This window comes from Cupressus sempervirens, chromosome 8 (assembly GCF_028749045.1).
Source record: "Cupressus sempervirens isolate cs-2001-9-10 chromosome 8, ASM2874904v1, whole genome shotgun sequence".
NCBI classification, from domain to species: Eukaryota; Viridiplantae; Streptophyta; class Pinopsida; order Cupressales; family Cupressaceae; genus Cupressus; species Cupressus sempervirens.
In genome coordinates this window covers 408977071-409121249 of record NC_143125.1, presented here as the reverse complement: position 1 = coordinate 409121249, position 144179 = coordinate 408977071, and the positions used below count along the sequence as shown (strand labels likewise).

The 144179-nt window shown below is 35.6% G+C and overlaps 1 protein-coding gene across 2 annotated transcripts; it reads left to right on the top strand.

Moving 5' to 3' along the window:
- Nucleotides 1–38106: 38106 nt before the first annotated feature.
- LOC149543006 (isocitrate dehydrogenase [NAD] regulatory subunit 1, mitochondrial-like) lies at nucleotides 38107–142311 on the top strand. 2 transcript variants are annotated; one of them, XM_089797937.1, is made up of 4 exons: nucleotides 38107–38816; nucleotides 106983–107222; nucleotides 141104–141182; nucleotides 141273–142311. In XM_089797937.1, the coding sequence occupies exons 1-4, from the start codon at nucleotides 38325–38327 to the stop codon at nucleotides 141545–141547; spliced, it is 1086 nt and encodes a 361-aa protein (XP_089654063.1). In that variant the 5' UTR covers nucleotides 38107–38324; the 3' UTR covers nucleotides 141548–142311. The 2 variants fall into 2 exon arrangements, with proteins under 2 accessions (XP_089654063.1, XP_089654064.1); XM_089797938.1 differs by having other exon boundaries at nucleotides 38178–38816; nucleotides 106983–107126.
- Nucleotides 142312–144179: the final 1868 nt, after the last annotated feature.

Genomic DNA, 144179 nt, shown 5'->3' with positions numbered 1-144179 from the left:
AAGGGATAAGGAATATAGAATAATTGAAAATGCCAAGAATATAATTATAGATGCTATAGGTATTGAAGTAGATTCTACTCAACACATTTTGATTCAGTTAGATGAGGCAGTACAAAAATTTAATGAAGATTCTTCCGGACAAGAGAAACTTATTGAGAAAGCCAAAAATAAATTTGATAATAAGGTGCTAAAGCATATTGCTCAAAAGATAGCAATCAAGCAAGTTGAATTGTCAACATTTTTGGGAAATTTTGAAAATTCTTTTAATAATGCAACATCACTTTTTTCCAAACTTTGTGATGTTTCAAGTTTTACCAAAGAAATAAAGAATAAATTAAATAAGATTGACATTGACATGCAATCAAGTGCTTCCAAGATAAAGGTGGACTCCTCCTCCACAACCTCCCATCACATCAAAATTAGATATTTGGTAGATGTACAGGCAGAACTATTGAGAGAGGAAGCAAGGATCTGGTCTACACTCATAGACATCCAAAACATGATCCTTCCTATCATGGACACAATGTAGAAACATATTACTCATTGCAAAACATTGGTCCATGATCAGAATTTCTCAGTCGCTGATCACTTGATTCAATTATCAGCAGAAGTTCAAATTTCTCTCTCCACCTATCAAATCTTGCAACAGACTTGGGATAATATGTTTGCCACCATCCTCAAGGTACATCAAGAATTTATATCTCACTTTGGTGTATTCATATAAACTATATGTATGTAGCCCTTTGGCATTATTGTCAAAAAGGGGGAGAGATTCAACATAATAAGTGAGGAGAGTTATCACTATAAGTGATAGGGGAGTTAGCACTCAACAGAGTTAGCATGTGTACATAAGAATCTTTATATATACATTACAAGTCATCAAGAAGATATATAGAAATGTATATGTAGCAGTTCTACAAAGATCAATTTTGAAAAACCAAAATTCATTAAGTCAAGTTATGTACATATGTTTTGGCTTATAAGTGTTTTGTCACTAATGCCAAAGGGGGAGATTGTTGGCATTAATTTATTATTGCCATTAGTGACAACACTTATCTACATCAGTATAGCCACTGAGCATTCTAGTGTTAACCAAGCTTCACAGTTCACACCAAGCATTCTAGTGTTAACTGAGCTTCGTAGTTCACACTGAGCATTCTAGTGTTAACCAAGCTTCATAGTTTACATTGAGCATCTACAGTGTATACCGAGCATTCAATGGTTACCTTGTAGGTTCATCATTTAAGTAGTTCATACCAAGCATTCATGAAGCTACCGAGTGAATGTGCAATCCAACAGTGTCTACCGATTTTATAGTGTTCACCAAGCTTCACAGTGTTTATCGAGTAATGGAAGTGCAGTGTTTACCAAGTAACGGAAATATAGTGTTTACCAAGTGAAATCAAGGTAAACGAAGGATCCAGTTTTTACTGAGTGACACTATATCTACCGAGTCTCCAATGGTTACTAAGTTCCAAGCTATGTTGTGTGATTAGTATGGATTGAGCATCTACTTCTATCGAGTGCATGATGATGCCGAGTAATGCAATGGATGCCGAGTATCAAAAGGTCACCAAGTCAGTTTGAAGAACTTGAGTTTTCTACTATTTGGCATACTCAGTAATATTTTGTTCACATATGTTTTGGCCGACCTTGCAATTGTAATTATTGGAATGGTATATATGTAATGTAATATATCATTTACAAAAGAGAGATGTATGTGAAGGAATGAATACGAAAAGATTTGAATGAAAGCGAATCAGCAGCAGAATAGAGTATTCAGCAAGGTCTACAAGGAGTAGTAAAGATTCATTAGTCACAAGAGGTGATCTATATTTTAAGGATCAAATCAAGTTGTAAGTAGATCCACTATTTCATCCTAACAGGTGAATTAGTTTTGTAAATCCTTTAACAAGGTAGACTTAACAGTCTTTTGTATTAATCTCCTAACAGAGTGCATACTTCAGTGTATGTTTGTAAATCCTCTAACAAGGTGGACCTAGCAGTCCTTTGTGCTCCTAACAGGGCAGATCACCAGAAGTGGTCAATGTAAGCCTTAACAGGCCAACTTCATGCTGCGGTAATGAAGTTTTGTGGGTATCATCCCCACCACAATTTTACTTTCTATTTGGAAGGTTTTTGGGTCACCAAATCACTGTGTACATGTGTTATAAATGTTTGTTCTCTCATATATGCAGTAGATTAGATGAATGAATGGTGAATAGTATATATGGTTAAAGTGTTAAACTGTTTTAAAGTTTTGACGTTACTGATTCACCCCTCCCCTCTCAGTAACCTATCATATCTTGAATATTTCCAACAGTGTGCCAAAATAATCTTTGTGACCATTTACTATTTCCCTTCATGATACATAGATAATTTTCCAAGTCTTAGTATGCAAAACTTCATATTATATTTTTCCTTCTTAATATAAGCTATATGTTTCCATAAATGACAACCCTAGTAAACCTCCTTAGCCAAATTTCCAACACATTCTAGAATCATTTATTTTTAAGAAAAAATATGCATATCTATTGAAACAATTAATGAAATCTTCACAACAAACATTTAAACCAAAAATCTGAACACTCTACCAAGACAATAATTACCTAGTTTGAAAATACCATAAGGAATACAAATGCTATATGGTTGGCCTCAAGATAATACACAAGTCAACAATGGACATCCGAGCAATAGGAAACATCACCTAAAACCTCTAAGAAAAACTCAACATCTTGTATGTTCATATGTAGTGCGATTGTTCATATGTAGTGCGATAGGTAAGAACATAATCAATAAGTGGGAATTTATTCTCTTCACTGTAAAGACTCAAAAGGAACATATAGAATTTAAAACCAACCTTTTCTCTCTTGCAAGATGTATGTTACCTATTTTTTCTTCCCAATAGCTTACCAATGTAGAAACCATTCAATGTCCTTGCTTGTCATGCTTCTTACCAACATTTCCTTCCTTACCCACATTCTTAGCTGGGATATTGATCTAAAAAAGACAACTATAGTATAGGTGGTGGGGGAGGGGGCGGGGGGGGGGGGGGGGGATCAAGAGGATCATTTGCTAATGTTTTGATTTTCTCCACTTTATACCCCCATTCCAATTAGCCAAGAATCAGTTTCTATTATTTATTGATAATCAAAATAGAAATGAATGCCTCCCCACTATCCATTACTCAATGCCCTCTCATGCGTGAAGATATGGAGATCATATTGGTCTGCATTTATGTAATTGACTCTACCATTTCTATTGACTACTTCAAGAATTCATTCTCATTCATTAATTTTATATTAAAAAATATTTTGACTATATATATATATATATATATATATATATATATATATATATATATATATATATATGGAAATAAGAATACTGATTAACTTGGTATGCAAAAATGAGTTGTGACACTGAGGCACCAATCCCTTGAAATTATAATTTTACAACTGCATAACCTCCAAATTGGGTAAATCCCTAATTAAAGACATAATCTCCCCTTGCAACTTATAGATAAACATATTAAAAATCTTCAACTCCTTAGGCTCTTTGAATTTTGAGTATTTTTTTGATGAATTCATTGATGGAAAGTTCCAATGACTTTAATCTTCCAGGGCATCCCAACTGAGGAGGAATATGACTAGACAAGGCATTCTTTGATCTTCTAAGAATAAAATATCTGGCTTTCTTGAGCCTCCTCACTTCTGATGGAAATGACCCTTCCATGCCACAAGTCCTATTTGGTCCCACCTACAACATGCTTATGATTGACACACGTCAGGAGGGAATGTATCCTTCACAACTTCTAATCTACTCAAGTGTCGAAATCAAAGCTTTGCAACAAGAATGGGCTTTAGATTTTTTGTCACTTCCACACTTCCTTGAAAAAGTAATATTGTGAACAATAATAATTTTAATGGGTAGGATGATAATAATCAGCTTAGACATTTCATACAAGGAAATGCCTAAGGTGTTAATAGTTTAAGTTATTTAACATTAATATTTTACTATTAATAATGTAAACTTTAAAAAAATAATAACAACTTAATATCAATAAATTTTTATAGCTTTAATTTAATAATCAAGTTTTAATAATTTGATTTAATGTTAATAGTACAATGATTTGATTTAAAATAAATAGGAGAAAGAGGTTCAACCATTGAGGAGGAAACACATGCCATAGAAATAACTAACAATCTGCCAAGACCAAGGACCTACTCCAACTATGAAAACATATAGGTCTACCTCATCAAATTTATCTAAATAGAATCATTCTCCTTTACTTCACCTTCTCCACCTAAAACCCTACTTCTACACCTGCTCCCACTCATGTTCAAAATAAGTCACTCTACATTAAAACTATACCTCTAATATCTCATGGGAGATCCCTTGAGCCTCTTATTAGTAATTTATTAGCACTAATTTTTTTTTTGAATAATTTTAAAAATAATATTTTGACATTTTTTCTCCATGTATTGAGTTAAACTAGACACAATCAATTGACTTTTTTTGTTACAATCATTATTATATATATTTACAACATTAGTTGCTTTAGATTAGATTGAATAATATAGAGAACTCTATGAAATCTTTTGAAATACCTTGTATGCTTTGGTATAAAACAAGTTGATTCACCTATGATAAAAATAGTAGTCACATCAATTAAAATCTATGCATACAAAACATCGATGAAAGAATAAATACTTTTGAAAGGTACTTTGATTTACTTATGGCATACAACAACCCTAATTCATTGAGTCAACATGGTTTTAGAGAGATGGAAATAGTTTATTGTGATGATGCAACATATGAATCTTTCATCCACTCAATATTAACCATACCCAATCAGTTTGTAGAGGATTCATTGTCAATAAAAGCTATTTGAGCAGACTAAGCTAAAATGCTTGTATTTCTTGTTAGCATAAATACTACTTTGGACATTAATGCTCCCAACTCAAGAGGTCTTGGTGTCACAGGAAAGAAATATTGATTACCTTTAATATCTTCTCTTTACATCTTATGGTTCTTCATCAATTGCTCTTTGGTTTAACATGCTAAATGCCTCATTTTTCTTGTATAGACCCATGTTTGCATGCATATTCAGGGTTTAATAAGAAGGTTTGTCAGCAACATTTTTTAAAAGTAATTCAATTCAAGGCTACTTCTACTCAACATTCATGTGCATTCACACTACTCATTATTGATTACTAAAAAAAGTGATGGAGATAAATGTTTTGAGTTTACAATAGAAAACCACCATATTGTAATCATGAATTGACATATTATTTGTGTTTTTAATTAACATCTATTACATTTATAAGGCAAATTTGTTGTAAAAACATACAAAATTTTTTCTTTATTACTCATGACTTTATGTTAACACATCTATTTTGTATTTCTTGATGCAATTGTTTGAACTTTTTTTGGTTTTGCTTGATGTAGCTACTTATAGAGTTGTTTAGTTAAGACACAATTATGAAAACTTCTTTCTATTTATTTATTAAAAAAACATATCATTAAGACAATTTGGACCTAACATTTATGTATGTTTGTATTGTTCATTTTTTTGACCATTTAAAAAAAGAGTTGTTCATAAGACATTTTGTGTGTACTTAAAAGTAAACAACAATTTCATTATAAAAATAAATTAAATAAAAATTCACATTCACTCACATTTAAATTGTTTTGTATATGTAATGTATGTATATGCACATATATCCGTGTGTGTGTGTGTGTGTGTGTGTGTGTGTGTGTGTGTGTGCATACATATACATACATATATGTACACACACAAATGTATGGATGTAAAATTATACAAGTTATAAAGAAAATAATTACAATTCATTAATACTAATTATTTTTATAAAAAACTATTCAACATTATATACATTTAAACTTGTTAATATGTCATGACTTTTGAAAATGCTTTATTCAAAATAAATGTACATTTAAACTATTCAATAATCAAACAATTGTTGAGAGGGGCAATGTTTAGAGAATATTTAGATGTTGACAAATTTTACTTAGTATTCATAATAGCTCACACAATTCATTGTTAGACTAGTAAATACAAAATTGTTGATGAAGAAACTTATAAACAATTAATATAGTGTAATAAATAAATAAATGGACACATTTTTAAGCTTATAATAAATAATTATTACATTTTAACCAAATTTTAGATTTATTTATTATTTGAATTTAAGTTATGTTGCCTTGGGATTTATCAGGTTCAAAATTTTAATTTTTTTATTTAAATGAGGAAAAGAAAATTAAAGCTACAACTTTCCACTCTCTCTCCCCATGCCAATATTCTCTCTCTCCATAAATAATAACCTTTTAGAAAAAGTTAAGGTTAGACATTTAGAGTTGAGGAGTTTGAGTTAATGGTTAATCTTTCTTACTCTCTCTCTCTCCAAGAACCTCTATGCTCTCTCTCCCAAAACCTTAACCTTTTATAAAGTTAAAGTTGAGAAATTTGAGTTGAATTTTGAACCTTATCCCAAATGCACACCCTAATTCTAATCTGAACTTTGGGAGCAAAACACAAATTGTGAATAACTACTATATGGAGTTTAAGTAAAGATGCAAGCAATAGCAAGAATGAAGATCAGAAAAATTTTATCACGCTAAATCTCTTCTTCAATGCGCATCTGATATTTCTTTGACAAAAGATTGAAGTTAGGGCCCGTTTGGTTGTAGGCATAGGAATTGAAGATTAGAATGGGGTATGGGAATGGAAAATATGTATTCAGTCCCATTTGGTTCACTTGGAATTTGCTTTTGAATATGTTAATTCCTTGTTTGGTTGTACAAAATTGGAATTGGCATAAGGTCTCATGGAGAAACCCACTATGATTCCAATGTTGGCCTTCTTTTTGGTTCCACAATATTCCATGGTTGGTTTAGCAAAAGCATTTAGTGCAATCAGATTCATCGAGTTTCTATACAATCAATTTCCTAAAAACATGAGTGTGGTAGTTGCACTTTTTTTCCTAGACATAGGGATAGGTAGTTACGTGAGAAACTTTCTAGTAGGTATAGTACATAATTACACTAGCAGAGGTCATGGAAAGAATTGGCTTGTTTAGAACCTGAATAATGGAAGACTAGATTACTTTTATTAGCTTCTTGCAGGGCTTGCAGTTGTCAATTCGCTCTGCTTTCTCATCTGTGCTCAATGGTACAAATATAAGATGTTCTTCCTAATAAGACAAAAACACCCATAGAAAATAGAACCAAAAATACAAGAAGTTCACAAGAAGAGCTACTGAACATTATGAAATGGCTCTTGTCAACTCCTATCGAATGTCATAGAACACTATGAAATGGTTCCTTGCATCGAATGTTGCACCTTCTTCCATCAATGAATGGGAGTTTAGATTTTCCCCCCAAAACAATACTTATGCCTACGGACCCGAAAAAATTATGAAATTTGGCAAAGTGAAATTGAGAATTGGAATGCCCATTCCAATAACTACTTTTTTTGGGAATAGAACAAAACTCATTTTGGGCTATAATGGGAATACTTAATCCTATTCTCCATTCCTATTCTACACACCAAATGAGGAATTAAAAACATATTATAATTCTCCATTCCTACTTAGGTCATAGTCTCACTACCAAAGGAGCCCTTAAAGAAATCAATGCGAGGAATGAAAAATGAAGAATGTGCATAGGTGGATGGAACGCTACTGGCCACCTTAATGGGATAATTTTGTTAATGTGAGGCTCGAGAATTTGAAATATGTGTGTGAAATGTGGAATACTAGCCAATGTTATTGTTAGGAAAGAGTCCTATGTGAACTTGCAAAGTTTATTATGGATTGTGTAGGCAATTAGAAAAACATATTTGACATGTCATTGTACATACAAAATACCCATATCGTGCGCAAGAATAACATAATTTGAAGGCTTTTGAATGGTTGTTGGGGTATGATAATTATCTTTAACAATCTCCATTAGAATATAATAGGTAGGTGTAAAATTTAATCTTAATCTAATGCACATGAACTGTTTGACGAAATGCCTCCAATTCATACTACACATAGTATGAAGGGAATGCAAAACGTTTTGTATATGTAAAAGGAAGTTTTATGTTTATTGTGATCCTTCTGTAAGAATTTTCCTAAGGGAAAAATTCACCCAGGAACTAAGAACTCAAACACAAGCACACAGTAGACCAAAAATGGATATGATCAATTAATCAGAGTATGTTTGAATACATTGCTCTATTTAGAATGTGATGTTCAACACACTAGGAGTGCTTGTATATAAAGGCCTCTTAGGAAGCACCTAGAATGTCTCTAGAAACAACTAGGAGATAAGGATTGACAACTAAGCACCTTATCCAACATTCTAGATGAATGGATAAGAGTGACAAGTTGTCATATGTGTGTAGAAGATTCCTGAGTTGTAGACAACATGTGTTTAAAGAGGTGCGGACCCCCTATGATGTCATCATGACATCTCAGAAGAGTGCACAAACTCCTAAGTGTCTCAAAAATAAAATAATGCATAAACCTAAGTAAACTTAAGTAAGTGTAATAAGTAAATACTTATTTACACCAACACCCCCACTTAAGTGCAACTTAGGGGAATGCCCTTAAGCTTATAAAACTAGGATGAAGATGCAAAATGGGTCCTGGCTACTAGGCCATATTAGGTACCCATGTACATAATGACAATGCAATCTCTCATAAAGCGGGGAAAGAGGGAAAACCTCATGGGAAAAACCCTCCCCCAAAAAGAGAGATAGATATGGATGCATGGATGGATGGAGTAATCAAGACCCCCCTATTATGACATACATCCATGTATATACAAGAAAGAATGGAGAAGGACAAAACCTCCTATGAGGAAAAAGTCCCCCCCAAAAAAGAGAAGGAGGAGATGAGGTAGTCCCCCCCCCCCCCCCCCCCTTAAAAGTAGTGTGTTGATCAGTGAAGAATGCTCCTATGTAGAAGCTGATCCATGACCTCTGTATGATGTTCCTCCCCTTTGAAAGAAACAAAGGCAAGGGTACCTGTGAGATGCATCCTCTGGATGGAGAAGGAATCTCTATGATGACTGGTATCTCTAAAACCTGTTCAAAAGTCGCTATGTCGATACTGATGATGGCTTCCTCCAAAACTAGTGAAGAGAAGTGCAGATCGAACAAGGAAGGAGGTAGAACCTATCTTAGGAAACCAGCAGTCTTCTCAATTGATGAAGAGACCTCCTGCAGATGTTGTAAATAAGAATCCACAATCACGCCAATCTGGAAGGATTGATCATGTAGAGCATGGAGTTGAGGGTCAGAGTGGGCCCTCGCAACAACTGTAGAAGACTCCTCAGCAAAGAGAAGTGAGAAATCATCATAAAAGTCTCCCATATCTATTGTGTGTGACTCCAAGAATAGAACTAAAATGTTTGGCAAGAAATCATCAGCTGGAAGACCATGAGTACCCTACAGTGCTGAAGTACATGAATCTATCACTACGGCAAAGGATGACATATCCGCCTCAAAAAGAAGATGAATGTCATAAAGAATGTCTTCCACATCTTCAATGTGAGACTCCATGAACAGCTATGCAATGTCTGAGAGAAAGTCTTCACATGAAGGTAGAGTAGGAAGACTTAAAGTATCCTGCTGCACTAATTCTGAAGCATCTGTGGCTGAAATAGGATCAGTAGGAGCAACAGGAGCTAGAGGTGTGATCTCATCTGAGGTTGAAGAAACCATAGCTAGAGTGACTAGATCTAGAAAGTCCACTAGAGATGGAGGATCACATGGATCTCCATATGCTTCCCAAATAGACCACCAAATATCACAAGGAAAATGTGTCAATCTAAGAGGACCAAATGATTCCCTACTCATACTTTTACATAGAAATTGATTAAGCATGATAATATATGTCCAATCAAAATGCGATGGCATTGTATAGAGATAAGGAAGCAATCCTGGATGTTCTCTTAGATGGTCAATTATCAAAGTCCTCCATTTGTAATAGTTCCTTGTTGTCAACTGTGGTCTAATACCAAACTGACAAATCTAACAAGACTCCATGAGATCAATCAATCAACCCCCAAAGAATCAAAGAACCCCCTTGAAAAAGATGTTGTTGGCACTTGAAAGCCACTTGCCAATTTAGGGCCTATTTCTGAAAGTAGTATTTATATCTACAAAACCTATAATGTGATTGCAGATCTGGAAAGTAGAAAAAAAAATGTACTTTCAAAAAAAATGGAACCTAATTTGGAGTCTGAATGAGCCCATACCAAACATTTTAAGTGGAAAAATTTGAGATTTTGGAGTTTGCAGAAAAATTCAGAAATAGAGATCTCAAACCACCTGCACCAATGTGTAGATCACGAAATCCTACCCCAAAACAAAAAAAATTGCTCGCAAAAAAGAGTCTGTATGAGGAAGATATCGCTGTTTGAAAAATCACTACTGTTGTTATTTTTTCTGAATCGCCATCGCGCCTCCAAAAAACAAATGGCTCTAGATTTTGCCTCAGATGTCTTATTTGGATGAAACAAAATCCGATTTGGGGGTTTTTTGACCTTCTGAATGTGATGCAAATATCAGATTTGCACCAACAAGCTTCAATCTTCACCTGCAAAAAATCTCTCCTATGGCCCCATGGCCAAAAAATTTCTGAAAAATAATGTAGATCCAAAAAAAATAGCAGAGATGCAAATGAAAAAAAATGTAGATCTAAAAATTAAATGTACAGATCTGAAATGATCATACCAATTTTGCAAATCAGTCCTTCAGGTGCCGATTTACAAAAAGAATTTGCCTCACAATTGACTTTGGCCTAGGGTAGGCAACTTTGTAGCCGATTTTCACCGAATCAGCATTCTGGATGCCATGGTGAGGTCAGATCTGATGCTGGACACTCCCAATTTCTATGATACTCCACAGTCAAGCTGTAGTGATGAAGCAAGCTTATGGTCTCGAATGGCTATGTGATGAGAAAATCTCCAAGTTGCTCTGATATCATGTAAGAATTTGCCTAAGGGAAAAATTCACCCAGGAACTAAGAACTCAAACACAAGCACATAGTAGACCAAAAGTGGATATGATCAATTAATTAGAGTATGTTCGAATACATTGCTCTATTCAAAATGTGATGTTCAACACACTAAGAGTGTCTATATATAAAGGCCTCTTAGGAAGCACCTAGAATGTCTCTAGAAACAACTAGGAGATAAGGATTGACTACTAAGCACATTATCCAACATTCTAGATGAATGGATAAGAGTGACAAGTTGTCATATGTGTGTAGAAGATTCTTGAGTTGTAGACAACATGTGCTTAAAGAGGTGCAGACCCCCTATGATGTCATCATGACATCTCAGAAGAGTGCACAAACTCCTAAGTGTCTCACAAATAAAATAATGCAAAATAATTAAATAATGCATAAACCTAAGTAAACTTAAGTAAGTGTAATAAGTAAATACTTATTTACACCAACACCTTCAAAGAAATAATTATCTAGCATGGACATATCTATCATAGATATCCATGGATGATGTTGAAACACAAACAATGCATCAATCATTTGAACAAGTACCTTGAGAAGTTACGAGTGGAGCAATGCAGTTAAGTGTTTGATAGAAGTCCATGAAAGGGATGTAAGAAAAGTTTAGAAACATAAACAAAGAACTCAACTATTCAATAGAATTCCCAAATACTATGGGATGGATTTTGGTAGAGCCATGATTGAAATGTACTCAAGCCTACAAATTATGGGACAATTAAATGAACAAAATAGATCTATTGTGGAGGCTTCATTTATTTAAGGAAACATAATTGACACTAATGGAGTCAAAATAGGTGTCTTAACATGCCTGGACCGTGCTATATGTTTGACTAAATCATCATTCTATTTCCAGAAAGGTCATGGGAAACAAAGCATAGTAAAAGCTTGAAGAAATGCCCCAAAACAATGTGAAACATGAAGTCAAAAATCCAACCAAGCATACAAACTATTTGAGAATATTCCACATGCATTCAAGCTTGAGGAGAAAATAATTAAGTGCAATTGGTTATTGAAAATTTTCCTTAATCATTGATGCAAAGTTTGAAGGCTTGGGAAGCAACAAAATGTCTCAATGATAAATCAGCAACTTCATCAAGTCTCAAGAGAAACCAAAAACATCGATGATAGATTAGATGGAATCTTTCAAATGCATTTCATCTGCCTACACTTCATAAAATCTTCAAATATTCTTATAAGAATGGTAATTATATAGGTTAAAGGAATTGATTGTCTTGCTTTCAAAGTGTTTCTAATCATCAAAATGGTTGCTAAGTATGCCCATGTTGAGAAAGGAAGTTGATGTTCCCTATCAGAAATAATGAAATTCTAACCAATTCGCTTGAAGGTCCAAGATGAATATGAATCAAATAGTGAAAATGTAAAGCATTGAAGTAAGTCAAGGCTATTAGTTGATCGGTCACTAGAATTGAATGGCTATTAAAGTTACTTACAGATAGAGCAAGAATGCCAAGCACATCTTAGTGGCACATCTACCTCATGGCATCTTCAATTCTTCAAGTGGTAAAGTGAGAAGTAAATAAAGATAGAAGGATATTTTAACAAGTCTAATCATATATTTAATTCATAAGTTAATATTTTCACTTAAAAATTCAAAGTTGACTAAAATATGCATTCAAAATTTATAAATTCTAACTTTTTAGGTAATTACAAACTCAAAGGGATAGCTTCTAGGTAGTTATAATCTCCTAAAGCCTATAAATATAGAGATATGTCAATGTAATAGGGAACTTTTTTTTGGACTTTGGAGTCAGGGAACACTTATGTTAGAATTTTAGTGATTAGGCAATTTTTGGAAAGTGTATACAAATCTTTTCTTTTTATTCAAAAATTCCTCTTATGTTCTTCATGTAAGAAAATAGAGGAAGTTGCATTTTGAGTTCTCTTTCTAAAAGCTTGAATTATTGAAGTGCGAAAGTGTTGATTCTCTTTGAAGTGAGTGTTTTCATGGTATTATGCAAGTGCTCATGAATTTTGAATCAACATTGTACTAATGATCATCTTCAAGCGTAGCTTTTGATTATCCTTATTAGCAATTCACATTAATCTAAGAAAACTTTGAAATCATTTGGTGCATTCACCATAAGTATCTTTCTCTCTATCCTATACGTTAAAATACTTTTTTGTTTAAAAATAAAAACTTATATCTTACGAGGGAGCTACCCCTCTCAAACACAGAGAAAGGCCACACATCAAGGGTGTATCCAACTGTTGGGAATAGCTTGCCACATACACTCCATTGGGCTAAATTACATCATTTTTCAAGTGACAAATTAGTTTACCAACATATTTTTGGTGACTCTACTAGGGATTCAAACAAGAAATGTTAAATAGTCATCAATCATGAAGCAAGATGGTAATTGCCGAATGAGACTGTGTTTCTAGTTCTACAACTAAATCTTGGTTTCCAAGACACACAAGAAGACATTATTTCATATTTGAACACTGTAGCCTAGAGGTGTAGATGAAGGACAGCAATATCATTAGGTGAATCGAGTTCTAGAAGAAGAAGAAGAAAAATTTGGGGAAATGTTGTGAAGAGATCCTATTGGTCAAAACATTATGGTTGTTGAAAGAATAGTTGCTATTCCAAGGAGAAATAGGCAAAATCTTGGTCACATCCAAGATCAAGTAAACAATAATCAATAAGTTGGCTAATAAAAAGTACCTTTCCTAGAATAAAGGTTGGCAACTCTATTTAAAAAATTTAATATTGGCAACTCTATCTGAAAGTGTGAATTCAAAAGCATGGTTTGGTACAAATAAAAAATTGAAAGCAACAGTGATAGCAACAATGATGATGAATATTGTGCATATCAAAAGAAGCAAGCTTCTAATGAACCCATACAAGTCAATTTCTTGAAGAGTTTTTATGGTGGCTTATGACTTGATCCAGAAAAGATTCATCCATCTTTACTTTGAACTCTACAAAAGATAGATGAAGAAGACGGTGAGATAATCAAATTTTCGCTCACAAACCAATATCAGTGTCAGGAAGAAGTTCTACATGTGAGCATAAAGAATACTTTGTTCAAAAGTATGATTCACATGAATCAAAGTTGGATAGTGGTGATCAAGAAATTATTTTAACACCTATATCAGTTTCTCAATAGAATCATACTTCTAGTGATCCTAATTAAGTTATTTTTTAAAAAGCTTCTATGGTAATCAAAGACTTGATCTGACTAAACTACACCCTTCATTGCTTAAAAAAATTCAGAAAATTGAACAAGAAGATGAAGGTGAAAATCATTTTCTAGTTGATGGAATACCTTGTGAGAATAATATTGAAAGAGATTTATCAGAAAGTGCATGCTTAGAACATGATTAAGAAGTGAGTGAAATGGAGAAAGAAGTGTATGTTGAGCCTTGTTATAAGATTTGTATAGACCTTGAGAAGAAAATGGAAGTCATTCAAGAATCTAAAAACAAATATTTTGATGAAGATGCATAAAAGCCTTTACATATGTGCTTGCACCCACAATTTGAGAAGAATGATGAAGAGAGAGTGTCACAAGATGGATCTCAAGTGATCAAGTGTCACAAGATGAATCTCAAGTGGTCATTATTCAAAGTTGATGTCTTGATGCTCTAATGATGACTTATCATGCAAAGAAGATCTACCCATCCATCCATCAATGGTCATTGAAGAGGAGACAAATGTTGATAAAATTCAAGGTACAAACTTATGTATGTCTTCCTTTAACATGTTATTAAATAATGAAACTTGTGATGATCTTGTGAAAGTCGAGGAAAGTATTAGAGAGGTAGTTTATCATAATGAGTTAGAAGATATTTTTCCATTGCAGTCATTTCAAATTATAGATCCTAGCATTGAAAATAAATCTCTAGATATGAAAATGTTAATATCAAGAATGAGGCAAATTTTGGAAAGGATCCATTATATGTCTATGAGTAAACATATTGAAGACGATCTCAAGAAATGTGATAAGGAAAGTGTGAGTGTTGATAAACTCAAAGAAGTTCAAGATAATGCTTTTATCTATTCAAGATTTCCACTTGATCAAGGCCTTAGAGCTTCAAGAAGTGACTCCCTTTGTATATACAAATTGAAAAGGATCATGTTGTATTACACCATTCACATGGAATAGATAGTGATACAAAGGCCTCATATGAATCTACAAAAAGATTAAGGTTTCATGAAGTGTGTCCTAATCAAGAGAAGAAAAAGTATGAAGATGAAGTGGATGAGAACCCTACCCTACCACACCCAAAATTAAAATGCCAAGAGGGAGATCTTATCCTAGGATTTTCAATGAGGACTATCATAATTAAAGAAGAAGGCCTCTATATACTAAAAAAGAGCCAAGGGCTTCGTGATGATAGATCATAGGAAATCCAAACTAAGGGCTTTCCAAATGGAGAAAAAGACCAAAATTACATTTAAAAGCTTGAGAATCTAGTACTACAACTCTTTCAAAATGAAGTCATTAATGATACACAACAAGAAGAAGATTTGGTTCTAAACTCAGAGACTTTTGATGAGCCATGGTTATTTAGATATATTTCTTCATCAGGGGTAGTGGAGTATGTTAGGAATCTCATAATTGGAATCCAAGGAGAAAGGTTACATTTTAGTTCACAAGAACTTGGGAATTGCCACCTGTTAGGTTACCATGATATTTGTTTTCATCAACTAGTCAATAGATTTTTATGACTCATCTAGAGTTGGAGCTATCAGAGGTAGGGGTTCCCTAACATGTACATATGTTAGTTTGAGAAGCTTTGTTGTATTGGTCTCATTTTTGGCTTGTCTCTAGTTTCTCGTGTCATTTTTTATGTTGTCCCCTTATTGACTCTATGGCCCTATGATAATGCACTAACTTTTCAATATGTTGGGTTCATCCTACATCCTTTGAAATCCTTGTCCCCAGATAGAGCCAACTGTTGCCTTGGGATTTATCAAATTCAAAATTTTGAAATATAATTTTAAATGGGGAAGAGAAAATTAAAGCCACAACTTTTCACTCTCTCACCTCAAACCAATACTCCCTCTCTCTCCACAAAACATAACTTTTTAGAAAAAGTTAAGGTTTGAGAATTAGAGTTGGGGAATTTGAGTTAATGGTTAATCTTTCTTACTCTCTCTGCCCGAACCCCCCAACCCCCTCTCTCTCTCTCCCCTTGAACCTTAACTTTTTATAAAGTTAAGATTGAGAAATTTGAGTTAGATTTTAAGCTTTATCCAAAATGCACACCCTAATCCTAACCCAAAATTTTGAAGCCAAAAACCAACTATGAATAACTACTATATGGAGTTTAAGTAAAGATGTGGGTAGTGACAAGAATGAAGATTAGAAAAACTTCATCAGGCTAAATCTCTTCTTTAATGCAATTCCACTATTCCTTTAACAAACGATTGAAGTTAGAGAAATCAGTGCCGAGCAATGAAAAATGAAGAATACATAGACATATGGAGTGCTACTCACCACCTTAATGAGATAATTTTGTTAACGTGGAGCTTTGGTATTTGAAATGTGTGTGCCAAATGTGGAATACTAGGCAATGTGATTATTTGGAAAAAGTTGTGCATGAACTTGCAAAGTTTAATATGGATTGTGCAAGCAATTAGAACAACATGTTTTCCATATCATAGTACATACAAAATATCCACGTTGTGTGTGGGAATAACATAATTTAAAGGCTTGTAAATGATCGTTGGGGCATGGTGATTAACTTTAACAATTTCCATTAGAATACAACTAGCGGGTGTAAAATCTAATCTAATGCACATGATCTATTTGACAAAATGCCTCCAATTCATACTGCACATAGTATGAAGGGAACACACCACTTATTGAATCAAGAATATATGTAAAATGAAGTTATATGTTTATTATGATCCTTCAAAAGAATAATAGCATACTTGAGTGATTGGTAGACAAAGGAGGTTGGAGTAGAGGATGGACATCCATTGGAGCAAATAGATATTGGAATCTCTATTTGCTACAATTATCTAGCATACATGTATCTCTTATAGATATCCATGGACGATGTTGAAACACAAAAAATGCATCAATTGTTTGAACAAGTACCTTGAGAAGTTGTAGGTGGAGCGATGCAGCTAAGTGTTTGACCAAATGCCATGAAAGGGATGTAAGCAAAAATAAAAAACATAAACAAAGAACTCAAATATTCAATAGAATTCCCAAAGGCTATGGGATGAATTGTGATATAACCATGGTTCAAATGTATTCAAGCCTCTAGATTATGAGACAATTAAATGCACAAAATAGATCTATTGTGGAGGCTTCACTTATTTAAGGAAATGTAATTGACACTAATGGAGTCAACATAGATGTCTTCGCATGCCACAGACACACTATATGTTTGACTAAATCATTGTTCTATTTTCATAAAGGTCATGGGAAACAAATCTCAGTAAAAGCTTGAAGAAATGCTCCAAAACAATGTGAAACATGGAGTCAAAGATCAAATTGAGCACACAAACTATTTGAGAATATGCCAGAAGCAATGCAAGCTTGAGGATATAATAATTGAGTTCAATGGGTTATCGACACTTTTCCTTAATCATCTATGCAAATTTGAAAGGCTTGGAAAGCAACAAAATGTCTCAATGATAAATTAGAAACTTCATCAAGTCTCAAGAGAAACCAAAAACACCGATGAGAGATTTGATGGAGTCTTACCAATGCAGTTCATCTGCCTGCAATTCATAGAATCTTCAAATATTCTTATAATAATGATAATTATATGGGTTGAAGGAATTGATTGTCCTACTTTCAAAGTGTTTCCAATCGTCAAAATGGTTGCTAAGTATGACCATGTTGGGAAGGAAGTTGATGTTCCCTATTAGAAATGATGAAATACTAACCAATTTTCTTTGAAGGTCGAAGATCAATATGAATCAAATAGTGAAAATTCAAATTAAAGAAAAGATCTCCATGGGCTCAAGCTTGTGCAAAGCATTGAAGCAAGTCAAAGTTATTATTTGATCGGTAACTGGAGTAGAATGACTATTAAAGTTACTTACATATAGAGCAAGAATGCCAAGCTCATCTTAGTGGCACATCTACCTCATGGCACCTTCAATTCTTCAAGTGGTAAAGTGAGAAGCAGATGAAGATAGAAGGCTATCTTAACAAGACCAATCACATGTTTATTTCATAAGTTAATATTTTCACTTTAAAAGTTAGAGTTGGTTGTAATATGCATTCAAAATTTCTAAACTCTAACTTTTTAGGTAGTTACAAACCTGAAGGGATAGCTTTTGGGTAGTTATCTCCTAAAGCCTATAAATATAGAGCTTTGTCAATGTAATTTATGGGATTATTTTTGGACTTTGGAATTAGGGAACACTTATGTTAGAATTTTTGTGATAAGGAAATTTTTGGAAAGTGTATACAAATCTTGTCTTTGTAATAAAAAAATCCGCTTATGTTCCTGGTGCAAGAAAATAAAGAAAAGCACATTTTGAGTTCTCTTTCTAAAAAACAAAATTTTTGAAGTGTGAAAGTGTTGATTCTCTTTGTAGTAAGTTTTTTCATGGTATTATGCAAATGCTAATGAATCTTGAATTAGCATTGTCCTAATGATCATCTTTAAGCATAGCTCTTGATTATCCTTATTAGCAATTTATGTTAATCTAAGAAATCTTTGAAGTCATTTGGTGCATTTTCCATCAATAGCTTTCTCTCTATCCTTTAAGTTCAAATACATTTTTGTTGAAAAAACAAAATGTATATCTTATGAGGGAGACACCCTCTCAAACATAGAGGAAGGCCACATATCAAGGGCCTATCCAACTGCTGGGAATAGTTTGCCATACACACTTTGTTGGACTAAATTACATCATTTTCAAGTGACAAATCCATTTACCAACAAGTTAAAAGTAGTTATTATAATATAATATATGTAAGAAGAATAAATTATTAAATCACAGCAAAATGGATCTTATATAATAAAAAATATATATTATAAAAATTGATTGTTTTGATTAAGTAAAAATAGGTTTTGAAGGACCTGAAACCTATTATATATTATCAGACAAAATAAGCATAGAAAGCTCACAAGTAATAGTGCATCAACACCAAAAAACTAAGCAAACTGAGACAAGAAGCCTTAACACAACAAGTAGGAAAAAACAACAAAAAGCTAGCAAAAAGACAACACCAGGACAACTACAGAGTCTTCAATAAATCAATAGCCTGATCTATAAGGATATTCATGTTCACAGTAGAGGCCTTCAACTAATCAATTTCTTTGTCTTCTAGCACCTCAATTTTCTTTGAATTAGCTCTGGTACATTTACTAGGGCCTTGATCCTCTTTCATGCCTTGAGACCTTGAATTCTCCTCTATTCCAATTTTCCTAGCAGAGTTTTAATGTTATGGATGCTATAGTCTTCAAGATGGAGCAACTCTAGTCTGCAAGTTTTTTAATTGCATTCTCTATGCTTTCAACTCTATTTCCCATGACATCCATCTTTTTCTGCACATCCTTCATCATTTGTTCCATAGTTCTATTCTTTAGTTCCAGTGGTAGGATTCTCTTCATTAAATTCTTGACTTCTTCCCTATTTCCAATAACCTCAGAGAATCTATCCAGATGCTGACCAAGAGTCCTCTCACCTCTGGTAGTCCTTCTTAGATGATCAAAATCCCTCCTAATATCCTACATCTATTCCTTCATACTATTGATATCCCTTTTCATCACACCTAAGTTTCCAAAGATGCCCTTCAAATACCCCTGTTCATCATAGTCCTTGCTCTAATTCAGGTTTTCCTCATCCATATCCATAGTATCTCTTTTAGTATCTACCTCCTTGATGCCTATGTTGTCATCTTTTCCTTGAGGTTGCACTTTCTTACCTCTTGGCTCCTTTGTTTTTATCAGAGGCTAATCATATGAGGGAATGCTCATAACTCTGTCAGTCTACTTCACCTTCATTCTAGTAAAATTGATTGTTATTTAATTTATAGTTTTATGTTTTATATCTTCAAAATAATTGAAATATATATATATATATATATATATATATATATATATATATATATATATATATATATATATATATATATATATATATATATATATATATATATATATATATATATATATATATATAAAATTGATCTTTTCATTTTTTTTAAAGAATATCTTCATCTATCTAATCTTACTAAATTTATGAAAAAATTATTTTCTTTCTTATACTATTTTTTGACATTGTTAACTATTCTTACTTCTAAGCTACTATAATCATTTTTTGAAATATTGTATGGATTAAACAATTGTTGGAAGAAATGAGCAGGAGCTTCATAGGAGAGATTTTGGTAGGTGGGAATTCAGCTATGGGGATTGCCTTTGATTTTCTAGGGAATCTAGATGGTGGGAGTTCTGAGGGTGTTGCAGGGAATGCATAAGCATATTTAGTAATGGAATATGTGGGAACCTGGTGTAGGAAGAAGAAAAAGTTTTGCTGGGATTTGGCTCTAAAAGATTTGGGGATTCTAACTATTATCAATCTAATCCTTTGACCAAGATCCTTGCCCTCTTAAGGGACCCACTAAAGAATATCTTGAAAGGGGAACCTTATTTGGTTGTCTATAAGAGTTTTGAAGGATCGTGTGTTGGGGAGCAGAAGAAGGAGGATAATGAAGCGAGTCAAAGAAAGTGGTCTTCTTTGTTTGGAAAAAAGGCAAAGAGGCAAATCTTCTTTCCCTCCTATTACTTCAAAATCCTATTGGGAAAAAGGTGAGTTTCAAATTTTTGTCCTAGACTCGATAGTAGATTATTCTATCTCTATTATGGAATTAACCCTAGTTGGGAAATTTTCTAGGGGCCTAACCAGCTATTGAAACCTTAAGAAAAATGATTAAAAGGAAATGGGCTCTCTGTGGTCAAGTAGACATTGCTTTAATGATGAAATGTTTTTTCTTCTTTTTATTTGTTTGCAAGGAGGATCTAAATATGGTTTTATGTGGTGGAATATGGTTATTTGGTAGTAGTTCCTTAACGATTAAAAAATGGGAACCAAATATGGATCTATCAAATGCTTTCTTCCTTACTACTTTGGTGTGGGTAAGACTCCCAGGTCTCCCAAATGAGTTTTGGCATGAAGACATTTTTTAAGGGATAGCTGGCTCCTTTGGAGAACTTATTACCATTGATAATATACTACGTCTAGATCTAAACTTCTATGTGCTAGAATCTATGTCATAGTTGCGCATCTGAAGGACTTTCCTCAAAAGGTGGAAACTAATTCCAAATTGTGAAAGTGGACTCAAGAAGTCTTTTTTGAAGATCTTCCTAATGTGTGTTTTGTTTGTAAAAAAATGGGTCACTCGGCAAAAAAATTTCCATTGAAACTTAAAAACAAAAACAAGTGGTGAATGTGGAAAAGAAGGTTTAAAAAAGGGTTTGGAAACCTAAAGTCTTATTTGGAGATGTTGTTATGCAAGGCTAGCAAAGTGGAGATAGCCTTACATCTCAATCTAATAATAGGAAGGAGATGTTAAAGGATGAAGGGAAGAAGATCCAGAATAATGAGGAAATTCTTCTACCTGCTATAAAGAAAAATGAGGAATCTAAAAGATCACAAAACTAGTTGGTTATTTATCAGAATAATGTTGAGGACCTGGAAAAGGTTGAGGATTTAGAGGAGTTTGAGGAAGGAGAAATCTTAGAGGAAATGAGTGGATAGCAAGATGAGAATAATCTTATGGAGGATTTAATGGATGAAGGAAATCTCATTCTGTTGGAACCTCTATGTGAATAAATACCTCTCAATGGATGTGAGATAGATTCTAAATTGTTGGATTAGATATCTAAGAGGGAAGAACCAAAATAATAACAGGGACAAAGGGAAAATGTTGATAAGAAACCTAATACTCTAGCTATAGGAGCAGCTACTTGAAGAATTAAATTGGAGATAGGATCTTTAAAATTGAAACTGGATGTTGGAACCCTAGAGAAATATGGCAAAAAGACTACCAAAAAGAGGAGAGAAATAGAAAGTTTGCAGAATATTGTTGATGGGAAGCAAGCAACTATTTTGAATTTTACCCCTAAAAAGTAATAATGAAAATCATTACATGGAATGTAAGGGGGATGAATAGTATCCATAAATCAGATGTAATTAGAAATTTTGTAAGAGAGCTTAAACTTGATATGATGGTGATCTAGAAAACAAAAATGGATAAAGGTAAAGTTGAAAGTTTGAAATTGTTCAATAACTATTGTATTATGGAAAGTAGTTCTGAAGGAGCCTTAGGTGGCACTCTAATAATGTAGAAAAAATCTATGTTTTCTGGTACCCTGATGGATGCCAATAAGCACTTCATTGCGGTCAAGATACATAGTTTATCTCAAGGTAACTATTGGTATGTAATTAATATATGTGGTCCTAATAATAAAAATTCTAGAAAAAAGTTTTGGGATTCTTTTTCTAAGCTCAAGAGTTTAGATTATAATGGAAAATGATTACTTCTAGGGGATTTTAATGTTCCTCTCTATGAACATGAAAAAAAGGGGGAAATTCTAGTCAATTGGAAGGAAGGTTGGATTTAATGGATTTTATTAATAAAGAAGGTTTAATGGGTTTGGAACTCCAAGGTATTGACTTTACTTGGAGTAATAAAAGAGTTGTAAATGAATGTATTCAAGCTCTCTTGGATAGAGTTCTTATCTCTCCAGATAAGACTAAAGATTTTGTTTTCTCTCTTAATGAAATACATAAGATTGCTTCTGACCATTTTCTGCTCTTTTTTAAGGCTAAATCTATTCATGTTAGGAAGAATTTCCTATTCAATTCTAAGAAAATCTGGATGCAATATCCAAATTTTGATGCTTTACTAGGATGAATGATGGAATATCAATATTGAAGGAACAACTTTGTTTCAAGTTGCTTCCAAACTTAAGAATGTTAAAAAAAGAGTTAGAGAATTGAATAAGAAGTCTTTTGGGAATATCTTTGAGAGTAAATCAAACCTAAAGGATAAGCTAAAATTTATCCAAGAAAGAATTCAACAAGAGGGTTATTCAGAGGAAATGGTTAAAGAAGAAAATGAAAAGCTAGTTAAATACCATGACATTATTTCTAAAGAGGAAACCTTTTAGAGGCAGAGCTCTAGATCTATCTAGCTTGAAAAAGGTGATAGAATCACTAATTTTTTTCATCTAACTACAATGAAACATAGAGCCAAGAATCGAATTATATGCCTTTCCAAGGGAAGAGAGAAAATTACAAATAAAATTGATATTTCTAAAGAAATGGTAACCTATTTTTCTTCTCTTCTTACTTTAGACCCTGATGTGGATGGTACAATACAAATTGAGCTTCTTGAAACTATTCCTCATGTGGTTTCTAATGAGAAAAATAAAATGTTGATAGCTATTCCCAATAGAGAGAAAATTTATAAAGAAATGTGTTCCTTTGAAGGAGATAAATCCTCAAGTTCAAATGGTTTTCTTATGTTTTTCTTCCAAAATGAATGGAAAGTGGTAGGTAAAGAAATTTGTGATATAGTTAAAGAATTCTTTGGAGCAAAAAGAATGTTGAAGGAGATTAATTCTACCTTTCTTTGTCTTATTCCAAAGAGGCATGGAGCTAACTCCCCTGATCAATTTAGACCCATTAGCCTTTGTAACTCAATTTACAAAATCATCTCTAAAGTTCTTACGTTGAGGTTATTGGTTATCCTTCCTAATCTTATATCTGAGCAACATAATGGGTTCATTCTTGAAAGGCAAATTTTGAACTCAATTATTTTTGTCCATGGAAACATTCACTCTTTATCTATGTCTAATAATTAGGGTTTTATTATGAAAGTGGATATTGCTAAAGCTTATGATAGAGTAGATTGGAGTTTTCTTCAAAAGGTTTTACTTTCTTTTGGTTTTAATGATTCAATTATTAAGATAATTTTGCAGCTTGTCTCTACCTCTTCTCTAGTTGTTTTAGTCAATGGGAGTTCTTCTGATTTTTTGACACCTTCTAGGGGTCCCAGGCAAGGTGATCCTATTTCTCCCATTCTCTTCACTGTTATGGTTGATAGTCTTGGCAAGTATATTGGTAGAATGGTTTTGAGAGGGGAAATTCAAGGTGTGAGACCTACTTGACATCCTCTTATTTGATCTCATGAACAATTTGTGGATGATACCATTTTCTTAGGAAAAACTATTGTTATGGAGGCTAGAAGTCTTAAAAAAGCTTTAAATCTTTATTCAACTGTTACTGGGCAATTGGTTAATTAGAATAAGAACTCTCTATTTTTTTATCAATACTCCTGCTCTTAGATAAAGGAAGGTTGCAAATATTCTAGGGTGTTCTATAGGATCTCTGTTGAGTACTTATCTTGGCCTTCCTTTGGGGCTTAGTCCTTTTGATACTTTTTGGGAGGATCTAGTAAATAAATTCAATAAGAAATTAGTTGGATGGAAAGGTAATATGTTTAGGCAAGTAGGTAAAGTTACTCGACTTAAAGCTTGTCTTCAAAGTCTCCCAACTTATGCTCTAAGTCTTTTTAGGATTCTAGCTAAATTCGTAGATGCTATTGATAAAATTCAAAGGAATTTTTTATGCTCTGGAAGTGAGGAAAAAAAGAGAATGGTTTGATAGCCTAGGAAAAGGTCTATAAATCTAAGATGGAAAGAGGTTTGGTTATAAGATCTATCAGAAGTATGAATAAAGCTTTGTTGGCTAAACAAGAATGGAGAGTGAACCATGATGATAAGGAATGGAGCTCAATTTAGAAGCATAAATACCTTTATAATGCTCCTATTTATGACTTCTTATCCTACCCAATTATCCCTAGTTCTTCTGCTACTTGAGGTGTTGTCTAAGGAGCTAAACATATTTTGAATAAAGGTTGTAAATGGAAAGTTGAAAATGGATGTAAAGTTAGATTTTGGGAAGATGAGTGGCTCTTGGATCACCCTTTGATAGATGATTTTGTTGATATCAATTCTATAGAAAGATGTAAACAATCATTTGGGGAGTTTATGGAGAATTATTGGTCTATCAATGGTTGGGTTAATATTGCTAAGTTTAACCAAAGTTTTTCCAGTATTCAAATTTTTCTTAATGCTTGTAGCCTTTATCCTAATCAATAGGATATAATGGTGTGGGGGATTGAACTTGGTGGTTATTTCAAGGTCTCTTTGTGTTTAGATCTAAGGATATGGGCAACTCCCCCCTATGGGCTAGAGCTTGGATCAAGGGTCTAATCCCTAAAATTAATATTTTCTTCTAGACTATGCTTCAAAATAAAATTTTAACTCTACATGATTTGCAAAAAAGACATATTAATTTAGTGAACATATGTTGTCTTTTTTAAGATGGATTTGGAAGATAGGAATCACCTTTTAATGAGTTGCATATTTAGCTAGAATTTTTGGGCTCCCCTCCTTCAATATTGGAATATTTGGTGGGTTCAACCTAATAATATTGATGATTGTTTTTAGAATTGGATTTGTCCTATTAAAGGTGCTAAAATTGGTTTTCTCTAGATTCTCTTCCTTGTCTTTGTTGGGGTATTTGGAAAGAAAGGAACAATAGAATTTTCAGAAGTAAAGAAACTCCTGAGTGGGTTGTGGATCAAAATATTATTAGAGCCATTAAAGAGAATTCCAGAGCCCGGAATAAAAATAGTGATGAAGTTCAAATAAGAAATCCTATGAATGTAATAGGAATTAACACAAAATAGGATGACCAGAGACAACATGTGAAGTGGTGATCTCCTCATTTGGATTGGTTGAAAGCTAATTTTGATGGATTTGCTAAAGGGAACCTTGGAAGAGCACAGTGTGGTGGAGTTTTGAGAGACCATTATAATAGAGTGGTGGGTGATGTTTCTATTCATATTGGTCACTCGAATAGTCATAAAGATGAGGCTACATCGGCTCTGTATATTGTTAGGCTGGCAATAGAATCTGGGTATAGGAATTTATGGCTGGAAGGGGATTCTTTAAATATTGTGAACATGTTGAATAACAAGAGTTTGACTACGTAGAATATTTATCAAATTCTTATGGAAATTAAAGATTTCATTAAAAAACTTGACAAAGTAATTATAACCCATATATTCTGTGAAGGAAATAAAGAAACTAACTAGATAGCGAATAAAGCAGTCATTAGGGACACTATGATGACTTGGCGTGACTACATCAACAAGGAGAGTGAGTTGATGGTGATTATTAATAATGATATGACTAATGTTATTGAAGGAGAGATTACATAAGATTAAGCAACTTATTATGCCAAGTGATGATTTTATTGAGGATTGTTTGTGTATCTCTAGGAGGTACTACTGCATCATCATCAAAAGTACTTGGCACATTTTAAGGGTGAAAAGTTTTCTTGAGATAAAACATACCTTGTTCTTAGTTGAAGTTACCATTTTTCAGAAAAATTACAGAGTAGGTTACACTATAGGTGGAGAGCCAAGGAAATAAGAGTCATCTACCTACAAGGAATGGAAGGTGAAATTTGTGGTGTGGGAGATTCTCCAGAAGGGAAAAGTGATGATGTAGATCGAGAAGTCAAATGGATACAAGCCCCACATTATTGATAATTTCTTCAAGAATTAGACTAAGGAAAGGGTTACTCTTCATGGGGTAACTGCGAATTTGAATGAGGAGTTTATCGTTGCGATAACTAGTCTTCCAATGGGGGGGCTAAAATTCAAAAAGGAAACAAACATATCAAATGCAACATTCAAGAAATTTCCAAAACATGATAATGAGGAGAAAAGGCTTGTGAAGAATGGGAACTTGTATGACCTAGACCAAATCAACTTAATCTGACATGATGTCTTATCCTACATTCATGAATATTTCATTCTAGATGGAAGATAAAAAGGGTGCATAAATTTCATTTTGTGTTTTTAAACCATTTTGGTATAAAGATAGACTGTCCTTCCCTTTTTATTTGAAATTCTCTCTGCTACATAGTATTCAGGCCCATAGGAAGAAGGAATCTAGACATGTACTTTATGAAGGTCTTATTTTATTAATTGAAAATTACTATAGAAATAATATAGTAAGCTTTCACCCATAGTGGAGAAGAAGAGAAAATTGGTCAATAGTGAGCATCACCAAAAGATGAGCACTAAGAAAATAAAAATAATAAGGTTAAAACCAAGGAGGGTTTTAGTGATAGCAAGGGCACAAAGAAGGAGATTAAGATGGAAAAATAAAAAATAAATAATGAGGAAGCTACGGAGTCTGAGAAAAGTGCAAATGATGAGGATAATATGAAAACGAGGAATTTTAGCTCTAACATGGATGGGTATTCTAGAAGTAGGGGTATATCAATGGCTAAGAATGAGAAGGAAAGTAGCAAAGAAATGAACATGGAGTAAAAAATGATTTCAGAACCCTTGGGACAAAATGATGGGAACCAAAGTAAAAAACCTACACCTACTAAAATGGATATTACTAATGTTAAAAGTTTGATGGATTCTGAAACAGCGAAGAATGATGAAGGAAAAGCCCCAATAATTAAAAATCAGTGCCTGAATAAGGAGAATTAGAAGGAGATGATGGAACAAAAGGGTTTAAGTATTGAAAATCAGCTCCATCTCAAGGAAACCCAGTAAATCACTAATGAGTCTGGAAAAAAGTTCGATGAAGAGATTAGAGATGAAAATAATTCAATGAAGTTGTCTTTCCTTCAAAAAGCCAAGCTAAAAGAGAATGCTTCCCTCCAAGTTGACTCTTAGCTCTACAATGAAATAATTATTCTAAAGAAAATTCAGAGAGATCTAGATCAAGAAAAAATGAAGAGAACCTAACTGGAAAATCAAGTTGGGTATATCCCTGAGAAATTAAATGAGTATGAAATGGAACTTCAGCAACTAAAAAATAGTGGGCAAAAAATGGAGATGATGTAATGCCTACCCCTACTTGACTTTTCTAATTTGTTTTGACTGGATTCTTTTAAGCCTATCTATTATTATGGTTTATGATTAGCAGTGCTAGATTACCGAAATTTATTAGTTGTATTTTATATTTAATTTATATATACATATATATGTGTGTGTGTGTGTGTATGTATATATATACATATATGTATATATGTACATATATGTACGTACATATATATACATATATACATATATATATATACATAGATATATACATATATATATATATATATATATATACATATACATACATATACATACATATACATATACATACATATACATACATATACATAGATGTATATATATATGTATATACATATATATACATATATGTATATATATATGTATATACATATATGTATATGTATGTATATGTATGTATATGTATATGTATGTATATGTACATATATATATATATGTATATACATATATGTATATATATACATATACATATACATACATATACATATGTATGTATATGTATGTATATGTATATGTATATATATACATATATGTATATACATATATATATATATGTACATATACATACATATACATATACATACATATACATACATATACATATATACATATACATATACATACATATACATATATGTATATACATACACACACACACACACACACACACACACACACATATATATATATATATATGTTGAGGTACTTGGTACTTAGTGCCAATTATTTTAGTTATTGAATGATGTTAGTTAGACAAATTATTTTTATGCAGTTTCTATGGATACTTACCCCATACTTGCATGTGTATGGTGTGTGTGTGTATGTTTTCTTTATGTTTGACGTTTCTGATGTGGTTGAAGAAGGGAGTCATAGTCACCTACTAGCCGAGATTTACACGATGAACCACTTCCTTCCATTACCTATTTATTTTAGAATATTGTATTTGTACATGTGTGGATTTTATGTAGATTGTACGTACCGGGTATCAACTTCCCTAAATTGCCAAGATGATCGTACCATATCACAATATTTCAATGGTATAAGTAGGGATATAACTCTTAAGTCCAAATCCTAAACTCTAAGCCAATTGTCCTAAAAAATAGGACAAGTATCTAAGTTAGTTTACCCATCCGAATTTCTCAAGTGACATGAATTTGTGATTTTGACCCTAGAATTTGATTATGTTCTTTGCCTTCAGTTAAGTTGTCATTTTTAGTTTTGTGAGTTTCTGGTGATTCTCTATTATAATTAAATCAAATTAAAAGATAATTTAATGATTTAATTTAATGAACATTTTATAAATAAATTTGATATTTAATTATATTTAATTAATTGAGAAATTAATTAAATAAAACAATTAAATTTAAAAGATTAAAGTTCTAATTCTAGCATATTTATATTTATTTTATTTAATTATTATTATTTAAGAGTTCTATTTTAATAATAAACTCTAAATAATATTATTAGTTGAGTAATAAATATTATTTCATTAAAAAGAAAATATTAAAATATGTGAATATTTGATTAATTAAAAACTAATTAAATCTATGCTTTAAATAAAAAGTCTAAATTAAAGGTCTAAATTTAGAGTCTAAATTAGAGGTCTAAATTTATAAAATTGGTTAAAGAAAGATTAGAATATGATATTATTTAATTAATTAGAAATTAATTAAATATGTACTTCAGTTTAAAATATTTATTTTAAAAGTCTAATTTAAGAAGTTGAATAAAAATAGAATTAAAATATTAAAAGATTAAATATAAAATATTATTTTATTATTATTATTTAATTAATAATTATTAAATTAGAGTTGCATTTAAATTATGAGCTTAAATTATTCTTATTAATTTATTTAATAAACTATACTTTAAATAGTGCTTGCACTAATTAATAAAGTGGAGGAAAAGAAAATATAAAAGAATATTTTAATTAAAAAGTTCTTTAAATGTGTATGAAAGAATTAAATTTAAAAGACTATATTAAAATTATATTTTTAACATATTTATATTTATTTAATTTAATTAGGAGTTTTATTTTAATAATAAACTCTAAATAATGTTATTAATTAAGTTAATAAATATATTATTTTAAAAACATCTCGTGAATTAATTAAATAAAAGAATGAAAATTTAAAGATAAAGTTATGGTTCTAATTGTGGTGTAGTTATATCTATTTAATTTAATTATAATTATTTAGGAGTTTTATTTTAATAATAAATTCTAAATAATATTATTAATTAAATTAATTTATATATTATTAAAAAAACTTTGAAAATTAATAAGGGAGAGCAAACTTTAATTTAATAAAATTTATTTTAATTAAATTGCATAAAGTGTATGCATGAAAATTAAAATATAGTAATTAAAGATAAAAAGTTTTCGCATGATTGCATGATCAAAGCCTTGATTTGGGGAAAAAATTCTTTATTAAGGAAATCAGAGCTCATTTCTAGATACATAAGTTTGAAGGAGCCAATTTTCGAAAAGAGGGCTTTCAAAGGAAAAAGAAGGTTCTTGCGTGTTTGTGCGTTCATTGTTTTAGCATTAGATCCAAGTAGGATCTTATGGATTTGTACACTAGTTGTTCATTCTTCGAATTCTTGTCTTCTTCGTGTCTATTGTGTTTCTGTTTTCAAAAGTTCTCTGGGTTGAAACTCTTGTTTGAGAAAATTGATTTTCATTATAGAATTGTTTATGATTTAATCTAAAAACTTTAGTAAATATTGAACTTTAGGGTTTTCAAAACCTAATGAATTATGAAATTCTTTTGTATGCACTTTATGTAACATGTGATTTACTAGTGTTGGGGTTTTTGGATTTGACTTAGCTTTGGCTAGTCAGGATGTCTATCAGAGGCTCAGGAATTCTGTTTTGTGATGTCATGATAATGTTTTGATCTTGATCATTTATACTCAACCATGGTAATGTGTCTAGTATTCTCTATGAGATGTTTTGATGCATTGATTGTTATTGCTTTCCAGTGTTCTTGTGTCAAACTGAGGTGAATGGTGTGACCTATCTAATATGACCTTTGAGTCTTTGATCAGTTGTATTTGGATTGATTTTCAATCGCTTGTATAGGACTCAGGTGTTTGTATGATTTATTTTTGGTGATGTCATGTTATGACATAGATTGGTTTATGTATACTTGATTTTGGGATTAGTTCTATTAAGATGATCGTATTGGTGAAATCCGTGATTATGATCAGTGATTTTCAATACTTGTCAGTTCCTTGTTTAAGAATTGATGTATGGTATGTGGTCTTTTGTGATCTTTTGGTTTTATTGAGCTTAGGGTAGGTTATCTATATGCCATGTTGGGAAGTGGCTTGTAATGGAGGTCAGGGCCCATAGTGGCTGCCAGGGTAACCCATTGTAGCTTATTTAATAAGTGATAACATTTCATTAAATGGGTTTAAAATGAATTAATAAGATATTAGTACCACTGAAAGTCACCAAGGGGTTGGAGGATTAAAAGACTAACCGGGTAACCTTAGAGTTGACTTGTTAGTATGCCTTGTCAGTATGAAAGATTACTAGTGCCACATAGAGTCACTAGGGGGCCGAAGGATTAAAAGACTAGTCAGGTAACCCTAGAGTTGGTTTATGCGATGAAACTTGCCCACTTGCATAGTAGATTTCCTACGTGTTTGTATTGCCTCTGGGATTAGTTGATAATTGTCTCTTGTTACCTTTGAGTTAGATTGCTTTCAGGTGATTCCTTAAACCTAGATGTTATTTTTGATTGTTGAGTTTGTTATCTTGTTTGGGACGTGAGACTACCTCCTCAGCATGGTGGGAGTGGACCTTTTTGGGTTCCATAAGGTCAAGTGGTAGTGCAAATCTTTCTCTTGAGTGGCCGAGGTCTCTTACCTCTTGTGCACCCCAATCCTTTGTCCACCAGTCCCCAATTCTTGACTATACTGTAGTCACTAGGATTAACAGGTTCAGTCATATCACACTTGGCATAGATAGTTTCCTAGAGTTTGCTCAGAATCATCTACCACAGTTTAGTGACTCCCAAACTAGAGTTACAAAAAATCTTGCGATTACATTCCAACCAAAGATTTCAAAGAATAAAAGTAGGTCCAACAACCCAAGCCACCTGGAGGAATGTTGTTTTTGCTAGAGGTCTGCCAAGGCTATCTTAAAATTCAATAAGAGATTCAACATGAATGCACCCATGACACCACGCCTCCCACCACTTATGCCAAATTTCTCTAGAGAGAGGGCATAAGAAGAATAAGTGAGAAACATTCTCTCCATTCAACATACACAGGGAACAGAGAGAAGGGCCCTGAAACCCTCTTATCTGAAGGTTATCCCAAGTAAGACATTTCTTTTGAGCAACCAGCCATAAGAAAAAAATACACTTTGGCCAAGAGAATTTATTCCAAACCTTCTTCCACTAGGGAACTTCATTTATTCCATGACATTTACTATCTAGCTAAGCTTAACCTTGGGCCACACTGAACTTGCCTTTAGGACATGGATCCCAAATAAGGATGTCCTTGTCCTTAGAGGAGCTACACAGCCTATCAGAGAGGAGACTCGAATCTCCAAGGAACCCCCCAAGATCCTTCGAACAAGCCACATCCACTGATCCACACCATTTGACTGTCCTGAAGTGAGCCACCATGGTCCATCTTACAATAGTAAAAATCTGACAAAGAGGCTGGAAGTGAGGGTAACTGGAAAGAATGGGAGGATGACTGTCCCAAGATTCCTACCAAAATAATGCACTCGATCCCTCATTACATATCCAGAAAAGGCCTTCCTTGATAAGAGGAGCTCCCCTTTTAAGAGTATCCCAAATAAAGGAACCCTTCCCATCTAGAGCTAATCTATACTTCACTCCCAAAAAGTACTTTTGGGCCAGAATCTTAGCCCAATCCTGATCCTAATTCTTGCACCACCTCTAGTATAACTTAGCAACTAGAGCCTTGACACCAACAACCATACTTTTAAGGCCCAAACCCCCAGCAAACTTTGACAAGAAAATTGTGTCCCAATTGACTAAGCTCCATTTAAAAGAGAGAAGATTGCCTAACCAAAGGAATTGTCGAGACAGAGCATCAAATTCTTTCATAACACCAATGGGAGGAGCTTGCACAAGACAACTGTAAATGGGAAGAGCCTGAATCACTATCTTGAGGAGGATAACTCTCCCAGCAGAAGATAGCTGCCTATGAGTCTAGTGGCTCACCCTGCTACAAAATTTGTCCAAAAGATCTTGCCAATATTCCTTCAGCTAAGTCCCTAGAGCTAAGGGGACTCTAAACTAAATCAAAGGAAGAGAGCCAATTTGAAACCTAAGAATCTTGGCAATCTTGAGTTGGATCGACTGTGGAGTATTAAAGAAATAAATAGATGATTTACAATTTACTACCCAGAAGCTTTCAAATAAATGTCTAAAATCATTCTAAAATTTCTTGCCTCATTTATAGTAGCCAAGCCCATTAGTCTAGTATCATCCACAAATTGGAGGTGCATGTATGCTGGAATATTATTGTGCCACTTCCACCCATGGACAAGCCCCTGCTCAGCTTGAAATTTTATAAATCCGCCTAAGCCCTCTACCATAATGATAAAGAGATACAGAGAGAGAGGATCCCCCTGTTAGAGTCCCTAAGAAGTAGAGAATAGCTCAGTAGGTTCTCCATTAATAAGAATAAAAAAAGATGGGGAAGTCACACAATTGAGAATCCAATCAACCCATTCCATATCAAATCCGAAAGCTAGAAGCACACGACCCAAGAACTCCCAGCTAACCCAGTCATATGCTTTTGCTAAATCCAACTTAATAAACATAGCCTTTTCCTTAAACATGGCCATAGAGTGGATAGCCTCTAAAGCAATAACCACCCCATCAAGAATCTATCTGCCACCAACAAAGCCTCCTTATTCCTTAGATATCAAAGTAGCCAAATAAGGCTTGAGCCTTTCAGCAATCAATTTGGTGATAATTTTGTAAGTGACATTGGATAAAGTAAGAGGTCTGAACTGATCCAAACTATTAGCCCCGTCAATCTTGGGATTGCGAGCTAGGAAGGTAGCATTCAAAGACTTGAGCATTTGTTTGTTCTGATGTGATTCTTGGACTACTTCGAGAAGATCAAATTTAATAATCTCCCAAAATTCTTGGAAAAATTCAATGGGAAAACCATCTGGGCCAGGGGCTTTAGCTTTCTTCATACCAAAAACCACCTTCTCTAGCTCTTCAAGCAAAATAGGCCTTAACAGATTCCTACTCATATTGCTATAAACAAGTTGGGGAATGCAATCTTAAATAGTCCTTGTCTCCACCATTGAACAAGGTTCCTCCTTAGAGAAGATTTGGGAAAAGTATCTAATGGTCTCTAGAGAAATTGCCTCTTTGGAAGAGAGTTGATCTCTAGAAGCAAAAATGAGAGAAGAGATAGAATTACCAGACCTGCGAGCTTTAACCATGTTATGAAAGAAAGCAATGTTTCTGTCTCCCTCTTGTAGCCAATCCACACGAGACTTTTTCTTCCAAAATATTTCCTCTTGAAGCTCCCATTTCTTTAATTCCCTTAGAGCTGAGGACTTTGTAGAAATTAAATCTAGAGTCATTCCTTGGTCCCTGATCTGGCGAGTGACACTATCCAGCCTAGCCTGGGTCACTCGCAATTGGTCTTGAAGATTCCCAAAGCACTATTTGTTCCACTTTTTAAGCCTAAATTTCACATGCTGAAGCTTCTTCTCAAAGGAGAACATGGAGGTGCCATGAGGAGGCCTGCCCTCATGCCACCAGGCTATCATAAGATCCTGTAGAGAGGGATCCCTCAACCACATCAGCTAAAACTTGAAAGAGGTATTTTTAGAAACCTTAAAAGGAGTGGTAGAGAGCTTAATAGGCTAGTGGTCAGAGCCTCTCCAATCAAGAACTTTTGATTTGGTAGACCATTTGATATCCATCTAAAAACAAGAAACTAGGAACCTATCTAGCCTTTCCAAAATGGCCTCCGTCCCGCTCCTATTATTCTAGGTGAATGTACTAGAGCTAGGTTCAACATCAATGAGATTCAAATAACCAATATTATCTCTAAGCATACTTGAAGAAGGGCCTTGTCGAGCACTCCCACCTGTCTTTTCCTCTAAACTAGTAACAACATTAAAGTCTCTAGCCACAATCCAAGGGAGGAAAGGATCTAAGGAGAAAACAAAGGTGATCTGTGACCACGTAAGAGATTTACCTGCCAAATCATTAGGAGCGTAAATATTGGATAACATGCACCTTTCCCTCATCTCAAAGTGAGAAGCCATCAAAGAGATATAGGACCTACTCAAAATTACCACAAAGGAGTCACCTTCCTAGGATTCCAAAGAGAGGCGAGTCCACCTGAGCTACCTTGAGCACCCACTCCCTGCCAGCTACCATGGGGCTACAACTTTGGCCCTCAACTATCCAACTCATCAGCTGTAAGCTTAGTTTCCTGAATGAAAACAATATTTGGAGAATGAGAATCTATCAATCTATGAACAACCTTTTGTTTAGGGATGTTGTTCAACCCCTCACATTCCAGGAGAGAATAATCATTTGGAAGATTGCGAGAAGTGGGAGTCAACGGGCTTCACAAACCCTGCCTCAACTAAAGTCTCTCCCATCATCTTAGCCTTCTCTTGATCAATCTTCCTTCCACTCTTAGCACAAATCTAAAACTATTCTTACTTCTATAAGAGTAGTAAATTGAGTTACTAGTTGTAGATTTTTTTTCTTCTATTGTTAATTGCATATGATTTTTTTTACCTTTATAATAATAATTTTAATATAATAAATTTTTAAATAATTTTATTCTAAAAAGTTATAGTATAAGGGAAGTATATTAATAGTCATTATAGCTAATTTCATGTATGAATAGATCCTAAATAGTAATAATTGATTTTTATGCCAACTTCAAAATGCCCTAAAAATCATGTATTGCATCTATTTCATCTTTTTCAAAAATTATCAATATATATGTACAATTTTTCTAATACTCATTCCAAAATTGTTAATACTTGTACTTAAGTATTCTAATAATAGCTAAAATATTCTAACTAAAAAAGAATTTATACTAATTAAAATAAGAACGTAAATGAATAGGAACTTTAGTAATTGAAAGATTGGGTTAAAAAAAGTGAACCATATTAACAAAAGTGAACCATATTTATTTCAATAATATGATCACCAAATGATCTAAATATTTAAAAATAATATATTTAAATGATTAACAAGCCTTTTCATTTGTCACACCCATTTTAATAGGAGTTTCATATGTTTGGAAGTTTAAGATCAACGTACTTTCTACCACTCACATTTTCTAGAACAAGTATGCCATAGCAATACACATCTGCCTTTTTTATCAAATAACTATGAACACCATATTTTGGCATCGTATATTCTTTTCCAAACAATAAAATCATAAGCAATCATTCAATTTAACATAAAGAAGGGGCAACAAATTTGCACAAGTAATGAATCTTACATGGTATCACTGACTCTAGTAAGATGTGTCCAATTTTCTACAAAGAGCCTTGCCAATGCAAAATCTATAATTTTGGCCTAAAGTTGTTATCTAGAAGTATATTGGCAACTTCAATATTCCAGTGAACATTTCGAAAGGGGATTCTTCATTTAAAAATGCAAGTTTCTTCATCATTCCCAAAATTATCTCAAATCACAATGTCCACCTAAATGGTTTCACCATTTTTTGTTGCTAGAGATATTACAAAATAGATTTTAAAGAGATGCATAGGGATTTATCCAAAATAATTTGTTATTTCTCTATTTCATGAGAAGGATTTAGATAAACTAAATAGATATTTGTCAAGGTTTATGTTAGGCATGAATTCGTAAACTAGTAGCCTCTCTAGTCCTCATGTGCAACACCCAAACAAATGAACAACATTATAGTGATGAACAACATTGATGAGATTCACTTTTGTTACAAATTTGTTTGATGCCCTTGTAGTTTGTTGTGTGAAAAGCTTTTTCACTACAAACTCTCGACTATCGTTGAACATTGCTTGCAAACACTCCATACTTGATTCAAAATATGCTTTAGGTTTAAAAGATTGACAATCTATATACCTTATAAACTTAGCCAAATCCTCCTTCACCAACTTTCATGCTTGGATCAAATTTTTAAACTGTAGATCAAAGTGAATCATAACTAAAGAGATGATCCCACTTAGGGTCTTCTTCGACAATAAATTATACATATGTTAAAACCAATGACACAAATTATACACTCAAATAATAACTTTAATCCTAATTACTTTGAATCAATTTACAATACGAATCCTTTTGTAAAACTTCTTCAATTTCATCAAATTTTGAGACTCTTTATATCATTTTACAATATGAATCTTATTGTACAAGGGTGAACAAGTGACATGATTGGTTTGATTGCATGATCTCATCAATTTTTCTTGACATTTCTTTCTAAAAGAACATTCACCTAGGAAGATGTATCAAATTATTTCAAGTAGGAAGAGTCTTCTTTAATCTAAAGAGGAGATGAGATTAACCCTAGCAACTCAAATGGTCTTTGATCTAAGTGGCCATGGAAATGTTGATAAAAAGAATGGATAAAAATTAACATGCATAAGAATACGTGTAAGCATATGGCTCAAGCAGTAATTTTTTTTTGATGTTAGATAAATTCTAAAATCCCTCCAAGAGTGTAGTTTTAGATGAGACTTTCTCAAGGTGCACAAATTTTAAGAAGCAAAGTAATGCCTAAAAATGATATCAAAAACTATAGTTTGCTGCCTTAAGAACATGGACTAATAATATAATTTAATATAAAGATAAATAAAGTCATTCCAATTGATATCTCAAGTATTTCTTTAGATATATGAATACCAGTTATATGATAGTTGGATGAGTTGTTGACATCTCTAATTTTGAAAAGAAGGATATAAACATTAGAAAACTTGAATTTAATAAATCATTGTAAATTTTCACAAATGATGGATGGACATTGCATCACTCTAATTGATTAAATTTTATTATTAAATACCTATTTAATAAATAAAAATGAAGTTGACCCCTGTATATAAATAAATGATTAAATATATACTCACATAAGATTTGGCATTAAACTATTTTTGTTGAAGTTCAGAAATAGTAGGAGGAGACAAGAAGAATGAAGACTTCAAAGAACACTACACAGAATATTTACACACACATATAAAAAAATATTTACAAAATTGCTGGAGGTAAAGGCTTGGCAGTCCAAACTATCCGAGTTCAAAAGAAGAAGAAAGGGACACGCACATATTTAAATTTCCAGAGCGATGGAGCATCGGGTGTAATTAAAACTGTAAGCTTTTGGAGCACTTGGGCTCGGAAGAAGTGGGAAGATGAGGCGTGGGGCAGTGAGACTGAAGGAGTTGTGGAGGTGGAATGGGAGGAGGGGCGTAACATACATGCCACGGCCAGGGGACGGGGAAGCGCGGGCTGTGACGATGATACCAGGGGATGGCATAGGCCCCCTTGTGACTGGCGCGGTGCAGCAGGTAATGGAGGCCATGCACTCTCCAATCTTCTTCGAGACATTCCATGTGAGCGGCAACATGACCAGCGTGCCCTCGGAAGTCATCGATTCCATCCGCAAGAACAAGGTGTGCTTGAAGGGCGGCCTGGCCACGCCCGTGGGAGGTGGCGTGAGCTCTCTGAATGTGCAGCTGCGGAAGGAGCTGGACCTCTATGCCTCGCTCGTCCACTGCTTCACACTCCCTGGCCTTCCCAGTCGTCATGACCATGTTGATATTGTCGTCATCAGGGAGAACACAGAGGGGGAGTACTCTGGCCTTGAACATGAGGTCGTTCCCGGCGTCGTCGAGAGCCTCAAGGTAACTTCAATCTTTCCTCTTCAGAGGATGTTTGCGAATTATCACAATTCAGGAGCTTTTGGAGAAATTTGTTCAATAGTTTTGACGTTTGTTGGTTTATCCAGTGTTGTACTTTTACAATTCGCAGGTTTCTCAGGCTTCTTGAGAGAATTATGGAGTAATTTTGACATCATTTTTCTGTTTGTATTCATCTTTAGAATGTTTGGCCTTAGAATCGTGCAATTGATTACAAATTGCAATGCAGCTTGTTTGATGAACTTGACAAACTAATTAACCCAAGATTGTAAAAAGTAATTCTCGTAAGTGCAATTCATGTAGCTTATTCTGTATAACGTTTTTCAACAATCAACCACCCCATTACTTATACCTCCCCTTTTTATAATCTATTTGGTACAGTCTGTTATCTAATTCAGGCTATGTAAATGACGTTTTTAAACCATGTCTTTCAGTTGCAGAAACGTGGGAGGAAATTATTTGGATGTTATAACAGAAATTAGCTTCAATTTGACCTCAACTTGCCAGGACAGTTTGTGGGAGATAACATTGCTGAAGGCATGCTAAATCTTGAAATTTGGCTAAGCTTGGATTTTTTTGAAATCCCCCAAAATCTAGAATTTGCATTTTAACTCCTGTGAAGCTGAAACCTATCTCAAACAACGTGACACTATTTACACAAACATAACTTAAAGTATAAGAACCTTATACTTAAATGTTATTTGTATAAATCCTCCTGCCCTTGAGCTGCAAATGCAAACTGGTCTCAGAAAATGACATTTTTGGGCATTTGACCTCTAATTTTGCTACACGTGTGAGTGTTTTCCCAAAACTTGCCAAGTTTTCTGGTGAAAAACTTGACAAGTACTTGGCAAGATTTTCAACTATGGTTTCAACTATAAAATGACAAAAAACATAGAAAATATGCAGCTGTGCATCTGGAAACACTGCAATTTTGACTCCATACAGCTGGGATGATTCATCAGCCTGCACGAAAAAGTGACGATTTCCTTGATTCTTTTGTTCCCTCCATGGATGGGATATCAACTGCATAGATTGATGATGTCCTAATATAAAATATGCCATATAGTGCTTAACTCTCTCTTATATGAACACTTCGTCAGGAAAAAACTCTCTTCAAGTTGGGATATGTCTTAGCAGGTGTACAGACTGATTACATGAGCACTCTGAGGTTATCTTTTATTGTTTATTTTTCCCCTTTGTTGGTGTAAATAGGGGTATTAAGTAGTTCCATTATTAGGTCCTGTTTACTCCTTATCATTTAAGTTTACTTACACTAAAATAGATATTTTTTGGATGTGTGTATATATAAAACTTGCTATAATTTGTGCCCTAAGCTGCATTTTAATAATTATTCGCTCATTTTTCAAATCCAATTTGCTTTCGTGTAGTGATGTTTTTTAACTTAAAGTTAAGAGCATTATAGAGTATTACAGTTTTTCATCTTTCATGGTTTGCTTTTACTTTTTTGTCTATTTTATATGCCTTCACTTCACTTATTCTTGAATTTCATGTTGATCACGCCAGGGATAACTTTAAGAAACCCTTCCCGAGAAAAATATGTAAAATGTTAGCGAATTCAACATTGAATATGCAGGGAAAATTTCTAATTGAGGGCGATTTTTTCATTCGAGGCAAGGGAGAAAATTATTTTCTATTGGTGAAATTTTCCTTTCCGTATCAAAATTTAATACTGACTGTGACGAATTAATTTTTTTTTGGTATGCAAATAAATGTAGGCAATTTTTTGTTGTTGGTCATGAACATTTTTGTAATGTAAGAGGCAAATTAATTATTTCATATAACACAAAATATTAATATAGTTGGCTAATATGTTGGTTTCCAAAAAGAGATTATTTAATTTTTTGGTGAATTTATAAAGTCACAAATGGTACATGGCCCACATGCCAAGTGTACACTATACAATGTACTTGTAGTATGTCGATCCATTAAATTTCAATTAATAATGTGTCTTTTTTTATTGCCAACTTGGTCGTCATCATTTTTAATGTTGTCATTTTTATGGTGAAAGGAATTAATTTGGACTGTTGATGTAATATAGATCAGTGGCTTCAGCTCTATTTCAGGCCTAATTTTAAATGACAGTCCATCAAGTCTAAATCTTCCCGAAATTAGGACACATGTCCCAAAGACCAAAACATAAAATAGTTGGCTAAACGGGGGTAGTTGGAGACACGTGTCAGTAAAATGGTAGACGATGCTCAACTTGAGGGAAAATACTATTTTATTTTAAGGGTGAAATACATTGTTCAATAAGAAAACATTTGGGAAAGACTGGCCAAATTTTTAAAATAATTGTGTTCTAAATGTAGATTACATTGGCGATTGGACCGGGATTTGGGACCAATTATGTGTAAACTAATGAGCGATTAGCATGGGATTTGTACCCAAATTAATTAATATTTTGGCGAAGTGGTTGACCCCATATGTAGGTTTTATTCACCAAATTGCAATTTTCCAAAGATACGGAATAGCCAATTGGCGAAGATTCACCACTAAAGAAATCACTGGATCACGCCTCTCTTATGGATGGTTAAATTCCATTCAAATCAGATCATCAAAAATCAGATTTGAACCATTCATTACCAACATATCTACAGTTTCCTGTTGGGCATGGCTTGGAACTGCTTGGATAGCATGTCTGGAAAAAAAATAATTGGCTGCTGTACAAGGAGAGAAAATAGATTTGTAACACTTCTAGAATACTTGTAATTGATATGTTGACTTTCATCAATTTAATCAATTGAAGTTGGGGCTTATGATCTTTTTCAAATTGTGATAAATTCTACTTTAGTCTTATTTGCATTCACCTTTATCATTTTGCACGCATTTCAAAACACAAGGAAAATAAAAAATAGAAAACCCCCCAAAATACTAAAAAATCAGAAGATTGCAAAACCTCAAAAAAATCAGGAAATTTAAAGAAACATAAAAGAAATCAGAACTTCCAGTAATCAGATCAGAAGGGAGCTTTCAATGTTGTTAGAGCAACGATCTTGCCAAAGTGAGGGTATTGTGATCATTTCTATGTATCCTGGAAGGATTGGGCCATACAGATATTATCATGGTTACAGGGAGACCCGTCTACCCCCCTAAAAGTCGCGTCTCGGAGACCGAGACGCGTCTCCGAAGACCTCAAAAAAGGTTGGAGACTTCATGACGAAGTCCTGAAGTCTCCCCGTCTCCTAATCCAAAAAGTGAAGTCTCCTCGAAGTCTCCTAGTAAAATATAAATGTAAAATATAATATTAAATAATTTTATATATTTTAGCCCTCATTTGAATGTTTTTAATACAAAAATTAAGACCACCGACAATATAAATGATTAAATCATTTAATATATTTTATTTAATAAATTAATAACTTTAAAAACATTAGAAACACTTTTAAAAAATTATTTTTATTCAACAATTTAAATGATTAAATCATTTAAAATATTTTTGGAGAGATGATTTTTTGGAGAGCATGATAGCTAAAGACCTTGAAATGGATGATCACAACCTTGTGGAGTAGATGATAGTACCATCAATATACTAATACTAGATATATTTCTATTTTTTGTTTATTGTACAAAGTGTTCATTTTTGTTTGCATATCGGCAATTCAGCATCAAACTATATTTTTTTTAATTTAAAATTTGAATATGTAATGATAATCTCAGCGATTATCAATTTGATATGATGGTGATCATATGCAATATTCAAAAAACAAATACGTCTATGAGATATAATATTGTGATCATGTGAGTTTTGAAATCTTTAACTCTATGAGTCTATTTTAATTTTTAATGTGACATTACTATTATTATTTACTTTAGCCTTACAGTATTACTATTTTCAAATCTTGTATTCACTTTTAGTATTAGACTCTTTAAACTATTATAAAAAAATAAAATTAAAAATTGCCGTCTCCAAGTACTCCCGTCTCCTATTTGAAAAATTGTCGTACCGGTACCAGTACCAGTACCGGAGACCTTGAAGTCTCCCCGTCTCCCGGTAACCTTGGATATTATACTTGCAGGAGAGTACAAGGGCAATTGAGTTTTGATATGGTTACTCCACTAGGTGTAACTATGGGTGATGTGCATGATGGTAATATGAGTCCTCCATTAGAGGGAGAGACGGAGTCAACAAGACGATCCAGATTGTGAGTTATTTAGAACTATTGTTAATCACAACCATTGGTTGTGCAGGCCTTAAAGCGGATAAATGGAACCCTTGATAGATTGGATTTGGATTGCCCTAGGGATAGGAGAGACAGGTAGGACAGGTCAGTATGAGTTACAAGAAGGCATGGGGGCAATAAAACTCCATATTTATTGGATAGTGCATTTGATTCTTCTCTGTGCAGTAGAACATGATATAGACAATTGACAGACCTATGTAACCCCATTTTCGCCTAGAGAGGAACCACCACCATTTGACTCACTTGAAGGCATGGAGATTCAGGATGTTGTTATGGTAGCTAGTAATCAGTGGGAACACCTTCCAAAGCATGTTAGAGATGCTTTTCTTCTACACTAGCATCATGCATAGTCTCGAGACAATATGAGGAAATGTGGTGATAGACGGCCTAGAGAACAGCACAGTGGTGACCTCAAGCGAGCAATGAGCAAGCTCAATTTATCTTCTTTTAATGGTAGTGGGAAGATCGGTACATGAGCATGGGTGCACAATCTTGGCATCTACCTTTCATTTAAATCAATGCTCGGGGATGAGGCTATTGAGTTTGCAGCATTAGATTTGGATGTTGAGGCTTTTGATTGGTTGTGTCATGGTTTGGTTACCCAAAACCATGGACTCATTCATTCGTACAAGGAGTACACTAAGTGTTTGATTGCCAGATACTATCATAAGGATGTTGAGCTGTACTATGGGGATTTAGCATTTTTGCGACAAATTGGACACTGAAATTTATATAAATGGGGTTCAACGCAATGCTGCTATGGCTCCAAAGATGCCTGATAGATGTGTTTTATGGTGGTTTTTGAGGGTTTACATGACAAGTTACAAGTTATGGCCAGGGCTTTTAAGCCTAGGACTTTGTAGGAGGCTATTCAGAGTCCAAACTATCTTAGTCCTTGTTACCTCATCAGGATGTACTTGTTGTCAATAGGATACAGAGTTTTTCAAGAGCTTTGAGCCATTACAAAGGTCTTCTACACAATGCAAAAATGTGTTGCCTCCTCCCAGGATGTATTGGGAGACACATAATGAGTTGAGGAGAAAGAAGCTTTGTTTCTTATGTAAGAAGCCTTGGGAGCTTGGACACTAATGCTTCGGGAAAGGTAAGATGCATCTCATAGATGTTTTTGATGTGGTTGATAAGCTAATACAAAATATAGGTTCATAGGGTAGCAGTGTTGAGGGTAAGCGAGAGATTCCGTAGGTTGAGCTTGTAGATGGTGATGCATTGAATAAGCACCCCTTTTGGCTCAAAGGAGTGATTGAGAGACAACAAGTGACTTGCCTTGTGGATAGTAGTGGTATACACTATTTAATAGATGAGGCATTAGTTGCTAGGCATGAGTCATAGGCAGATGATTTCATTAGTTTCAGTGTGATAGTTGTAGATGGTTTCATTATGCGATGCACCTAGAGAGTCCCACAACTTAGCATACAAATGGCTGACTACATCTTGACCAATAATATCTATGTTGCAGGTCTTGGTGCCAATAGTTATAGCAACTTGGTAGGTACATACAAGATTTTAGGTGGATGGAGTGTTCACGATAGATGTTAAGAAGGTTGTGCAGAAGGCTCTTTTCTCATGGTGGGCTTATGGTGGTTTTAACAAGTGGAATAAAGTCCATATTTAGACATGGAAATGTTACTTGAGCAATATAGTGTTGCATTTTGTTGAGGTCAACTTCTTCATAGGACAAGCTGTCATTTCATATAGATGTCTTGTTAGTGTTGGACAAGCACAATCTTGTATTTGGTGATATTCTCTTGAGAGACCTCCAGACTGTGGGTTTGAGCATGTGATTGAGCTTGAGGAGGGTGCCAAGCCCATGATTACCAGTCCCCGTTATCACCCTAAGAAACGTAAGGATTAGATAGAGAATACTATTTGCAAGCTTCTAAATATAGAGTACATTAGGCCTAGTTCTAGTCCCTTTGCTTGCTCTTTGGTATTGGTGAAGAAAAAGAATTTTGTTGCTGTTTCTCTTTCTAGGAGGCTTACAATTACCACACTCTACTTTATGAGTGAGATTTTAGTAGATTGGCAGTCTCAGCTTCTAGTTGGGTATTGCAAGAATCAATTTGCATGCGAGATTATGGATGGTCCAATTCAAGATGATATATATATGGTGTTTGATGATATGATTTATTATAAAAACAATTATTTGGTACCCAAATCAAAAGTGTAGGAGAACATCTTGCACACCATTCATTTCACATCACTTATAGGACATCTTGGGTATTTCAAGGCATATAGGCAAGTTAGAGAGATTTTCATGGTAGGGTCTCAAGGATGATATCTTGGGCCACGTATGCGAGAGTGTGATTTTTCAGCAGAACAAGTCAAATCATACATTTCTTCTAGGTTTTCTGTAACTATTGTTTATTCTAGAGTAGAAGTGAGAGAGCATATCGATGGATTTTATTATTGGTCTTCAGAGAGTTTAGGGGAAGGATTGCATCTACATGATTGTTGAAGTTTTCCCCCTTCTCTATTGCAACTATATAGTATCTCAGGTGGCAAAGCTATTCTTTTGTGAGGTGTTTAAACTCCATGCATTCCCCAAGACCATTGTCAGTGATTAGGAGAGTAGGTTTATGGGCATCTTTTGGCAAGAGCTATTTTGATTAGCAATATAGAGTTGACCCCTAGCACTAGTTATAACCCACAAACAAATGGACATATGGAGATAGTGAATAAGTGGGTTGAGGTTTATTTGCATAACTGTGTTTTAGGTTAGCAGAAGGCTTGGGTGTGATGGTTGTATTTGGGCAATTAGCTATTTTGATTAGCAAGTATAGAGTTGACCCCTAGCACTTGTTATAACCCACAAACAAATAGACATATGGAGAATACTCAATAAGTGGGCTGAGGGTTATTTTCATAACTATGTTTTAGGTTAGTTGAAGGTCTGGGTGTGATGGTTGTATTTGGGTGAGTATTTTTATAATACTACATACCGTATGTCTTTTGGTATGACTCCCTTCGAAGCGTTGTATGGTTATGATGCCTTATCATTTTGGACTTGGTGTTGGATGATATCAGAGTGCCAAGAGCTTAGGATTGGCTATAGGACAATTAGAATATCCTTAATGCACTTAAGGATAATATTCAACACACACAAAGTCAACGAAAGATGTATGCAAATCAACATAGGGTTGAGAGGACATTTGAGGTTGGAGACATGATTTTCTTGCAGCTATAGCCATACAAACAAAGCGCAATCAAGAGGAGTGGGGTAGAGAAGCTCAAGCCTTGGTTTTATGGTCTATACAAAGTCTTGAGGAGGATTGGAGAGGTAGTGTATGAGTTTCCTTTTGAGAGTAAGATAGATGTCTTTCATATGTCTTGCTTGAAGAAGGCTTTGGGCCAACATGTTGTCTATTCACTTGACTTGCTTCCATTGGATGAGGAGGGATGATTGGTTTTAATATTTGTAGAGATTCTAGATACAAGGGAGAGAAGGATGGAGAGAAGGATGTGGAGCAGAGTGATCAAAGAGTATTTTGTATGATTGAGAGACTTGCCTTTGGAGGGGTGCTATGTGGGAAGGAGAGATATATTGTAGTATCTAGTTTTGCAGTTGCTTGTGAGCAAGCAATCTCGAGAAGGGAGGATTGTAATGTCCCTTCCTTAGGCAGTTCAAACTACTAGAGATGTTGGCTTATTATCAAGGGTTCTTGTAGGTTAGTAGAGTGGTTAAGGAACCCAACCAAGACTTGTGGAGCTTAGTAGGGAGCTTCACAAGCCATTCTAGACTATTTGAGATTGTCTCCTATTTTTAAGGAGGATTTTTTTTTTCAATGTATCCTTGGGACGTGTCACCAGTATATTTTCAGCCATCCTTCTCCCAAAAACGTCTTAGAGACTTGGGGACACCTAGGGGACTTTGACTTTGACTTCCTGAACAAATTAGACTTTGACTCTATAATTAGCACAAATTTGGCATATGAATTCTGCTGATTCTTATATTTTAAGGTTCTATTATGTATAAGTACATGCTTTATCCATGTTTTGATATAAATATTTTAAATTTCTCTATATATTTTAATTTTCTCTATTGTTATATAGCTGTCCCCAAAATCGGCAAATTTTTTTGCCATCCTAAAAACCTGTCTCGTTGTCCCTTGTTGTTCCCGTCTCGAAGATTGGGAATTGGTTCAGGAGCTATTTTGAGTCAATTCCAAATTGGTTTGAGAGAGTTTCCTAAATTTTAGGAAGCGATCCTATGTTTTTATGAGAGGATTGGAAGTGGCCCTACTATATTTAGACATCACCCTTGGAATGGTGGCAACACCCAGTTTTTAGTTTTGGGTTCAGGTGATGGATTTAGGAATAAATTTGAAATATTAAGCTTATTACTTCAAAGTTCAATGTTTCATTTTAAATAAAATAAAGTGATTTTTGATGTAAATTACTTTAGAATATAATACTATATTAAGTGGCCCCCCTTGGCATGCATTGTTGGGAGGCTTAATGTTGTTTTAAAAGGTGGTCATTTGATTAATGAAAAATGAGTCTCTTGAAGAGGCTCAAACCTCTTTAGGACTTTCTAAAAATAAGCTGGTTGGGAACATAAACCCCTTAAATATTGGAAGGTTGGATGAAAAGCCAACTTTTCTTGGAGGGTAAATTCATTTGAAATTCATCATTGAGCAAATTGACATCATTATTTGGTGTTATCAGTGGATCAGTCATATTGAAGAGCAGATTTAAAGAATCGGATTGCAGATATGGGTTATTGAAGAGCAGATTTAAAGAATTGGATTGCAGATATGGGTTGCTAGCACTCCATTTATTAGTATTTATCAGAAATTTCAGCTAGATGTCACCTCCTTTGGGTTATTGCCATCAAACCATAGCTGGACATTAGGTTCTCAGAGCATATCAGATCATTAAAAATTAGATTTGAACCATTCATTACCAACAGATCAACCGTATCTAGTTGGACACGGCTTGACACTGCTTGGACAATTTTGTGTTTGGAGAAAATTTAATTGGCTGCTTTACAAGGAGAAAAATCAGATTTGCAACACTTTCAGAATACTTGTAATTGGTCTGTTGACTTTCAGCAAGTTAATCAATTGAAGTCAGGGTTTGTGATCTCTTTCAAGTTGTTATAGTTTATACTATAGTATTATTTTCATTTACCTTCATCATTTTGCATGCATTTCAAAACATAATAAAAAGTAAAAAAAAAAATAGAAAACCCTTAAAAAGACAAAAAAACAGAATATTGCAAAACTTTAAAAAAATCAGGAAATTCAAAGAAAACAAAAAATTGGAACTTGCAGTCATCAGATCAGAAGTGACATTTCATTAATTGTCTATTTCTTAGCTTGAAAACAACATTGAACAACATCCTACAAAAATGTGTGCTTGTGATGATGTATCTTGTTCCCATAGACTTGTGGAGTATTCGTGAGTTTTCCCATCCTGTGCCCATAGACTTGTAGAGTATTCGTGAGTTTTCCCATCCTGTGAGCACTCAAAGCATAGTTGCCATGTTTTTTCCTCATATGTAGCCTATTTGTTTTCAAGTACCTTTAAAATTTTTCCTTAAACCATTTGAAAACTCATTTGTAATGTCCCCACTTCAGCAGTTAAATTAATTTCGTATAAAGTCATTAAATAAATTAAAAATTAAAAGGTGACTTTATATTTAATTAATTTAATTAATTACTGTATTACAAGGGAGAAGCTTCTAGAGTGTGTATTAATTATTGGAAAGGGGGAAGTCTCTAGTAATTTAATTTTTTAGAAGCACAATTAATTATTGTATTGCAAGGGAGGAGTTTCTAGAGAGTACATTAATTATTGGAAGGGGAAAGCTTCTAGTACTTGCAATTAATTAATATTTGACTTCCTCTTAGAAGGGTGTAGGAAAAGTATAAATAGAGGTGGGAGAATCATTGTTGAGCATCAGATGATTGTGAATTGCATTTGATAAAAGCTTGGAGGTGTGAGTCAGAGATTTGGTCTTGGCACTAGAGGACGTTCATCCTCTCTTGTAACATTCTAGATGTCATTCCCTTGGGGTTTGGCCTTTGGAATACATCACTATATATTTGATTTTATCATTTTGAGAATTAATATTATTTCAGCAGCAGTTCAATCTTCAATTTGCATAAATTCCTTCTTGCTCATGTTATGTGGATTGAAACCTATGCAAAGACATTAAAATCGCTTTCAACAATTGGTTTAGTTCTTGGGCATTTCTAGGGTGCCCATTACAGTGGTATCAGAGCTCTGCTAAAATAATATTAGTTCTCAAAATGATAAAATCAAATACATAGTAATGTATTCCAAAGGCCAAACTCCAAAGGAATGGTGTCTAGAATGTTACAAGAGAGGATGAACGTTCTCTAATGCCAAGAACAAATTGTACATTCAAATTCCTATCAAATGCAATTCACAATCATCCGATGCTAAACAATGACTCTCCCACCTCTATTGATGTTTTCCTTACACCCTTCTAGAAGGAAATCAAATATTAATTAATTGCAAGTATTAGAAGCTTCCCCCTTCCAATAATTAATGCACTCTCTAGAAACTCCTCCCTTGCAATACAATAATTAATTGTGCTTGTAGAAAATTAAATTACTAGAGGCTTCCCCCTTTCCAATAATTAATACACACTCTAGAAGCTTCTCCCTTGTAATACAATAATTAATTAAATTAATTAAATATAAAGTCACCTTTTAATTTTTAATTTATTTAATGACTTTATAAGAAATTAATTTAACTGCTAAAGTAGGGACATTACAATCCACCCTCCTTGAAATTGCTTGTCTCTATTATTGTTGTTTCCATTGTTGGCATCATTGTTATGTAAGACACAACTTTGATTCAAAAAAAATTAATTTTGACTTAAAGGAGACACAACTCACTTCCACCTTTTTATTCATCAACTCCACCTCGTGTTTCAAAATTTTACTTCAGATGCTGGGTGGAAATCACCCCACTATTGGGCTTGGAGCCCCAAGGAGGGTTGAAATCCAACCTTGCTTTGGCTTGGAACCCCAAGGAGGTCAAAAATCTGACCTTGCTTGGGCTGCCTCTTAAAAGCAACTCACTCAAAATGCAATATGCTGGAAAACATGCGTTGAAATAGCATTGGATTTATGACTTGTTCCTAATTTTTCTTTTGGAATTGCACCTTCAATTTTCATGATTAACTTTAATTGTTTCAAATGCTTGCTGAAGTTGGTTTGTTCTCTCAACTAAGGCAATCGGGTCAAGCTACTTGGATGTTTGGCAATTTCTTTGACGACAAGTAGACCACACCCATTCAAGTCCCCTACTCAAGCAACTTGATTGCTTTAGTAGCTCATCTTCACCATGTTTTCATTTGGAAATTTTGAGCCATAATAACTGGGTAGAAATCTTGTTTTGCTTGGCCTTAGAGCCCCAAGGAGGTTGGATTTTCAACCTTGCTTGGCTTGAAGCCCCAAAGAGGTCAGATTTTCAATGTTACTCGGACTCCTCATAAATACTAATTCACCCAAATCACCAAGTTCTGGAACCTTTGCAAGTCTGTTGGAGTTCTTACTCAAATGCGAATCGGATCTTTGTTCTTAACTTGAATTCTTGCAATGCTTGGTGAAGGGGTGATGTTCATTTGCACGAAGACATGATCTTTGAATTAAAATTCCTTGCTACATGTTTGAAACTCCTTAAGCCTTTTGAAATTTGCAAGTCATCTTGGTTTAGAAATTTGAGCACCACTAGCTGTGAAAATCAGGTTGCCTTCAGGCTCATAGCCTGAATTGCTGGGCAGAAATCAGGGTATTATTGGGCTCCTTCACAAAGATGGATTTCAAAATTTCACAAAGATTTGGGCAGTTTTCATGTAACACCCAACTTTCTTCTTGTTTTTAAACCTTTACTTCAACATTCAAATAAGAATCCCCCTCACTTGACTCAAATTTGCGTAAGTGTTTGGTTGGAGACTTGATAAATGCTTGAAATTTCCCACAATGATCAGATTTTTACATTTGCCTTAAGATATTTCATCAATATGCAAACCTGATTTTTACCCACACCTTGGAAGTTTTTACTGAAATGCATAGATGCATGGAGATGCGTTCCCAACCCCCTGGGGCACATAGTGGAGATTGGGACGTCTCTTGTACCAGAGACTTTGCTGGTTTAGTGGTGAAAGATATAATGGTTAGATGCCATTTCAAGGTTTAAGAATTTAAGAGCAATTGTAGCAGTGGAAATGACACGGGATTTCAGTGTTGGTAGGGGATTTTTGTGTTACAATCCCAAAGTATCATTAAACTATAGTTCTAGTTTACTATATTTTCAGGTTTTGAATAAATTATTTAATTATTTTGTAAAGAAATATTGGCATCTCCAAGTACCCCAATTTCCTACTTTGAAAAAATAACCACACGAGGACCAGTACCAGTCTTTGGAGTCTCCAAGTACCCCCCGTCTCTGTGCAACCTTGTTGAAATGTAGTTGGGTATTCATTGTTGGACTGGATTCTCATCTAGCTTAGGGCAGAAATTTGGCCTTTCTTAGGCTCATGCATGGGAATCGGCCTCAAAATTTCTCTAGTGTTGGAAATTTAGCATGATCAAAATCAGAATTCACCATTGTTTTCTTGATTTCCATTAACATCCAGATTGAATTCCACTAAGTGTTTGGATGAATCATTATAAGTGCTGGTCAGAATTTAGGCGAGTTTAGGAATTTCTCCCAAAAATTTGATCATCACTTTCAAATGAAGGCTAAATCATAGAAATTCAGTTTTGTAACAACACTAATGGGTTATGATTAATTGGACAAACCATTCATTGGAACTGAAAAATCTACCAAGTACTTGCTTTGTGGCTTGGCCATTGAACTTGCAACTAGCGATTGGCTTGCATCACAACCTTGCTCAAATTTTCTACCATATAAACCCTCGAGACTTTAGAAATTGTGATCAATCTAGAATAACCTAAACAAACTACTAAATTACCATTAAAAAAAGTGGCAGTCCCCATTTGCAATTGAGTGTGTGTGTTTACAACACAACAATGCTGATTGAACTGAATAGACATGTATTCTCAGAAATGATAATTATAATATGCTGTTCATTTCATTGCTCATACATCAGAAAGAAATTTCATCTCCTCATCTGCCCATTTGTACCTTCCCATAATCTCATACACAATCATATATTACTCTCTTAATCATGTCTGAAGGATTATAACACAAAATGAAAGAGACAAAAAAAAACAAAATAAAAAATCAAGAGAAGTACTTCCTCTAGATTTGAGTGAAGGATAGAAAAAATGGGCTCTGCAACTTGCCGCGTGTTTGAATGATGTCATTCTTGGTTTTTGTTTTGTTTATGTTTTGTGAGTCATGGTGTTTCCCTTGTGTCCTTTGTACGCTTTGTTTGGGTGCAATAAATATTTTGTTTGCATTTGTCCTTTTGGCTTGGGTCTCATTGTTTCATTATTTCGAAGCCCCTGTGGTGTGGTGAAGATTTGCCCTCGGCTTGGTTTTCTCGTGCCATGGGAGAGCCAAATCATGGCAGAGATAAGGATTGCAAGTTGCAGGATGATGTGGGCAGGAGTACGTCTGAGGCGGATACTCATAAATCTGCAGGTGAGAATGTTGGTAATGGGGAAGGAAAATTATCTTACAAACAAGTGGTGGCTGAAAGTGTTTTTTCCATCTCGGCTATAGCGGTGTTTAAGGGTGTTATTCGAAGACAAAATGTGGAATGAGGGTTACGAGGAGGAGAAGGAGGACGGGCCACAGCCAATGGAAGTGGATCCCCCGGCGGACGCAGTGCCACCATTGGTGGAAAGAGAGGAGAGAATGTTAAGTATCCATCTCTTGACCCTAATGTTCTTTGTCTTTCCCCCAACGAGGACATGGTGTCTGCAATTTTGAATGAAAGGTCTAGATTGAAAAGCATTGCTATTTTCTTTGTATGTTTGGATAAAGATGCTTTGCCTGCTAGGAAGTTTTTGGATGATTGGCTAGCAGCAGTTTGGGGAAAAAAGCTTGGCATATATGTGACGTATTGCAAAATGATTCAAAAGGGTTTGTTATTTTTTTGAAAAATCATAGCATGCAAGAAAGAGTTTTGGAAAAAAGATTCTAGAATGTTGGTAGATCTATGTTTAGAGTCTACCCTTGGTCTCCAAAAGGTGATCTTGATAAAGTTGTAGCTAGGGCTTCACCGAATTGGGTGGAAATTAAGAATTTGAATGTGGAATTTTGGCCTTTTATACCACAAATTCTTAAGCCTTTAGGCTCTGTGTTACAAGTTGCGCAATCCAGGGTGACATTGCCTCACCTTAATGCTAGAGTTCTTTTGGCTCTGGCTCCGGAGGTGGATTTTCCTGATAATATTTCATTAGAGCTTGAGGGTGAGAGGTTTTGTTGGGAGATTGCCCTTTTGGGGAATCTAAATGCATGTTTTCAATGTAGACTTAATGGGCATACCAAAAAGGATTGCCCGACTCTCCAGCCTTCTCGTAAAGAAAAATTTAATGTGGTTAATAATCAGGAAGCTCCTGGTTTACCAGTCAGGGGTAGTAAGAATAATAAAAAAATCCCCAATAAAAATGTGGGGTCTAAGTCGCAAGAGTTGGAATGTGGTAGTTTGCAGTCGGGGGATCTTGTTACCTCCCCGGGTGTAAAGTCTCATGATGCCATTGATATTGATATCCCCATGAGTAATAGTTTTGTGTCATTGGCTAATCCGCTTTTTGAAGAAGATTTTGATGTGGTGCCGGCTAATGGTGGTGCCTCGGATATTGTACCTGCACCCCTAGCCTCCCCTGTGTCAAGAGGTCTGTCTGATTCCCCTCAGGCTGTTAGTAATGCTCAACCTGCTCTGAATGCCCAGCAATTAGCCCTCATATCCATTAAAGAGAGGGCAATTAAATCGCAACTATATAATAAGGAGGTATCTTCTGTGTCTTTGGCTCCCGCTTCCTCACTTGGATCTTTAGCTTTGGTTGTGGCTAATTCGGAGGGACAGTTTACAGAAGTTAGTAGAAAGAAGAGGAAGATTGTAGAGAAAAGCTCTGGCCCTTTAGGGGATAGAGGGAGAAGGAATCTTCCTGATTGCTTTAATAAGTTTTGTAAGAGTTCCAAAACTCCCCCGAAATGAACATGATGTTACACATCCATAGTTGGAATGTTCGGGGATTAGAGATGCCTGATAGGAAGTATTTAGTTAGAAGGTGGTGCAATAATTTGAAGGAGAAAGATATTATTTGTTTACAAGATATTAAGGTGGTCGGATTTCAAGCTTATACTATGATGAAGTTTCTTTGGGACAAGGCTATTGGCTTTCACACTAACCATGAGAGAGGAAAGGGAGGGGTGGCTTTGCTTATTCACCTAAAATGGGAGAGTTATATTGATAGTCATGGATGCTCCGAGTGTCAGAGGGTAATTTGGGTTGTTATCAATCAAGAAGGATGTGTTTTTGGTGTGTGTAATGTGTATGCCTCGAATAACTACAAAGAGAGATTAGAATTATGGGAGTGGTTTTGTGTACACTTGCCAAAGATTCCATGGGTAGTTGTGGGAGATTTTAACATGGTGGAACACAGAATTGATAAGGCTGGAGGCTTGCCTCATTGTTGGAAAGGTAATGAAATGTATTTTTGGCTTAAATTTAAAAGAAAGTTCAACTTGGTGGATCCCATGGAAAATATGCATGGCAAGTTCCAAGACATTTTGGTTTACCTGGTGCAATAATCAGTCGGGTAAGAATAGGGTGTATTGTAGATTGGATAGGGTGAATGGAGATAGCTCTTCTGTCTCTTTCTTGCAACAGAATTGTCATGCCCTATCCAAGTTGTCCTAGCTTCTCTCTCTGATCATTCACCTATTCATGCTTGCGTTAAGATAGAAGATTTGAGGAGTGCTGTAGTTTCTAAGAGGACCCACAGTTCTTTCAAGCTTAATTCTTCTCTTCTAGAAGATCCTAATAATGTTGAGGCAATAATCATGGTTACTGAGATTCTTAATATTAGTAACCCTTTGCTTGATCCCATTGAACTCTGGAACTTAAAAGTGGAAACTTGGAAGAATTTACTACAGGTAATTGGTAAGAAGTTAGCCATGGATAGGAATCAAGAGGAATCTATTTGGCAGAATAAGTTGATTCGGGCAGAAAAAGAGTTACAAGAATGAGGACAGAGTGAGGAATTGGAATTGCAAATGGCTAGTATTAAACATTAGTTGAGTTGCATACAGAGGTACAAGATTCAAGGGCAGAGGATTAGAGCTAGGATGAATTGGATTGATGAAGGGAATAAAGGATTGGGATTTTTTTTAACATAATTAGAGCTAAGCACAAAAGAGAACTTATTAGTGAAATACTGGTTGGGGATAGAATTTCAAATGATCTTGAGGAGATTAAGTATGCCTTTTATAACTTCTACAGTAACCTATTTTCTTCAGAGATTACTCCAGACAGCAGGATAGTGATGGAAGATTGCTTTAAACTTATTCCTCCTAAAATTTCGAAAGAAAAACAGATTAGCCTTAGCAAGGACATCTCTGTGGGTGAAATTGAAGCTGCTATTGATTCCTTTCCTAATGGAAAGTCTCCTGGACTGGATGGCTTCCCGGCCGAGTTTTATAAGATTAACAAAAGTTGGATTTGTTCTGAGTTGCTGAGGGTGTATGAAGAAGCATTCAAGAAGGGGTCATTAGGGGGCTCCATTAATAAAGGAGTTATTAAGCTTTTGCCCAAGGCGGGGGATAAGTCTCTGGGTAGAAATTGGAGACCCGTAACTTTACTAAATTTGTCCTATAAAATTCTTGCCAAAGTTCTTGCTAGAAGAATTGCTTTATTACTGAATAAGTTTGTGTCACAGACACAAATGGGTTTTATACAAGGGAGGTATATATTGGAGAATCTGATCACCAGTTGGGAGGCTATGAACTGGGCTAAGAATGATGGGCAAGATGTAGCCATGATTTTGTTAGACTTTGAGAAAGCCTATGATAGGATTGAGTGGGAATTTGTAACAGGTATGCTTAAAGCATTTGGATTTTCGGAATACTATTGCAAATGGATTAATGTTCTCTTTAAGGATGCCAGTACTGTTATAGATGTTAATGGGTGCTTGTCAGAACCTATTGTGCTGGAGAGGTTGATTAGGCAAGGCTGCCTGATTGCCCCTTTGTTGTTTGTGATTGCAGTAGATGCCTTGTTTTATATTCTAAGGGTGAAGGAGTTAGGTCCTCCATTGAAAGGCATTTTTTTGCCTAATGGAGAGTCGTTGCTTAATGCTCAGTTTGCAGATGACACTTCTTTGTTCCTAGGACTTGCTGAGGAGAATTTTGAGAATGCCTTTAAAAGGATCAATTTTTTTTGCATGGTCTCTGGGTCTAAGATTTCACCTTCTAAATCCAATGTGTTGGGATGGTCTGTTGATCATCCGGATTGGTTGGCTACTAAAGGTTGGCATTGGTTTGGACCGAATCAGATTGTTAGGTATTTGGGTATCCCCTTCTCAGTTGAGCCTAATCTTAATAAGATGTGGGATTGGGTCTATGAAAAAATTAATAAAAAGCACCTGAAATGGCAGATCCACTCCTTGTCTTTTGCAGGCAGATTGCAAGTGGTGTAGACAGTTTTTTCCTCATATCTTTTTTGCTTCGACTTGGTTGTTTCTTAATTCTCATGTGAGCATGTTAGAAAGATTTCTGAGAGACTTTCTTTGGTCATATGGTAAAGGGAACAAGAAGAGGCATTGTGTTAAATGGGAATGGTGTTGTCAAGTTAGAAGGCAGGGGGGTTTGGGGTTGAAGGATATTAAAGCCCAAGGTTTGGTTCTTGCATCCAAATGGGTGTTGAAAGCATTATGGGGAGAGGAACCATGGAAAATTCTGATTAGGAACAATCTTTTGAAATCTGTCATTAGGAAAGGTAAGAATTGGAAGGATGTTTCAGTGATTGACATTGTTTTAGGAGATTTTAAGATGAGAATATTTGGGTCAAAAATTTTTCAAACTTTCTGGAAGGCTTAGATTCAGGTGAGGAAGTTCATACAGGGTAGAGAAGCTGCAGGGGGACCTCCTTATTTCTTGGTGAAGGATAGGTCCATTTGGTGGGGGCTTTCGTATAATAGTAAAGCCTTGGCCCTTACTCAGAGTTGTTTAGCCAAAGCTTGGAATTTGAAGGGGATTTCATTGATCCAAGATATCTTGATAGAAGGGAGGTTAGGGGTGTGGGAGGAGATTAAAGGCAGATTTAACATTCCTGACTCAGAGAAAAAAACTTTCACTTTGATTAAGAAAGTGATCAAATTTGACAGCCCTTGTGATGTTATTGATTCAATGGTATTTCTTGATAAAATTAAGTGGGTTGATGGTGTTATGTTGAAAGACACTACTTCTAAAGGACTATATCTGTGTATGAAGAATGGTTCTTTTTCTCATTGCTAGAGTGATCCAATGCTGAGGGCAAATTAATCCATTCTTTGATTTTTTTTGGAAAGGTAAAGCTGAGCTGAAGAAACTTTGTTTTAAATGGTTGTTGTTGTTAAAAAAGTTAGCTGTGGGTCAAATCCTTTCTTCTATTGGTTTATCCCCAGTATCTTGCAAGCTATGTAATGTGACTGAATCCTTTGAGCATCTATTTTTTGATTGTGTGTATGCCTGTAAGTTGTGGTCTATTTTTCTTGGTACCTCTAGTGTTTGGAATTGTGCTGGTAGTGTCTGTTGGAGTGAAATTCTGGACGGATATGTAGAGAAATTTGATTCTAAACTTAACTTCTTTTGGTTTGCTCTTTCTACTGAGATTTTATGGACTCTTTGGAAGGACAGGAACAAAGAAATCTTTTAGGAAGAGAGAAGGGTACTTACTGAGTTTAACTTTAAACTCACCCATTTTCATATCATGTCTCAGGTTGCTTTGGTGCTCCACATTTCCAGGAGCGATTTCATGTTACTTGTGAGGGAAGGCAGCTTGCTAATAAACGAGGATAATGTGCATGCAGCAAACTACATTGCTGAATACCAGAGGTTTTTAGCCCCTTCTGAGGCAACAGAGTTGAACAATATAAGTAATGTGTTGCAGGAACTCAATTTAACGAATCAAGAAGAGAATACTGCTGAAGTGAATCAGAATCCTTATGAAGTTCCAGGGGCCCATCCAGATCCTAAAAGCCAGAATGATGGCTGGAACTAGTTTGTTCTATCAGTTGGTTTTGATGTTTTGGTTAAAATATATAAAGAAAAGTTGTAATTAAAACATGTAAAGGTTAAAAGTGATAGTAAGTCGATGTTTTAAGTTTTGTTTTCACCCCCCAAAATTTTTGTAATTGTATATGTAATTGGGGGTGTGATACGATCGGTACTTTTTTTTTTCAGACTTTCGATTATACTTGTAAATGCTTAAACTATCTTAATAGAAAAAAAATGAAAGAGACATACCTCTGACATGTACCAACAACATACTCCAATTGCAAGAAGAACTAGACTGATGCACCCAGATGCAGGCTAGAAAGCAAAACACAGTCTGATAGACTGTTTACTAGAATAGACACCTGAAACAGTCATCTCTATGAGCAGACACCTGAAACTCTCTCCAAAACCCTGGATAAAACCTGATACAAATGGATAAATTTTTTGCATTCATCTCTTTCAATCTCCATTTTTGATGCGCCTGATGCAGTCTAGAAAGAAAAACACAGTTTGATAGACCATTTTAATAATAATATTTTTGCAATCATCTCTATCAATCTTCATTTATCCACATGCCAACATATATGTTCACAATTGTCACTAGACCACTCTGAAACATATAGGATCACTGGAGAACACACCTTCCAGACCATAGTTGACATCAATGACAACCAAATATACTTATTTGCAACAATGAAATGCATTCAAACTTTAGTTTTCTACAGTGATAACTTCATGTTTGAAAGAAAGTAGATAGAAAAGGTACAATGAATGTGCATTAGATAAGATAAATTTATTAATGTCAAACAAGAGACCAACATGGGTCTAAGGGATTGAAAGTTTACAAACAATGGAAATTGCCCACAGCAGGGACACCAAATGGTGCCCATGAAAGAACAAAGTAATAAAGCAACAAAGCTACAAAGAAGTAAAGAAAGATGTCAAAGACTAGGGGTCCTTCCTTGGCCAAAAGAAGTCCACCATCGGAGGATAAGGAACAGGGCGACCAAGGGTCTCGAAACATCTCTGAATACTGTCAAATGAGGTGTGCTGTTGTCTGGTGAGTCTAGAATAGGGTCTCACCGATTTGATGTGACTGGGAGTTGGAGTGCAGAACTGTCACTTCATGTCCCTGGTGGAGGACATGGGTGCATAAAGTCAGTGATACGCTAATCCAAAGCCTGGTGCTAAGGAAAAAGAAGTTGAAAAGTACGGTCTCGAAGTTGAGTGGCCTCTCGAAGATAGAGTGCTAGGTATGCTGGTCAATGTAGCGAAAAAAAGCTGATAAGGACCTACAATCACAGAAAAGACAGTAAAATCTCCCTTTGATCTCATAGTAGATGGGACAATGAAAGATGAAGTGAATCTCTATTTTCGTCTCTGCCAAGGTACATAAACGACAAATATGGTCCTCTCTGTCAATGTGATGGTTAGTCTGGTATCTAAGTTGGTGGGATCGAACTCTGAAGGAATCAAGAGAGATTCAAAGGGCATGGTACCAATGCCAGGTCACATATGGAGGACACATGATAATCCCATCACAAATATCTAAGAAGTGCTGGGCTTAATGGGCCATCCGTAGACGCATCTCTCCTAGAGGGTTGATCCAAGTCGTCCTAATGTACAGTCTGTAAATATCGAGTTAGGATCAACAAAGATCGTTCAGGATCACTAGGCCAAAGGACTCACCGAATTGAAGGTCTCGACCATAGGATGAAAGAGAGCCATGACAATCCTCGAAGAGGCGTTGGAGACCCAAACTATTGGGCTTTGTCTTGTTAGTGCAAATCAAGTCAGAGTCACGGCCGGCCATGTGAAGGAACTTGCATATCCCTAGTCTGTGTATTAAAGTCACCCAAAATAATGATGTCACCCAATGCAAAAAAAATTGGAGACACACTAGGGTAAATTGGAAAAAGGGTCAGCGTCCTCAAGATAGTGCATGGCATCCGAAGAGGAAGCTGATGTGAAGTAACAAACCACCACAAAGATATCTCTGAGATGGTGACTAGCATGACCAACACGACCCCCTATGAATCTAGCAGCGGTGTTAGAATGAACCACTAAGGTAACACTGAAAAGGCCATCTCTAATCAAACAAGCAACACTTCTGGAACCACGCATCTCGCTAGAAGCTCAAACCTCCTCTACACACTGACAACCACTGGTATCCAGCAACACTAGGAAGGGGATGGGCGGGATTCTTGTGAGTTTTCGTAACAATTAGAATGTCAGTTGAACCCACAACATCGGAAAGGAGACTGAGCAATAACCAAAGAGTACCATTACCATTCTTGAAATTGACAAGAAGAGAGGTGAAGAAGGGCTTACTCTTTCCCAACTCTTCGCAAGACCGTCATTTGGCTATGAAAGTCGGTCTTTGTTCCCAACCAGGGGGAGATGAATCACGGATAACAACTAGGACATTTTGAATAATTGCTCAATTCCCTTTACCCTTTACCTCTGCCACCAATCCTCTAGAATGTTTCAACTTTGCAACTTGTGATCTCATGAGATCCTCATCTTGATAGATCTTAGTGGGAAGAGAGAATAACTTCCTCTTTGTCCTAAGAGCCCATAACCTGTCTGATAGAGAGAGAAACCTAAGGTAAAAGGTGTTGTTCGGGGTGGAATCAACATCTATCAAGTGTGATATCGTGATAGTTGATCATTGAGTAATGATTGTCCAATAGAGAAAGGATTTGTTGTGGTGGGGGGGAGGCCCCAGACCCTCAGGTTGAGCTTACAGACACATCTTACATGCTCATCATCAGAAATCCCTTGGAACAACTGTTCAACTCCCGAAAGAGGTGAACGGTCGGTGCTGTTATAGATGGTGGCCCAAGACTTTACTTGTTCAGTTTCAGAGAGTATGGAAGTTTGCTTGGCAACAAGTTCTAGCTGTTTGTTTTTAAGTGTCTACACTTCCCCCAATTGTTCAATAATGGAGTCAAATTGTGTTTTGATATTTGCTGTCTCAGAGGTGAAGGTGGCAAAGAAGCTGTTAATGTGCGAAGAATTCGAATCTATCAGTAGTTTCAGATCAGAAATAGTCTTTGAGAGAGAAAAAAATGTCCTTGAGGTTTTGATTCTCGAGTTTGAGCTTGGACAACCTATCATAAAGTCATTGGTATGTTAGGGAGGGTTGTTGAGATAGTGACGTCTCCATGTAAATACTCAAATATTTCAAAAAAATTTAGATAAGAGTAAAAGTATCAAACACCACTAGTTTGAAGAAGAATTCGAAAAACATACAATCCTTGTATCGCATATAAATTTTTGTAACTCGAAATCTGCAAGGAAATCTGGAGAAGCACAATTTGAATAACATAAACCCTATTTGCAATTCTGCAGATCACATAGTTTGAAGAACACACCCTTATTTGCAGTTATGTAGTACACACAATTTGAAGAACAGATTTGGACAAATTTGTAGATTGTAGATCCAAAATCACATATCACTTAAATATACACCTATTTGACAGACTTTACTTGTTCAATCGCATGATCTAGAAAGAAATCTATTATGAGGTCCAGAAACAATTGGGTGGTCTAGAGTTAGACATGCAATGCAGAGGACTCGAACGGGAATTTGCTAGGCATAAAGAAACAACAATATGAAGAGCACAAATTATAACAGCTCGACAAAAAACAAAAAAAGAGTCGTGAAAAACATTAAGCAACCCTAAGAACATCAGAGAATCTCGTGTTGTGTCTTTGTTAGATGCTCCTTCACTAGAAATACGTGAGATGAACAAAAAGGCGCGCTATTAGGACTTCATATCTAGGGTTTAAATCTCATGGTTCAAACAATCGTAGTAAGATCATTGTGTTGAAACAATTTCCATTCGCGTTGTTCATTCGTTGGAACATTCACATGGTTGAAGAAAGACACCTGAATAATCACAAATTAATCATCAAGACCTTTGTAGAGGAGATTTGCTTGTCATTTGTCACCAAAAATCCCATCAAAGAAACTTTTCATGTTATTCTTCACCAAAAAATGCAGCTCAAGGAAATTTCATTGCTGTTATCACTACTTTTGCATTTGGAGGAAGTTAATGTATATTAGTTTGTTAATATGCTTAAGGTCCAAGATTATTGGGGGAGGGGGGTGATTCAGTAATATATTAGATTAAAAAATATAAACTTTTTTATCAAATAATCATCAACATATCAGATCTTAACCATTAAATCATCCACCAAATGTATCCAATGTAAACTTGTGAAACCTTCAATAAGATAGCTAATAAAACATCCACTCAAGTAAAATAGAGACATCGAGTTTTTCCATGTGGAAATTGTTGGTTAGAAAGAAAAACAATGGTGGGATTAGTACCCACAAGTATTTCTCACCATTCTAAAATGCGCCCGGTTAAGAGCTTAGCCCTGTTACAAGCTTACAATAATGCCTTGTTAGGAATCACTTGGTTAAGGTATTTTCCTCTAGCCTTGTTAAGAGCTTTACCCTATTAGGAGTAACCTTGCTAGAGAATTTCTGAATTTTTAACTCATGTTAATGAGCCACCTAGTTGAAAGAATTACACTTCAGACCTGTAAGCATCCTACTCATCTTGTTATGAGTGACCTGATTAAGGGATTTATACTTGATAACGTATTAGCATTCAACATGGTAAGTGATATGGAAATATGACTTCTCTATTGCTTTTACAGATCCAATTTAGCTCATCGTTTGTCTTTGATCCTAGGAATTCATATACTAACCTAATTGCACACACCAATTATGATCATCACACTTGAATTTCACCTTAGGCCCACCAAAACATCTTAGCAAACCCTAATTTGTCCTTTACAGGATCATCACGATCACCAATTTGAATCGCATGTCGATTCATCAAAGAACAACTAGCCTTTTGCACTTTTCCAATGAACATGCCTGACTTTGAGAAATTCGATTGCAATGACTAATGTATGCTCAATGCATCACAACCCATTAGTGCCACTTGCCGCATCATCACTTAACTTCCCATCTCTAAAGATCTATCGGAGTTGGTCAATATCCTATTGGTTTAGGATCAAACTCAAACTGTTCTAAGTGTTAATGCATTTTGTGTTGAACATACTTCAGCTAATCCAAAACATGTCTTCCTATAGACCAAAGCATGCACAGTTGTGGCCATGATCACACAACTATGTATGGATCATAAATCCTAAATCTCATCATCTAGATCATTACAAATTTGATAATTAATCAAATCATTCACTGCGTCTCATTAACTGATTAATCGGGTTGCTTTGTTATACTTCATTTGATCATAACTCTCTTAGTACTTGTGTGTAGTACATGAAATTGCACATACAACATCGAGAGACATCTCGGAGTCTCCCATGTTAACTGCACACTCTAAGTCAACACACAAATCAACTGTACACTTGATTTGTATATTGCACAGTCTAAAATAGAGATCCTCAATGAATAGTTAATAGACAACCTTTATGTTGACATCAATGACAACACAAGAACTGATCTATTGACTATCAAACATGAACCATAACATCTTTACATTACAATCTGCATCAATTATGACAACATAGTCACCGATTGACTATCATAAGTACGTCAATTATGCATCAACATTGTCACTAAAAAGTAAAAGTTGTATTTGGAGGACTTTTGATTTTTATCACCAAAAAAATGTGCTTGGAGGAAACTTTCATTACATTTGTCACCAACCATGCATTGGGAGCAACTTTTTGTAACATTCGTCAACAAAAAGTGGGATTGGAGGAACTTTTCATTACATTCACCATCTAAAAGTGCACCTAGTACCAACACAAATTTTCACGAGGAATAGCGTTTTACAAGCTGTTTGACATTTTTTTATGAAGATTTAGTGGGTTTTTTGCTAGTAATACCATACATGTGCAAGTATCTTTTATTGTTTTTTAAATTTGGTTTTGAGAATGATGAAGTCGCTTAAAAGTGTGCGTAATTTGTTGTTTGAAACCCCTTCAAGGTTAGGTAGAAGCTTGACATGATAGAGCCAACTTAAAAAAGTGCTCAAGTGTGACTTTAGCAATCTTAGTAGTGTACAAAGACTTACATTATATGTTCTAGACTCAAGATAAAAATACCTTTTGGCAGATGAGAGTCATACCTACGATACTATAACATCATAATGACTTCCAAAATACTAGTTGTTCCATGGGGACACGTTCCCCCTCGAAAAAAAATGCTAGTGTCCCTGAGATGGAGACATCGCCAAGACTTGGAGATGTCATTCCCAAGTCCCCAGTTGCACTATCGATTGTTGCTTGAGGCCCAACCTTCATAGGGATGATTAGAGTTCCCCCTCCACTACATTTTGACGTTTTGTACTTGTTTTGATATAATTCTACTCTATTTAGTATTTTACTTCTTAGTAGTCATACATATTTTCATAACTAGCATTGTAAGTACCATATGTATAGTATATAGTATATACACCCCTCTCCTGCGTCCCCCTGCCATCCCCAAATTAAGGCCCCGTTGTCTCCTTGTCTCAAAAATTTGCCCCCTCATTTCAGCGTCAGCCTGTCCTCAACGATAGAGCAACTATGCAAAATAGAGAATAAAGATATTGCAAAGAACCATAAACAATAGTGTGAAATACTCAGAGCATAACTACATGGCTTCCTAACACAGATTTAAAACAAGAATCTTATAAGGGGTAAGAGATTCAAAGCAAGATGTAGATTTCTCACTAATTATATTTCCCTCTTTTCTCATCCCTCTGCTAAGATTGATTTCCCAATTCAATGTAGAGAGTTTTCTCTTGCCTACTTGCTCACTGGTAGACATTTTGGTTTATGTCCTTGGTTCTTTAAAATTCCCTACACTTCTTGGGATCATTTTGAATGCCAATTCATTTTGTTTCATTGGGATCCTTCATCTTACCACCTGTCAGATCCCCATTCAAATTATCAGAGCATAGGTGTCAGAAAGGAGAAGCTCAATTTCTTTTGTTGTAGGTATTAAAAACTTGTAAGATCAACCTATGGACAACTAATATTTCTGCGACAAATACTATAACCTGCAACTAAAATTCCCTAGGCCATATGATGATGAACCTATTTCTACTGGAACCACTTTCAGCCGAAACCTGTTAGTTGTCCTCTGCTACCCACTAACTAACTTTATCCATAATCAGGTTTATAGATCTTGTCGTTCTAAAGATCTTTAAATTGATAGAGTAAAGATCTTAAAAGGTCTAAGGCAAATCCCTTAGCTAGGTGACTCCTAATAAGGATACTAAAACCAAATATTCTAGCATTTTTATTTTTAGGGTTAGGCTCTCCTATAGCAGGCAACACTGCAACTTCAAGAATCCTCTCCTCCATGGTAGTAACCTTCAAACCCTTCACTATTGTCTTACCATTACAATTTTTTGAGCAAACATATATTGTTCCCATTCTAGTGAGATTTTATTTAGTATAATATTAACCTATTTCCACATTCTACATAGTTTATTTAGTATTATATTAACCTGTTTCCACATGACACATTCTCTTATGATACAACCATCATCAATTTGAACTATCAAGCATCTTTACTTTGCACTGATTAATTGATCAATCAATGCAAAGATAAATATCTATCAAAGAATTTTATGTTACGAGTTATTCTCACATCATAAACTATTTTGATTGGAAGCCCAAAATTCTACTTCAGCTCCGAAGTAGAGGCATCTATCAAATAGTTATGAATATAGAGGTTGAACACAAGTCAGTAGTAGAAAAGTCTAAATACGTCAATCACATAGATGAAGCATTTGGTTTGCTATGCTTATCCATCTCTGCAGAACTATTGTTCCATGTTGAGGCATGCGCAATTCCAAACCAAGATTGGAATACATCGGAGGCTCTCTTTCGAAAGCAACATGAAATGAGGTATCATATCCTTGAAAATGATCTCAACTCATTAGATCTAAGGAGTGTTGATATTATGACAAAATCGAACACACCAACTGTTATGCATTCTCTTGCTGCTCCCCGTGCTGATCCATTCTCTCATCTGCAGTTTTGCTACTTGTACTTCTTCTCGTCATCTTGAACTTCTCCCTTGTTCTGCTCTTGTTATCTTCTTTGTACTTCTCTCCTTTGACAACAATGCCCAAGGCACCACTCAAAACATGAGTCACCTCTTCATGAACCTTCAACAACTTTCTGACAAACTACTCCCCTAGAAGTAGTTCCCATTACGTCAACTACTTGTAAAATATGCAATGAATCCTCTGGATTGATGAAACATTGTCATCTTTCTTTTACTTAGGTAGGGGAGTGAACCCCATCCTATCTCTGAGATACTCAAACACATAATGACTTTGTGAAGATATCTGCAACTTGCTCCTTTTGTCACATAGTCCATCTTCACTTCTTTTTCTTGCATCTTTTCCGTTAAAAAATGATACTTTATTGCAATATGCTTGGTCTTAGGGTGCTGAATGGATCCTTTAATATGTTTATGGCACTGGTGTTATCATAATAGATAGTCATTAGTGTTGTGATATTCTCATTGATCCCTTCTAAGACTTTCTTTATCCAAATTGCCTGTGAGCAATTACTTGAGGTTGCAACACATTTTCCTTTTGTTGTAGATTGTGATATACAATTCTACTTTTTACTGATCCATAACACATGTCTACCACTTAAGAAAAATGCTCCACCACTTGTGCTCTTCTTGTCATCAATGTTTTCTGCCCAGTCTTTATCAATAAACACTTTCAAAGTATGATAATCATCATGAGGATACCAAAGACCATAATCAATTGGCCCTTGTAGATATCTGAATATCATCTTTACTGCTACCATATGCTTCCTTGTGATTTGACAAATCTTGCAACAATCCCAACTGCATGAGCAATATCTTTTTTGCTATGAACAATATAATGTAACTTGCCAATGATAGACCTATAAAGTGTCTCATTTACTGATCTTGAGTCATCATCCATCCCAAAGATCTTCAATACTTCCTTCACATACTTGGAATGACAAATGAAAATACCATCCTTGAGTTTCATCATTTGTAGTCCAATATTTTCTTTATCTCACCTATCATGGACATTTCAAATTCTTTCTTCATTTCGTCTGCAAACTTCATGCTCATATCAGCATCACCACCGAAGATAATGTCATCAACAAAGCCTTCAGTATTCAACAATTTATCACCTTCCATCTTCAAGTACAAATTACTGTCCTCAATAGTTCTCTTGAAGCCAATCTTGATCAAGTATGAATGTAGCGTTCCATACCATCCCCTAGGTGTTTGCTTCATCCCACATAATGCTTTCTGCAGCTTGCATACCATATCCTAATCTTTTGACAATGCAAACCCTTCCTGTTATTCAATATAAACTTCTTCCTCTAATAGACCATTTAGAAAAGCAGAATTCACATCCATTTGGAAAACTTTGAATTTCTTGTAGGCTACATAAGCTAGTAGCATTCTAACACCTTCAAGTCTAGCTACTGGTGCAAAGGGTTCCCCAAAGTCAAGTACTTCTTGTTCATACCCTTTGCAAATTAATCTTGCCTTGTTTCTAATTACTTTAACATCCTTATTTAGCTTGTTTTTGAACACCCACTTTGTGCCTATTACATTCTTGTCGCAGGTCTTGGAACTAGTGTTTGACTATCATTCTTCTCAATTTGATCAAGCTCTTCTTCCATAGTTAAAACCCAATCATTCTTTTTCAATGCCTCACAGGTTGTTCATTCAAATTCAGAGATCAAAAAAGTACTATCTCTAACCTTTCTTCTTTGTACACCTGCATTCTTGTCACCAATTATCTATTATGTGGAATGATTCAAATTTACATATCTTGGTATTATCGGTTTAGGCCTTTGAGCTTCATTTTCTTCCACCGTTTGGATTATTTCCTCTTCTCAATTGTTTTGTTCAACATTCATTTGCTCCTTTGGTTGTACATTATCAATTTCCTGAACAATCTTTGATTCATGCATACTAGAATTATCTTGAGTTAGATCTAACTTTAAATATATCAACCTTCACATTTGCACTCATTTTGTTAGTACTTTTGTTAAAACACTTATATGCTTAGCTTTTAGTAGAATATCCTAGGAAAATTCCTTCATCGCTATTAGGATCAAAGTTTCCAATGAAGTCATTTCTTTTGATATAGCATCTACTTCCAAATTTTTTGAAATACTTCACATTAGGAGTGCGACCTTACCACAATTCTTAAGGAGTCTTACTAGTTCATTTCTTCTCTTGTACTCGGTGCATAGTGTAGACTGCAGTGTTAATTACTTCTCTCTAGTACATTTTAACATTTACTTGAATCAACATAGGCTTGGCGGCATCCATAATTGTTCGATTTTTTCTTTCAGCTATACCATTTTGTTGTGTAGTCCTTGGAGTAGGCATTTGTCTTTTGATTCCATTCCTATCACTATAATCAACAAACTCCAAAGAAGTATATTCTCCACTTGTCAGATTCTAAACATTTTAGATTCTTACGAGTTTCCTTTTCCACTAAAGCTTTAAACACTTTGAACTTGTGAAATGCTTCTGATTTTTCTCTTAAGAAGGTTACTCACATCATTCTAAAGACAAGATCAACAAATAGCATGAAATACTTATCACCATGATAACTTCTAGTTCTCATAAGACTAGACAAGTCAATATGAACTAGATCCTAGACGTTCTCAAAAGAATAAGATTTGCTATTGAAAGTAGTACTAGTCAACTTACCCAGTTGACATTGTTTGCACATCACATTGTTTGGTTTCACTAAGGGAGGCAATCCTCTAATTGCATTAGTCTTTCTTTTCTTTACCAATTTATCAAAGTTCACATGATGACATCTCCTATGCTACAACCATTTTAACTTTAGCAACCATACAAAAATTAACAGTAGTACTCAAACAGAATAAGTATTGGTTTCTTGCTTGGCAACAATCAAATCTCCTAAGCTTCCTAGAATCCTGTACATACCTCTTGTGAACTCTAGATGATGACCTTTATCATTAAGTTGACCAACACTAAGAAAGTTGTGCTTCAAACCTTCAACATGATCAACATATCAACATTACTCTTACCATTCAAGGAGATAGAACTTTTACCTTTGACCAAACATGAAGTTTTGTTACCAAACCTAACTTCGCCACCATCAAACTCTTCAAGCTTCATGAAGTTGCTTCTATCATCGGTTATGTGATGAGAACAACCACTGCCAATGACCCAATCATTACTGTGATCTATATGCTAAACAAGAGCCTTCTCACTTTCACTTTCTTTGGTTTATTCCTTGGCAACAACAAATACCACTTCTTCATCATTACCTTCTGATTCATCATGTGTCACTTCTTCATCACTGCAACATAACGTTACTTGTTTCCTTTTCCTTTAAATTTCCTTGTTTTATCCTTTTCCTCTGTATTAGGATAGCTAGCAATAATGTGACCAATTTTTTTGCATGAGAAACGTTTCAAAGGTAATTTTCCTTTGTACATACCAGTACCTCTAGGAAACTTCCTTGCAAGTAGAGCTTCCAACTTGTGTTGCCTTGTTTTCTCATCAAGAAATGTATCAATCTCTCTACTCCCTTGCCTTTGCTTCCGATGCCAATGATAAGGAGGCCTTAAAAGTTGCTTCAACCTTAGGAATAGTATTATCATAATTGTTCGTCTCAAATGCAGTGAGCTTTTCAATCAGTCCATGAATGGAAACTTTTCCAAATGTTCTTGACTCATGAATAGCAAAAACTCTAATGGCATAGACAGGCAACAAGGTTCTGAACATTTTACTTACCAATTCATCATCATTTATGGTTCCATTAACAGTTTTGATTGCAACAATCACTTCTTTCAACCTATAACCATACTGAACAACATTTTCACCTTCTACCATATTCATGTCATCATATTTCCCTTTCAAATGTTCAACCCTAGCTCTTTGAACATAAACATCTCCACCATAGACAAACTTAAGCTTTTCCCAAACTTCGTGAGCAATACTAAGACCACGAATATCAACAAATTCAGCATCAGATAAAGAACTTACAATGGCATCAAAGGCTAATAAAAGCTTTCTGTCTACACCTTCAATTGATCTGCACTAAGCTTCCCATTAAATCTGGTATACTAATGCTCAACATGTGTCCAGTATTGTGGCCCCATTCCTCTGATGTGGATCTCCATCCTATCACACCCCATGGACAAGTTTTCCTTGGAAAACTTTGGACATTCCTTCATCATCTTGATCTTTACCTCAAGCTGTTAGGCTTTACACCAAGAGAACCTAGGCTTTGATACTAATTGATAATATGCTTAAGGTCCAAAGATTACTGAGGGGCTGGGGTGAATTCGTAATATATCAAATTCAAAAACATAAACCTCTTTATCAAATAATCGTCAACATATCGGGTCTTAACCATTAAACCATCCACCACTTGTATGCAATGTAAACTTGTGAAACTATCAATAAGATAGCTAATAAAATATCCACACAAGTAACACAAAGACACCAAGTTTTTTGATGTGGAAACCCTTTGGGAATTAGTAGCCACAAGCATTTTACACCATTCTGAAATGCACCCGGTTAAGAGCTTAGTCCTAAGCTTACAATAATGCCCTATTAGGAGTCAACTGGTTGAGGGATTTGCCTCTAGCCCTGTTAAGAGCTTTACCCTATTAGGAGTAACCTTGCCAGAGAATTTCTGAATTTGTAACTCAAGTTAATGAGCCACCTAGTTGAAGGAATTACACTTCAGACCTGTTAGGATTGTACTCACCCTATTAAGAGTGACATGATTAAGGGATTTATACTTGATAACCTATTAAGATTCAACATGGTAACTGATATGGAAATAACACTTCTCGATTGCTTGTATAGATCCAATTTAGCTCAACTTTTGCCTTTGATTGCAAGAATTCATATACCGACCTGATTGCACACATCATTCATGATCACCACAGTTGAATTTCACCTTAGGCATGCCAAAACATCTTAACAAACCCTAATCTGTCCTTTACTAGATCATCTCGATTGCCAATTTGAATCGCATGTCGATTCATCAATGAATATCTAGACTTTTGCACTTTTCTAGTGAACATGCTCGACTTGGTGAAATTCGATTTCAACGACCAATGTTTGACCAATAAATCACAACCCATTAGTGCCACATAGTCACTTAACTTTCCATCTCGAAAGTTGGTCCAAATCCTATTGGTTTAAGATCAAACTCAAATAGTTCTAGGTGTTCTTGCATTTTGTCCTGAACATACTTTAGCTGATCCAAAACATGTCTTCCTAGAGACCAAAGCATGCATAGTTGTAGCCATGATCACACAACTATGTATAAATCATAAATCCTAAATCTCATCATCTAGATCATCACAAATTTGATAAAATCAAATCATTTATTGTCTCACTAACCAATTAATCATGTTGCTTTGTTATACTTTAGTTAATCATAACTCTCTCAATACTTGTGTGTAGTACATGAAATTGCACATACAACATCGAGAGACATCTCTAAGTCTCCCATATCAACTGCACACGCTAACTCAACTCACAAATCAATAATACGCTTGATTTGTATACTGCACAGTCTAAAATAGAGATCCTCGGTGAATGGTAAATAGGCAACCTTTATGTTGACATCAATGACAACACAAGAATTGATCTATTGACTATCAAAGATGAACCATAACATCTCTACAATACAATCTGCATTAGTTATGCCAACATAGTCACCAATTGACTATCATAAGTACGTCAGTTATGCATCATTTATTCATAACGTTGTCACTAAAAAGTAAAATGTGTATTTGGAGGACTTTTGACTTTTATCACCAAAAATTGTGCTTGGAGGAAACTTTCAATACATTCGTCACCAACCATGCATTGGGAGCAACTTTTCGTGACATTCATCAACAGAAAGTGGGATTGGAGGAACTTTTCATTACATTCACCATCTAAAAGTGCACCTAGTACCAACACTTTCTCATGAGGAATAACATTTTACAAGCTGTTTGACATTTTTTTATGAAGATTTAGTGGGTTTTTTGCTAGTAATGCCATACACGTGCAAATATCTTTTAATTTTTTTAAATATGGTTTTGAGAATGATGAAGTCACTGAAAAGTATGCCTAATTTGTTGTTTGAAACCCCTTTAAGGTCGGGTAGAAGGTTGACATGGTAGTGCCAACTTAAAAAAGTGGTCAAATGTGACTTTAGCAATTTTAGTAGTGTAGAAAGACTTACAATATACACTCTAGGTTCAAGATAAAAATACCTTTTGGTAGGTGAGAGTCATACCTGCAATACAATAACATCATAATGACTTTCAAAATACTAGTTGTTCCATGAGGACACATTCCCCCCTAGAAAAAAATGCTAGTGTCCCTGAGATGGAAACATCACAAAGACTTGGGGATGTTGCTCCCAAGTCCCCAGTTGTGCTGTCGATTGTTGCTTGAGGCCGGACCTCCATAGAGATGATTAAAGTTCTCCCTCAACTACATTTTGATATTTTGTACTTGTTTTGATATAATTCTACTCTATTTCGTATTTTACCTCTGAATAGTCATACATATTTTCATTACTAACATTTTAAATACCATATGTATAGTATATAGTATATACTCTCCTCTCATGTGTTCCCCTGCCATCCCCAAATTCAGACCCCTTTGTCTCCTTTTCACAATAACCTGTTCCCTCATTTCAGTGCCTCCCTGCCCTTGACGACAGAGCAACTATGCAAAATACAAACTAGACATATTGCAAGCAACCATAAGCAATAGTGTGAAATACACAGAGCATAACTACATGACTTCCTAACAAATTAAAACAAGAATCTTATAAGGGATAAGGGTTTCAAGGCAAGACGTAGCTATATTGTCATTCTCTTGAAATGTCTCTTTGAGATCATACGAGCCAACTATTGGATCATGTGCTTCCTTCTTCTTGCTCAAGTCGACCTTGCTAACTCCATCGTTGGGTGTATTCCTTAGATATTATTTCCCTTCTTTTCTGACCTTTGCCAAGATTGATTTCCCAATTGAATGTAGAGAGAATTTCCTTGTCTACTTGCTCACCAGTAGACATTTTGGTTTTTGTCCCTGTTTTTTTTTCAATTTCGTGCACTTCTTGGGATCATTTTGGATGTCAATTCATTTTGTTTCATTTAGATTTGAACTCTTTGATTAGTTGTGTTATGGATCCTTCATCTGGTCACCTGTCAAATCCCCATCCAAATTTTCAGAGCATAGGTATCAAAAAGGAGATGTTCAATTTCTTTTGTTGTAGGTATAAAACAATTATAAGAACAACCTAAGGACACCTAGTATTTCTGCAAAAAATAGTATAACGTGGAACTAAAAATCCCTAGGACATATGATGCTGAACCTATTTTTGTCGGAACTACTTTCAGCCGAAACCTATTTGTTGCCCTTTGCTACCCACTAACTAACTTAATCCATAATCAAGTTTATAGATTTTGTCATTCTAAAGATCTTTAAATTAATAGAGTAAAGATCTTAACAGGTATGAGGCAAATCCTTTAACTGAGTGACTCCTAAAAAGATACTAAAACCAAATATTCCAACATCTTTATTTTTAGGGTTAGGCTCTCCTATAGCAGGCAACCCTGCAACTTCAACAATCCTCTCCTTCATGGTAGAAACCTTTAAATCCTTCACTATCGTCTTACTATTAGAAATTTTTTTGAGCAAATATATATTGTTCCAATTCTTTTTAGATTTTATTTAGTATAATATCAACTTGTTTCCACACGACACATTCTCTTATGACACAACCATCATCAATTTGAACAATCAAGCATCTTTACTTTGCACTGATTAATTGATCAATTAGTGCAAAGATAAACATATATCAAAGAACTTTATGTTATGAGTTATTCTCACATCATAAATGTTTTTTGATTGGAAGCCCAAAATTCTATATCAACTCCAAAGTAGAGGCCTTTATTGAATAGTTATGAATATAGAGGTTGAACCCAAGTCAGTAGTAGAAAAGTCTAAATACTTCAACCACACAAATGAAGCATTTGGTCTACTATGCTTATCCATCTCTCCAGAACTATTGTTCCATGTTGAGGCATGCACAACTCCAAACCAAGTTTGGAATACATTGGAGGCTCTCTTTGGAAAGCAAGATGAAATGAGGGATCATATGCTTGAAAATGAGCTCAACTCATTACATTCATTGATGATTACTCAAGGTTCACATGGGTGTATTTTCTTAAATACAAGTCTAAAGTGTTTGAGAATCTCAAGGTTTTCAAAGCCTAGGCAAGAAAGAAATCTAGAAAAATGATCAAGATCCTCCGCATAGACAATGGGATGGGGGTGCGGGTGGGGGCGGGGAGGGGAGGGGGCAGGGGCGTATGCCAACAATGACATCTATGTGTTGAAGCAAGAATACGACTGCAAAACACAGTTCCATACACTCCACAATGGAATGGGGTAGCTGCGAGGAAGAATTGATCTTTGAAGGAGATGGCTAGTTGCATGCTGCATGCTGCATGCTAAATGCATTTCGTTAAAATTGTTGGCTGAAGTAATAAATTTAGCTTTATATATTCAAAATAAATCTCCTCACAATTTTTTTATAGGAAAAAGTCCATTTGAAGCATGGATTGGTATGTAACTAGAGGTCACACACTTTCGCATTTTTGGATCCCATGCATGGGCTCACTTCCTACCGATAAAAGGAAGGCTTTGGAACCTCAAAGCAAAGAATGCATCTTTGTTGGATATCCAGATGGTGTGAAGGGTATAGATTGCTAGATCTTTCTCCAGACTAACTCTTCATTCAGAGGAGTGTCTATTTTGATGAAAGTCACCTGCAAGCATCTCAAGTGCAACATGCCATCACTTATGTGCTTCCTCCTTTGATAGATTTCGGGGATGATGCATATAACACATGATTTTAGATTCATCAGAATCTGATTTTGATGAACATGAACATGCATGTGTGGACCTAGATCGAGATCCAAATCCAAATCCTAACACCAATTCAGCGTCTAGTGATGATTTAGCATCTCCTTTGAGAAATCAAAGAACAAGGAGTTTGGCTAATATATATGATGCTCCCTATGCATTTTCGGCCACCAAACTGATCATGAACATGCATGTTTATGTGATTCAAGCAACTGATCCTCAAACTTATGCAAAAGCTATAGGGAATCCGCATTGGGAAGCTGCCATGGATGAGGAGTACAATTCTCTCTTTGCAAACCAAACTTGGGACTTGGTTCCACTTCCATCCAATCGCAAGCTTGTAAGGTTTAAGTGGATCAATAGAATAGAGAAATCAATAAATGGTCAACTGAGCTGATACAAAGAAAGATTGGTAGCCAAAGGTTTTCAACAAATTCATGGCATTGTTTATGATGAGACTTTTGCTCTTGTGGAAAAAATGGTTTCTATTTGATTGGCTCTTGCCATTGCAACAACAAGAAGGTGGGAGATTCATCACATGGATGTGAAGAATGCATTTCTTCATGGTGATTTTTAGGAGATCTATATGGAGCATCCACAAGGGTATGTACAAGATTCCTTATTAGTATGTGTTGGGTGGATATTTTGCAACCGACAGTATTAAGTAAAAATCCAGTCGCAAAATAGGATGATTGACCATAGCGTGTGAGACAGAGTCTCTGCTACCTTAAAGGGAGGGCTCCCCCTTCACCGTTCCTTGGATCAACTCAAGGTAAGCAAGAAGTTGAGAGATTTTTATAAAATGGGTGTTACCAATATCTTTTCTTTTTAACTTTCAAGAAAAAATTCACTTACTCGTGGAGCGAGTAATGGGCAGGTTGAATCTCTAACTACACTTCTATCAAGATTTGGAAGCAGTGATACCGATAAACCTTCATTAACTTAAGGGCTAGCTAAAAATGTACCGGTTTGGCTCTAAGTCCGGTCGTACTTCTATATGGAAAAACTTTACAATTAGGGCACAAAGACTCCAAAAAGTAAGAATACTTAACTATTTTGCGAATTAAGAAGAAAATATAAGCTACAAGCAAAGCTTCTAGCTATACACTTTCACAATTGCTCCTGGTCAAAACTCTGGCTTCAATTGCTTCTTAACTCTTTTCTATTCAATTCACGAGATACAATTACCAATAAGTTATAACTCAAGATAACATGAATCAAAGACAACTTGGATGAATTATAGACAAAGCTTACAATTCACACAAATAACAATCTCACTTAATCAAAGTTAAGTCTCAAATGCTCCTTTGTATTCACTCTCTCTCAAAATAATGCTTAAACAAAGTTCTGCTGGCACAATTTTTCCAGAGCTCTCTTGCATAAAAATGATAATTTTACAATGAGGGGGCACTCTTTTATATAGGCACAGGAGTTGAGAAAAAGGTGGAGGAAAAAGTGGGAGCAACTCAACCAACTTTGACTTAGTCTAACTATAGGAGAAAATATAGGGTTACATGCAACTGCACATGCATCTTGCATTACATCTTTTACATACATGTAACTCGCATTACATGTAATTATGCTTTTTCATGTAATGCATTCTTTACAACTACTAACATGAAATAAAAACAAAACAATCTTAGACATTATTTCTCAGTGCCTTGAATTTGACAATGATGTCACGCACTATGGGAAGATTAGCAATTTCCATAGCCTTCGATATGGCTTCAACTATCACTGCATTTGCATATGCTGATTGCACAATTTTGGAATTTGCTATTGTAGTATCTAACAAGTGTTTTGTCAAAGATTTATACAAAACAAACTTGTTCATCGTATGTGAACCAAAATCTTCAGAATCTACATCAGCATTGATCCTCTTGTTATATTCTGAATTTACTATCTCTGTTGCACTAAGATTACCAGATTTATCAGTAACATCACATCCCATCTGCTCCAAATCACAAGTAACACTTGTTTCAACTACTTGACAATCTCCAAAAGCCACCTGCAACTTTGTGATCAGCTTCCTTAATGTCTCCTCCTTGTAACTAATGAGCCCTTGAAATTTGAAGAACATTTCACATGACGAAAGAATGCCACATGAAACCAAGGCATTCAAATCAAATTTCACCATTTCATCCCAATCGTCAAGGATTTCTTTCCAGTTATTTGCTTCCAGAGTCAAAGAAGAAATTAAGTTTTGCTCCATTTCATTCATCTCTTTGACATGCCTAAGAACTGCAAATGTCTCTGTGATGGCTCAAACTCCTTTAGAAATGATTTCCTGTATCCAAGACTTAGCAGCTACAATCAGCCTTCTCTCTTTAGACGTTTGAGACATAACAACAGTTTGAGAAGATTGTTTCTGGATAATCTCATTCAAATGAGAGATCTCCTGTTTCAGCCAATTCTTCTTTTCCCAAAGCTCATGATTGCTTTTTGATACATTGGCCAATGCATCTTGAGCATCTTGCAAACAATCCAAATGTGATTGGCCTAAGAATTGCAAATGTCTCTGTGATGGCTCGAACATGGCTCGAACTCCTTTAGAAATGATTTCCTGTATCTAAAACTTAGTAGCTACAATCAACCTTATCTCTTTAGACATTTGAGACATAACAACAACACTCTGAGAAGATTGTTTTTGAATAACCTCATTCAAACGAGAGATCTCCTATTTTAGCCGATTCTTCTTTTCCCAAAGTTTATGATTGCTTTTTGATACATCGGCGAATGCATCTTGAGCATCTTGCAAACAACGCAAATGTGATTGCTTTCCAACTTCAACTTTAGTAAACTTGTAGTCAGAATGAGTAAGTTCTTCAACAGGTTTATCTACCAAGGGCTCAACAACCTCAACAAATTTGGTTTTATCAAAATCAACGAAATTTTTGGAAACAATCTTATTTTTTAAAGATTTGGATTTAGTCTTCGTAACAGGAAGATTGTCAGGAGGAACAACCACTTTCCTTCTCTTTCTTGTTATTTTACTCAACCATGCAGGCAGGTTGAAACTTTCATCTATAGAAGCAGACACAATGGAGACCATTGGTATTGATCCAGATTATTGAGCAAGATTCAGTCTGTACTGCTAAAGGCATAGGAACATGTTGAGAAGACTCCGTCATGAAAAGTTCAAATCCTATCAAAGATGTATCAAGTTGGGAAACTTCTGGGAAACTTGACCACTGGTAAGAGTCAGAAAATCTTCAAACACATTTGCTAAGTGATCATATTGATCATGTGCAGGGATGCGAGGAGCAACAAAAGAAATAGGGAGAGCCATGATACTAACCTCCGAGACTGGAATGGAAGGAGTGAAAACAATATGATGGAGCCCAGAAATTCGTTTTATGTGAACAATGCTATGGAAGGGTTTCTTTCTTATATTTTGGTGAAGCAATGATGTGTAAAAGAAGCAGGTTATTGATATTTGGTCAGCACATCACAAATGGAGGAATCAATGCAGCGTGTTGAATATGGTGAACTTCTTGATACTTTGGGAAACATATGAAAACAAGAGGGTAAACATACTTTTTATCTATTGGTGCTCTCCTATTCTTTAGAAGGACATCAACAGTAAAAATTCGAAAGGAAAAGAAGAGAAAATAACAGTTGAATTTGAATTTTTGACCTTGGCATATGTGTGGAAAAAACCCCTTTCTATTTTAATCCTATTTCAAATCTTCTGCGAGTGTCTGATCCTTCACTTTTGTATTAGTTTCGTTGTATTAGTTTAGCCCATTTGAAGTGATGGCCCCCGGTGGTGAGATGGATAACATTGCTACAAATGTTTCTTCATTGGGTAATGGAGATTTAACCCCAAATGGTTCTAAACCTATTGCAATGAAGACCGAATATAGTGGGTTTGATTCATCTGGGTCTTGTAGTTTTCATTTCTTTGTGGGTAATGAAGATGATCTCAGTTTGACTAATTGATTTGAATTCAGACCCATTGGACTGGATGATAGCTTGCAGCAATGGAATAATAGTTCCTCAGCATATACTCAGGTCGAAGCCCGTGCGATTAAAGATGCGACTTGTGTGAAGGAAATAAGAATTGCAGGAATATATGGAATGCTGGGCGGTGGAAATCTACACTTACTAGGGCATTTTGCACCCACCATGTGGATCATTCAATGGGCAAAGAAGCTTCATCGAACGTTGAAAGATATGTTGAATATTCTTCACGACTCATTGGTTTTTTCTTTTTTGTTTTGCTTGCAGGTCTGCGCGAGTTGGCAACGAGAGACGGGTCTTAGCATGGAGAACAAAGACCTCACGTCATCAATAGGTTTGTGCGTTGGCCCTGTGCTATCAGCATTAACCATTTTCATGAGCTTGTTGGTGTGCGTTCGGGTGCTGGGAGTAAATTTCATAAAATGTGGCTTGCGGATTAAAATGCAACGAAAGAATCTTAATTGGCGCAAAGTAGAGGAAGGTTCCAACATTACAGAGAGGGGACCTTACAAAATATTACATGCATATAGCAAAGGATTGAACGAATTTACCCTCACGTGAAGCCAGTGCCATCATTTTGAAATGAAGATGGAGTGATTTTCCCTCACGGTAGGAACAGCATACGCCTGGGCAGATTAAACCATAATCGTACGTTGCCTCATGGTATTCAGCAAGGTTCATAATTAAGATCATAATTGTTCTATTTGCTATATAGCAGATTAAGTGCTATTATATTAATTTAAATCTTATATATACAAGCAGCGGTTATGAGTTACCAAGAGGTGTGATGATTGGAAAATTAACTTGCACCTCTTGGTTATCTATATATATGAGATGTAGATTTCAAACAAAGGGCATTGAGCCTACTTCTTTTTGAAGTCTTTAAATTTTCTATAAACACTGTTGAATCTTTTTGTCTGGGAGAGAAGTTCGACATTTGAACAAAGCAAAGGAGATTTAAATTTTTTGAGTATTATTTCCAGAGATTGTTTGGATTTGATTATGTTGGATAGAGCATCAAGAGATTGAATGTCTTCATCACGATTTGTCCAGCAATCAATCAATAAGAAATTTTATTTGTCTTAGAGTTGAATCACACATTATCGTCCTTTATAGTTGAGTTATTTATTTGTTTCAAATTTATTAATTTGATAAGTGCATTAGATTGTTTATTGTTATTCAGATTTGATCAATACAAATAGGGTAGGATATTATATTTTTATCATTATTTGTATCTATTATGCCCATGTGATGGTTAAGTTACAATAGACTGATCTGAATATGCTTAAGTGTGACAATCTATGGCATCAAATTAACTAAGTTATTAACAAATATTATACCAACAATACTGTAAAGTTGTATGTAAGAAATGTATGTTTGACTCTATTGCCCAATTAGAATTCAGCACTGATTATAAAAATTGCTCATTAATTTTAAACCCAATGCTGGCATTTCTCTGCCCTTTTCCTTTGGCAATCTGATTTCATTTAGTAATTTGTTTATCTTTTTTGTTTCAGCAACACACAAAATCTTAAATAGAGTAATTGAAGTTTGAAGATAAATAATTCAGAACATTTCCTTGATGCTTGCCAATTGAGGAGTTTATTTGATTGCTATAATCTGTTATAAATCATCTTGGAATTAGGTTTTGCCATCTAGGATTTAGGTAAACAGGCCTTGGTCCAGCGGAACCAAAAGCGCAGAGGATTGGAATCAGTCCTGTCAAGTTGGCCAATATCATTTAGATACCCAACATCGAGCAGGCAAGGCTCGTAGGTTTCTAACCAGTGATTTTGATAACCAACACAGTGGAAAATGAATCCACATCATCATCAACCTCATGCAAAAAGGGTTCATGTATAGAAGATGTACATGCTTGTGTAGGCTTTGGAGGAGATATGATCGTGATATCCCCTTCTTCATCTGAATCTCCTTTATCAGATTTTGTTTCCAATTCTTCTTCCAATTCTGCTATTGATTCTTGAATTGGCTCAGGGACTTGAGATGCTTTTGTTCCATTTTCGCCTTTCAATTTGAATTTGAGGGAACCCTTGGCATTAGAAGATGAGGCACCATCTTTCCCTTTAATCTCCAATTGTGATTTCTTGCCATGAGGACCAAAACTTCCACAATCTAAGCCCATTTTAGGATTTAATTTTTTAAGGCCTTTACTTTTCAACCATTTGTTAGTGTTTATTAGGATGGATTGAAATTTGTCATTGGTAGATGTACCTTTTTTTGTTGCCATTGGATAAGAAAAGGGCATTTCTTATCAAAGTCGGCTTGATGAAACTTTGGATCAAGAATGTCGCCATCATCTTCAACTTGAAAAGTTGAAGGGATTTCCAACATGTTAAGATCAATTATCTGTTGCAAGGTTAATTTGCAGCAATCCATTTTCATGATGTCAAGTTCTGTCCTCATATCTATCTAAATGTCTTCGATGCAATGAACGAGTATAGGCTCTTTTCATTTGAGAATTCATCTCTCAATAGTCAAAATCAAATCTGGCCTTGAACTTCTTCAAAGTAATCAATTGCAACTCTGCTTCCATATTGTTTGCTTTAGGCACAAAAATGATTGAATAATTGCCAATAGCCAAAGGCTTAGTTGAAGTAATGCCAAAACCAGGCCTATGTGAAGCATGCTGATCACTGTGCACGTCCATGAGCTGTCTAGCTAACTCCATCATGATGATTCGATCTGTACCATACCTACGTAAGGTATACGGCTCTCCCTTGAAATATCCAACTCTCAAGTATGTGAAAGTGGGAAATTGAAGAAAAATACAATTGTAGTGGTTCACCTTCTCCCATGCTGCATTAGATACTCTTTTGATAATCAATAGCTTATCAAACAAGCACGGAAAATGTTCGAAGAAGGCATCTTGGTCTTTTTTGTAGTGGAATTTACTATTTGCCAAAATGATTTGGTCATAGTAATCCCAGATAGGAACCTGAAGACGATCTGCTTTGGTGGAAAGACTAGAGAAAGATCCCATGGCAGCAGCAATGTAAACTAAATAAGAATTCATTTAAAAAGGTACTGATGTTCCCACATGGCATATTTGTTGGCAAAGCGCAGTACTGATAAGTTCTCCCCAAAAGATATGTTCTTTATTCTCCATAATTTGAAACATGAATTTATACATCAATGGCTCAAAATCAGTAGAATCTTTAAGGCCACAAATCCGACTAAGAAGGATAATGAGATCCTTATACTTTTGTTTGAAATTTGACCAATGAACAATCTTTGGCCATCTAGAGAAATTGTTTCATTTATTGTTTAATCAGTAAAGGTTGACATACTTCTGATAATTACTCTTTTGCTCATTCCAATGGGCCAATGATGATCCTTTAGTCAAATCAGCACATTTTGATTTATGCAGAACTTTGAAGATTTGTTCTATAACCTCAGCATCTAGGCTAATGGTAACTTTGCCTTTAGCATCTTTGATAGTTTTCATCTTGGGAGTAAACCGTTGTGCACATCCATAAATGAAGTCAGGTTCTATAGCCGCCATAGGAAACATTGATACCAAATGAATGTTGCTTCTAATGTGCTTCATTTCATGATTAGCCGGAGCCTCAACTCTTTGTAAAAAATCAGCCACATCAAAATGACCAATCTTTGTGTCCAACATGTTATCCAAAATAGATATGACTGAAGAAGGAGCTGCATGAGCCAATTCTTTATCATATTGATATTTCATTTTGCTTTTGGATTTGGATGGTGAGGACATGTCTTGTACTTGTGCTGCAACACAAAAAACCCAAAACATAAATACATCATCAGAAGGGATCTCCATGCAAGTGAATTTTGGATCAGCAGTGAAGATTCGAAAATGGATTGGAGACTTCACAAATCTGTCAAAATGACTTCAAAGAGAAAGCATATGCATATGCAATGGAACGGAAAGCGTAATGAAAGTGAGGAAATGAAAAATGAAATGAAATAAGATGGAATGAGAATGCATGAAGGTGAAACACATAGGAATGCGTGCAAATGAAAATTGCTGATTTCAAAAGTGACTTAGTGTTTTCAAGGCATTATTACATGAAAAATGAGTACATGTAAATGCAATATGTAACGGGAGGTGGAGAGTGAAACGAGATGCAAATGCGGGTGAAGAATACACTTCACATGTATGTGCGAATGAAGGTCAAGATGGAAAGCATGGAAAGATGCGGAAACATGTATTTTCTCATGAAAGTGCAAATGCATATGAAGGGATGGAAATGGAAAATGGAAGTGAAATAATGAGTTTTATAGTCACTTTTGGTAAAAAGGAGAAGTCAAAGTACATGGGAAGTGAAAATAATATTTTTTGATTTTTCAAAATGTGACTTTTAATCAAAATTGAACCTTTTTGATGCAATTACACGTAAGACATTTCGTGTAATTGTGTCGTGCGAATGGAAGCGAAAAGTGAGATGGGTGAAAGTGGAAGTGGAAAATAGGATTACATGCATATGCAAATGGTGAATGGGATGAAAAACATGTAATCTCATTTCGTTGAGTGAGAGATGAAGTGTTGTGATATGAAAATGGAATGTGGAATATGATGATGCTTTTGCATGTAATGAAGCAAAAACAAGTTCTTGGGAAAGAAGTTGCAATTTCTCCAAGTGGAGAAAATTGGCAAGCAAGCACAAAAACAAAAAAAAAAACAAAAGAAACAACATACCTTCGGAAAATAACTCAAACATGCCAAGATACAATGCACTTCAAAACTCAAATTCGAAATTGGGACTTGGGAAAGAACCAAAAAAATGAAAATGAATAAAAACTTCATATTTAAAGGAAAAATGCACTTTCCATGGCAAAGATTTTCACAAATGGCAACCATCAAGTAATTTCATGCATAAAATCAACAAGATAAACATGAATTAAATAGCAAGGAAGAAGAAGTCCAATTACATGAAGATTAAGTGCCAAAAATGAAGGAAAAAGATGCTCCAATGTTGAATTTTTTTCCAAAAATGGTAAGACTTTTTCAAACTTTGCAAATTCGAATGGGAGAGGGAAGCAAACAAGGATTTCTTATTAGAAGATGCCAAAACGTGCCCTAAAAACATTCCAATATCCAACGTTTTTGCAAATGAAAACTCATGGGACATTTTTGACAAAAACTGTGTTTCACCAAGGAGCATAAGTAAATCAATTTAGTGTCTAAACACCAAAATGTTAACTCATATGCAATGTAATCACCAAATAAGAGCAAATCGATTCATCCTCATGCAAAAATGTTGATAAAAAGTGGAGGTGTTTGGAGTTTTCTCAAAAACGTGCCCTAGGATTGAGTTCCCAAAAATGATTTTCAACATATTAAATCCATTTTTGATGCAAGGAAACTCATTGCCAATTAAAAACGCCTTCAATGGAGAAGATTTCGTGCAAATCCACCAAGTAAATCTCTCACAATGAGCAAAATCGGGTTCTTGGGGAGCAAATGCATGCATTCCTTCAAAATTGGACTTTTTGGAGGGCACAACACATTTTAAAACATGCTTTTGATCAAAATTGGACTTTTTGGGATTAATAGTATGTTTTAAAATATGCAACAAGTTAAAATCAGACCTTTTGGGATGCATAGCATGTTTTAAAATATGCAAGTCATCAAAATTGGACCTTTTGGGATCACTTGCATATTTTAAGTTACATCTCACTTTTTAGATGTTTAGACATAAAAACTTCACTTTTCATGTCATAGCATCAAAAAGGTCCACTTATGATGAACTTTTGATGTAATGACATCAAAAAGGTCTACCAAAGTAAACTTTATATGCAATGGCATGTAAAGAGTCCACTTTTGATGGATTTTACATGTTATTGCATATAAAATGTCCACTTATGAAGACTTTAAGTTATTTAATTCACTTAAATTTATAAAAATGTTACAAAATGGGTTATAAACAATATTTATTTATCATATTATGAAATATAATACATAAACATCATTTTAAAGTAACATTTAAATAAGCATTTGATTTTTAAAACTAAAAATTAAAATGAAACTATATAGTTATATAGTTACTTTAAGTGAAAAATTAAAAAGTAACTCAACTTAAAATTATAACATAAAGTGCACTATAGTCACTTCAAGTTATAAATTTAAAGTAAAAGTAACTTTAAAAAAAAACAAAATGTGAATATAATGTTATATTTTTCAAAAAGTGAGTGTCAATTTGAAAATATAGCATCATATTTTTAATTCGTGCTGTTGCACCTAAAATGTCCACTTTTGAGGCACTAAAACGGACATAACTCTTGATTGACAACTCTGATTGACCTTTGGGTTAGACCGAATTGAAGGGAAAAACGAAAGAGTTGACATAAGTAAAATCAAAGGACTAAAAACAAGTAAACACAAACTCAAAAACAAAGAACGAATGATGAAGGCTTCAAAAATCAAGCAAAGATTGGACACAAAGCAAAACAAAAAAGACTTGACGAAGGCCTTTAGTAAAACAATTTGATATTTGAATTGAAATGGATCAATCGATCAACATTAAACAATTAAATATCAAATTAAAGCTTAGAGAAACACAAAACTAGCTTGGAAAAATTTCATACTGTTACCAACATTTTGTGATGACAAAATGCAGGACAACAATATGCAAGCTCAAGAAATCACTCTATGGTCTCAAGAAAACACGTTGTGCTCGGTATGCTACAATGGATTCTTATCTTCTGTCTCAAAATTTTATGAGATGCAAATTTGATCCAACTATTTATATGTTGAGAACATTTGACTCTTTGTTGATTGTAGTACTCTATGTAGATGATCTACTAATAATAGGTGATTCATCGACAACTATTGTGGTAACCAAAGTGGTCTTGCATGATGGATTTTCCATGACAGACATGGGTCTCCTCAACTTTTTTCTTGGTCTTGAAATCAGCCAGAATGGATTAGGTGTCATAGTGGTTCAATCCAAGTATGCAAGTGTTGATATTTGGTAGCTTTAGTAGGATAAACCTGTGAGATTAATTAATATAATAATAATGATTCATATATATATATATACAATTATAATTATGATTATCATTTTATTAATTATATCAATAAATAGGTATTTTCGATGAAGGGACATGTCTTCTCTTGGTTTATTCCTCATACAAATACAAAGATATTGTTGCCATTTGAAAAACACATACCAAAATAATGGCTGTACTATTACATTTGCAGCGATCCTTGATACTCAACATGGTATCAGAGCAGATTCAAATATTTGAGAATCTCAAATAAATTGAAGTTTATTGTGATAGTCATTGATGATTGGAAGAGCAAGCCACAGAGATGTGGTTTTACAATTAATGTGGATGGGATATTCAAAACTTCAGCTCATGATAAGATGAGACAGTCAATTAAATGGTGACTATGGTTCTTCATCTAGTGAAGGACAATAGTGTTTCTCATGTAGAGTCATTTTTTAATTACATATTCATGTTTTGTTACTGAATTCAATGGATTGTCGTCACTCAAGTCTGGGAAGGGTACGTGTTTGAATGTGAGCACTTAAAGTTGCCACATTCCTCTCAACTCACATTGTTTGCGAAACACATCTAGACTAGACAAAGACATCTATAGGTTGTGTGCTTCAACGCTTGAAAGGATGTCAAAGTTGGACAAGTATAAGTTTGACGAGAAGCACAATCCATGTGCGTTGTGATTTGTGGCAGACCTTGCGATCTATAGTAGATGACATTGCAATGGAAATTTGGTTCTCAAAGTCGCTAACAATAAAGTGTCTAAAAGGGAATAGTGCATAAACTGTGCCAATCAAGATGATACTAGAGCAGATACGAATTTGGAGTAGCAGCACTCAAACAAATGAAAAGCGGGCAAGAACAAGCTACGATGGACCCTTGGTAGGGGAGTAAGAGAAATTAGAGGAACCAAATAAAAGCATAGACAACCATGAGGCTATTCTATCAGCCATCGAAGGTTGATGTGGCAAAAATGAGATTGGACGACAGATTGAAGACTGCATATAACATACGATGGACCAATAACCAGGGAATATGAATAATAGTTTAAAAGGGAGCAAATTAAAGCAAATGAAAGACCGATATATAATCAGTGTTTGAAAAACATTTATGAAAATCACACCGAAAATAATATGCAAATGAATAATGTAACCAACCTGACGGAGCCCAAAATTTCTAGTCTCCATTTGTGCAAATTGCTATAAATCAATGTCAATTAAAAGCTAAATAAATCAAGAGTGTGTAAGTCCAATCATGCCTTTCCAGCAAAAGGCTTGAACTGTCTGTTCTTTAATTTTCTTGGGCAAGCATCATGGTTGTGGAATTTCACGACTGTTTGAAAAGTGCTATAGTTGAAAGGTCTAGATCAAATTGCAGGTGTACATCACAGAGTATAAATAAGGAAGAATGGGGTGCCCGAGTCTAAGAGCCACTAACAGTGGACTGTGGATACGTGCATCCAATCATTGCCAATTGATACTGGACGTATTCTGAAACAATATATAATTGGAGCCTCCACCATATTTATGGATTTCTAGAAATGATTGTAGCATGATAAAAACTTGAGGATTCATGAATTGCTAGAGTCAGTGCTTATATACCATACAAGTGTTTGAAGCGTCTAAGGAATCGGGAGAAAACTCATGCCGTGAAACAATTAGAGAAGCCGTCAAGGGTCAAACCAAGCACAAAAAGATATATGGATGAAATACAAGTTGTTCGAACAGGAGATTGGAAGCCGCGGGTATAAGGAAGTATGTTATCGTTAAAAACTATGCCCAGCTTGGTTTCTCATTTTTGACGGAAACCATCTATTAATGCATCATGATAGCTATAGGTCAAAGATAAATTGAATTTGAAAACCTATCAAATATAGACGTCACGAGAATATGGTACGACACGAATTGATAGATTAAAGGCTCAAATGATTAGCAATGACAATCCATGTCATATTTTTGTGCCTTAAGGAATTGAAAGAGACCTATACAGAATAACCAGACATGTCAACCGCTAGGAGCTTTTGGAAGATTAGAAGACATGTTTTTTTCCAGTTTTCATTTAAATGCTATCCTTTATATTATTTCAAAACAACCAAAGGCTCCAACATATGTGATAATATTAAAGTATCATGGCCGACAATTAGAAATTAAAGGAGGCATCATTGTAATTAGGGAGAAAGTATTAATTATTCTAAAAAGAGATGAAATGTTATTTTGAAAAGTTGCATTTCAAAGTATACGAGATATAAAATGTCAAACTCATTTTAGAACAAGAGAGATTCGAAAATGAAGACTCATAAAAAAAACTATTTATATTATTTTGTATGGAGAGATAAGGAGCTTAATATGGTTTTATAATGTAAATTCAATTATTTTATTTTAATAATAAAATAAAATGTTCTTTGTTTATTATTGAAGGCGTGTAAATTTAAATTGCAGATGAATTGTCCTTTGTAATTATTTTTTGGAATCCTGTATGCAATTTAAATGTCGGATAAGTGGACATGTCATTTAGTATTTTAAATTCGATCATCATAGATATTGTGAAATATTAAATTGTTTTCGTATCTGTGTCCAGTTTGTCTCCCTACTAGAGGAGTTAAAGTTCAATCTGACTAATTTAAGATTGTGTATATATTTGATCTGTTGCATCTTGATTATTTAATTGTTGGCAATATAAGTGCATAGAACATTATAAAATTGTACGTAAAAAAATCACTGATATTGACTCTATTGCCCGAATGAGCAGAGGCACTGGTCTTTCTATTATTGAAGTCAGAAAATTTGTAAATTCTTTCTACAAGCATCAGATCCATTATTAAAACCATATACAATTCATTCAATTCAAACACTCGGCATCTAGTTTCATTTTAAATCGAGTTCAAGGACCTTGCCAGCTAGAGAACTCCAAAGCGTAAATTTGCTTTAGAAAAGCTCTGAACCAAGGGATTAGGTTCGAGGAGAAGGTCTACCTGTTTAGGTGTAGCAGAGCCTGAAGTGTAGGGGAATCATGGTGATTCTAATTCGTTGGCCAAAATTGATTGCAGAATCCTATCGAAGAAGTGGCAGGCTCTTGGATTTCCAATTTGCAGTTTTGGGAACCAACACAACCCATCAATACAAAGGAGATTATGAGAGTTATCATTATAGCAGGAATATGAATGAGTTGGGCAACACATCCCATGTTGAATGGACCCAACCATGGAATTAATATTTATTTTTGATGGATACTATGAAGCGCCAGTTATTGGGAAGTCTTCAGCAATAAAGCCCAATAAAAAATAAGTTAGAAACTAGTGAACAATGTTAAGACTGAATCAAGTTAAAGAAGCGATCACTGAGTGATTAAATATTTAATAACAATCAACTTAAACTGAGCATGAGTTCTCAACAGCAATATACATATGCAACTAAGGATGTTGAGGAGGCTTGAAAGGTTATAGTGGGAGTTTATGTTTTGTGCGAAGAACAATATGATGGTGCCAATGAAGAGGAAGGCTGACACGAACACAAAAAGAACAAGGTGGGTCAAAGAACGGATACATAGAATTCCGCCAAGCAAACGGTGATGACGTAGATGCTATTGAAGCACAAGGTAAATTATTAAAAGGGGGAGTGAATTACCAAATGTTAGAATCTACATCCTACGTGGATATCAACATGGGAGTGGTACGATCAATTTGAATTGTTACAAACCCCCCAACCTATTAATTATGTTGATAAATAGATTAAAATTGACACCCTCCTCCAATGGAAGATAATTTGCCCCATCTTCATATAATATGACGAAATTTTGAAGAGGAGATATAAGAGGATAATAAAGATGAAATAATAATAAGGGGGCGAAGAGATACGAATCGGCTTATTATATGTATAAATAGAAGTGGATTCACCTAATGAAAAAGTGAATAAGGAGCATGTGAAAGGAAATTATTTAAAAGGAAGATGCTAAGAAAAAAAAGGCAAGTAATAATTATCGGCGGTCAAATCAAAGGTTAAATATGTAACTTTACGCAAAATGTCAAACAAAGACTTTAGGGAGGCACAAACATCGAGCACTGAGCCAATTAAGGTAAGTAATAAGGTGTGATTTATTGGTAATGTCCATTTTATTTTCTTTCTTATGTTTAATAAATATTAAATAAGATATAATAATTGAGAATCTATGTGACAATAAATTATACATATGTATTTGTATATGTATTATAAGAGCTATTTGCCTTGATCTTTTTCTTTGAGAATGTTCTTGCAGTAAAAAGAGGGAGTTTGACACTTCATCAGAGGCAACATTGGATGAGGAGCTCAGAAGATTGATGTTCAGAGGGAGTCTGACACATCCGTCTGAAGAAGCGGATAGAGGATATGCTTTAGCTAATCTTTGAAGATCTTAATCATATAAGAATTAGAGGGAGTTTTGATTTCAAGTAAACTTTTGGTATCATGCATGTGACTACATGATTTAATGGGCCTACCCCCTATCTACATCATGAGGAAGTGATGACTTCCAAATGACCATCACTTGTATATGCATAAGTTATTGAAAGGTGATGATCTTACAATAACTTAACTTTCTATTATGATGGATATCTTACAATGTCTATGCAAATCGTAATAGATTATAATTTGCATGGTGGATGTTTATATGATATGTATTATGAGAATGCGTGCGCACATACCTTATAAACATTTTTGAGTACATTGTGAATGTTATGCAAACTGATGTTCTGGAGGGCCATTACACAGAGTACTTGGTGAATATCATGCAACTTGATATTCTGACGGCCATTACTCACAATACTTGGTGAATATCTTGCATCTCAACATTTTGGAAGGCCATTACTCAAAGAGTATTTGGTGAATATCATTGATATTCTGGAAGACCAATACTCATGATATCAGATAATTGGTGAATATCATATGTTAATATTCTGGGAGACCAATACTCATGATATCAAATGTGATATTAAAATGATGGATATCATCTGATCAAAGATATCCTTAATCTTGTTAACTTGATATTACTTTGAGGTAATACATGTGTCTGTCCTCCCTAGCTAAGAGGTAGTGTTGGTGTTTGGTAGCTTTAATTGGATAAATTTGTGAGATTAATTAATATACTAATAATGATTCATATATATATATATATATATATATATATATATATATATATATATATATACACTCACATATACATACACACACAATTATAATTAAGACTATCATTATATTAATTAATAGGCATGTCCCATGAAGGGACATGTCTCCTCTCAGTTTATTCCTCATACAAATACAAAGAGATCGCTGCCATTTGAAAAACACATACCAAAATAATGACAGTGCTATTACATTTGCAGTTATCCTTGAAACTCAGCAAGAGATCTCTTAGTTCAATTTCACACGAGTGATTGTAAGCCAACGACTACAGTTTTCTTGTCAGGGGTCAAGCTTGAAGATGGCAAGGAGACACCATTGGTTGATTGCATACTTTATTGTCAGCTTGTGGCAAGTCTTCTTTATTGCACTCATTCTCGTCCAGATCTACATATGCAGTGGTTTTTCTTTCCAAGTACATGTAGGAGCCTCATGGGCTACATTGGATAGCTGCCAAGCATATCCTTTGTTATGTTCAAGGAACTATTAGCTATGGGATTCATTATTCAGCTGTATATACTTTGGATCTCATCAGCTATACCGATTCTGATTGGGCTGGTGATAGTATTGATTGGAAGTCCACTTCAGGATATGTTCTTAATTTGGGTCCTGGTCCCATTTGTTGGTCAAGTGAGAAGCAATCTTCCATTGTTTTATCATCCGCAAAGGCTGAATATAGAGGTGTTGTCAATGCTACCACTCAAACTATTTGGCTGCAAAGTTTCCTCACTAAGCTAGGTATCTATCTTTATCCACCAACCATCATTTGGTGTGACAGTCAAAGTGCATTGGATTTTTGCAAAAATCTAGTACAACGATAGTGGACAAAGCACATCAAGATCCACATTCGCTTCATGTGAGATTTCATCCATGATGACATCATTGATTTGAAGTATTGTCCCACTCAACAAACTCTAGTCTTGTGAGCAGCTTCCGAGATCTTCCTAGATCTTGAGTTAAACAATCCTATTTATTGTTTTGCAATACTTACTCTAGAAAAAAAATTGTTTCTCAATTTAGTTCGCTTGCCATTGACACCATTGACCCTTCTTAATTAGCTGCAATTCCTTATTTTCTGTTTTCACTACTCTCCCTATTAATTTTTGACTTTTTCAAAACCAAAGCTCTGTTTCCTAAATGTTTTTCTGCTACAAAACCTATTTGACTATTAATTATTTGTAACAAATTTATCTCTGGGTTTGTATCTTCATCCCTATAGTGGGATGTTCTCCATGTCTAGTTTGGATGTTGATCTAGAAGACACCTTTGTTTTCTTATTCACCCTCTACTGGGTTTGGTTTATCAATCCATCTTGTGACCCTTACATCCCTCTTCCACTTTACTTCATTAATTCTAATTCTTTTGGTGGTTGATATTAGATGGATTCAAGGCCCTAGGTGGATCATATGACCAAAATATCAATTGCTAGGATAATTATAAATAGTTAAAGCATTATAACATGCATATATATCCCCTAGGTCATTAGCAACTAGATTATTCTCATTGAACTAGTTGAAAGAAATTCACACGACCTTAGTTCACTAGTTAGTCTGAGATAAGATTTCATAAGATTTAGGCCAAGGGCGAGGAGCAAGTGGGGTACTACATAAATGTGTCATTGAAAATTTGGGAATGGTTAAAGACCAATGTTACAGGATTCTAGGAGTCCTCGGAGGACTTTGTGAGTCAAAAGATGAGAAAGGGCTCTAAAGTTTTTTGGCCTTTTAACTCTGACTCGACTGAGTCTTTGTTGGTTAACAATTTGTCTCTCCTTGGATTTGGTTTACAACTTGACTCTTGAGTGCCCAATGGGTTGGAGAAACAGGTTGTTACCATCAAAGGGTTAGTGTGTGGTGATATCACTGCCCTTTGAATTGAAAGGTACAACTCCTTTGTATGCAAAGATTCACAATGAATACTATTTTTAATAGATCTTAATTTTGACAGGGGTATGTGCTTAACCAAAGAGCAGGAGAGGAAATTACTAGATTGCTCATAGCCACAAGCAACCTAGGTTGATTGATTGAATTAGACAGCTTACAACATCCACATTTATGATCACCATAAGCCACTTTCAGCTCTTTCTATATTAACTTCTACTCTATACCACTACTCCTACATGCACGACTACACTATAGAGATGCAAAGGACAACATGAAAGGGAAGGCATAATTAATAATGTAGTAACACTCAGATTATCCTGCCTAATTATAGAAACACTTAGATTACCCCTTACTCAACAGTTTCACCATTAATACTCTTCATTCCCAGTCACCAAGATGAACATACCAGCTAATCTAACAAATGCAATGAAACAGGGGAAATGAAATAGAACTGAAAATGAGAATGATGCTCACCATCCATACTGCTAACACAACTAATAACACTCAGATTACTTTGAATTAACAACTTTACAATCAATAGTCTTTCATTTCCATGCACATCTAAACTATGTGAACGAAAAGCATTCAAAGAAAATTCAGTGTCTCACTCAGTAGTCTTAGCTACAGGGGTAAATTTATAGCAAAAGTTTGCCGATGCTTGTATTAATTTTTAAAATTACATATATATGCCCTTTATAGAGTCCGACTGTTACATTCATCATTACTTTGCAGAGCAAGTGCCAAAATTAGGAATGACAATAGTCATTTGTTACAAAAGTACACATTTGAGAAGAATGCCAAAAATGGCTACAATAGAAGGAGAGAGATAGAGAGAGTGACACTTGTCAAAATTCAGTTGAAGAAGCATCATGAGAAGAATGTAACGCTTATGATTCTATCAATTCTTCTTCTTATGTGTTATTGAGTTGGCATTATACGCATTCATGGCATATAGAACCACTCTGAGCTCTTTACCACTTGGGATGTAGATGTTATCTACTCTGACAACCTAGTAATCATGTTCTTCTATTAATTCTTCCACTGTGGCAACATTGGATCGAAGCTTGTTTGATGCCTCCTTTAGGGTACCGTTAATAGCAGTGAGCTCTGTGATCTTTGAATCTTGATAATTGGCTGGATTGGTTGTTTCGTCAATGAATTCTAGGAACTTTGATTTCATCCACTCAATATCTACCAACTGTTTATTTGGAGCCACATTTGATTCGGTGTGCAAATCTTTGATTTACACATAGATCTTCTCAATTACCTCGTTTACTGATTCATATACACTCCTAAACTCTTGTTCTGAATTAACTAAGCTCTCCTTCTTAAACTCCATTGATTGCTTCCAATGAAGAAATAATTCCTTGCCAGTCCTTAGAATTCCATGATCGATAACAACATTAATCTTCATATTTATTACTTCTTGCAACATAGGCAACTCTTCTGTTAGCTTCTCTGGCTTTGATTGCATAGACTTGGTGATTAGGCACAACCTCTATCAATTTTGCCACATCCAACAATAGATTGCCAAGGTTCTTGATGGGGGGGGGGACCTGTGACCTTCATGTCTTCTATCCACGGACGGCCTAACTGTTTGAAATGCCTCTTGTTGTAGCTTAACATGTAAATTCTTGTTCTCCTCTGCTGTAGGATCAAATGTGCCCGGGGTGGCACTACTTGCCAAGATGACTGCAAGGGGCTCGAGCATAACTCTTATATAATTAGTGAGTTCCTTGTTTGCGGTGTTCAGTGTTGCCTTAGCCAATTTGAGCTCCTCAAGCCTATCTTCAATCCTCACTTTAGTGTGCTTCCACGCATGGACCAGGGTGTTGTGCATTGGAGGGGCCATGTCCTGTGTCTTTAATTGGAAATCACCTAGGGCTATATTTTGAATTTTCCCCTTTTGTATTGACATCAGTAGCGAGAGCTGCTAATGTCTTTGGCTTTTCTACTTTTGGGCACGAGGTTGGCTACTATATTGCTTGAGAAATTAGGTTCTTTAGAGGCATACTCTCCTCTACTCCTCGCCTCTTCCTCTCGATGGTATCCTCTAACCAAGACTTGGTTGTGAGGACATTAAGCGCTGATTGTAGTGCACAGGCATCAAACAACTTCCTCGCAACTGGAGGAGTTTCCTTCCTGGTAGCAAAAGGAACTGTTATAGTCTTAGTCACTGACTGGGAAGGAGCATGACCTTGATCCGCACCTCCTTGTTGTCACTGTAGAGTTTCTTGTGCTTGTTAATCACCATTGGGGTCACCATCTGGAGGATTATCCTCTGGTTGATTGCCATCTCTATCTAAGTTTATCACTGGATTTGTGGAGGAGTCCTTCTTGACTGATTGCTGCTTTTCTTTTTCCTTTTTTGTATCACCAACATTTCCAGTGTCCAGTATAGAGCCTCCTCCACATATAGGAGTGGCTTGTACATTCTTGTCTTTTGGAGGCTGGTTACCTCCACCTACTGATTGAGATGGACCCATTGATGTAGATGTGGTCACTGCAGTAATGGAAGTGGCTGTGGATGGTGTTTGTGTCGCTCTAGAAGAAACGTCTGCAAAAGAACCACCAGCTTCAATCCTTTTCCTTCTAGCTCTCATCCATTCCACCCACTTGTCAGTCCTTTTGATGATATTATCCATCAGAATTTCCATCTTGTCAACAGTAGGGCTTTTTGGTGTAATTGACAAAATAGGTGTGTCCGTGATCTCCTTTTCATATGTTGAGGACCTCAAATATGATCCATCATCTTCAACATCATCGACATTAACATTTACCTTGTATAATTTAATTTGCTCAACAATGAGCCTCGACCAAAACTTCTCTCGTGTTTGAATCTTCGTGTAGCAATCTGCTTAGTAGTACTCAATGTTTGGTATATGCTTGTAATTGGAACCAAGCTGCAAATTATTCTTCACACAGCCCACAAGATTGAGGCCTCACCACTTCATAATCCTTGAATTTGTACTTGCCTTCGAATGCCTTTATCAAATTCTTAGCATCTAACCTAGATGCACATGAGTACGATCCTACAACAATCGGGAAAGGGATAACAGCCTTTCTAACAGCTCCACACAGGGCATCCTCAAGTATTTGTCTACATAGTTCATTAAGCATGATCCTATCATCAGGATATCTCGACAATCTCCATGGGAGTCTGTCGAATCCACGAATTCTTATGTAGGAGAAGGTCGGGAACTGGATGAAACAACTCCTGGATTGGATGACCACAAATATAGCTCCAGGTGAGAACCTCCTCTCTAGACATCCTTGCAACTCCTTGCACAGTCTCATGGTAAAGGCATTGTTCACCTTTACAAATTCCTCATAGCTCTGCTCAAGTTGCAGATAAGGGTAGAAATCATAGACCTTAGTTGTCTCGTCAAAGCCTTCTATGTAAGGCAAGCCTGGCCACAAGTGGTGTGTTGCCAAAGTATAAATCAGATACGAAGACATGTGGAATTGTTTTGAAGGCTTTGGTAGAATTCATCCAGCTTGTAAGCTCATCGCAGATAATCTGGGCCTAATCAATATATTGCCCATCTGCACAAATTGCTTGCATTAGAAAGAAATGGTGCTCCACGAAGTTTAGGACTTTCTCATGTCCTTTTAATCTCAGCAGTAGGGCCCAAGATATCCACAATCTCCCTCTTTAAGCAAGTTCCAAAGAGAGTCTTTGGAACTTTTCTCTTCTTGCTTCTAGGCAGCTAGAACCAGGTTGCCATGATGTCTGCTCGTCGCAAGGTCTTCTTTTCATTGAACATAGAGGTAGACAATCCAAAGCCTATGTCACAATATTCATCTCTGGCCGGAATCTCGAATGCACTCTGTATGAGACCTCTGTCAAAAATGAGCAAGATAGAGTCATCTGGCATTTTAATTTTGCTTTGTCTTCCCATCATATTTGGCTATACACTCCTGGACAAGCTCTTGTGCTTGGACGACCATTGGGAATCTAGCAGCTTCTACTAGCCCACTCTCTTTGAGCGTCTGAGTGATAGGATGAATGGGCTGAGAATTCAATCTCATTTGCAGATCGTGGAGATTGTAGAAATGGAAGGAGTTATCCGAGTAATCTTTCAATTTACTCTCCAATCTAGGCAGATAATCGTGCATGCCAATTCTTACAGCCATCAATCTATATATAAACTCACAGAGCAAGAATCAATACACACTTAGGATGAAATAATGTCATTTCACAATGGAGAAGTGAAAACACCCACTTTTCGATCTTTATTTTGTTCAAATCTGATCGTTGTGCTTTGAATTTCTCGCCTCACATGAGTGAGGAGCGGCCCATTAACATTAAAATGACATTTAATGGCATAATGATCAGATTTACCATTAAGATGGTAGGTTAATGACTTTAAATAATGTCATCCATATCAAATCTGACTTTAACGAGGTGTCATACAATAGATTTTATAAGATTGAGCTTTTAAGCACTTGGAGTAGAGAAAAACTTACTTTTTGGATTCTCCATTGTGTAAAGGCCTTTGGAGAATCACGACTTTGTGGGAGAATCTGACTTATGAAGAAATCCACTTTATTTAACTAAGTCAGGAAGAAGCCTTGCTTCTTTCTTTCAAAAAAACAACACTCCTTTTAACTAAGTCGCGGCAGTAGCTATTTCATTACCTTTCCCACAAGCTTAATAACTTATAATTTTACCATTGTTGGGATTGTGACACATGGACTACTACTCCGACATTGGAGAAGTTCATTTCCTTCTCTTCTGCAAACTTTATACTTAGCCTTTTTTCCTCTTGGGGTAGAATCAAACAGGCATCTCCGAAAGAATATTCACTTTTATAACACAACCCCTACTTAAAAAGTATATCGTAACTTGCTTTTCGGAGAAAAGACCTTTGGTGCATGCCCTTGGCTGGAGTTGTAGCTAGAGAGATGGATTTCTGACAAAGTACAGTTTGTTACTTTAAGCTTCCGGGCACTTCATAGATGGTTCATTTTCATTCAAGGTTCTTTAAACACCTCTAGAATGTGAGACTTCACGTTCATACTTCTCAGAATGAGCCATATTTATGTTTTCGGAAAATTGAAGGATTGACTTCACTAAAGCTGTAGTCAAACCTGAAATGGGCTCTTTCCGTCATTGTTAACACTTTTGAGTTTCTTTACCGCGAGAGGCCTTAGGAACTCTTCCTTTCTTCAAGCATCACTATATGGGATCCTTGTGAGCATGTTCTTCATTTATGTTACCCAAAATGTACTTCATCTTCCTCTGTCAGAAAATTGGTTCATAGACTACTGCGGGGAAGTAGTCACAGAGGTGCAATTCCAACTTAGTGCTACCACTTAGTCCCTCTTCATTTTGGGAAATTTGGGGCTTCCTTCACTTAAAACTTATGCTCTTATAACATTTCCACTCCACATTCCTTTAACACTTAGCTTTTGGAAGGAACCTTTCTTTGAGTTTCAAAAACTCTTTGAACGAGCTTTGCCTCTAGCAGAGGGGTAGTCGAGTAGGTAATTTTTCGATAAGAGCACACTTAGGCATAATGTTGATGTTCCAATTGTAATTTTGACTTTCTTCTCATCGGGGAAGATGCTCTACAAGAATCCCACCCATCCTAAGACAACTAAAACCCTTGGTGCATTTGATTTGCATGAATCCCAATAAAGGGTGAGGGGAGAAGGTCTCCGAAGCAGTGAAATTCTGAAATCCCGCTTAGTGAGGGCAAATGAGATAATGAATGAGAAAGCCTCCTAAGGGGCAACCTAGACTTGGACATTTAGAAACATTTGCAATGACTACACTCCAAGCTAGAAGCTTATAAAGGGAACTAAAAGTTTGGCAACAGTCTTGTAGAGTCCTACAAGGACTCACAAAATCCATGGACTCTTTTGAATCAGAGAGTCCTATGGCCAGGACTCTGTCACGACTAGCTCAATGATAAAGTAAAAACTAAACATTTTTAAATTGTTTTTAATGATTTTTTTACTTATATGATCATATTGCAATAACAAGCTCCTAAAATTTGTAATGGTGACCATAAGGTAACCATCATGGAGTAGTACAAAATGTTTTACATATAGCAAGTATAAAACATAATAATTTGTCTATGAGGCATATTATAGATAGGATTTCACAATTTTTTTTGCCAAAAAAATAGTGTCATCACAAATTGTAATCACAAAGTACTAGAAGCAGGTATTAAAAAAATTTAAAACAAAACTATCAAATTTGAAGGCATTTCAACAAATAAAATGCTTTCCTTTTAAAGAATTGGACATCTCTAGAACAATAAAAGAACAGTTTTAAGGTTTGCGAAAGATTGAAAAAATAATGTCCTTTAAATTGGTCATTTGTCAAAGTGAAAAAGATGATGACATTTGAGCAATTATATACTCGATGTCATTCCAAAAATGCATAATGATCTTTCTAATAAACTAAAAATGAAAAATTTAAGTGAAGCTGTTATGAAATAACCTGCATGGTAGAACAATATAATATGAAATATGTTGTAAACACGTGATGATAATATACCACTTCGAGGGAGCAAACTTGTAGTCCACTTCAAGGGAGATAACACCAACAGTCTTCAACGTGAACACAATACTCAAACATGATGAATAAATAACGAATACCTTCTTTATTATTTTAGTTTAACTTATTTTCCTCAGAAATTCACATTTATACTTATGATGGAAACTCGTGTGTGTGCAAAGTAGCTTTTATTTATCTTGGTTTTAGTCTCTTTGATGCTAGTTGACTAAATGATGCATGCAAAAAAATAATATCCCTAAAAATCTTTGAATTTCTTGGGGTTTTCAAATTGCCAAGTCCTTGCTCAATTTGGATACCTAGTCCGAGTCTGAGCCCGAAACCAGCTTGCCGAGTTTACGGTGAGTCCGAGTCTTGTAACTATGGTTAAGACTTAAGTTGTGCGAGTAAATGAATTCCGATGCTTTTAAATTCTTTTGTCCTCACTTTTCATGTGTTTATCTGTTGAAACTGAAATGCCCTCACTAGGAGTAGATAGTGTGAATGCTTGCAATTACATTGAGAGCTCTGTAATCTTGTCTTTTTTTTTAGTTTTCAAATGATATTGTCGGATGTAGACTAAGAGAAATAGTGCACTAAATGAAATTAAATGGATTCTATTTTTGTAACTAATTCCCATGTGTGGCTATGCAAAGGTAAGGAGTTATGTTTTCATGAATCCTTTTGACAGAATGTTGACCTCAGTTGGAAATTCTTTAGCTGCTAGGTCAATTTCAGCGATTTGCCTTATTTTTCAAAGAATCTTCATAGAAACATTCGCTTTTTATCAGATCCCAACCCTTTTGAGTCTCAAGATTGTATTCTCGTTATGAATTTTGTTGGGAGTCCGTGCTGCCACGGTCATTAATGTGACTGGATCTCAGTGGAAGTCACTGTGTCAGATATGAGAAAATTATTTAAGAAGTAGAGTAAGTTGTCTTCTATTGCCTGTGGTGATATATTCTTCCTTTTTTATTTATGTAATGGATTGTTCTAAATTTCTATATACTGTTTTTGAGGATTGATTAACTAAATCTTTTTGAGCTATTGATGATCTTGTATTTTAGCTTTTTGCTTGCTTAATCCTTGGGCAGTGTGGAGTTCAAAAATATTGGAGTATGGTCTTTGAGTATCAATTACCAATTCATGGCTATGGGATGCAGCGTAATGTCTGGAATTGATTGAGGGCTAGTGAACTGCATATGTTGACTTCATAGAAGCCACAAGTGATCTGAGAGTTGTCATTCAAAGTATATTGTCATAATCATTTACTTCTGCTTCATTGAAATAAGCTCTTGTGATTTGAGATGGACTCGTGATCTCTTTGCTTGAAGTGATTTTTGATTCTTTTTCATTGCACTTGGTCAAATTCTTATCTTCTTGAGATTGAGCTTCTATTTGCCTCATGTACTGCCTCTCCCATTTGTGTAGTTTGGACTTTATGTATGCATCCTTGTGGATGGATGAGATATTTGGTGATACCTAGCTTAGCTTGGAAGTGTATTATTGCTCCTATGTGATTGGCTGTGCTGATCTTGTAATGTGGTGCCTTTCCTCATGTTATGCAGTTAGGTTGGCATTATGAGATGCACCCAGTCTAGTTTAGTCTTGTGCCCATGAGATGGTTGTTGTGGTTTTGATTCGTTTCTGCCTTTGAAGCTTATGCTGTGATTTGATGGTTTCACTGAGGTATGAGCCTGTGGTTGCTTAGACCTTGATTGTATCACAATGTTATTCCATGAGTACCCATGTGATGTGATATGGTGGTTCCATTGTGTGATGCATTTGATTACTACACCTTATTTCAGTTACCGCGACATTGTTGATTTATATGTTATTAATATTTTAATCATATTTGCATAATGATACCTTATTATGTTAACTGGTTTATTTTTCATTTGAGACTATGGATTTTATATCAAGATGATGATTATCATGGATATCTGATTATGGTGCCTTTTATGTTGTGGATACATCAGTTGTTTACTTTCAATGAATTATACTCAGAATAGTTGTAAAATGGTTCATTTAAATGATGTAAATTCAAATTCAATGTTAATGTAATGCCTCACTGCACCATCGCTATGCATTTTACCTTGGTGTCGTTACAAAGTGAGACAGATCGACATGATCATCCACTCTCCTTCGCTATTATTAATTGAGACATTTTTATTGATGTTATATGTGATTTGACTATTTATATATTGTGACCGACTAAACTTGATGTTTTCTTGTTTGAGTGAACAAGTACCAGAGACACTCATCATGGGTTGTAGGACTTGAGTTTTGCCTGTCTCCAACAGGGTTACTAGGAGATATTTGCTTTGGCCCCCTTCATATTTGAGCCAATATCGTCCCTTTATGGATGACGTATCTATAATTGATATATTATTCCCTTGGTACATGTTGGTAAATTCAGATTCATTTTGCATTTGTGATAGACTAGTGATTGTTTGTGCATTAGAGTTCATGTAGTTGTTGCAGAAGGATTTAATAATTAATTGAAATGTTGTTTTAACGAGTTTGTGGACTTTTTATATTTATTAACTACTGACTAATTTTTTGCAATTGGATTCTAGTTTATTGAAATTTATTTATTCTAATTTGGGGGAAGGATCAAACAGTTTATTCAATTATTTAAATAATCTATTTGAAAGTTATTATGAAAAAAAGTGACTTTATATTCTGGGGAAAAGTTCATTTCCACATTTTATGTTTTGAAGAATAAAGATTTTGCTCTAAAATGCATTGGACAAAATCATTGATTTGCTTCTTGGGTTTGATCTGCTTGTTAGATTCTTGCGTGGAGTGACTTGTTGGAATCATGATAGGATTGCTTTGCTTTGCCTAAGGTTTTGTCTGATTCAACAATGTTTTTATCCATTTCGTGTTTTCCTTCATTTGTGAGAGGTAGGACTTCTTGAGTTTCTTATTTCACTTCGTCATTTTGAGTAGAGATGTTTGCAATGGATTAGTAGGTTGAGAATTCGTATTCCCCCACGATTTTGATCAATTTTATCACCAAGTCGGATGGGTGTGAGCATTTTCTCATTCCTTCATGTCGGTTTTTGAAGTTTTTGCCTTATGCTATCAGATTTTGCGTACATCCTTGGAATTGGAAAATTATTGGATTTTTGGAATGTTGGGTGCAAAATAGGAAATGGGTTTTAAGTTCATTGATTTCCGTTAAGGTTGAATTTTGGGTCTTGTTATGTTTTCCTCATTTTGCGTGCCACCGAGATTTTATCGAGAATTGTTGCGTACGAATGAGTCGGTAGTTTGGATAGAATTCCATGCCTAAATTACGATTGCAAAGAGAAATGGATAATGACATCTCGGTTGTATTTTACCCCAATCCGAATATGGTTTGTTGGATTATAATTGCTGATTTTTGTATTTTGCCGAATTTCTCTAAAAATTGATTTTTTCATGCTTTTGAGCTCCTTATTGTTGGGATTTGATGTATCTCTCTCTTCTTTTTCTTCTCTTACCAAATATTTAATGCATCCAAATGAAATATATAATGCTCCAACCTCTAGAGTATTAGATTAAATAGGATGTTGGTAGCCCATATATAGTTGTTGGACTATCTTGGGTTTTGTCTCTTAACAATGAGGCCGATTGAGTGTGTTTGGGTATTACCTTACAGTGGGTTCTTGGCTTTTATGCTTGACTTGGTTATTGTTGTTTCTTTTGCCTTGTGTTGGCATACTCGATTTTAAGATTGAGCTTGCATGTGATGAGTGGATGCAAGTGTAGAGATCGCATCCAAGCATGTTGTTGAGCTACGCTCCTTTGTAATTGTTAGGGTTAGAGTGACCTATAATCTTTTGGTTGAGGCCAATTGAGTTTATCTTGTCCCCTTTTTGGATTTTGAATTGGGAGTCTTTTCTTGCTTCCTTGCTTGTGAATGCTTATGTTTTTTCCATCCTTAGTGCAGACTAGGATGATTATTCATTATTTATGTTCTCTTGTAGACAAGTGGACAATCTTGGATTATACTGTCCTCGTGTAGATTGAGATGACATACTTTTGTTGATTTCCATCTTGGGATGTTGAGCCATAGGACTAGGTATGTTGAGTAGCCATGGGGAGTAGCTCCTTATGCAGACCCTACCTCGTAAGTGGTTGGATAGGCTACATCAAGGAGTTATTAAAAAGTGAAAACTATAATAAAACAAATTAGGTATTAAACATTAAACAAGATAAAATGGATTCTATAGCCCATTGAATCAACGGATATCATGCATGACCCAAGCATGATGTAGATGGTGATATGTATCATTGAATCCCTAGATACCATGGGTGATCAGTGAGTGAGTGTAGATTACATAGGTCCATCGAATCCCTGGACATCATGAGTGAGTTGAGAGTTAAGTGTTGGTGATACGGCTTTGGATTTGTAGTATCAATCCATGCGAACAAAGATACTCCCTATGGTTAGTACTCTTGTGTCTAGGTACAATAGCATCGAGTAACACCTTGATGAGTTGTGATATGTGTTTCCATGATTGAGATTGGATGTTGGTTTACATGTCAAATGATCTCCATGTTCCTTTGTACATGCATCGTGTACTTGCATTTGGTTATTGTATCTCTATTAAGTATTATGAGATTATGCATTTTCTTGGCATGTGTGTTGGCCATTCCTTGATTGCATGTTTGCCTTGTGTTTGTCGCTGTGTTGCTATCTTTGCGAGCATGTTGGGGTGGGCCTGAGGGCTCCACATGGTAGGTTGGTGTTGCACTATTATACCACTGTTGGGGACCGATGTACAGATGGTGAGCTTCCCCCAGATTCATAGAGTTCGAGCATTGAACACTTCAAGATATGATTTACTTGGTTGACAATGTAGGAACATTATGCTCTCTCAGATGTTGTACTTAGAGTAGTTTCACTGATATATGCTCTTGGTATTTATATGCTCATATACACATCTGATTTCTTAGAGTTGTTTTATGATTATGCTATTGTTTGCAATAGAGTGAGTAATGCCTTGATTTGCATGTATTCGATACTTCACTAGCAAGCTTGCATTTCATGTTGATGTCGACAAGCCAACTCAGTTGTTGGACTAAGAAACCGGTTCAATTGATATTTTGGCAACAACGATTACCTACTTTTGGACCATGCTTGGATCTTTTGGTTGGTAACAAAAATGATGTCATAGGTTGGTTCTAGGTTCATTTTGTCATAGATCTCGTCAAGAGCTTTCCAATGCATTTTGAACGGAGTCAATTGGATACCAGATGCAAAATGACGCCTATGCAACATTTTGTAGTGGCTATGTAATTTCTTGCAGCACCTGTGCAAGTTTTTGCAGCACCTATAAACTGACGCCTATAAGTGAGTACTCCCCAAGGCTGGATCAAAAAAAAAAAAGAAAAGTTGATTTGGATACCCTTTTTCTAATAAAGGCCATTTCAATCAAATCAGATCATATTTGTACTTGTTTCCATTTTCTTGCTTGTTGTCAGCTTAGTGCTTTGCTTGACTACGAGCATGCGTTTGTCTCCTTGATGAGCGATCGTAGATGATGGTTCGGTCATGATCCATGGAGTTCATAGAAGTGATCCGAACTCTCACAAGGCGGGGTGAATGTGCCTATTCCATTCACGGTCGAGTATAGGCTGCTTGGGAACCTTTGGATGAGTTATTAAGTCTTCCCACTTGCGTTTGGTCATGTTGTGATCATCATGTCATCTCTAGCATGTTGTATTGTGCTTATGTTTGTGGTTATCTGATACACTTTTTATGTAATGTTCTCTCTTATATAAAAAAAGTCACTCAATGCATATTTAACCCTTGTTTCCAAGGGTTCCTTGGTGGGGCATTACCCCTCATATATTTGTCTGTTTTCAAGTTTGGCACTTGTTTCCCCTTGAGTGTTCTGAGCAGATTTCAGTAATCTACATTTGAAGGCGCACTGATATCATACCTTAATTTGACAAGGCACATTCTCACAAATTTATATGTTTGCCTTATTTTGTGCCTCCTAACTTAAGATACATCTGATTTGGAAAGATTTAAATTCTTTTCCAGTATCTGTGCTCATTCATATACACGCATAAGTTAAATTTCAAAATAGTTGAGATAGATTTAGTTCTTGGATTGTAGGAGCTTCCCTACCAATTTGCCAATTCTTCTTAAAAACGATCCTTACTGAAATTCACATGGCACAGGTGGTAGGCAAACCTGTAGGAGATTTGTGCTTGAAAGATCACTTGTAGGGTTGAAGCCTGGGCTACATGATTTCATGAAATAGCCAGAAGTGTACATGAACTAGAGTCCTTGTGAAATGGATTTTAAGTTATTTTTCTCAAGATGGTAGCAATATTGCTTCTAAGCATCCTTTCAGCATCGCGAGAATGTCAACAGAGTTGGAATCCAGGTGTAGCAACTTGAGCAAATCCTCTTTTGATGGTGTCAAATTGTCTTGAAAGATTGAGCCCTGAAGGATGATTGGGAGAGGCCATAGAAAGGGTTGGAGACCTCAGATAAGTGTCTGGTCAGATATGCAAGATAATACTCATTAGTAAGTATGGGATAGAAAGTTCTGTATCACTGCAGCTGTATTTTAGGAAAGCTTGGTTTCTTGTCATGGGAAATTTTTTCTCCATGACTTTCTTAGTGAATAAAATTGTTTTCCTCTAAGAGATGTATTTTTCCAAGTTAAATTATAACTTGCAGTTTTTGCTTATTCAATATTGTTCAACTTCACAGATATTTTTCACAGTTTATTTATTTGTGATTGGTAAAACAAGTACTTATATTAATATCATAGGAAAGAGTACATTTTAATGAGGATCACCTAGTGACCATGGCTTTGTCATACCAAGACAAAGAAAACTGACATCCTGACCTTCTACTACCACACGAATACAACAAACCAGTATCAGCTGACAAAACAAAACACCAAAATCATACAACTACATACACTTCGGATATACCCAACAAAGTCTGTTGATCATCAAAAATAGACCAAACAAAAATGCATGCATCCAGCATTCATTTGAACCAAGACACGGCTTCCTCCCTGGAAAAAATGGGAATGCTGTCATTTTTCTCTGCCATTGCCAAAGGCACTCCACCACTACCAGACCCACCACCAATGAGATACTTTTCACATTTCTGTTTTTGTTTTTGTTTTTGACATTTTGTGGGATGATTTAGTGATTTATTTTTTTGTTTTCAAAGATGAGACTGTTTGCATCTTGTTATAAATATTCATAGAGGGCATGAGTTTGAATTGACATACAATACTTTTAATTTATATGCAGTCTGCTAGTTTGTATGGAATATTTTCTCCTTCTAAATCTGATATATAATCACTTGCTGTATCACTAGGTGATAACAAAGTTTTGTTCAGAGCGGATTGCAAAATATGCCTTTGAGTATGCATATCTCAACAATCGGAAGACGGTGACTGCAGTGCACAAGGCTAATATCATGAAGCTTGCAGATGGACTCTTCTTGGAATCATGCCGTGAGGTTGCAAAGAAATACCCTGGAATTAAGTATAATGAGATTATTGTTGATAACTGCTGCATGCAACTTGTTTCAAAACCTGAACAGTTTGATGTAATGGTATGCTCTTGAAGTCTGTGATATTCTGTAATTTTTATTTTGCACACCATTAAGATTACTTTTGTTGACTTTCCTGGGCTAATGCTTTAGCTTTCATGTGGTAAGTCATGGTTACGGTTTTATGAATCGAAGTACATGTGTACAGATTCTTAATCAGAATCCATTCCAGGTTGAGTTATGACAGGTTATTTGTCTTTAGTGTAAGACAGTTTATAAATTCAGGGATTAGAATTGAAATGCCTTCTACTTTTCAGTTTTGAAGTTACTTGTAGTTAAGGAATATTATATCATGTGCGCTTTCACCTTTTTCCTGGCCTTCCACAATCATTTATTTGTAATTAAGGAAAATTATATTATGTGCCCTTTTACCATCTCTTGGCCTTTCACAGTCATTCTCAAAGGCTTCAGACTTTTAGTCTGTGGTCCCATGGAGAGGGGCTTTTAAAAAGATTTCATAGCGTGCTGCTGATATTTTAGGAGCATTTTAAAGTGGGTGATCTCATGAATTTTGTAGTGGACTTTAAGCTCCGAAAATTTATGGAAGCTGTGGGTCTCATGAATTTTAATTGATGTTAAATAATTTAGCTGGTTTAATCTAAATTTTTAAGGAAGCTGGGTGTCCCATGATGCTATAAAATTCGAATAATGCACTCATGTTATAGATAGATTTAATTTAATTTCAGAATTGTTTTTAATTTGTTAACCTGATTGATCAAATTTTAAATTTTAAATTCCAAATTTTTGATAGAGCAGTGAGTAGAAATAGACTTATGTCTAGCATTAGGAAAATTTCAGATTTTTAATAAAAAAACCCACCAAATTAATCCTTGCTGTTAAATATTTGGTTTCTCTGTGATACTTTGTTATCATTCCTTGGAAATGAAGATCATATCGGATGTATCTTGTCACCTATAAAAAAAAAACTCATAATAAATAATGGAATGCAAGCAAAGCAACTAAAATATAAATTGAGATAATTTTCCCTTCAAAATATGTTCTAGATTAATTGGAAGGAATCTAAAAAACTTCAGATGATTGACTAGTGGTGGAAAATTTCTTAAGCTGGTGGGGAAGTTTCTGGCCCAAACCCAAAAGCACCTGCTTAAAGTCCATAAACTAAGAAGTAGGGTTCCTTTTAATCAGGAACAGATTCTAACTAGGCTTATTCACATTTTATCTTCCCCTCGTGAGAACCCTTGATCCGTAAAAATAGTTCCTGAAGCCCCTCCATGAGACTGCAGCCTTAGTTATACTTTCAATTCTTTCAGAAAAACATCTTGATATTTTAACAAAAAATACTAGTCTTTTGTTATTAAGTTATTGTTTCACTTTTATATTGAACAATCTGAAGTTTTTAGATTAGAGTGTTTAAAAGACTCACAAAATTGAAATCAGATCCCAAAACATAAAACATATCAACACTAAAAACTAAAAATGAGATCAACTCTAAATAAATTTGCAAAAAACTGTGAAGAAAACTTAAACAAACCCTTTATACAAGAAACAATCACTTTCCTGTTTTGTTTGAAAACATTCTTTTTCTTTTTAACAACATTTTTCAGAAAATGCAATGAAGTTGCAACTTATAGATTGGTAGATTCTCACAAAACAAGAGAAAAATAAAGCAAACTAACTAAACTATGCTAATAAAGCTAATAAAATGTATAATATCTATAATGTTAACCTAAGAAAGACAAATATACTTAATGATTGGTCTTAGACAACAAGACCATGGTAGATATGTATGTAGAAAAATTCTCCCCTTCAATGTAATTCTGGAATGTCTAGAGTAAAAGAATATAAAATATTAAGCTAATTCTTTAGATACTTCATAATGGAAATCAATAGATATTGCATAACATTTTGAATGATGCATTACGATCATTTATTGTTTAAAAATTCCTCTTAATTCGAATGATTAATGACTTGCAACTCTTGATTTGTGTGTCAAAATCTTCAAAATCAAGACCTTGCCTTGTATATTGATGTTTATCCTTGAATTCACCTTTCTTCACTTTGTAGAACAAAGCAACATCCTTATCATGCCTTTGACTAATATACTTCCTTCTTGTCTCCTTTGAGAAAAACATCTCATAGATATTTGAATACGATGGTATAGAAGCCCTAGCCTTGATTCCTGTAACAAAGACTAAATAGGATTTTGGAAAATCATTCAAAACTAAGTGAACAAGATCATCATCAGAAATATGATCACCAATACCGTGCAACAGCTTTTCAATGTCTCTAATCCTGTAAATCTAAGAAGAAACATTCTCACCATCAATCATTCTACTCAAATTCAATTATGTTCATAATAACATTTTCTTAGCTATATTAGATGATTGATGCACACTCTTAAGTTCATCTCATAGCCGTTTTGCAGTAGTCATGCCTTTAGCATGTATAGCATGATGAGATTTGGGATCAATGAATACGATCATCCTTGCAAGGTTGTCCTTCTCACATGCATGAATGTTTGCAAGTGGAGGGCTTTCAATTTGAATCATTAACTGCTCAAAGCATCTTAATCCCTTAGTAGCATCTCCATTATGATGTAACACTATGAGTATGACCTTTTCCTTAGACAAACAAGCCAAATTCTCTCTTCACATTTTGCTTTGCTTCTGGATTTTGGAAGACTCTACTAATGTGTGCTTCTACCCAACACTTCATAATCTCTATATGGTGGTAATCTCCTTGTGAAAGAAAGTACCTCATTGCTATAATGCCTCAGAGATAGCGCATATGCAAAGAGGTGCAATGGGGTGGTCATCTTGTTTTATGTTGAAGATTGATTGATTCCACCCTTTTGAAACAAGTTTCTTTTGGGTCATTCTTTTTTTTTTGTATTGCCCCTATTATTTTTTCCATTGTTGTGTCCATGCCATCATAGACATTCCTTAAACATGGTGCATCTATATTGACAAACTAGAGCACAGTCATGACAGGCTTGGTGATATCCAATACATATTCCACATGAGCCCACCATTTGTTATCCAAGATCAATTAGGTCCTCTTTGAATTTGACTGCTGCTGTACACCCCATTGGATGTTAATATCTATTTGACTCAATGCTTCTTGCACCTTCAAAAGTCGTCTCATAATACTTGTATGAGACACAAATTGAGTCTCAACAACCTAGGATCATGTTAATAGTAACTCAATAAAAGCATGCAAATAACACATTAAAAAGATATCATAATTTTTATACATATTGAGCATGACATAAATAAAGACCTCAAAACCTCCAAAAATGCGGTTGAAAAATTTCCAAAGAAACCGTCTGAGAGAGCTAAGTTGATGAAAGACAAAGTCAAAGGGAAGGGCAAATAAATGTTTTATGATATGGAGCAAAGTAAACCTCTCTGGGTCAAAATGTTAAAGGTAATTATGGAGTATTTTACCCTAGATGGCAGATATACAAGGGTGCACAATTTCCATTTCGTCTTTTTAAATCATTTCAGGCATAAGGTGAAGATATCTTCCCCTTATTACTAATTTTGTTCTGTGCAAGCTAGATATTGATCATAGGAAGGATTCTTCTAAGTCTGTGCTGCATGAGGGCCTTATTTTCCTAATTTCTAAGCATTGTTGGGATAATAAAATTGGGGTTTTCATTGAGCCTAAGAAGGAGAATAGGAAAAGAGAGTGAGGAACCCCAAGGGGGAAGTTCAAAGAAGAAAAAGAATTCTACTCAGAAAGAGGAGACGACATCTGAGACTGAGGAGGAGGAGAGTTCTGAAGAGGATAATAATGTGGACACGAACAGTGAGTCTTTTGAGGAAGAGAGTGATGATGGGGACTTAGTCTGAAGATTCTGATGATATTAAAGATTCTGAAGGTAAAAGTAATTCTATAGATGCTAAAGGATCTGAAGCTAGGGACAAGGAAGTGGCTACCATTCTGGAAAATATAAGTAAAGATAATAAGGAAAATGAGGAAAGAATGGATAGTAATGTGGAGAGGAAACACAATGATTCTGAGTATTAGAATAATGACTATCAGCCCATGGGTGATCTGGATCAAGATGAAGATGTTCAGGACCAGCAGAGGGCGGATGATCAAATTCAGGGTTAGAAAAAGCAGAGTGGGATTAATCAATATGGTTCAGGTCAAAGGTCTGATGACAACCAGGAATTGCAGCTGGAGGCAGATGATCAAAATGATGATCATGATCCCAACATTGGTATTTTGGAGATTACTAGAGCCAGATATACTTACTCCTACAAGATGGACAGATTGATGATCAAGCAAATTAAAGACCTGCATAATAAAAGTAAGAGCATGGAAGGTAAGATTAACAACTTGAATAGTGCTATTGAGGAAGGAAGTGAGAAAACTCATGATAAGGGTTTTATTGAAAATATGGTCAACAGTATGGTTGATACTAAACTGCAGGCTGTTATTGAGAGACTTGAAAGAAATGAAACGTTGCTGAGATCTATTCTCCTCCATAATCATGAAGGTCTTAAAGTCTTATGTTGCTAACCTCAAAAGCATCTATGCCTTGTTGGAAAGCAAAGATAAAAGTGTCATTAATGTTGAGCAGGATTCTGATGATGGTGCTGATACTAGTGTTGGCTCTGGTAAGAGAACCAGAGCAAGTCTGAAGAAAGGCTGTTGCTAAGCCTAAGGATGCTGAGAACAAAATAATGGACATCCACCTCTGTTTTGATAGGATGCTAAGTTGCCGGTTTGGATTCTAGTTTGTATGCGGGTTCGACATTTGCTTGAATTTTTTTTTGGGCTGGATTTGGTTCGTTTTGGATTCGCTAGTACAAGAATTTTTTTTCAAAAAAAGAAGTAAATATATTATTATAATCATTAAGACAATAATATGATATACTATTAAAATATAATTAAATAATATATTACAATCTTAATTTAATAATATATTATTATGTTATTATAATGATAATTTTAATATAACTATATAATAATATTAAATAAAATAAATATACAAATATCATAAAACAAATGTTAATATAATTATAGGGTAAAAAATAATTAATATTAATAATAAGTATTTGTAGACATAGTCCACAAAACATCACTTCCGCCCAAATGAAGAAATGATCCCTATAAATTTGGTCAACATTAACGGTGGGAGTTCTTTGTTTTGCTGAATATTATTGATAGCACAACCTCCACGCATACCTCCATGCGAAATTCATTTAGTGTGTTTATCATTGATTTAGTGATCGCCGTTGGTTTTTTAATAGCAAGGCCCGCCCATTTATTTATTAACTTGTGCCTCTGCCATGAATGTTGACTAACTTTTAACCTGTGTGCCTTTGCCGTGAATGGTGATTGGTGTCGTTACTGTGAATGGTGATTGGTGCCTTTGCCATTGAAGTCAACCAAAAATGACAAGTAATTTAAATTCATTTTAAGTTCGCTCGTTTGGTGTCAAATTCGCTCAAAATGGACCAGTATTTGACCCGGGTCCTTATAAACGAATTGACATCGAATTTTAGGGTGAAATTGCGATTTGGGATTGAATACGAATCGACTTCACATATACAGCGAACTGACTTGCAAATTTCCAGTTGCTAGAGCGAATACGGTAACTTAGATAGGATGGATGAGATTGAAAGGGAAATTGCAGTTCTTTTCCAGAAAATGATGTAGTTTGTTGTTATGTTATGTTTTTTGTAATGTGGTTGGCATTTTGCTGGTTGGCAGTATCTATCCTTTTTATTTCCCTTAGTGGGTTTCGTTCAGCTTTTGTTTTGCTTTGGGTTTTGAGCCTGCTTGCATATCTTTTTGTAATGTTTTTGTAAAGGGTTTCAGGGTCCCTTCAAAACCTGTTTTTGTTTTAATCAAAAAACATCACATAAATAAAATTAAAAAAATAAGTTAAGTTTACCTTCACTATTCCAATCTCACTGAAGTTCTAGAAATTGCTTGTGACTTTTGGGGATTTGTTACAAACATCAGATTACCTCACCCTCTTGGTATATTTCTTTCACCCACTCTTTTTGAGTGCAAATTGCTTGAATCACCAAGTTGAGGGAATGTATGGTGCATGGTGTCCACAAAATGTGTTCATATCTTTGCTCGAGCAAAGCACCTACAACCTTGCATTTTTTGCATTTGTTCGTGTTAATGTTATAATTTTGTCGGATAAATTATATTATATATATGAGATATATAATATATGAGAAATATTATATATGGAATAATTAACTTATATTAAGAGTGATATATATATATCTTGTTATAAAACTATTACAATATATTGAAGATATATATTACTTGTGTTATAACTATAACTAATGTAAGTTAATATGTCAAAGGGACATGTCTCTTCAAGAGACATGCCTCTTTATTTCCTATATATATTTGTTTGTATAGTAACTTGGAAAACACATAAAAGATCCATAAGTGCTATTACAAGTTACAAATAGATGAATGATCTGTAATGACTTGAATCACATTCTCAAATCCCACCATCACTATGGACTCAGATGGAGCCATAATTTTTGTAAAAATTAGGGATTTGTTAATTCCCTCTTGCTCTACTGGATTTACTATTGTTAGATTGCTAGCATGCTTAAATTTTTTGCATATATGTGGTAATCGAATGTTCCTGAAATCTGTACTGTGTAAAATTTTGGACACTCCAGTGAAGATTAAGTTCTGGTAACAGTTCAAAATTTTTACCCATAGTGTTATGATTTAAATTCCTCTACCACAGTATATCAATAGGGAAAGGATTTTGGGTGCTGTTGACATAGGGAAGGATGTTGATGATTTCCATCCTCTAAGTATTGAATGTCCAGAAATGTGAAGGAAAGAGCCTATATTTATACCCTGCATACCAGAAGGATGCATAGAGTTGCTGCTTCAATCCATATCAGATATGATGGGGAAAACAAACAATTGTATGAAGCTATTTCAATATTGTTGAAATGCGTGCTATGACTCTTTTGCATAGGCAAATTATAACAGTTACTATTGTTTATTATTGCACCAATAATCCTGAAGATGTCTGCACCACAGTTGCTGCTACAGTAGTTACAAGGAAGGAGACTTGATATTTCAGGAGAATTATCCTTGGATTTTGAACTTCTCATTCTCAACAACTTTTACTTTTAAAGTCAAAGCATTAGGTTGTGAAATAAAAAATTCTGTACTTGCAAACGAACAAAAAAGTGATGAAGAACACAATAGTCTTCACAAGCCATACATTGTTCCTTCTAGATATGTGCAGAACTTGATCAATCTGTTTAGATGCTGAGGTTAGGTCAGCCAAGTTTACAGAGAAATATAGTCATGTTCTTGATGAATTTGAAGCAGATTCTGAAAGCCATGGAGGACCTCCAGATTGTATACTTTTATGCAGACTATGTGAGCAGATGCGGAAAGAGAGAATGGATAGAATTGAGTCCATCAATAGGAATAACTCTGTGAAGTAAAATGTGTATCGCAGGACCATGGTCTACGATGGTAAATGATATCAATCTGGAGAAATATAAAGCATTGTGCCAGAACAAATAATAAATTTCCAGATGAGATGAGTATACAGAGGTAGAGACGATTCTGAGCAGTATCAGTCGTATGAAGTTTTTAATTCAGAAGCAGCAATTACCGTCCATGCATAGACACAATGATGTATGCCGCAGTTCAGTTTGTATTTCTCATTTCAGGCCAATTTGAATGTTTCTGGAAACACATTAGTTGTCAGCATCCTTTGATATAGCAACTACAAAATAAGAGGTGTTTGTATTCAAGCGATAACCATGCCAAATATCTAAGTCATCATTTCCTCAGTCAAAGAAATGACGGGCATTGTATTGTGATGAAAGCATGAGAAACCGGCTATCAATATTAGATGAAGAAAATACATCAGTAGCGATAAGCTCAAAATATCGAGCCTATCAAGGACTGTAGCAGAGAAATAATAAAAATAAGGGATACGACTGATAAAAAAAGAAACATAGTCAGATGAAGCCAAACAAACGCAGTTATAAAAATACGACATCAACAATGTGATGCAGAGATAAATTCAACGGAAGCAAAACCAAAAGGAACCAGCACCAGCAAGAGATATATAATAAAATTCTTCTTAATTAATTCATCAAATGAACAATACACACACTTGCTCTCTTACAGATTTCTTTTTCCCATAATTTCATATCCAAAACCTTGCCCTAAACCTAAACTTAAACCTAAAACTCTATTTATACTTGCTAAGATGGTCTATGGAAAATTCTAGATTATTACAAAATAGGAAATACAGTCTACAGAATACTCTAGATTGATATGGAATGGGAAGAATGACCCCACAATGATCTGTACAAATCCGAAGAAAAGATCTTATAATAATGAAAAAATCGGGATAAATTCTTCATTTAGAAATCACCTCCAAAATATTTTATTTGGGTGCTCCTGCACCATACTCCCCAGGAAATTTTATCTCAAGTCCACTTGAGATGAGTGCTTGTAGAGTGGTACCTTGCTTCTTGATATTTTGTTCGGTCATCCACACAGCATCTGCATCCGAATAACCTTTGAGTTTTACCAAATACTACTTGGACTCCTTTCCTCTTCTCTACTTTATGACTTTGGTGTCAAGTATCCTTTCTACCTGTGGTGTCTGCTTAAATGGTAGACGTTGAATGTCTTTTGTATCAGCAATCCATCCTATATCAATTTCTTCAGTGGGTGCTTTGAATGGTGTGAGGTCTGCTACGTTGAAGATGGGAGAAATGCCAATCTCAGGTGGCAATCAAATCTCATAAGCATTAGTTCCAAACTTCTTCAATATTTGACAAGGACCTAGTTTTCTAAACATGAGCTTGGTAGATTTACCTTTTGGTAGCCTCTCTTTCTTGAGATTTGCCCATACTAAATCTCCCACTTCAAATTCTAAGTGTCTCCATTTTTTATCAGCATACTTCTTATACTTGTCAGAGATTTGTTGGAGTTGTGCTTTGACTTCATCATGGATTTCTTTTATGGCTGTAGCAAATTCTTCTCCTTGGGCACTAACTTGTTGCTGTGAACTCATATCTCTTAACTAAAAAATCCCTCTAGGATGAATTCCATATACCACTTGAAATGGTGACTTTCCTGTACTTCTATTGATGGAGTCATTATATGCAAATTCAGCTTGGGGAAGGATTACATCCCATTTTGCTGCATGTTGTCTTGTGAGTGTTCTGAACAAATAGCCCAAAGTTCTATTTATTAAGATAATATCGTATACTTTCTATAATAGTCAACTACTTCTCTGTAGTCCGTCTTTTAGTCTAGATAGGAATGTTTCCTATCCCATCTCTTTTTTCTTCAGTCCAAATAGGAATGTTTCCTATCCTGTCTCTAGTTTTGTTTCTAATTCCGTCTTCAGTCTACGTTGTTTCTAATTCTTTTAGAAACAACGTCCTTGTAATTCTTTATAAGGAACACATTTGTTCCTCTATTAATGAATCAATTATCTGGAAATCCGTTAATCTGCCAACTCTTCTTGAATCTTGTAACATGGTATCAGAGCAAAATCGTAAAATCTTGTAACGAAATCCATTTTTATCTGCTCACGACTGATTTTTGGTGGGTTTTTCGAGAGCTCAACTGGGTTGAAGTCCGTTTTTCTGGGTGCCTCGATTTTTGTGCGTCAATTTTCGAACCAGCAGATCTAGAAAACGACATCAGATTCCTTCTGGGTTTTTCAAGCTTTCTTATGGGTCATTCTCTGATTCTTCTGGGTCTTTCGTATTTTTGCCTCGAAGAACGTGCCTTCACAGATTTTCACAGTTTTCATTGAAAAACGTGCCATGGCATCTCTGACAAATATTTTGCTCGAGTATAATTCCAAATTCAATGGTTGCAATTATGGAACCTGGAAGCAGCGCATCATCGCAATCTTCGAATATCGAAACACCGATCAACTTGTTTTGGGTGTTACGCAGCGTCCGACTTCTCCGGGTCCTGATCAAGGCGAAGCTGCATTTTTTGCTTTCTGAATCTGTTTCTGTTTTTATGGGTTTGTTGATTTTCTCCTCAAAAATCATTTCAAGTTGTCTGTAATACGCAAAGTTGTGTGAGATTTTGGGTTTGTTGATTTTCTCCTCAAAAATCATTTCAAGTTGTCTGTAATACGCAAGGTTGCGTGAGATTCTGGGTTTGTTGATTTTCTCCTCAAAAATCATTTCAAGTTGTCTGTAATACGCAAGGTTGCGTGAGATTCTGGGTTTTACCTTTTTTCCACAAAAACGAAGTTTTGTAATTGCAATTTGTTTTGGGTCATAGCACTCTTCTGGCAAAGCTTCTTGGTTTCAGCATTCTGTAGATCCAGGGAGGGTCTCAATTATCACATAATGTTCTGACATCCGTACGTTGACCATTAAGGGAGGGTATTAAGATAATATCGTATACTTTCTATAATAGTCAACTACTTGTCTGTAGTCCGTCTTTCAGTCTAGATAGGAATGTTTCCTATCCCATCTCTGTTTTCTTCAGTCCAAATAGGAATGTTTCCTATCCTTTCTCTATTTTTGTTTCTAATTCCGTCTTCAGTCTACGTTGTTTCTTTTAGAAACAACGTCCTTGTAATTCTTTATAAGGAACACATTTGTTCCTCTATTAATGAATCAATTATCCGAAAATCCGTTAATCTGCCAACTCTTCTTGAATCTTGTAACACTATTAACTACTTCTGTTTGGCCATCAGTTTGAGGGTGGTAGGCTGATGATAAATTGGTTCCAAGTTTCCTTCATAAAGCTCTCCAAAAGTGTCCTACAAACTTCACATCCCTGTCTAAAACTATGTTGAGAGGTAGCTTGTGAATCCTTATGACTTCCTTGAAAAAGAGATCTGCTATATGAGAAGCATCATTGGTCAACTTACATGGTAAGAAGTGAGCCATTTTGCTAAACCCATCTACTACAACAAATACACTATCATGCCCCTTTTGTGTTCGTGGCAGCCCCATTACAAAATCCATCGTTATGCTTTCCCAAGGTCTAGATGGTATTGGCAAAGGTTGATGAAGCCCTGTATTTTTAGTCCTTCCTTTGGCCTTTTGACAAATCATACATGTTTCTACAAAGTTTCTAACATCAGTCTGAAGTTTAGGCCAATAGTAGTACCTTCTAACCAATTCTAAGGTTTTATCCAAACCAAAATGTCCACCCATTGTTCCACTATGCTTGTCTTTGATAATGTTTGTCCTCATAGAGCACCTGGGTACACATAGTTGTCCTCTTTTGAAAAGAAGTCTGTCTTGTATCAAAAAATCAAGAAAATCAGCATGGTATCTTTCACCAAACTCCATACATACCTTGTAGATGTCACCAAGATTTGGATCTACTACATACATGTCCTTGAGTGCTTCAATTCCCACAGTTTCTAGCTGTATCTAGGAGACAATCAGATTCCGTCTACTAAGAGCATCAGCAACCTTGTTTGATATGCCCTTCTTATGCTTGATGGTGAAGGTATAGGCCTGTAATTACTCCACCCATTTCATGTGCCTATGACTTAATTTGTCTTGGCTATTTAGAAAACTGAGTGCTTGGTTATCGGCATATACAACAAACTCCTTTGGCAACAAGTAGTGTCTCCACCTTTTGATAGCTTGAACCAATGCATACATTTCTAGGTCATATGAAGAGTATTTCTGCTTGGCTTCATTGAGTTTTTCACTTGAGAAAGCCACTGGTTTTCCTTCTTGACTAAGAACTGCCCCTATAGCAACCTTGCTAGCATCACATTCTACTTGAAAAACTTTGTTAAAATCAGTTAAAGAAAGAATTGGCTGCTCACTAACCTTTTTCTTAAGCAATTCAAAAGCTTCATTTGCTGATTGACTCCATGCAAACTTACACTTCCTTCCTCCTTTAATAGTTTCTAACATAGGAGCACATATATGACTGAAATTTCTTATAAATTTCCTATAAAATGTCAATGTGCTCTAGGTATTCTTCCTTTGTCTTGCTGAAAATTAATATCATCTAAATATACTATGATGAACTTGCCATTGAAGTCTTTGAGTATTTCATTCATAAGTCTCATGAAGGTACTAGGAGCATTAGAGAGTCCAAATGGCATTACCTTTGATTCGTATAATCCATCATTGGTTTTGAATGCTGTCTTCCACTCATCTCCAGCTCTTATCCTTATTTGATAGTATTTTTAAGTCAATCTTGGAGAAATACTTTGCACCTCCCAAACAATCAAGCAAATCTTCAATTCTTGGCATTGGAAACCTATATCTGATTCTAATCTTATTAATGGCTCTAGAATCAACGCACAACCTCTAGGTTCCTTCCTTCTTGGGTGCCAAAACGACATGTACAGCACATGGGCTTAAGCTTTTCGTAATCAAGCCAGAATCGAGTAACTCCTTTACTTGTCTAGCAATCTCTTCATTTTGTTGTGGTGTCATCTTGTATGTAGCCTTATTGGGTAAAGTAGCTCCGGGAATGAAATCAATACAGTGACTAATGTCTCGTATAGGTGGTAAAGACTTTGGCATACCTTTTGAAATCAAACCTTCATATTTTTCCAAAAGTTTTTTCACTTCATTAGGAATTGCCTTCTTTTTTTCAACCTCCTTTCTATCATTTCCAACGGGTTCTTGTGGTTGTGGGTTAAGTATCAAAAGAAAACAAGGCTTAGGTTTATCCTTCACATCCCATAAGAATTCCTTTTTATCAATCATCATAATTTTGGCTTCCCTCTCTTTATTTTCTTCGACTTCTTCATGATTAGAAAATGGAATCAATCTAATCACTTTTCCATCCTTCTTGATGGTGTATATATTGAGTTTTCCATCATGTTGTGCTTGCAAATCATACTGCCAGGGTTTCTACCGAATAATAGGTGGCCTACATCCATGTCAACTATATCACACAAAATTCTGTCCTTATACTTTCCAATCTGAAAATCAACCCATGCTTGCTCATTTACAAGAGTTTGTTGACCCTTTGTTAGCCATGAAACTTTATAAGGAAAAGGATGAGGTATCCTCCTAAGTTTTAACTTTTGAACCATCTCAAGAGAAACTAAATTTTCAGTAGATCCTGAGTCAATAATGACTTTAATACCTTACCTGTAGATTTGCAAGCAGTCCTAAAGATAGTTTTCCTTTGTGGTGGTTCCATGGTAGTAGGCATTTTCAAAAGTGTTCTTTTCATCATTAAACTTTCTCCTCTTTTAGGTACACTATCTGAGTCAGCTGTCTCCTTCTCTTGGTATTCATCATCTTGTACCAAATGTGTTCTTCTTTCACCTTGTGAACTTGAACTTGCTCTATCGAGACATCTAGATGCATAATGTCCCTCCTTATTGCAATTGAAACAAATAATCAGACTTGCCCTTCTACTACAAAATCCATCTCTTGAACTGCCTCTTTTACCTCTGAAGTTATCTTTGAAATTTCCTTCGCTTTGACTGGTTTCTTGCTTTATCTCCTCATGATCTTCATGGTTTGTCGTCTTCCTTGGAAATTTCCTCTTCCCCTTTGATTTCTTCCTCTTCCTCTGCTATTTTGTTCTTGCCTTCTTTTCAATTTGGCTTCCACCTTCAATGCCAGTTGATGACATTTCTGTACTGTATCAGGATACAATAAATTAAGTTCTTCTTGAATGTTCAACCTCTATCCATTCAGATATCTAGCAACTTTTACACTTTCACATTCACTCTGCTTTGCCCTCAGGCTTAATTTTTGGAATTCTTTTGTATAGACTATGACATCTAGCTCCTTTTGTCTTAAACTTTGTCTTCTTCGATGAAGTTGGATTACATGATCCTCAGGTAAGTATGTTTCTCTCACCTTGGCACACATCCTTTCCCATGAAGTTATCATGTTCTTACCTTCTTTGACCCTTTCTCCTTGAGTGAAATTCCACCAAGTGAGGGCACCCTTCAACTTTGACTTGGCAATTTTTTCCTTTTTTTTCTTTGCTATATTTTCACACTCAAAATGGTTGTTCAAGGCTTCTATCAAATCCACAATAGCATCAGTATCCGTCTTTTTTGAGAAGTTGGGTAGGTCACCTTTAGCATCCTTCTTACCAACTCTTTCAAGGGCTTCTATGAAGTATCTCTCGTCTGTAGGTAAGTTAACCACCTCTTGCTTAGGGGTATCCTCTTCTTCCTCTTCTTCCTCTTGCTCTGAGGAAATCTTTGCTGTCTTGATGGGGACACAACCCAAGAACAGAATGGACACAACAGAAAGGGAAAATTATATTAACTAAGAAAATAAGCTAGTACAAATAGTACAGGAAAATAAACTTCAAAACATGCCCTAAGGGCTTACAATAGCATAAATTTGGAGATAATTTCTCCTTTTAGTACCTCCTCTCAAACTCCACTCTGAACTGCCTTTTACATTGCCAGAAATCTCCTTAAATAGACCCCGGAGGGTTAAGGACTAGGAGTACATTCTAGAAAGTGCTAGTAGGCATCCACCGACCAAATAGAAGGTTTCGGAAGCTGTGGTAGAAGTTGGCGCAAATCTAGAAGAATCTAGAAACGGTAACCGAACTTTCGGGAGGCATAACTTTTGAACTGTAGCTCCGATTGACGAACCGTTTACATGATAACCGTTAACTTTTGAACTGTAGCCCCTAACCTGACTTTGAAGCATTCTTAGGAGGTCTCCAAAACCCGAAAAACTGCAATAACTTTCAAACTGTGGGGCCTTTTGACCTGATTCTTTTTCTGGAATGCTCTAAATCACAATTACATTCATCTGGCCAATTCACACCTTCTAGGTCACCAAAATGATGGCCAAATTGCATGCTCCTATTTTTTCGGGATTTTCTAGCACACTGATAGTTGAACTGTGAGAGTTGGAACCTTTATTTGACCCAAATGGGTATCCAAATATGTAAAGACATGAAACAGAAACTAAGTCTAAGTACATTTTTTTGGGTGACATAGGATTGCCCTTATACCTCTGGATGCTCCTGCATCATGTCTTTTCCATCCAGCCCTTCATCTTCTCAAATTCATCTAATAACCACTTATTGATTTTCTCATGTTCTTGCATCTTCTTTGCAAGTTCAGCATTGGTGACCATGTTTGATGTTTTAGCTTTTGACTCCGATCCAGACATAAAATCTAATTGCCTCAAGAGCTTTTCCCAAGCTTTGATACCAAAAATGATGCAGAGATAAATTCAATGGAAGCAAAACCAAAAGGAACTAGCACCAACAAGAGATATATAATAAAATTCTTCTTAATTAATTCATCAAATGAACAGTACACACACTTGCTCTCTTACGGATTTCTTCTTCCCGTAATTTAATATCCAAAACCTTGCCCTAAACCTAAACCTAAACCTAAAACTCTATTTATACTTGCTAAAACGGTATACGGAAAATTCTAGATTATTACAAAATAGGAAATATAGTCTGCAGAATACTCTAGATTGATATAGAATGGGGAAGAATGACCCCACAATGATTTGTACGAATCCCAAGAAAAGATCTTATCGTAATGACAAAATCGGGATAAATTCTTCGTTTAGAAATCACCTCCAAAATATTTTATGTGGGTGCTCCTGCACCACAATGAGTCAACGTGAAGGAGCTAGTTCATACGCTTGGTGTTGAGCAAGACAATAAACATTTGTCTCTCTAGAATATATGCTATATTTTCAAAACTTCAGACTATACCATAGCAGTGGGCGCCTCTTAAGGAAGTCACAATGATAACCGTAAAATGATTAAATTGTAATCCTTAGATTTTTAAAGATGTGGTTATTATAAAAGAATGTGATAAAATATTTTGGTATAATTTATCTAATAAGGAGACACGACTTTTCCTTGAAAAGTCATACCCGCTGATAAGTAAAGTATAAATAATAAGTCAGTTTTGAAAACAAGAGGACATATTCGGAAAAGATATTGGACAAGAAATATTTTAGATTCACTTATTAGGAGGAATAAGGAGCAAAAATATGGCTTTGTAATACAAAATTCAAATATAATATTTTAATGATAAATAAAAAGTCTTTTGTTTATATTTAAGGCTTAGAGAATTAAATTGCATTTGTATTAGTACTTTATAATCATTTTAAAATTCTGTAAACAAATGAAATGCCAGATAAGTGGACATGGTCATTTAGCATCTTAAATGTGATCATCATAGATATAGTGAAATATCAAATTGTTTCCGTATCTGTGTCTAGTTTGTCGCATCTTGATTATCAAATTGTTGACAGTATAAATGCATAGAACTTTATAAATTGGTATCTAAAAATCTTCATTGTAGTTGACTCTGTTGCTCGGATAAGCAGAGGCACTAGTCTTTTGAATCATTGACATATTATTATTGGGTTTATATTTGACGTCATAAAATCTTTAAATTCCTTCTTACAAGCATCAAACCAATTGTTAAGAACCATGTACAAAACATTCAATTATTTCAAGCAAGCATTCAATTTCATTTTGATCAAGTTCAAGGATTCTGCCTGCCGAAGAACTCACAAGGCTTAAATTTGCTATAGAAAAGCCTTGAACCAAGCAGTTAGCATTTGAGGTGAAGGCTTATTTGCCTAGGTGTAGTGAAGCCTAAAGTGCAGGGGAATCAATAAGTATTTTTGTTCGTTGGCTAGAAGTGATTGTGGAGTTTTGTTGGAGAATTGGCAAGCTCTTGGATTTCCAATTTGTGGTTTTGGGAACCAACAGGCTCAATGAAGACTCTAGAAATCAACTCTTTGTCCCTCACAATCAACTGTTGTCAAAAACATTGTTTTTTTAGGGGATACCACAATAACATTTTATCAATGGATGGTTTATGCAATCTTTCCGTCCATTAGAAAGAATAGAAACTCTTCATTTAACCCAAGAATTTTTGATTGTTTTTAGTGAGGTCTCTACAAAATTCTTTGCCTTTGCAATAAGGTGGTACACACCTTTTCATACCCAACCTTTATGAAACTAGGAGGTGAACTATTGATTTTTGACACCATTTCTTGCCTATATAGTGCTCTCACCAAGTCGAATGACAACTATTGGAATAGATGTAACAAGAAGTTTTTTGTTCAACAATACCTCTGTTAGACTAACCACCAACGTTCCCCTATAGGATTTGTGACATGGCTTAACCCCCTCTTGTGTTCTATAAGTCTAGTGGTTGTATCAGGAATTGATAGGTTGATCTTTTGGTGCAATGACAACCCTAGCTTGTAACAAGTGGTATTAGAGCTTGGTCACAGGTTCGAACCTCCTTGCGTAATGTTGGGAGGATTGTTGGATTAACCACCAACATTTGCTTTAAGATTTGTGACATGGCTTAACCACCTCCCGTTTTCTACAAGTCCAGTGGTTGATCGGGCATTGATAGGTTGATCTTTTGGTGCAACGACAATCCTAGCTTGCAACAACCTCTTGATCCCATTTTAAATACCTTATCCACTAGAATTTTTCTACTATAAATTTCTACTTGGTCTTTGACTTTTGTAGAGGGTATATGCAAGAAGGGATGTTGGGAGGCCATTATTGTGTCAATGGGTAAATTTATTATTGTTTTGTTTGTGGATTGATGAGCTCTTTGTTTTCCTCTTGCAACCATTTTATTGGCATATTTTTGTTCTCTTATGAATGCCGCCACTTCTACAACAAACAACCCCTTCCTCGTTGGGCCTTCATAGATAGCAATCTCCTTCCCAGAAGGGCCAAAAAAGTGAAGTTCCATTGTTATTATACAAGTTACACTTCCAAATATATCACGCACCTCTTGGGAGTTGCTCAATATTTGTGGTATGTCTCCATAAAAGAGATCCTGTATCAATTATGAATCTTTGGTTTCTTATTGTTGATCCTTAAGAGGCTCATGCCTAAATAAAGACAATCAAGAAGTTTCATAGGAGTGGGATGAGGTGGGATTTTAGAAGTTGTCTTTGTGTTTAGAGTTGATGAAAGGGAAAGCGAGCCTTTTACAAATGAGCTAAGCTAAAGGAAGCAATTCGCCATTGCAAAGCTTTTACAAGACTTTTAAGGATTATTTGGATAACACTTACAACACCTTGAACCCTTATAGTTCAAAGATTACCATATTTATGTGACAGACATGATGTAGCACAAACCCTTCATTGTTGGGCACGAGAACAACATACATGAAGTCACTAGGACAAAAATGTGATAATATGATCCTAGTTGTAGGAAGCATCTATAGACACATGAAGTCACTAGGACAAAAATGTAATATTATGATCCTAGCTGTAGGAAGCATCTACAGGGGTCTGAATAGAGGCACAAACCTCCTAAGGGATGTATAACTCTTCAAAAAGAAAGATATGACATAGGGAAAACATTTTTGAGTGAAATTTATGAGACACCCAGAGTGTTTCTCTTTCTCAAATAGAAATTGTCCCTATATGGGTTTTATGGGAGCTCAACTACCCTTGGGGTTTATCGTCTTCAGAAACAAGTTTTAAATGATATAATTCATCTTCCATTGTGCTGAAAAATGGAAGAGCAAAAGAGTTGCATGATCCATTACTTTTCAAGATAAATGGGAGACTAAAGGACCAACTTAAGTAAACTCGACTAGACATGATAGAAATCAGCACAAAACAGTTTTACAAATAAAAATAGAGACACAATCTCCATACTTTATTAAGAGAAAACATGTGAAGGCTGAAAATTAAGCTGCAAATTACAAATGCAATAGAGTAGATCTTAAGACTAATATACAATGACTCTTGGCCGGAAATTGAAGAGTTTAAACTGCGATGAAACTATCATCCAATTTTTGTGATGTTATAGAATTCTCAAATCATAGAGAAATCCAACTGCTGAACTCCCTTATTTTACATTGCAGGCCTAGGGTTTTATAGATCCAACCTCCTACTAATTTTATAGATTGGCTAGCAAAACTTTGTCATTACATCGGTTACAACCATATTCATGCTGAAGATTACTCATAATTAGTTTGTTGTGTGATTGGCATGGGTTTCAGCTGTGCCTTTTTAAAATTGGATCCACATCATTCTTAGAAAGCTATCCATAATTCTCTTTTTGCGGCAAATATTCCGCAACCGATGCTTGTCAAAAATTTTCCTTTTAGAATGCTCTCACAATGTGCCTTTGGAGTATTCTACATTTGTACCACATGGAGTCTTTTCCACTAGAGGTGTGCTATGTGTTGCATGAGCAAGCATTCTCCAGAGAGACTTATAGGTATTTCCTTTGGACTTTCCTTGATTGACATGTGTTGTAGGCATTGGGGGTGGGTGGAGAAGACTTGAGTCAAGATGCCTCATCATCAATATGTGTTTTCAATGCATATGCCTCAGGGATGATAACCTTAGCTAATGAAGATGGGATAAGGGAGTCAAGCGCTATAGAGAACAACTGTAGATTTGGCAACTCATGGGGGAATTTTTCCTGCTAAGGAGGAACTCTTCAATATCTGGGTTTGTAGACCAGATCTTTGCCCATTGGGCTGTAGAGTTCTTACTAGCTCGTATATGATATCTTAGATTGTATTTCAACAACAAATTTGATGAAATAGAGATGTGGTCATTTTTTTATATGTGTAACATCATATCTTCCAACCACTCTCTTGCAATCGGAAAATTTCAACATAAGAAACCTTGAGGAGTTAAAGAAAAGGTCACCTCTCACAGAAGTTGCCACATAGGCAAAACATGTGGTAGAGTTTGGATGAAAAGAAGGGCTTTAAGAGGTTGTCATGACACGGCAAGAAGCAAGAGATTTGTAACCAAAGATAAAGAGCCAAGGCCGAATAATTGTGGGAGACAGTTAAGGAAAAAGTCACTAAATATTGAATGAAAATATCAAAGAGGAAGCATTACTAATATAAAAGGAAGAGAAAATACATGAATTTCACATGATTTCAACATAAGATGAAGAATGATCGTTGTTAGGTTACTATTTCAAAATCAAAAAATTGAGCTACTATTGTCATATCACGAGTGAAACCATTTGTACATTCCAGTGTGTGCTTATACCTTGTTTTTCCCCTTTTGAGGTAGTTTGGGATAAAATTCATCTTCATACTAAGCTATGTCGTTGGAGCCAACTAGATACAACCTTGTTGCCAGACAGTAATCTATAGCTGCAACAAGGATATTACCTTGATTCCATAGAGCAAAGCTCTACTGCGAGTTAGGCATCCATAGCCTTGGTAGAGTTACGTACATAACCTGAATTACATTGCTGTCTTAATAGATCATTCTGATTATAGTAATTTCTTGTGATTTACTTAGGCATTTAGAGTGTTAGCAACATAGGCTATAATAATCACGCAATGAGGCTTACTATCACTTGGTTCAATTTATTTTCGGTCAAGTGTTGGACGAGCGACTCATGCATTTGATTACCATAGACTATGGTTTGGTCCTCATTGGTGTAAAATGAATTGTGGGTGAGGATTTCTTGAATGGTAAAGACTGATATCATGTCAACATTGACATAGTATCTTGGTTTGTAGGGTCCCTGCTTGATTTGGATGAGTAGGAGGGAATAAATCAGCTCACTCGTGGGCTGTATGGGAATGACTATGTGGAGGATCTAGATGATGTTCTTAGAGCTTGCTTAATATTGGGTTGGTTTGCCTTTGGTGACTAACTTGAGGGAAGGACACAATAGTGCTTGGTTGTTATTTGTGTCCAATTTCTGTACCAAATCTATTGTTGTGTACTGGTGCTATGTAACATGGGCTGAATTTTCAATGAAGTTTACTGACCCTAACACATCCTTTGGACAAGTCTGGATGGACGAGTTTAGGGAATTGGTCATTTCTGAGTAGAGGTTTGAAATGATCCCTGCTTATTCTGATTAAGAATTCAAGTTTGGGCTGTAGGAATTTTGTCAAATAGTTGGTACGTGACCCAAGATGTAAGCTTGGATACTGCTGTAAGACAATCCGGCTCAAGGAAATACAGTAATATGACTGAAGTGATTTGCCAAACAATATGAAAACTCAGGAAATAACAATACTGAATTTATATTATTCTCCTCTACAGCAAACCTCATACAATATTTTATCTAAGAATCATGGAAGACTAATCACTGAATGTATACTAATGTACTAACTTATGTTTGCATTACTAACACAAATTTACAAACATAACAAGTGATAATGGAACTTGGTATACTTGCAGATAACTGGTAATCTGTACTTCAGCAAATAAATGATGTCGTTTGCTAGTGTAATGTCCGTTGTATTCATTGTTCAGAATGTTGAACGAAATGCTATCATTTCTTTGGGTTAGATATTCCGATTCTACTCAAGAGTTTTGAAACGAATATTGATATGGCAAGTCTTACCATAATAACAATTCTGAAGTATATAATTTCCTCTTTATAATTCTGATATATCGGTATGTTGCTTCTTCCTTAGATATCTCATTAAGTCTTATCTTCAATGATTCATCTATTTGGAATGTATGACCCCTAATCTCTGATTTGATGTTGTCTACATCTGTTGCCTTCTTATCTCAATATTGCTTACATTACTTCCCACCCCTTTTGAATCTTATTGACTACCGTACATGTGAATTGATGACTGTAACTCCTTCTGAATGTGGAGGTTGATACACTTGTCCTTGTCTCATATTTATGCTTGGCTTTACTTCTTACTGCTCTTGCCCTCTCTCTATCGCAGGTTGTGTAGATCCTCTTCTCTAGATATCTTCAGTCTCTTATAAGTTATATATAATGATCGTGACCACTTGATGCTGATTCTATAACAACGGACTTGAATGATCTGTCACTACCATATTAACCTACCAGTATGTATTGGTCTGGCCGAAAATATCGAACTACCCTAATTATGTGTAATTATTGTGTGTCTATATATGTATGTCATCGCTGTGTGTACGTGGTACTGGTTTTAATGAATTCTATTCCTGTGCAATAATTCAGATGCAACTCCTCAACGATAATGGTAATGTTAATGTGTTTGGAAACTATGATGAACATCAGACGCTTTCCAACAATGCCTTCTCTGAATCAGTTATGGATATCTCTCTCCAAAACTCTTAATTCGCTGCATGGGGTCTTTCCACATTACCAGACTGGTTGTGTTGGATGGATAACTGTTACTATATTCATTTCCTCCCCTTTTCTTGGTCTGCAGGAGCCTACGTGGCATTATTTCTGATGCTGTGATATATTATTGCATTCACTGCAAGCAATCTATTCTTTCCGATTACTTTTATTTTCTAATGATATTAATGTCCAATTCTTCCAAAGTGTTCGCAAATTATGGTTTGTACTGGCATCCTTTGCTGCGATGGTGATCACCAGCTTGAAATGGAGATCTGAATGTCTGCCAGTCTGCCTTCTGCAATCCGATACCGTCTATTCCCCCCCTCCTGTATTATTTGTTTCTCCTTTTTATATCTCTTGTAAGATCTGTTCTTGAATGGTCACATCCATAAGTTTCAATAGATAAAATTAAGTTTAAATCTTTAATTTAAACTTATTTAATTATAATTATTAGTTTATTATTTATTTAATCTTATATTTGATTTTATAATAATAACTTTATTTATTTATTTAAATCTTTTATTAATAATATAATATTATAATATAATAATATATCGTATTATTAAATATTATATTATTATATCATTTATTCCTATCATGTTCTCTTATTTTATTATATTAACACTAAATTTAATAAATTATAATATAATTTATTATTAGACTCCTTATGTTGTTTTTATTATTATTATTTTAAAAAATTCTAAGGGGTAAAAATAGGGGACATGACAGCTAGTGAGGGGATACCCATGCTGCTTGAAGAGAGAGAGAACTCATGTTGTTGGGAAAAGTGATACTAATGTTGCTACTGTAGGAAGACTCCATTAGGCCACCAGAGAGTCTCCTGTGATCATTCCCAGCCTGCTTGTCATGGTCTCCCTGCTATCATCTGCCCTTATAGTTCATGTTCTGTAGGAGGTTGCAGAATGTTGTCGATTGGAGGAGTGGAGTCCTGTGTAATTGTCTGTGAGGCATTGTGAAGATACTTAGACGTCTTGCAATCACTTCCTGTCCCTACGTACAACTCCTGCTATTAACTCATGCCCGTCACTGCTGGAGTGAAGGTATTCACGGGCTGTGTTCACTATGAAGAGATTCTGGGCTGCCTTCTAGCTATTCCCGTCTATCTCATGCTCTGCTGCTATTGTTTAATGCTAGGAAAACACTAATAAGACTTAACTGTAAGAATGGTAATGATACTTATGCTATGGAAATGACTACCAACCTTGTCTGCCGTCCAATGCACTCAAATCTGCTAGATAATAACCTGTACATGATAATAACTTGTACGTGCCAAATCACTCTGCAGATTTCAATCATTTATTCTTCTACTAGTCACGAAGCTTCAACTTCCTATAAATCAATGCATCAATTCCACTCTTAGTTTTGAAAGTGCAGTGTGAGAACTAGGTTTGCATCCAGCCTCACTATTTTCCTTAAGGGGTTTTGTTCTTGGGAAATATCTAGTCACATTTAAGCAACCTTTAGTATTTTAGGAAATAACATATATCCATCATGACAATCCCAATGCAAATGCCTTCCTTTATAACTTCGAAATGAGGAGAGGCTTGAACAACTTAGCAAATTTGGGATAAAATACTATTTTGTCTTTTAGTCACTTAAGTAACTTTATAACATTAAAATATTTAAATAAATCACTTAAGTCACTTGAACTTTAATATTTCTTGAAATACTTGTATGATTACCATGTCGTTTGAAATAGGAATCTCTCCTTATAATTCCCCATGTGACCAAATACACTTTCTAAAAATAGAAAGGGTCCATCTCTATTACCCCTGACTTACTATATATAGTATGGGAAATGGAGTCCAAATGATATCGAACAAAGGTCAAATCCATAAATCGCTGAATGTTGGAGATGAAACAATCCTCAGAAGACCCTCTAACCATCCTCATTAGCCTACGAGGATCTAATATTAGGCTAATCCCTGAAATTCTGATTTTGGCAACCAATGGGGACATTACAATCCTCCCTTCCTGAGATTACTTGCCCTCAAGCAATCTAGCAATAACAGTGAACTCCAACCTCCACCTGGATCCCAAATGAAGTAGTACGTGACACCCCTGGTAACATTGGACCAACTGCATACCACTAACATCATCAAAACCAACAACATAACCCGTAGTATAGCACTCAAAACTTGTGCTAATGATGTAGGAGTTAGAATATCACCAATAGAATAGAATATCACCAGTAGAATCCCCCACAAGAAATATCCTCATCCTGGTTCTCACCCATATAATATAAACTAGATTGGAATTCAGATCAACAATCCCTTGAAGAGAAGTAGCTATAGGAGAACCATATGCACTCATGCCAATTGTATCAACCATAAGTGTTGCTACGTCAAAATCTATGGATACAGGAACATTACTAACTGCCGCAACACAAAACTGAATCTTTACAAATGGTGAAAACTGAACCCATCTCCACTCAGGTTAGTGATCAACATCAACCTCAAACAACGGATTGTCATAAGGCAATGTTGCATCCATGTCAAATGTAGGACTAGTCATGAAGTGAACATCAACACTTTGTTGATCGATAGTATAACATGACTCTATCACTACATCGCTCACCTCGTCAACAATAACAAGTGTACTACCATCAGAGCACACACATATACCACCGCTTGCATACTGCTGAACGCATCATTGGACGGCTCAACTGACATAGAAGTGGCTGCTGATATGACAGTATCCTCGCATGCTCCTACTCCCACTATTTCTGCATTTCCATCAAATACATGATCCGGAGAACTCATGCCAATAATTGTATCATCTGACTTAACTTGACATAAATCCTTATCACATTCCACCTCAATTGTGCCCAACTTATGTGCAGTGTCTCATAAGAAATGTCCCACAAATCTAAAGCTGTAATTGTATCATCACCTTCCGCTCTTACAAAAAGTGATATCATTCTCTGCTCAAATCTCGGCTTTGAAATCAATTGAGTCATCCGTTTGTGATTTTGACTCATCTCATTCACTAGCACATCCAACTTTCACAATACCCTGTATCTCAGAATCTCCCTCCATTAGCGGAGAAGTATGCCCTTTGCAGGTGTAATGAATACCAAACCTTTTGTCACCATCCATAACACAAAAAACCAAGTCCTCCACTTGTGGGTCAAAAGAAAAGTGATGAGCACTCCTCACAGTGTAATGCTGATAAAAACTCCCAATCTTTGTCAGGGGCTCATTGTCATCAAACTAGAAATCAGAAGATGGCTCCAATCTCTGACTCTGAACTATTGGTTAGGCAGGATCTTGGGAAACCCTCTCAGCAAGCCCAACCACAAAATCCCTATTAGGAAGTATTGTAGCCAAGGTCTCTACAATCTTCCTCACCAATCGTTGAATAGCACGAGAGCCCTGAATGAGAGCATCCTCAGATATACTGTATGAAACCTCCCGCAAATCTAAGCTCTCAAGAAAATACTCCATGAATGACTTAGTACAGTAGATATTATACGTGGAAGCATCAATCTGCTCCCCTGTAATCCACAGTTGATCTCTCTGAAACTGTGACAATGTCAACTGTCCAATGCTACCAACTGTATGAAAAGAAGAAATAGATTAACTTCCAGTAGAAGGAAGCAAATCACCATGAGAGCCCATCTCCACTGATGCTCTCGCCTCCTCTGTAAATACTACATTCATATCCTAGACGAATGTGTGCACCACATCATCATGTCCCTCATCCTCAACCATAGAAGAAAACTCACCACCAACCACAAATATGTAACTGAACAGGGTCTGGTGCTGGTGTTGACTGTACCTATTCTAACTCCATGGTAACCTCACCCAACTGTGAGTGTGACTCTTGAATAGCCAACTGAGTATACTAAAGAGAGTACACCGTCACCTCAAGCTCTCGGGTGAGCTCAACCACCTCCTCTTTCCCTAACAATGCCTCAGAGCAGGTGCTACCCCACTCCAGAAGGTAATCTTTGTAATCAACTAATTGAGAGTAACTATGCTTCAAGATCCTAGCAGCCTCGTGAAGCGCATGAACCTCTGCTAGGGAAAGACTACTATCACCGTGCTCATTTGACACTGGGGCACCCCAACTAGATTTAGCTAGCATATGCCGAATAGCATCATAATGATCAGGAAATGAATAAATGTCACTATCACTCACCTTCAGTTGATAAGTCACATGATGCCTTTGTAACCCCTGACTCCTATGCAAGCTCTGTGTCTCACTAATTGCACTGTGATAGGACACTGAATCAGAATTGTCCACCACAAGATCACTCATACATCTGCTATCATCCTTGTACAACTCTGCATTCGAGATAAAACTACTATGTACCTCAAACAACTCCGAAGAAATAAAAGCCCTCGCAATCTCAATCTCCCCACATGTCTCAGCTTCCACCTCAATAGTAAGATCCTGTAAACATTGATCCTAAGACTCATCCAAAATCTCATAAGAGTCATCACCCAATATCTGACAAGGGGTATCATACCTGGTGCAAATCATAACATCATCCAACAGATCACTAGAGGTGTCCACACTGTCTACATCTCCATCACCTAATAGTCTCAACTGTTGTCACCTGACTCTGCACACATGACTCTATGTCAGGTTGTGAATCAATAACACTAGAGCATGAACCCACATCTACTGACTCCACTGTAACACTCAGATCACCGACATCATAGCTGGGTGACTCCATACATGCATCAGTCACACTTGAGGAAGCTACTGCCTCCTGCACTGGAGCAACACTATGACAACTCCCATACACATCTCCAATAATAATTCCCTCCTCAAGAGAGCTCGAAGTATCAGTACTAACAACTACATCAATTGTCTTTGCACTAGCTGCAACAACTCTGGGGGCCTCAACATGTTGAAGCTTAGTGCCACTATCCACCAAAGGTACTGACACATCTATTGATCTCTGTGAACTAGGTCCATCATCAACACGACGGATAGGACTAGCAGGTTTCGTACTAAGCACTGGTACATCTGCATCATAGACACCTGTCGGGAAAAACTCAAGTTTCCTTGCAATCTCGATGTCGGCCTTCTAAAGGCAAGAACCGTATACCTCACTGTCCTCTCAATTGACCCTGGATCTGACAAGCTCTCTATTTTTTAGTTTAAGTATTGAACAAAAGACAAGTTTTGCATAATTGGATCAGGGAATAAATCCCATTCATCGTACATTGCCATAATGTTATTTGGTAGTAAGTTTTGTGCCACGGGTGGTGCTACCTCTTCCTTTGCATTAAAAACATGCATCAAAGGCCTGTCAGTGTTCCGTGTGGGAGCCCTAGTAGCTCGGGGTGATCCTGCCACACTACCATCTCCACTGTGATGACTCGGGGCTGCCTTGTGAGGCAGAGCTAACTTTTGCATAGCACTTGTAAGCTGTTGAAGTGCAGTGGCTATATTGTTCTGCCCTTCTCTAATAGCCCTCAAAGTTTCCCTCACTTCCCGTCCTTGTTCATTGTCATTATGAGCCATTTGAGTGTCTTGTACGTGTTTCACTTTCGTTTCCTGTACCTGCTACTGAACAATGCTTCATTTCATAGCACTATTGCATTCACAAACAAACTTTTACTTGCATAAACACTCCTTACAAATTCACTCTACAATCTCCATCTCTCAACTTAAACTGTTTCTGATAAATCGTTATAAAAATTTGCCCCTATTATAAATCCATAGGTTGGTAGGAAGACCGGCTTTGATACCATTGAAATGATCCTTGCTTATTCTGATCAAGAATTCAAGTTCGGGCTGTAGGAATTTTGTCAAATAGTTGGTATGTAACCCAGGACTTAAGCTTGGATACTGCTGCAAGACAATCCGACTCAAGGAAATACAATAATATGGCTGAAGTTATTTGCCAAACAATATGGAAACTCAGGAAATAACAATACCGCATTTATATTATTTTCCTCTGCAGTGGACCTTATACAATATTTTATCTAACTTGAATCATGGAAGAGTTATCACTGAATGTATACCAATGTACTAACTTATGTTTGCATTACTAACACAAATTTACAAACATAACAAGTGATAATGGAACTTGGTATACTCACAGATAACTGGTAATCTGTACTTCAGCAAATAAATGATGTCGTTTGCTGGTGAGGGGATACTCGTGCTACTTTAAGAGAGAGAGAACTCATGTTGTTGGGAAAAGTGATACTAATGTTGCTGCTATAGGAAGACGCCATTAGGCCACCAAAGAGGCTCCCGTGATCATTCCCAGCTTGCTTGTTGTGGTCTCCCTGCTATCATCTGCCCTTATAGTCCATGTTCTGTAGGAGGTTGTAGAATGTCGTCAATTGGAGGAGTGGAGTCCTGTGTAACTGCCCGTGAGCCACTGTGAAGATACTTAGACGTCTTGCAATCACTTCCAGTCCCTGCGTAGAACTCCTGCTATTAACTCATGCCCGTCACTATTGGAGTGAAGGTATTCATGGGCTATCTTCACTATGAAGAGATTCTGGGCTGCCTTCCAACTATTCCCGTCTATCATATGCTCTGCTGCTATTGTTTGATGCTAGGAAAATGCTGATAAGACTTAACTATAAGAATGGTAATGATACTTATGCTAGGTACTCCTCTTCTACTCTGGAAATGACCACCAACCTTGTCTGCCATCCAATGCACTCAAATCTGCTAGATAATAACCTGTACATGCCTAATCACTCTGCAGATTTTAATCATCTATTTTTCTACCAGTCATGGAGCTTCAACTTCCTATAGATCAATGCATCAATTCCACTCTTAGTTTTGAAAGTGTAGTGTGAGAACTAGGTTTGCGTCCAGCCTCACTATTTTCCTTAAGGGGTTTCGTCCTTAGGAAATATCTAGTCACATTTAAGCAACCTTTAGGATTTTAGGAAATAACATATATCCGTCGTAACAATCCCAATGCAAATGCCTTCCTTTATAACTTCGAAGTGAGGAGAGGCTCGAACAACTTAGCAATGTGGGATAAAAGACTATTTCATCTTTTAGTCACTTAAGTAACTTTATAACTTTATAACATTAAAATATTTAAATAAATCACTTGAACTTTAATATTTCCTGAAATACTTGTTTGATTACCGTGCTGTTTGAAATAGGAACCTCTCCTCATAATTCCCAATGTGACCAAATACACTTTCTAAAAATAGAAAGGGTCCATCTCTATTACCCTTGACTTACTATACATAGTAAGTATGAAAAATGGAGTCCAAATGACATCGAACAAAGGTCAAATTCATAAATCGCTGAATGTTGGAGATGAAACAATCCTCAGAAGACCCTATAACCATCCTTGTTAGCCTACGAGGATCCAATATTAGGCTATTCCCTGAAGTTCTGATGCTGGCAACCAATGGGGACATTACAAGGTTAGATTTTTCAGATAGCGAGGAGCCTAGAATTTGGGAATGCATATTTTTACAAATTAATGATATGAGGAATACAAGCACTTTTTGGCTTTTTGTAATTTTGCTCAAACTTGAAGAAAAAAAGGGGAAAGAAACATACATATCTATACTTGTAAAAGTCCTCTTTGAATGAATATCTATAGTGTATATAGGTACATGTTTCTTATGTGCAAAAAGTGTTCATTTTGTATTCGTTTCTTCCTGTAAGCATTTTCTTGTGATTATGAAAATACATTTTAGTATGAAAATCATGTTGTGGTTGCATTGATTGTCTTTTGAACTCCATGACTGCACTTTTTCGTACCTTCAAGATCTTTATTTTCTTAAATTAAATGATTGCTCTTTTGCTGTGACATTCATTATCTTAAGAATTAAATACAACACGATACAAGATTGAAAACAAGAGCAAAGAAATTTGCATTTCCTTTTTGTATCTTAGTGAGAGAATTCGCCCACTACATACAACAATTAGTGGTGAATTAGAGAAATAGTTCTTTGTAATATCCCCATTTTTGGCAAGTCTGTGCAGTTGGAGTTAGCTCATCATAGCAACCCTCTTGAGCGGACAGGGTGATTTGGGGTCCCAGTTGTGGACTTACTATTTTTCGTAAGTCTATTTTTGCCAGTTACTAGTTTTGGCAGTGTAGTGGGTGGCTTTGGTAGTTGGTCGTCACCTGTAGTGGATGAGGTTGATAATTGCATGAGCTCTTATTTATTAATCACTTATTAAAGTTGCATTATTATAATATTTATATCATTATAATAATGACATTAAGAGATATTTCTAATAGTGTTTGGAAAGTTTCAAGTGTTGAGTTCTTTTGGGAAACATCTGCAGTTTTTGAAGTGGAGTTCTTTGGGAAACTTTTGCCAACAAGGGATTATAAATAGGAGCTCATTTCATTGGAAAAAGCACAGTTGGATATTTATTTTCTTTTGTTGCCTTTGTGACTTTTTCCAAGGTTATGAATTTTGTGACCCTTGCTGAAGTATAAGGGTTGAGTCTGAGATTTTGAGAAGTTCTTGACAATTGTGTTGAGTATACAATTGGCCAACATCTCCTACTGTATTTTCTATGGCTAAGGAGAATAATCTTGAATATTATATTTTTCTTCCTAGTGAGTGCCAAAGGATGATTTTGTTTTGGTTCATTGGTAGGGCATTTTTTTGTGGAGAGAGATTTGGGTGCATGCTAGAAAAAATTGATTGGCCAAAGATTCACACATTGTTACTAAGCCCACTTGCACAATTGCACAGTGTGCAAATGATAAATAGGGAACACATACTCGCCTTTGCCATGCTGACCAAATCTTGGTAATCAACCTCAATGGTTTTTGGTTATTTACCATCATATTTACTTGTTATGAAGCATGACAATGAATATTTATTGTGGTTTTTTTAGTCTCAATGCTGATCATCTTCTTGTAATCACCAAAAGATTATGTCGAGTGGAAATCACAAATTTCTTATTTAGACAGGTGCAGAACTTTATACTGAAACTTGAAAGATCATTATCTCAGATAGAAACAAAAGATTACTGAAAATAACACGAGTACTTTTGCCTTTAACTTGCCTCAGAATCTTGCAGAGTTTTTGGAAATTTTTTCACAAAAACTCGACCATGGCACAATTGGAGCTTGTTCAAGGCCATCCACATGAAGAAGAAGCATAATTTAGCTCAGAAATGCCTCAATAATCTTGTCCTTGGTCGTGCACAATGAAGGTAGATGAGAGACTAGCTAGTCCAATTGATTTGGATGATTTAGATCCTTACATTGGTTGGACATCATAGAAGAAACCTCCGTTGTTTACAGAAAATGAGATCTATGATTTAGAGAGGCGGGCTATGGAGGAGGGTTGTGGATTTGCATTCACACTTTGGATGACATTGAGGAGGATGAGGAGATTGAGGATGATGCGTCATTGCCAATGTTAGAAGCTTCTACATCTAGGATGGAGTTGAGGCACTGACAGTCATGCATAGCGATGAGGTAGACTCCAAGGACTAGACCCCCTACCCCCTACCTCTCATGTACTTTTTACTAGAGCTTGAAAGAGGAAGAGGAAGATGGAAACTGTTCTGATGTTGTATTTACTTATAGGTTTACAAAAATAACTTGCTATTTTAATTTTGTTTCAGACTATCAGGCTACCAGTCATCGACATTACACGAGAATGCCATTTGTACCCATTTTGCATTTAAATCAATCAAATATATCTAGAATCAACTTGTTTCTTTTGTATACTCATTTACTGACTTGTTGGATGCATCTCACTGGATTTTGGAAAAAAATGCATTTCTATTTTAATCTAAGCAAATTTTTTGCCGAGTTTTCTGGTAAGTGTTTGCAAAGTTTTCACCGAGTTATTCACATAAAACTGAAAATGGCTACTAAACCTTTCCTTACAGGAATAGACAAACAAAGTTCATTAATTGGATGATAGCGCATCTTAGAATTTGTAAAAAATCAATGCACATGTGATGAATGTTTGCTCATCTTATTACCAAAAACCTTTGAGTTCTAACCATTCGCACCTATTGCCATAGCTCTCCCCATAATGCAGAAATAAAATCATTTGTTTAGAAAGAATCAAAGGTGGCGAAATTCATTGAATGGATTCATCACATTCCGTAACATGTCCACACCATTTGGTGGAAAACTAATGTCAGCTACGAGTAGCGTCATCCTAGTCATCAATACATGTTCGGCAAATATGTATGGTTGCACAAGCAGAAAGAGAGATCCAAAGTGTTCAACTAGAAGAATGGAAGTGTGAGTGGCAATCTGGGATGAGAGATTGTGGGGTATCTATATTTGAACCTGAAAACATCTGCATGCATTAACTATGGAGGTGTCCTTGCTTCCTCTAAAGGGGGATAGGGGATTAGAGTTGCTGGCTGGGGCCCTAAACAATCAAAGAGAAGGTAGGGAAAATTCTGCTTTGAATTCAATCATGCACCCTACTTTGGTTTTCATATATTTTCAATTTGATACTCCTATCTTGCTTTCCAGCTTCATTGGATATATTAAGTGCAATTAAACAACCAGAATCGGTGGAGTTGAATCTTGATTGCACTGCCCTTGCCAAGACAAATAAGATCCTTCACCATGAACCGAATAAAAAAGTCTCAATAATTTGTCTTTAACCTTAGTGCAATGGAGTGGAGAGATAATATTGATAAACCTATGGAAGAGAAACAATTCTAGCAAAATCTTAAATGTGGTGGTTTGCTCAATGTATTTGTTACTCCTTGCAACTTCATACGTTAATTTACCTGGATCCTCTAATATTTTTACAAAAAATTATTTGGTTTACTAATGTCTGCCTCTCTCCCTCTAAGTTATTTAGGGAGCTTGCTTTTGTTATAACCAAAGTTGATTGGCTCGATAGAGCTCAACCTACTCCTTTCATTGGGAGAAGCAATAATAGAATCACACATACACACAATATGACAAGATTATGGGACAAGCCCAGCAAAAGCAACAAACACTATAAACAGAACTGTTCACAATAAAATTTCTGTATCTCATGTTTGTGATTATCCCTAATCTATGTGTGAGTATATGTTGGCACAATAGGATTGGAAACGACTAAATGATATAACGATAAGATGGGTATAAAATAATAAAACCATGGGCCCAAAACCCACTTACAAGGACCCAAAAACTCCCAATCTATGGCATGTCTTCAAACCCCACAAATTGTGGTAAGGAGTGCAATCTGTGAAGGGTATAAAGTGTGCAAAGTATGTGTCACATATCCAACATGGAGGTCTTTGCTTCTCAAGAACGTGCACGTCATCCAAGAAGTAGCTTATACAGAGACTTTCATGTTCACTAGCTTCATTTTAGTTGAGGGAGATTCCTTTCCCCGAACTCTACAATAATGCCAGCCATACACAATTAACCACTACCATCAATAATCACCTCCTTGGTGACTGCTGGAAGATATGCTGCCTCCCTTCTCCTGTCAATGTAGTTTATGGATAATCATAGATTTATGACTTGGAAGAGCTTTGAGCAGTTTATGTTCTTTCTCAAAAACATTCTCTGAACAGAGCTACTATATTGATAAATATTTGATTTAATTTCTTTTTGGTAATATTGTTGTCATTGTGTATGCGAATGATATAGTGATCGCCTTTCTGCAATTGGATTGTTTTTCATGGTACATTAGATTTTTGCAATTGATCATATGATCTTCTGGACCACCTGTGAAGTCCGGACCTGAAATTTTTTACATAACTTTTGGTGATAACAAAAATCCAATGATCAAGTCCTTTTACACTTGAATACAACAAAAGAGAACATGGATGAGACCAAATGTTTGATAAAATTTTGTTTCCAAAAGATCGGCGTGCATCGTGTTTCCATTTTCCAATGTAACCTCTCAGTACATCATCAATATTTTCACGTCGCTGCATTTTAATCTCTCTATATGCACTTGTAATATTTAGACAACTGATTTTTGCAGGTTACTCCTAATTTATATGGTAATTTGGTTGCAAATACGGCTGCTGGTATTGCAGGTGGCACTGGAGTCATGCCTGGAGGTACAAAATGTCTATTTGTTTTTCTCATTTTCAGTAGTGAGTGATGCCAGAAACGGATATAACAATTTAATCAACATACATGCATTTTAGGTAATGTTGGCGCAGAACATGCTGTTTTTGAGCAAGGAGCATCTGCTGGGAATGTTGGAAATGAAAAAATATTAGTGCAGAAGAAGGCAAACCCAGTAGCATTGTTACTGTCTTCTGCAATGATGCTGCGGCATTTGCAATTTCCTTCTTTTGCAGATCGTCTAGAACAAGCTGTTATTGGGGTCATCAAAGAAGGGAAATACCGTACAAAAGATCTTGGAGGGGGTAGTACTACTCAGGAGGTAGTTGATGCTGTGATTGAAAAGCTTGATTGATAAACAAGGCAGTTAATGAACCGAAGGCATGGCCTAAGCACATTGTCAAATGCAAAATCTGACCACGGAGCAATCCAAACAAGAAAGAGATTTAATATATTTTGAATTAGAAAGGATATTCATGTACTAGGCAAAATGTATGACATCTGCTGTAAAATTTACAGGAAAGTTTCTGATTCTCTGATTAAATTTGTATAATCATTTCTCTCAAACATAAAGAATATTGGAGAGCTTTGGTATGTGTAATCATTCTAGTTCTTTTGCTTCAAGAACATTGGACAGCTTTAGTATTTGTAATCTCTATAGTTCTTTTTCTTCCAATAGATTTGCACTCTTAGTTTCAGCAGCAATCATCTTCACCTCATTGAGCATGTCACTAATTTGAGATTGGACCAATATTGATGCAGCTTACCCTGCAATGTTGGTTAAACGGGCTGCAGTTTAATGGACGATAAATTATTTCCGAATCACATGCAATATATGTCTGCGCCATGATATACAGTGCAATGGAAATTCAGAGTACAACCTGGATATGAATATGAAATATCCGATTAATGCGAGCTAACAAGATGACAATTTTATATCCGATTACTGTGAGCTGATAAGATGACAATTTTAACAGGCTCCAATTTCATTTTTAACAAACAGTAGAATGGTTGTATTTTGGCTTGTGAGGATGAAGTACATGAAACATGAACGAACTGTTGCACGATCAAACATGCAAAGAGTAAAAAATCCTTTATAACAAATTCATGACTTTTTTTGGCTTTGGTGCATTTTGTCTGGATATTAGTCATCACTAGTCAGCGCCTAAAATTAGAACGTTATCAATCATAACCTCACTTAGATTCATTGCTAGCATAGTGCATCAATATATTAAGGAGATTCTGTTGTATTGATATTAATTTGGTAAATGGTATGTACTTTGTATCTATATTTGTGGAGGCATTCAATCTCTACATGGAGACAATTTGATGTAGTGTGAGCTTGATATGGAGAATTGTCCAATAGTTTGGGAGATACATAATTTATGGTATTAAGAATGGCACTGAAGAAATTTTAAAAATAACTAATGCATTTTCATTATGTGTTTATCAATTAAATATTTTAAATTATTTATTTAAGTTAATTTTATTCTAATTATTAAATATTTTTATTTAATAATTATTTATTTAAGGTAATCTTATTCTAATAATTAAATATTTATAATTTATAGTTTTTATTGGTCTTTTTCTCATGATCCATCAAATATTTTTTATTTGACTAATTTTACCATTTTTTCTAACATTCATTAGATAATTTATCTTGAATAAATAAAATATTTTTTCTTTCTTTGCACTTACGCACCATCTTATCTTTACAACTTGTCAATTCATTGCTATCTTAAATCTCAATTTTAATCAAATTTAACATTTCGTCAAAGTTCGAGATGGCTTCCCGCTCTTGCGGATTTTCAAAATCCCCTGCACACGCATCTGTGGAACCATCCTTGGCTCCCATTTCTGCATTTGTGTTTGCCGACGACGATTTCCCTCCGCTGCCTTTAGGGTTTGCTGTGGTGGATGGTGTCGTGGGGGGGAAGGGCTCCCTCGTGCCTTCTCCTGATGGCATTTGTTGTCCTCCCCTGTTGGTTAATGCTGCTTCGGCCTCGCCCTGTGCCAATGCGGGTACCCCTGTTTTGGCCTCATTTGCTGGTTCACGGGTTGGGCTTCCTCATATGCTGATGTGGCTGCTTTTGAGGTTGGATTGCACGACGCTGCGCCTCCTGCGGGTCTCTCTTTGAAGCCTTCTCGTTTCTGAGAGGCCTCTCCGGTGAGTGTCTCCAGCTTTGCTAGGGTTGTTTTAGACCAAGATATTGATAATGAAATTTTTACTACAGCAGAGGAGTTCTCTACCCTAGCTGCTATTTTTCGATTCCGATGTTTTTGGCCCTCTTTGTTCTTCATGCATGGATCTCCGAATATTGGGAACCAATCTTAGACAATGGCGTTCAAATCTTCTCGATTCCTAAAGGTTTCTTCATTGTCAAGTTTGCATCTGCTGAGGATAGGAAGTCTATTATGTTTGGTTCTTTCTCATGGCAAGGTCGTTTCCCTCTCATGGCCAAACCATGGCATATGGACTTTGACCTGCTGACGGAGTCCTTCAACAAGGTTCTTATTCGAGTTAGGCTTTCGAATCTCCTTATGCATCTCTAGCTTGACTCTGTTTTGGAATATGTGGGGAATGCTATTGGAATTTTTTTGTTAGTGGACTTGGCTACTTCTGATATTCTCCATTCGACATGTGCACACATTCTTGTTGAGTTGGATGTCTCAAAGGGCCTCCCTGAGCATATTTGCTTGGCCTCTTCGTGACGCTCCTGGACTCAAATTTTGGACTACAAAGGTATTCCCTTAAGCTGCAGGAAGTGTCATATGACTGGTCACTTGGCTGCTCGTTGCTTTTCTGTGAAGAACAAGTTGAGCCGTCCTCCTTCCTGGTGGCATGGGGCCTCCTCCAAGCACTATACGGTGCACAAGTCTGTCCTGAGGATGGCTCTTCCTCTGAGTCTGTTCCTGAGGATGGCTCTTCCCCTATGGTTGGTTCTCCTCCGACTGTCACTTCTTCGGGGACATTGGATACTGTGGAT

Bases quoted from the DNA above. Each gene is read 5' to 3' on its own strand.
- LOC149543006 (XM_089797937.1), top strand. From the start codon at position 38,325: ATGAGGCGTGGGGCAGTGAGACTGAAGGAGTTGTGGAGGTGGAATGGG. The intron at 107,223-141,103 runs GTATGCTCTTGA...TGATTTTTGCAG, and splicing joins CTGAACAGTTTGATGTAATG to GTTACTCCTAATTTATATGG. The intron at 141,183-141,272 runs GTACAAAATGTC...CATGCATTTTAG, and splicing joins CACTGGAGTCATGCCTGGAG to GTAATGTTGGCGCAGAACAT.